This window comes from Oncorhynchus nerka, unplaced genomic scaffold (assembly GCF_034236695.1).
Source record: "Oncorhynchus nerka isolate Pitt River unplaced genomic scaffold, Oner_Uvic_2.0 unplaced_scaffold_1435, whole genome shotgun sequence".
NCBI lineage: Eukaryota > Metazoa > Chordata > Actinopteri > Salmoniformes > Salmonidae > Oncorhynchus > Oncorhynchus nerka.
This window is the reverse complement of record NW_027039881.1, coordinates 1-117,910: the sequence shown is the minus strand read 5'-3', so window position 1 is coordinate 117,910 and position 117,910 is coordinate 1. Positions and strand designations below refer to the sequence as shown.

The following is a 117,910-nucleotide window of genomic DNA, read 5'->3' as shown; positions in this document are numbered from 1 at the left end:
TCAGTCAGATAGAACTGGGACAGAAGCTGTTCTAGAACCTGAGATGCAGAAACTGATTTAGCAACCACTGGTCCTCACTAGACTGGTGCCCTGCATGCCTATTATTTCATAAAGGTCCTGTGTCAAGGTCCTCACAATTATAGGAAGACAAGTGTGTGTCCAGTGTTTGTGTGTGTATATGTGTGTGTCTAGTGTGTATGTGTGTGTTTATGTGTAAAGTGTGGACGTAAGTGCCCAGTGTGTATGTCTCCAGTGTGTGTTTGTGTGTGTGTGTGTGTGTGTGTGTGTGTGTGTGTGTGTGTGTGTGTGTGTGTTTGTCCTGTGTGTGTGTGTGTGTGTGTGTGTTTGTCCTGTGTGTGTGTGTGTGTTTCGTGTCTTTACTATCATTAAATTGAAGACTTAGTTTTATCAAAGATTCTCTGTAATTAGTATTACGCTATTAAACTGAATAATCATGTAACTGTAATTAACGAGGAAGTCGGGGCACCAAGGAAAGTATTCAGATTACAAAGTTAAAATTCCCAATATAAACTTTCAGATATTTTCATATCTGATCAATAGTCTTCGAATTAATGAATTATTTACTTTACCTCACGTTAGTCTCATTCCAAACGCCGTAAATTGTTGGTTATCTGCACAAACTCACTATGAGTCATCCATACATCAATTGACTATGAATCATCAATTGTCTTAAATCATTTGTTTATTAATAACTAAGTAATTCACAGAAATGCATAAACAAACAATAAATATGGTTCCATGAAATGAGAATGTGCCCTAGTGGGCTAAACCGGCATGGCGGCTTGGTGGACAAAAGGGAAGTGATAGGAGAATGTGCCCTAGTGGGCTGAACCGGCATGGCGGCTTGGTGGACAAAAAGGGAAGTGGGGGTCAGCTGAGAAGTCACTACAGAGTGATAATTATCACAATTAAAATGCTAATCCTTTACACATGTTAGGAATACCCCCTGAAATGGACAAAATGAATGGGAAGTCATTGGCACTGGACAAACCATATACACGGTGTCCAATACCACTCTATTCGGCGCCGTTTCATGTAAAGTTGATTGCAAATGCCATATGGCAAATGCCAGTTGTAACACTTTAAAAATCCAACAGGTGGCGAGCGGACTCCACCATGGTTTTCATATTGCAAATGCAACACAAGTCAACATCCAAAGCAAAAAAATTTCAAAAACTTATCACCCCCAAAAGTGCTTTCTGGACCGTTTTTGAAATTCTTTCGATTTTTTGGTCAATTACACATGTGTAAGAACTGTATGAATATACTTTTGTCTAATTTTATCATCATAATTTTATTTATTTATTTATTTTTTGACTTGTGCATAAGGCATATGTTTTCTAAATTTGGAATATGATTTCATAGGAAGTCAAGAGGATTAAGGTTAAAAAGTGCTTTCTGGACCGTTTTTGGAAATTCTTTCAATTTTGTGTCGATTACACACGTATAAGAACTGTATCAACATACTTTAGTCGTATTTTATTATCATATGTTTTTTTTATTGTTTTTTTTACTTGTGCATAAGGCATATGTTTTGTCCATTTGCAATATGATTTCATAGGAAGTCGAAAATGTGAACTTTAAAAAAAAAACTTATCACGCTCGTAAAAAAGTGCTTTCTGGACCGTTTTTCAAAATTGTTTCGATTTTATGTCAATTAATCATGTGTTGTTATCATAATTTTTTAAAACTTGTGCATTAAGGAATATGATTTGTCCATTTGCAATATGATTTCATAGGAAGTGAAAAGTCAAAGTCAAAAGTCACTTTTCTGGGGGCCAAATGCCATAAGAAATTTGACATGCTCAAAAATCCTGCAGTCATGCAAAATTGACTGGCCTGATGAACTCGGGATGGCCGGGCAGTGATAGTTGTTCCTTTCCATCACTCGTTGTGTTGATTTCATCATGTCCATTTGGTGATGTTGTTTTCACTATAGAATCATATTGCAAATGCACGTGCATTTGCAATATGTTTCAATGGGCATTTACCATCACGAATTTGGCATGCTCAAAAATCCTGCAAAAATGCTAAATTGACTGGCTTGATGAACACAGGATGGCCGGCCATTGATAGTGGGTCTTCTCCATCGCTCATTGTGTTGATTTCATTATGTCCATTTGTTTATGTTTTCTCACTTTTGCAAAGTCACTGTGCATTTGCAATAGGGTTCAATGGGCATTTACCATCATGAATTTGTCATGCTATAAAATCCTGCAGGAATGTGAAATTGACTGGCCCGATGAACTCGGGATGGCTGGGCAGTGATTCTGGTTCATCTCAATCGCTCGTTAGGGTTGATTTCAGAATGTCACTTTGGTGATGGTACCTCACTGTTTAAACATATTGCAAATGGACAAGAGTCACCAGCAAGTCACTGTCCATCAGTCAATTAGATATCATTCTGACACCAAACTGATACAAACTGACACCAAACCCACTTTTTCCAACTCGTTTAGTAGCCAACTATCACATACTTCAGAGCTGGCCCAAAATTCACAACGCCTTCGGTTCAAACCATAAAAAAAACGTAAAACACATAGTTACGTTCTAGCTGCGGGTCCATTTCTGATGTTATGTGTAGGCCTAGCTGAGGCGTCCCGAATCCCAAGTTTCGGCTTGATAGGTCATTTGGTGCCCGAGCAAGACCCTAATTGGTGCTGAAAATCCACTTTTTTCCATAACTTGCTATGGGGTCCTTGAATGAGCTATCGGACAAACGTTGGGGTCTGTCTATATGGGCCGAGACGGTCGCAATGCACCTAGTCTTGCGACTCTGGGACATTTCTAAATGTCGTCATTTTCGTGATGCAAAAATGAATTGAAGTCATTGCAAATGTACGAGGCTGTTTCTCGGTCCGAGAACCTTCTAGAGCCATGTAACTCACCACGCACTATCGACCTGAGGTCTAGAACAGGATTCTAAAGTTTCGGAACTCTAGGTCTGACGGTTCTTTAAAAGTTCCAACAAGGTTAACCTCTTGCTCCTACTTGAGACGCTTGCGTCCCATCTAGAGCTCTGGAAATGCAAATGCGCTACGCTAAATGCTAATAGTATTAGTTAAAACTCAAACGTTCATTAAAATACACATGCAGGGTATTGAATTAAAGCTACACTCGTTGTGAATCCAGGCAACCAGTCAGATTTTTAAAATGCTTTTCGGCAAAAGCATGAGAAGCTATTATCTGATAGCATATGTAACACCACAAAAGACCCGCAGGGGACGTAAACAAAATAATTAGCATATTCGCCGCTACACAAACCGCACAATAAAATAGAAACATTCATTACCTTTGACCATCTTCTTTGTTGGCACTCCTAGATGTCCCATAATCACTATTGGGTCTTTTTTCGATTAAATCGGTCCATATATAGCCTAGATATCGTTATATGTAGACTGTGTGATCAAGGAAAAAAACAGCGTTTCATAACGTAACGTCATTTTTTAAAATTCAAAAGTAGGCGATAAACTTTCACAAAACACTTCAAATACTTTTGTAATGCAACTTTAGGTATTAGTAAACGTTAATAAGCGATCAAATTAATCACAAGACGAAGTATATTCTATAGCTGTCCGTCTGGAAAAATGTCCGGCTAGAAACTCAACAAAATATCCGGTCCTAGACCTGAAGAACTGCGCTACCTTGCATGTGTTTGACCAAGAAACAAATCGTAGGCAAATGACAAGACTCTAGACACCGTGTGGAAGCTGTAGGTACTGCAACCTCAGCCTCATTAATTGTGGTTCACCTTTATCAATGGGTTCAAGTCGCGCAGCAATATATTTTTCCATTTTCAGTGATCAGTTTTTCCTGCGCTTTCCGATGAAAACGCACGTTATGTTATAGCCACAGCAGTGATTTAACCAGTTTTTTTGAGTTTTTCCTAGCCACCGTGCTTTTACACCTGCATTGTTTGCTGTTTGGGGTTTTAGGCTGGGTTTCTGTACAGCACTTTGAGATATCAGCTGATGTACGAAGGGCTATATAAATGAATTTGATTTGATTTGATAGACCTGTTTTTACCCACCAATCAACACACAGAGAAATAAACAAAACCTTATAATTTAATAGAGATATTGGTGATTTTATAAACTAAATCTGATCAAAATTATATTTTGTCAATGAAATGAATGAATGTATTGTGTACTAATCAAATATATTAAACATGTCGTTAAATTTGTAGTGTAGACCTTTTCACTGTGCAAATATTATATGTTCATTATGTTCTGACCCACCGACTTTAACTCAGAAAACAATTGTCCCGAAGCCAAACCTAGTTGACGAACCCTGTTTTATAGTATTCCATGGCCTTTACTGGCCAACTGCTGTTATGGTTATGATATACTATGGTGTTGTGTCACTAGACTTTGACCAGATATTATTACATCCAAAGATCAACTGAACCTAGAACATAGATACAGAGACACTTGTCATCAGGAAGGTGCTCCCTCAGCGCAACGGAAAATATCTCAATGACTTGACATGTTCTGGTTGTGAATTCAGGCTACAAGGTAAGAATCTTCCCAGGGATTATTGTAAAGTGTGTAGAGAAATTCAATGTCTGGTGTTATTTTAGTATAGTGAATGACAGTAAAACACTCAGATGTAACAGTCCATTTCACCTGGGACAGCTACGTGACAGTTCAATCATACAAAATGGCGCTAACTGGGTGTAGTCAAGTCACATTCAATAACATGTTGTTCATATAGCTAACTGGGTGTAGTCAAGTCACATTCAATAACATGTTGTTCATATAGCTAACTGGGTGTAGTCAAGTCACATTCAATAACATGTTGTTCATATAGCTAACTGGGTGTAGTCAAGTCACATTCAATAACATGTTGTTCATATAGCTAACTGGGTGTAGTCAAGTCACATTCAATAACATGTTGTTCATACATCGTATATTGAGGTTATTTTACAATTTGTATATTTTTCATGTATAAATTGTAAGTCGTCTTTCAGAATATCAGAACATTTGTTGTTTTCTAAATTACAATGAGCTCCTGCTTCCTGTGTAATTTGGTATGAAACCACTGAACAGACTTTTCTTAACATTAATATTATGAACTGAATTCAGTAACAGCATAATAATATCATACCTGTTGAACAAAGCAACACACTAGAATGAGAGAAATTATTAAAAGAGAAAGTGAGACATTATTATTATTAATAATATTACTATGTTTATATTGGTAATATTATTATATATTATATTGTTATTATTATTATTATTATTATTATTATTATTATTATTATTATTATGGATAGTTGTCACTGTGTTAACCACAACCAACATGTTGGATCTCTGGTTAGTTGTCACTGTGTTAACCACAACCAACATGTTGGATCTCTGTTTAGTTGTCACTGTGTTAACCACAACCAACATGTTGGATCTCTGTTTAGGGGACAGTTCTCTAAAATGAGTCTCTCTGGGGAGAGAGAGAAGGGGGGCCCTGCCTCTAAAATGAGACTCTCTGGGGAACATGACACCAAAGCTAAGAGGTGAGATTACAATGTTGTTTGTTTCTAAAAACGTGTTTCCACAATTTTTTCACATGTGTTATTTATCAGACAGTATTGCTCAGGGGAACCTTGTCTGTAAAATATTGTTGTTAAAAGATTTTAATTCATAGTTTTTTGTGTATGAATTTTTGTTTTTCAAAAAGCTATTTAGCTGGAATGGAATGTTTGTATCTTGTATTTTAGACTGTGATATGTGGTTGTCTCACCAGCACACACACACACACACACACACACACACACACGCACACCTCTCTAAAATTTTTGCATGACACAATCATTTAGCCTCTTAATTATGATCTAATATGTTGGCAGCATAACTTTATAGTGTTTATTCTGATCGTTTGTTACAAGCTGAATTCTGACAATATATCCGTTATATCAACACACTCTTCACTCCTGTTGAAACCAAAAAGGGTTTAATCTTCCTACAATATACAGAACCACTAAAGTTCTATATAGAACCCTTTATAGGAGGTTAGGAAGTGTCTGAGTATACAGTATATATAGAATATATATAGAACCCTTTATAGGAGGTTAGGAAGTGTCTGAGTATACAGTATATATAGAATATATATAGAACCCTTTATAGGAGGTTAGGAAGTGTCTGAGTATACAGTATATATAGAATATATATAGAACCCTTTATAGGAGGTTAGGAAGTGTGTAACGGTTCTCTTGTGGAGAAGGAGAGTCGGACCAAAATGCAGCGTGATGATGATTCATGATATTTTAATGAAGGAAAAAACTATACATGAAGAAAATAGAAAATAATGAAATGTGAAAACCGAAACAGCCCTATCTGATGCAAACACAAAGACAGGAACAATCACCCACAAAACACTCAAAGAATATGGCTGCCTAAATATGGTTCCCAATCAGAGACAACGATAATCACCTGCCTCTGATTAAGAACCTCCTCAGGCAACCATAGACTTTCCTAGACAACCCTACTCAGCCACAATCCCGATACATACACACCATACACAAACCCATGCCACACCCTGGCCTGACCAAATAAATAAAGAAAACACAAAATACTAAGACCAAGGCGTGACAAAGTGTCTGACTATACAGTATATATAGAATATATATAGAACCCTTTATAGGAGGTAAGGAAGTGTCTGACTATACAGTATATATAGAATATATATAGAACCCTTTATAGGAGGTAAGGAAGTGTCTGAGTATACAGTATATATAGAATATATATAGAACCCTTTATAGGAGGTTAGGAAGTGTCTGAGTATACAGTATATATAGAATATATATAGAACCCTTTATAGGAGGTAAGGAAGTGTCTGAGTATACAGTATATATAGAATATATATAGAACCCTTTATAGGAGGTTAGGAAGTGTCTGAGTATACAGTATATATAGAATATATATAGAACCCTTTATAGGAGGTTAGGAAGTGTCTTAGTATACAGTATATATAGAATATATATAGAACCCTTTATAGGAGGTTATCCTGTCTGAGTATACAGTATATATAGAACCCTTTATAGGAGGTTAGCCTGTCTGAGTATACAGTATATATTTAACCCTTTATAGGAGGTTAGCCTGTCTGAGTATACAGTATATATTTAACCCTTTATAGGAGGTTAGCCTGTCTGAGTATACAGTATATATAGAACCCTTTATAGGAGGTTAGCCTGTCTGAGTATACAGTATATATTTAACCCTTTATAGGAGGTTAGCCTGTCTGAGTATACAGTATATATTTAACCCTTTATAGGGCTCTTTGGTCAGAACTCTAGAGGTTCTTCTTCACTGAATTGATCTTCATCATATCCAAACACACTGGTGGTCAGGGAGGCATCTCTTTGTTTGAACGATGGTCCACGTCAACTCTGGCATTACAATACCTACATTACAATACAACGTTGACCATTAGTTACAGCAAACAACAAACATGTCTCTTCTGCTCCGTTCTTAACCCCTCCTCTCTTCACTAGATGGACGGTAACTTTAGTGTTTAACCCCTCCTCTCTTCACTAGATGGACGGTAACTTTAGTGTTTAACCCCTCCTCTCTTCACTAGATGGACGGTAACTTTAGTGTTTAACCCCTCCTCTCTTCACTAGATGGACGGTAACTTTAGTGTTTAACCCCTCCTCTCTTCACTAGATGGACGGTAACTTTAGTGTTAACCCCTCCTCTCTTCACTAGATGGACGGTAACTTTAGTGTTTAACCCCTCCTCTCTTCACTAGATGGACGGTAACTTTAGTGTTTAACCCCTCCTCTCTACACTAGATGGACAGTAACTTTAGTGTTTAACCCCTCCTCTCTTCACTAGATGGACAGTAACTTTAGTGTTTAACCCCTCCTCTCTTCACTAGATGGACGGTAACTTTAGTGTTTAACCCCTCCTCTCTTCACTAGATGGACTTTAGTGTTTAACCCCTCCTCTCTTCACTAGATGGACTTTAGTGTTTAACCCCTCCTCTCTTCACTAGATGGACGGTAACTTTAGTGTTTAACCCCTCCTCTCTTCACTAGATGGACGGTAACTTTAGTGTTTAACCCTCCTCTCTTCACTAGATGGACTTTAGTGTTTAACCCCTCCTCTCTTCACTAGATGGACGGTAACTTTAGTGTTTAACCCCTCCTCTCTTCACTAGATGGACGGTAACTTTAGTGTTTAACCCCTCCTCTCTTCACTAGATGGACGGTAACTTTAGTGTTTAACCCCTCCTCTCTTCACTAGATGGACTTTAGTGTTTAACCCCTCCTCTCTTCACTAGATGGACGGTAACTTTAGTGTTTAACCCCTCCTCTCTTCACTAGATGGACGGTAACTTTAGTGTTTAACCCCTCCTCTCTTCACTAGATGGACGGTAACTTTAGTGTTTAACCCCTCCTCTCTTCACTAGATGGACGGTAACTTTAGTGTTTAACCCCTCCTCTCTTCACTAGATGGACGGTAACTTTAGTGTTTAACCACTCCTCTCTTCACTAGATGGACTTTAGTGTTTAACCCCTCCTCTCTTCACTAGATGGACAGTAACTTTAGTGTTTAACCCCTCCTCTCTTCACTAGATGGACGGTAACTTTAGTGTTTAACCCCTCCTCTCTTCACTAGATGGACGGTAACTTTAGTGTTTAACCCCTCCTCTCTTCACTAGATGGATGGTAACTTTAGTGTTTAACCCCTCCTCTCTACACTAGATGGACGGTAACTTTAGTGTTTAACCCCTCCTCTCTTCACTAGATGGACTTTAGTGTTTAACCCCTCCTCTCTACACTAGATGGACTTTAGTGTTTAACCCCTCCTCTCTTCACTAGATGGACGGTAACTTTAGTGTTTAACCCCTCCTCTCTTCACTAGATGGACTTTAGTGTTTAACCCCTCCTCTCTACACTAGATGGATGGTAACTTTAGTGTTTAAACCCTCCTCTCTTCACTAGATGGACGGTAACTTTAGTGTTTAACCCCTCCTCTCTTCACTAGATGGATGGTAACTTTAGTGTTTAACCCCTCCTCTCTTCACTAGATGGACAGTAACTTTAGTGTTTAACCCCTCCTCTCTACACTAGATGGACAGTAACTTTAGTGTTTAACCCCTCCTCTCTTCACTAGATGGACGGTAACTTTAGTGTTTAACCCCTCCTCTCTTCACTAGATGGACAGTAACTTTAGTGTTTAACCCCTCCTCTCTTCACTAGATGGACTGTAACTTTAGTGTTTAACCCCTCCTCTCTACACTAGATGGACAGTAACTTTAGTGTTTAACCCCTCCTCTCTTCACTAGATGGACGGTAACTTTAGTGTTTAACCCCTCTGTGTCCAAGGACCAAACTTTTGAATATTATTTTCGGTGCACCTCAAGTAGGCTGGAAACATGACATTTACAACACCGTTTTTTTCTGATAACTAGTTCATTGCATCCGCCATGGAGCCCAGTTTCATAACATTACGTTATGTTATATAGTAATCGCTAAAAAGCAGGCCTTATTTTAGGTCATTCTTCTTCCTGCCAGCTCCTATTAGTTCTATTGAGCTCCGTGGAATCAACTCACCTTCTGAACGTTCTATTCCCAGCTCATTGTTCTGCGTCACAATGGCAGCTTCACTATTGTATCAATGACACCTGCCGGCATTAAGCTTCAACTCTGACGTCAGGTTACTTATTATTAACAGGGTTACAGCTACTTGGTGAACGTGATCACTGTTCGCCTGGATACACGTTGTGGTGACCCACAGTGCTAAACCTTTTCTGGTCATGGTTAACCATATTTGTTTTCAGATAAAGTATAGCACCTAACTAAAACGAATGTCCCTGTCCTCTTTTTCAAGACGTGGCCGATTTAAACAGCCAGAATACATTTTTTAAATGTAGAAATAACACTTTTTTTGACTACTTGTTGTTTCTAAATGGCTGCTGGGTAATTTGATATGCATCGAAATGTTCGTTCGTAGACATCGGATTGAGTGAAAGCTGCACAGTTTCACTGAGTTAGAAAACAAATGGACAGGTGTAGCTCACTGATTTGTAGATCTGACGCAGATGCTACCTCAGATTATGAGCCTAGCAGGTGTCGTGAATGAGTTATGTAGTACCCACAGAAGGCCACAGGGAGGAGCAAGAGACCTATAAACCCATACTGTTTTTTACCTTAAAAACCCTGAACCTAACAATCAAATCAAATGTATTTATAAAGCCCTTTTTACATCAGCATTTAACCCTACGTATGACCTATTTTAGCATTAACATTAACCCTAATTATTTTAGAAACTGTTTTAGTAATAATATTATGTTAGTAAATACCATTATAGTACTAAATAACATTGTGATTGTTTTGTTAATCAAAACCTGTCTCAGCATTTTGCTGTTTTTATTTTGTTATTAGTTATTTTATTATATTTATTATTGCAAGGCAGAACACTTGATCAACAAGTCACATGTGTTTTATTTTTCAAATGTAGTTTGAACTGTGTGACCTGGAAACCTCTATGTGAAAGTCTAGCAACTGGAATGGGATAGGTAGGGCAGGTTAGAGACTGATCTAAGGAATTCGAAAAATACACTTTATTTCTCAGCTGCCTCACCAATATCTGTATGTGAATTAATAACTTTGAATTGCTAAATATTTATTGAAAATATAGAGCCAAATGGTGGTGTATCCAGGGAGAAAACTATCGTGGTGATTTGTGTTCTTATGCTGCCATCTACTGGAATTAGACAACTAATGTCATTTGTGGAATTATGCTGAACTTTTTAGAAACTGCAATACTACTGAAAAATGTGTAATTCCTTACTAAAGTAGTAGAATTAGTAGAAGAATTAGAATAATTAGTAGAATTGTAAAATACAAAATGTTCTGGTTCATTTGACCACTTACAACCATTAAATAACCATTTATAGTGTAACAAACATTGAAACTGACATAAACCATAAACACCATACAGTTAAATAGAGTTAAAGAGTTAAATGTATTAAAAATTATTTATTTAGATGGGTGACATTATCTGCCAAAGTAGCAGCCCTGTAGACAGAGAAGAGCTCTCCAGTAGGTACCAAAACATTCAAAGGACATTTTCTCAAAGTTTATCATCTTTCAAAACATAATTACTTTCCCATTGTTCCTCAACTGTAGTGTATGATATTTAGTTTTCTAACACTGAGTCTGTACTTTTATCCAATTAAAAACACAATTTCAAGTTTTGCCACATAAGACAACATTCAGCCGGTTGGTCACATTTGAGAGTGAGGCAGATGAATAGCATTTTGTGGGAAAAAACATTATTATTTGTCCCTCTGAAATGAAACCATCAAGTGATTTTAAACAAATGCATGTTTGTCATTGAACAATCCCATGCCTTGATTAGAGAATGAAAAAAACCCACCAAGCTCTTTAACTTCTTATGGGAGGTGGGAGGCTAGTGCCAAATTGCAGAGCGCCAAATTGAAAATACAGAAATACTCAGGTTACAAGTTAATCAACGTTCAAAGCAGAATTTTTCATTTTTAGTTTAGACTTATAAACTTTAGAGAGGGAGACTTTTCTACCGAACAAAGGTAAGAAGAACTCATGGGTCCTGGTCAGTGAGTTAAACAACACTGTCTCTAGTCATTTCTCCTCCCATTTTCCCATTTATTGTTGTTGTTTTCATAATCCATAGGCTCATCCTTTTGTCCATTTGCATAGTCCTAAAACAATATTAAACAAACACAACATTCAACCCCTGTGTGTGTGTGTGTGTTTGTGTGTGTACTCCCTGGATGAGGAGATGTAATCTCTATCCTGATTGCCTACTCACTTTTACCCCGACCTACATGTACATATTACCTCAACTACCTCAACTACCTGGTACCCTGCTCATTGACTCAGTACTGGTACTCCTTATAGTCTCATTATTACCTCAACTACCTGGTACCCTGCACATTGACTCAGTACTGGTACTCCTTATAGCCTCATTATTACCTCAACTACCTGGTACCCTGCACATTGACTCAGTACTGGTACTCCTTATAGCCTCATTATTACCTCAACTACCTGGTACCCTGCACATTGACTCAGTACTGGTACTCCTTATAGTCTCATTATTACCTCAACTACCTGGTACCCTGCACATTGACTCAGTACTGGTACTCCTTATATTACCTCAACTACCTGGTTTAAAAATCATTGATTCACCTCAACTACCTGGTACCCTGCACATTGACTCAGTACTGGTACTCCTTATAGTCTCATTATTACCTCAACTACCTGGTACCCTGCACATTGACTCAGTACTGGTACTCACTTGACTAGTACTGGTACTCATTATTATGTTCCTGGTACCCCTACATTGACTCCTGGATAAAAACATATTATTATTTCAAAACCTAAATGTTTAAAGTACAGATCTTATATTATTATTTAATAATGGTTTAAAAAAATGTTGTATATTGATGTCAAATGTATCATTTGTACAGTTATGTTCCTGGCAGAACTACTATTTCTCTGAGAGTGAGGCAGATATATATTATTACTGTGTAAAACCTAGCAGTACTACTGATTTCAAAGGCAGATAAATTATTACTGTGTAAAACCTAGCAGTACTACTGATTTCTCTGAGAGTGAGGCAGATATATATATTACTGGTAAAACCTTAGAACTACTGAAAGTGAGGTATATATATTGACTGTCAAAGTACTACTGATTTCTCTGAGAGTGAGGCAGATATATTTATTACTGTGTAAAACCTAGCAGTACTACTGATTTCTCTGAGAGTGAGGCAGATATATATTATTACTGTGTAAAACCTAGCAGTACTACTGATTTCTCTGAGAGTGAGGCAGATATATATTATTACTGTGTAAAACCTAGCAGTACTACTGATTTCTCTGAGAGTGAGGCAGATATATATTATTACTGTGTAAAACCTAGCAGTACTACTGATTTCTCTGAGAGTAAGGCAGATATATATTATTACTGTGTAAAACCTAGCAGTACTACTGATTTCTCTGAGAGTGAGGCAGATATATATTATTACTGTGTAAAACCTAGCAGTACTACTGATTTCTCTGAGAGTGAGGCAGATATATATTATTACTGTGTAAAACCTAGCAGTACTACTGATTTCTCTGAGAGTGAGGCAGATATATATTATTACTGTGTAAAACCTAGCAGTACTACTGATTTCTCTGAGATTGAGGCAGATATATATATATTATTACTGTGTAAAACCTAGCAGTACTACTGATTTCTCTGAGAGTGAGGCAGATATATAGTATTACTGTGTAAAACCTAGCAGTACTACTGATTTCTCTGAGAGTGATGCAGATATATATTATTACTGTATAAAACCTAGCAGTACTACTGATTTCTCTGAGAGTGAGGCAGATATATATTATTACTGTATAAAACCTAGCAGTACTACTGATTTCACTGAGAGTGATGCAGATATATATTATTACTGTGTAAAACCTAGCAGTACTACTGATTTATCTGAGAGTGAGGCAGATATATATTATTACTGTGTAAAACCTAGCAGTACTACTGATTTATCTGAGAGTGAGGCAGATATATATTATTACTGTATAAAACCTAGCAGAACTACTGATTTCTCTGAGAGTGAGGCAGATATATAGCTTTTAGCAAAATAAACATGATTATTTTTCTCTCTGAAATGAAACATCAAGTGAAAGACATTGAACAAATACATGCTGTCATTGAACGACCACATCTCATGATTAGATAGTGAAAAAAACATCTCATTCATAATTTCTATAAACAATAAAAGCTCATTTACGAACATTTCTGAAAAGTGACATATAGCGTTTTGGAATCTGAACTCAGAGTAGATGAGAGATGTAATGTTTGTCTCTGTTGTGTTGAAGCCCAATCAAGCAGGAGAGACCAGCCTCCCCTGTTCCCAGCTGTGTGTCCATGAAGAGTTACCGGTCTATGGAACATCCGATAGAGTTTAGAGAGGGAGACTTTTCTACTGAACAAAGGTAAGAAGAACTCATGGGTCCTGGTCAGTGAGTTAAACAACACTGTCTCTAGTCATTTCTCCTCCCATTTTCCCATTTATTGTTGTTGTTTTCATAATCCATATGCTAATCCTTTTGTCCATTTTCATAGTCCTAAAACAATAGTAAACAAACACAACATTCCCTCCCTGTGTGTGTGTGTGTGTGTGTGTGTGTGAGTGTGAGCTCCCTGGATGTGGAGATGTAAACTCTATCCAGATTGCGTAGTCACTTTTACACCTACCTACATGTGGATATTACCTCAATTATAGTCTCATTATTACCTCAACTACCTGGTACCCTGCACATTGACTCAGTACTGGTACTCCTTATAGTCTCATTATTACCTCAACTACCTGGTACCCTGCACATTGACTCAGTACTGGTTCTCCTTATAGTCTCATTATTACCTCAACTACCTGGTACCCTGCACATTGACTCAGTACTGGTACTCCTTATAGCCTCATTATTACCTCAACTACCTGGTACCCTGCGCATTGACTCAGTACTGGTACTCCTTATAGCCTCATTATTACCTCAACTACCTGGTACCCTGCACATTGACTCAGTACTGGTACTCCTTATAGCCTCATTATTACCTCAACTACCTGGTACCCTGCACATTGACTCAGTACTGGTACTCCTTATAGTCTCATTATTACCTCAACTACCTGGTACCCTGCACATTGACTCAGTACTGGTTCTCCTTATAGTCTCATTATTACCTCAACTACCTGGTACCCTGCACATTGACTCAGTACTGGTACTCCTTATAGTCTCATTATTACCTCAACTACCTGGTACCCTGCACATTGACTCAGTACTGGTACTCCTTATAGTCTCATTATTACCTCAACTACCTGGTACCCTGCACATTGACTCAGTACTGGTACTCCTTATAGTCTCATTATTACCTCAACTACCTGGTACCCTGCACATTGACTCAGTACTGGTACTCCTTATATTCTCATTATGTTCCTGGTACCCCTACCCCAGGCCCTGGATAAAAACATATGCTGATTTCAAAACTAAATGTTTAAATACAGATCTTATATTACTGTATTTAATAATGGTTTAAAAAAAATGTTGTATATTGATGTCAAATGTATCATTTGTACAGTTCTTTATGAAACTCTGTAAAACCTGGCAGAACTACTGATTTCTCTGAGAGTGAGGCAGATATATATTATTACTGTGTAAAACCTAGCAGAACTACTGATTTCTCTGAGAGTGAGGCAGATATATATATATATTATTACTGTGTAAAACCTAGCAGAACTACTGATTTCTCTGAGAGTGTAGGAATATATTATTACTGTGTAAAACTGCAGATATATATTATTACTGTGTAAAACCTAGCAGATACTACTGATTTCTCTGAGAGTGAGGCAGATATATATTATTACTGTGTAAAACCTAGCAGAACTACTGATTTCTCTGAGAGTGAGGCAGATATATATATATATTATTACTGTGTAAAACCTAGCAGAACTACTGATTTCTCTGAGAGTGAGGCAGATATATATTATTACTGTATAAAACCTAGCAGTACTACTGATTTCTCTGAGAGTGAGGCAGATATATATTATTACTGTATAAAACCTAGCAGTACTACTGATTTCTCTGAGAGTGAGGCAGATATATATTATTACTGTGTAAAACCTAGCAGTACTACTGATTTCTCTGAGAGTGAGGCAGATATATATTATTACTGTGTAAAACCTAGCAGTACTACTGATTTCTCTGAGAGTGAGGCAGATATATATTATTACTGTGTAAAACCTACTGCAGTACTACTGATTTCTCTCTGAGATTGAGGCAGATATATATTTATTACTGTGTAAAACCTAGCAGTACTACTGATTTCTCTGAGAGTGAGGCAGATATATAGTATTACTGTGTAAAACCTAGCAGTACTACTGATTTCTCTGAGAGTGATGCAGATATATATTATTACTGTATAAAACCTAGCAGTACTACTGATTTCTCTGAGAGTGAGGCAGATATATATTATTACTGTATAAAACCTAGCAGTACTACTGATTTCACTGAGAGTGATGCAGATATATATTATTACTGTGTAAAACCTAGCAGTACTACTGATTTATCTGAGAGTGAGGCAGATATATATTATTACTGTGTAAAACCTAGCAGTACTACTGATTTATCTGAGAGTGAGGCAGATATATATTATTACTGTATAAAACCTAGCAGAACTACTGATTTCTCTGAGAGTGAGGCAGATATATAGCTTTTAGCAAAATAAACATGATTATTTTTCTCTCTGAAATGAAACATCAAGTGAAAGACATTGAACAAATACATGCTGTCATTGAACGACCACATCTCATGATTAGATAGTGAAAAAAACATCTCATTCATAATTTCTATAAACAATAAAAGCTCATTTACGAACATTTCTGAAAAGTGACATATAGCGTTTTGGAATCTGAACTCAGAGTAGATGAGAGATGTAATGTTTGTCTCTGTTGTGTTGAAGCCCAATCAAGCAGGAGAGACCAGCCTCCCCTGTTCCCAGCTGTGTGTCCATGAAGAGTTACCGGTCTATGGAACATCCGATAGAGTTTAGAGAGGGAGACTTTTCTACTGAACAAAGGTAAGAAGAACTCATGGGTCCTGGTCAGTGAGTTAAACAACACTGTCTCTAGTCATTTCTCCTCCCATTTTCCCATTTATTGTTGTTGTTTTCATAATCCATATGCTAATCCTTTTGTCCATTTTCATAGTCCTAAAACAATAGTAAACAAACACAACATTCCCTCCCTGTGTGTGTGTGTGTGTGTGTGTGTGTGTGTGTGTGTGTGAGTGTGAGCTCCCTGGATGTGGAGATGTAAACTCTATCCAGATTGCGTAGTCACTTTTACACCTACCTACATGTGGATATTACCTCAATTATAGTCTCATTATTACCTCAACTACCTGGTACCCTGCACATTGACTCAGTACTGGTACTCCTTATAGTCTCATTATTACCTCAACTACCTGGTACCCTGCACATTGACTCAGTACTGGTTCTCCTTATAGTCTCATTATTACCTCAACTACCTGGTACCCTGCACATTGACTCAGTACTGGTACTCCTTATAGCCTCATTATTACCTCAACTACCTGGTACCCTGCACATTGACTCAGTACTGGTACTCCTTATAGCCTCATTATTACCTCAACTACCTGGTACCCTGCACATTGACTCAGTACTGGTACTCCTTATAGCCTCATTATTACCTCAACTACCTGGTACCCTGCACATTGACTCAGTACTGGTACTCCTTATAGTCTCATTATTACCTCAACTACCTGGTACCCTGCACATTGACTCAGTACTGGTTCTCCTTATAGTCTCATTATTACCTCAACTACCTGGTACCCTGCACATTGACTCAGTACTGGTACTCCTTATAGTCTCATTATTACCTCAACTACCTGGTACCCTGCACATTGACTCAGTACTGGTACTCCTTATAGTCTCATTATTACCTCAACTACCTGGTACCCTGCACATTGACTCAGTACTGGTACTCCTTATAGTCTCATTATTACCTCAACTACCTGGTACCCTGCACATTGACTCAGTACTTATAGTCTCATTATTGTTTTTTAGCACATTTTTCGTAATTTTAACTGCATTGTTGGGAAAGAGCTTATCAGTCAGCATTTCACTGTAAAGTGAAGGGAAGGGAAGGGAAGGTGGACACCTGTTGTATTCGGCGCATGTGAGAAATACAATTTGATCTGATTTGAAGCTCATTGGCAGAAACACGACGTTGGGTGTAACGGTCGTCTCATGCTGAAGAGATCATGTTAGGATGTTGAAGCACGGTGGCTAGAAAAACTCCCTAGAAAGTTACGAACCTAGGAAGAAACCTAGAGAGGAACCAGGCTCTGAGGGGTGACCAGTCCTCTTCTGTCTGTACTGGGGAGAGAGGAACCAGGCTCTGAGGGGTGACAAGTCCTCTTCTGTCTGTACTGGGGAGAGAGGAACCAGGCTCTGAGGGGTGACCAGTCCTCTTCTGTCTGTACTGGGGAGAAATTATAAGAGAACATGGCCATTAAGTTCAAATCATTCTTCAAGATGTTCAAATGTTCATACACTACTAGCAGGGTCAAACAATACTCACAGTGGTTATAGAGGGTGCAATTGGTCAGTACCTCAGGAGTAAACCTGCCTCACCCAATGTGATACGGAATCGCTATTATTTTTAATTTTAGAACACATTCAAGAAGCACCAGAAGCTAACCAGCTAATTAGCTACAAGCTATTTAGTCATTGGTAGCCACTGCTAGCGGCATTTACCTTCTGCACAGATACCAGCCCTGTTTTTAGCCTGGATAATACTCGCCAGTCTACCAGTATCGGACTGTCTCTCCACTACAACACCGGATTTGTAATCCCAGGACCACTTCTTCTGATCTTCACAGCTAGCTTGTGCCCACCTTGGAACCCAGTATCGAAGCTATCCCTGAGGCCCACCTCCCGGCCTACTCAGCTGTTCAACCAAACCTCAGAATTCTAGCTTAGGAAGGACAAAAAAAATTCAGAGATTTCCATACCCAACTATAGCATTTTCCGTCAAGATAGAACTGCCAAAGGGGGAGGAGTTGCATTCTACTGCAGAGATAGCCTGCAAAGTAATGTCATACTTTCCAGGTCCATATCCAAACAGTTCGAACTTCTAATTTTAAAAATTAATCTCTCCAGAAATAAGTCTCTCACTGTTGCCGCCCGTTACCGACCCCCCTCAGCTCCCAGCTGTGCCCTGGACACCATTTGTGAATTGATCGCCCCCCATCTAGTTTCTGTTAGGTGACCTAAACTGGGATATGCTTAACACACCGGCAGTCCTACAATCTAAGCTAGATGCCCTCAATCTCAGACAAATCATCAAGGAACCCACGAGCTACAACCCTAAATCTGTAAACATGGGCACCCTCATAGACATTATTCTGACCAACTGGCTCTCCAAATACACCTCCGCTGTCTTCAATCAGGATCTCAATGATCACTTCCTCATTGCCTGTATCCGCTACGGGTCCGCGGTCAAACAACCACCCCTCATCACTGTCAAACGCTCCCTAAAACACTTCTGCGAGCAGGCCTTTCTTATCGACCTGGCCCGGGTATCCTGGAAGGATATTGACCTCATCCTGTCAGTTGAGGATGCCGGGTCATTCTTTAAAAGTAACTTCCTCACCATCTTAGATAAGCATGCTCCGTTCAAAAAATGCAGAACTAAGAACAGATACAGCCCTTGGTTCACTCCAGACCTGACTGCCCTCGACCAGCACAAAAACATCCTGTGGCGGACTACAATAGCATCGAATAGTCCCCGCGATATGCAACTGTTCAGGGAAGTCAGGAACCAATACACGCAGTCAGTCAGGAAAGCAAAGGCCAGCTTTTTCAAGCAGAAATTTGCATCCTGTAGCTCTAACTTCAAAAAGTTCTGGGACACTGTGAAGTCCATGGAGAACAAGAGCACCTCCTCCCAGCTGCCCACTGCACTGAGGCTAGGTAACACGGTCACCACCGATAAATCCATGATAATCGAAAACTTCAATAAGCATTTCTCAACGGCTGGCCATGCCTTCCTCCTGGCTACTCCAACCCCGGCCAACAGCTCCGCCACCCTCGCAGCTACTCGCCCAAGCCTCCCCAGCTTCTCCTTTACCCAAATCCAGATAGCAGATGTTCTGAAAGAGCTGCCAAACCTGGACCCGTACAAATCAGCTGGGCTTGACAATCTGGACCCTCTATTTCTGAAACTATCCACCGCCATTGTCGCAACCCCTATTACCAGCCTTTTCAACCTCTCTTTCGTATCGTCTGAGATCCCGAAGGATTGGAAAGCTGCCGTGGTCATCCCCCTCTTCAAAGGGGGAGACACCCTGGACCCAAACTGTTACAGACCTATATCCATCCTGCCCTGCCTATCTAAGGTCTTGAAAGCCAAGTTAACAAACAGGTCACTGACCATCTCGAATCCCACCATACCTTCTCCGTGTGCAATCCGGTTTCCGAGCCGGTCACGGGTGCACCTCAACCACGCTCAAGGTACTAAACGATATCATAACCGCCATCGATTAAAGACAGTACTGTGCAGCCGTCTTGGCCAAGGCTTTCGACTCTATCAATCACCATATTCTTATCGGCAGACTCAGTAGCCTCGGTTTTTCTAATGACTGCCTTGCCTGGTTCACCAATTACTTTGCAGAGTTCAATGTGTCAAATCGGAGGGCATGCTGTCCGGTCCTCTGGCAGTCTCTATGGGGGTGCCACAGGGTTAAATTCTCGGGCCAACTCTTTTCTCTGTATATATCAATGATGTTGCTCTTGCTGCGGGCGATTCCCTGATCCACCTCTACGCAGACGACACCATTCTGTATACTTCTAGCCCTTCCTTGGAAACTGTGCTATCTAACCTCCAAACGAGCTTCAATGCCATACAACACTCCTTCCGTAGCCTCCAACTGCTCTCAAACGCTAGTAAAACCAAATGCAATTACATGCAAATGCCAATTACATGCAACAAGGGAGACATTTCTTCATCACAGAGTAAATACTCCTGGTATATACCAGGTATCGAGGCACAGAGTAAATACCCCTGGTATAAACCGGGTATCTAAACACAGAGTAAATGCTCCTGGTATATACCAGGTATCTAATCACAGAGTAAATACTCCTGGTATATACCAGGTATCGAGGCACAGAGTAAATACCCCTGGTATATACCAGGTATCTAACCACAGAGTAAATACTCCTGGTATATACCAGGTATCTAATCACAGAGTAAATACTCCTGGTATATACCAGGTATCTAATCACAGATTAAATACTCCTGGTATATACCAGGTATCTAGTCACAGAGTATATACTCCTGGTCTATACCAGGTATCTATAGTATATACCAGGTATCTAATCACAGAGTAAATACTCCTGGTATATACCATGTATCTAATCACAGAGTAAATACTCCTGGTATATACCAGGTATCTAAACATAGAGTAAATACTCCTGGTATATACTAGGTTTCTAATCACAGAGTAAATACTCCTGGTATATACCAGGTATCTAAACACAGAGTAAATACTCCTGGTATATACCAGGTATCTAATCACAGAGTAAATACTCCTGGTATATACCAGGTATCGAGGCACAGAGTAAATACTCCTGGTATATACCAGGTATCTAGTCACAGAGTATATACTCCTGGTCTATACCAGGTATCTATAGTATATACCAGGTATCTAAACACAGAGTAAATACTCCTGGTATATACCAGGTTTCTAATCACAGAGTAAATACTCCTGGTATATACCAGGTATCTAAACACAGAGTAAATACTCCTGGTATATACCAGGTATCTAATCACAGAGTAAATACTCCTGGTATATACCAGGTATCGAGGCACAGAGTAAATACCCCTGGTATATACCAGGTATCTAACCACAGAGTAAATACTCCTGGTATATACCAGGTATCTAATCACAGATTAAATACTCCTGGTATATACCAGGTATCGAGTCACAGAGTAAATACTCCTGGTATATACCAGGTATCAATCACAGAGTATATACTCCTGGTCTATACCAGGTATCTATAGTATATACCAGGTATCTAATCACAGAGTAAATACTCCTGGTATATACCATGTATCTAATCACAGAGTAAATACTCCTGGTATATACCAGGTTTCTAATCACAGAGTAAATACTCCTGATATTGATACAAATAGCGTGTTTGTGTTCAAAATGTTAAACACAGGTTCTACAAATCCCAGAGCACAAAACAGACAAGGTTGTAAAAATCATACTTTTAAAAGGTTGTATTCTGTTAACTCAAACCCAAGTAAAACTGAATGCTCTTCAACTGATCGCTGCCTGCACCCGCCCACCTGACTAGCATCACTACTCTGGACGGTTCTGACTTAGAATACGTGGACAACTACAGATACCCACCCGACTAGCATCACTACTCTGGACGGTTCTGACTTAGAATACGTGGACAACTACAGATACCCCCCGACTAGCATCACTACTCTGGACGGTTCTGACTTAGAATACGTGGACAACTACAGATACCCCCCCCCGACTAGCATCACTACTCTGGACGGTTCTGACTTAGAATACGTGGACAATTACAGATACCCACCCGACTAGCATCACTACTCTGGACGGTTCTGACTTAGAATACGTGGACAACTACAAATACCTGGGTGTCTGGTTAGACTGTAAACTCTCCTTCCAGACTCACATTAAGCATCTCCAATCCAAAATTAAATCTAGAATCAGCTTCCTATTTCGCAACAAAGCCTCCTTCACTCATGCTGCCAAACATACCCTCGTAAAACTGACTAGCCTACCGACTGTCATTTACAAAATAGCCTCCAACCCTCTACTCAGCAAACTGGATGCAGTCGATCACAGTGCCATCCGTTTTGTCACCAAAGCCCCATACACTACTCACCACTGCGACCTGTATGCTGTTGTTGGCTGGCCCTCGCTACATATTCGCCGCCAAACCCACTGGCTCCCGGTCATCTGTAAATCTATGCTAGGTAAAGCCACGCCTTATTTTAGCTCACTGGTCACCATAGCAACACCCACCTGTAGCATGCGCTCCAGCAGGTATATTTCACTGGTCATCCCCAAAGCCAACACCACTATGGCCTATCTATTGCCATAATTCCCTAATCGTAGCCAACACCACTATGGCACTATGGCCTCTCTATTGCCTTAATTCCCTAATCGTAGCCAACACCACTATGGCACTATGGCCTATCTATTGCCTTAATTCCCTAATCGTAGCCAACACCACTATGGCACTATGGCCTCTCTATTGCCTTAATTCCCTAATCGTAGCCAACACCACTATGGCCTATCTATTGCCTTAATTCCCTAATCGTAGCCAACACCACTATGGCACTATGGCCTATCTATTGCCTTAATTCCCTAATCGTAGCCAACACCACTATGGCACTATGACCTCTCTATTGCCTTAATTCCCTAATCGTACTACATCTGCACACACTGAACATAGATTGTTCTATTGTGTTACTGTCCGTTTGCTAATCCCTTTCTATTGTGTTACCGACTGTCCGTTTGCTAATCCCTTTCTATTGTGTTACCGACTGTCCGTTTGCTAATCCCTTTCTATTGTGTTACCGACTGTCCGTTTGCTAATCCCTTTCTATTGTGTTACCGACTGTCCGTTTGCTAATCCCTTTCTATTGTGTTACCGACTGTCCGTTTGCTAATCCCTTTCTATTGTTACCGACTGTCCGTATGCTAATCCCTTTCTATTGTGTTAAAGACTGTCCGTTTGCTAATCCCTTTCTATTGTGTTACCGACTGTCCGTTTGCTAATCCCTTTCAATTGTTACCGACTGTCCGTTTGCTAATCCCTTTCTATTATGTTACTGACTGTCCGTTTGCTAATCCCTTTCTATTGTTACCGACTGTCCGTTTGCTAATCCCTTGCTATTATGTTACTGACTGTCCGTTTGCTAATCCCTTTCAATTGTTACCGACTGTCCGTTTGCTAATCCCTTTCTATTATGTTACTGACTGTCCGTTTGCTAATCCCTTTCTATTGTTACCGACTGTCCGTTTGCTAATCCCTTTCTATTGTTACCGACTGTCCGTTTGCTAATCCCTTTCTATTGTTACCGACTGTCCGTTTGCTAATCCCTTTCTATTGTGTTACCGACTGTCCGTTTGCTAATCCCTTTCTATTGTGTTACCGACTGTCCGTTTTCTAATCCCTTTCTATTGTGTTACCGACTGTCCGTTTGCTAATCCCTTTCTATTGTGTTACTGACTGTCCGTTTGCTAATCCCTTTCTATTGTGTTACCGACTGTCCGTTTGCTAATCCCTTTCTATTGTGTTACTGACTGTCCGTTTGCTAATCCCTTTCTATTGTGTTACTGACTGTCCGTTTGCTAATCCCTTTCTATTGTGTTACCGACTGTCCGTTTGCTAATCCCTTTCTATTGTGTTACAGTCCGTTTGCTAATCCCTTTCTATTGTGTTACCGACTGTCCGTTTGCTAATCCCTTTCTATTGTGTTACCGACTGTCCGTTTGCTAATCCCTTTCTATTGTGTTACCGACTGTCCGTTTTCTAATCCCTTTCTATTGTGTTACCGACTGTCCGTTTGCTAATCCCTTTCTATTGTGTTACCGACTGTCCGTTTGCTAATCCCTTTCTATTGTGTTACCGACTGTCCGTTTGCTAATCCCTTTCTATTGTGTTACCGACTGTCCGTTTGCTAATCCCTTTCTATTGTGTTACTGACTGTCCGTTTGCTAATCCCTTTCTATTGTGTTACTGACTGTCCGTTTGCTAATCCCTTTCTATTGTGTTACCGACTGTCCGTTTGCTAATCCCTTTCTATTGTGTTACAGTCCGTTTGCTAATCCCTTTCTATTGTGTTACCGACTGTCCGTTTGCTAATCCCTTTCTATTGTGTTACTGACTGTCCGTTTGCTAATCCCTTTCTATTGTGTTACTGACTGTCCGTTTGCTAATCCCTTTCTATTGTGTTACCGACTGTCCGTTTGCTAATCCCTTTCTATTGTTACTGACTGTCCGTTTGCTAATCCATTTCTATTGTGTTACTGACTGTCCGTTTGCTAATCCCTTTCTATTGTTTTACCGACTGTCCGTTTGCTAATCCCTTTCTATTGTGTTACCGACTGTCCGTTTGCTAATCCCTTTCTATTGTTACCGACTGTCCGTTTGCTAATCCATTTCTATTGTTACTGACTGTCCGTTTGCTAATCCCTTTCTATTGTGTTACCGACTGTCCGTTTGCTAATCCCTTTCTATTGTGTTACCGACTGTCCGTTTGCTAATCCCTTTCTATTGTGTTACCGACTGTCCGTTTGCTAATCCCTTTCTATTGTGTTACCGACTGTCCGTTTGCTAATCCCTTTCTATTGTTACCGACTGTCCGTTTGCTAATCCCTTTCTATTGTGTTACCGACTGTCCGTTTGCTAATCCCTTTCTATTGTGTTACCGACTGTCCGTTTGCTAATCCCATGTGTAACTCTAAATTGTTGTTTTTGTCGCACAGCTTTGCTTTATCTTGGCCAGGTCGCAGTTGTAAATTTAAACTTGTCCTTAATAGGCCAACCTGGTTAAATAAAGGTGAAATAAAATGATAAATTAATAACTTAATTACCAATTATTAGAAGGAAAACTATTTCACTCATATTTTAATACATTTTAGGTCAGATTTCATATAAACCTGTAAACACTGGACAGATACTTTAAGGGTTTTTAGCTCAATCATCTGAGCTGGAGTTTACAAACACAACACATAAAGCCAACACATAAACAAATGTAGTCCCAGATATAAATCAAATTGGTGACATACACATGATTAGCAGATGTTATTGGTCACATACACATGGTTAGCAGATGTTATTGGTCACATACACAGGATTAGCAGATGTTATTGGTTACATACACATGATTAGCAGATGTTATTGGTCACATACACAGGATTAGCAGATGTTATTGGTCACATACACAGGATTAGCAGATGTTATTGGTCACATACACAGGATTAGCAGATGTTATTGGTTACATACACATGATTAGCAGATGTTATTGGTCACATACACAGGATTAGCAGATGTTATTGGTCACATACACAGGATTAGCAGATGTTATTGGTTACATACACATGATTAGCAGATGTTATTGGTCACATACACATGGTTAGCAGATGTTATTGGTCACATACACAGGATTAGCAGATGTTATTGGTTACATACACATGATTAGCAGATGTTATTGGTCACATACACATGATTAGCAGATGTTATTGGTTACATACACATGGTTAGCAGATGTTATTGGTCACATACACAGGATTAGCAGATGATATTGGTCACATACACATGGTTAGCAGATGTTATTGGTCACATACACAGGGTTAGCAGATGTTATTGGTCACATACACATGGTTAGCAGATGTTATTGGTCACATACACATGATTAGCAGATGTTATTGGTCACATACACAGGGTTAGCAGATGTTATTGGTCACATACACATGGTTAGCAGATGATATTGGTGACATACACATGATTAGCAGATGTTATTGGTCACATACACAGGGTTAGCAGATGTTATTGGTTACATACACAGGGTTAGCAGATGTTATTGGTCACATACACAGGGTTAGCAGATGTTATTGGTCACATACACAGGGTTAGCAGATGTTATTGGTCACATACACAGGGTTAGCAGATGTTATTGGTCACTTACACAGGGTTAGCAGATGTTATTGGTCACTTACACATGATTAGCAGATGTTATTGGTTACATACACAGGGTTAGCAGATGTTATTGGTCACATACACATGGTTAACAGATGTTATATGTCACATACACGTGGTTAGCAGATGTTATTGGTCACATACACATGGTTAGCAGATGTTATTGGTTACATACACAGGGTTAGCAGATGTTTTTGGTTACATACACATGGTTAGCAGATGTTATTGGTCACATACACATGGTTAGCAGATGTTATTGGTCACATACACAGGGTTAGCAGATGTTATTGGTCACATACACAGGGTTAGCAGATGTTATTGGTCACATACACATGGTTAGCAGATGTTATTGGTCACATACACAGGGTTAGCAGATGTTATTGGTCACATACACAGGGTTAGCAGATGTTATTGGTCACATACACATGGTTAGCAGATGTTATTTACAATGTCTGCCTAGGAACAGTGGTTAACTGCCTTGTTCAGGGGCAGATTTTTACCTTGTCAGCTCAGGGATTCAATCTAGCAACCTTTCGGTTACTGGCCCAACACTCTAACCACGAGGCTACCTGCCACCTCTACACTCTAACCACTAGGCTACCTGCCACCTCTACACTCTAACCACAAGGCTACCTGCCATCTCTACACTCTAACCACAAGGCGACCTGCCACCTCTACACTCTAACCACAAGGCTACCTGCCACCTCTACACTCTAACCATGAGGCTACCTGCCACCTCTACACTCTAACCACAAGGCTACCTGCCGCCACAGACATACATGGTATCACTTGTTATACATAATTATTATACATAAATCATTGCCAAAAGCACAAGACATACTGTTGCATGTTGGTCTATATTATTAATGGATTGATCATATAGAAATATAAAACATTCTTTTAACTACTACAATGCAATTACATGTGGCTCAGGAACCACTGACTCACTGCATTATTCTATAGTATTATCAAGACACCTGCTGTTAACTCTTAACTACTTAGGACAGCTCACCAGGTGTCTTAAATATCGCGTACAGAACTGTCCGCGTCCCCGTACAGAACTGTCCGCGTCCACGTTCGGTGTGGCGCCAAGCCGGTTACGCGCAGAGTGGACTGAGGTGATCTTGTGGAATAACGACGGAGTTTGTTACAGTGTTGAGACACCGAAGTTTATTGTTCAATTTGCTTTTTTCTTTACGGTCAGGGACAGTATGAGTGTAGACAGATCCTTTTCACTCTCTATCCTTGTTTCAATTTGTGTTTCACCGGATTCATCATCGAGAGGAGGGACAGACGAACGACCTGCTAACTAACCAAGCCAGTCGGTACAGCTCGGTAATCTAGCTAGCTACTCTACCAGCAGCATCCTAGTTATCCTAGCTAGTCGGTACAGCTCGGTAAGCTAGCTAGCTACTCTACCAGCAGCATCCTAGTTATCCTAGCTAGTCGGTACAGCTCGGTAAGGTAGCTAGCTACTCTACCAGCAGCATCCTAGTTACCATAGCTACCACTACATCATCACCGGCTGTCTGCATTTCTTGTAGACCGATGGAGCTCCCCGGTTGTTTCTTCCACCTGTTAAATCCCGGTGAGGCTTCTCCCTCTCTCGTTGACGGATGCTGGCTACCTCTGTCCGGTTCTCCTCTCTTCACTAGATGGACGGTAACTTTAGTGTTTAACCCGTCTGTGTCCAAGGACCGAACTTTTGAATATTATTTTCAGGGCGCCTCAATAGCAGGTATTGAACCCCGGGTAAATAATCACTAGTCAGAACCTCAACCTCAGTATACCTTCATTATAAAAATCATCTTAATATCTGATATTGTGAGTAAACAACCTCGAGAGTGCGTCTTCCAGCCCTCTAATAAATTACATAATTCAACCCTCCCGGTTAGTAAATTTACCTCAACATCCCCCGGAGAAGGCAGAGTAACGACACCAGCCTTTTAGCGGGGCTGACAGACTGACTACAGGGCTGACAGACTGACTACAACGGTCGCGTCGCTAAATTAATCTCCTCATTAAAAATGACACACTGCTCGCGCCGTTAACTAACGTCTGGAAGTCAGTTCTATTTGTGAAACTCTTCTTATGTTTCCCCATCTGAGCTCAGAGTAGATGAGAGATGTAATGTTTGTCTCTGTTGTGTTGAAGCCCAATCAAGCAGGAGAGACCAGCCTCCCCTGTTCCCAGCTGTGTGTCCATGAAGAGTGACCAGTCTATGGATCCTCCTCTAACCTTTAGAGAGGGAGACTTTTCTACTGAACAAAGGTAAGAAGAACTCATGGGTCCTGGTCAGTGAGTTAAACAACACTGTCTCTAGTCATTTCTTTCTCCCATTTTCCCATTTATTGTTGTTGTTTTCATAATCCATAGGCTAATCTTTTTGTCCATTTTCATAGTCGTAAAACAATATTAAACAAACACAACATTCCCTCTGTGTGTGCGTGCGCGTGCACGTGCGCGTGTGTGTGTGTACTCCCTGGATGAGGAGATGTAACCTCATGTTTTGTCCACAGAAACCAACAGGAGAGATCAGAGTCAGAGATTCTCAGTGGTCAGTCTTCCCAGAGTCATCAAACAGACCTGGCCTCCATATTGAGTGTATGTGGTCCTGTTATGTACAATTGTTTTTGTTTACCTCAAGTAAAGTTGATCTGTCAAACATTCATTAATGTGTTGATGAGAAAGCATTTAGTCTCTTGCTTAACTTATTTACTTGATTTATTTCAGATGCTTGAAGATAAAATTATGACATTTGTGAAGAACGAGCTGAAGATGTTCAAGAGGATTCTTAGTCCAGAACTCCCACAAGGCTTTGAGAGTCCGAAGCAGGATAAGGAAGTGGTGGATGCTGAAGATGAGAAGCAGGAGAGCAGTGCCAGAGAGGGGGCTCTGAAGATCACACTGCACATCCTGAGGAAAATGAACCAGAAGGAGCTTGCTGACACACTGGAGAAATGTAAGATCTGTCTGCCTCATGTTGAATGCTGTTTTATAACATTTAAAAGCTGTAGCTAAAGTACAGCTAAAGTAGCTGTGTAACTCAATGATATTGTAGCAGCCTTAACACAACACCTAGTGACCTCATCAAGTAGCAGCAGGGATGTGTTGTACTGATTGATTTAGAGAGAGAACATTAATAATACCATCAATAATACCAATAATAATATAATCAGTCACACCAGTCTGTAATGCATTATGAAAACATTTATACAGTAAAGAGAATTAATTATTATATTTTTACTTTATAACAGTCCAACAATACTGTAGTCATTAAAACTTACGTAATATTAATATCCTCTGTGTTATTTCTTCATTCAGATGAACTTGCTGTGATTTGCCAACGTGAACTCAAATCTAATCTAAAGAAGAAGTTTCAATGTGTATTTGAGGGGATCGATCAACAAGGAAACCCAACACTTCTCAATAAGATCTACACAGAGCTCTACATCACAGAGGGTGGAACAGGAGAGGTCAATAAGGAACATGAGCTGAGACAGATTGAGACAACAACCAGGAAACAAGCAAGACCAGAGACTGCAATCAAATGTAACGACATCTTCACACCCTTAACTGGACAAGACAAACTTATCAGAACTGTGCTGACAAAGGGAGTCGCTGGCATTGGAAAAACAGTCTCTGTGCAGAAGTTCATTCTGGACTGGGCTGAAGGAAAAGCAAATCAGGATGTCCAATTTGTATTTTCATTCCCTTTCCGGGAGCTGAATTTGATGAAAGGGGACAAACACACTTTGATTGAACTTCTTAATCACTTCTCAATGGAAACCAAACAATCAGGAATCTCCATCTACAACAAGTACAAAGTTCTGTTCATATTTGACGGTCTGGATGAGTGCCGACTGCCCCTAGACTTCCAGAAGAACAAGATCTGTTGGGACGTCACAGAGTCAACCTCAGTGGATGTTCTGCTGACAAATCTCATCAAGGGAAATCTGCTTCCCTCTGCTCTCCTCTGGATAACTACCCGACCAGCAGCAGCCAATACGATCCCTTCAGGGTGTGTTGACCAGGTGACAGAGGTACGAGGGTTCAATGACCCACAGAAGGAGGAGTACTTCAGGAAGAGATTCAGTGATGAGGACCTGGCCAGCAGAATCATCTCACACATAAAGACATCAAGGAGCCTCCACATCATGTGCCACATTCCAGTCTTCTGTTGGATTTCTGCAACAGTCCTTGAACACATGCTGAAACATCAGAGAGAAGAGATCCCCAAGACTCTGACTGAGATGTACACACACCTTGTGGTGTTTCATATCAAACAGAAGAATGAAAAGTATCCTGGGAAAGAAGAGACAGGTCCACACTGGAATAAAGAGAGCATTCTGTTACTGGGAAAACTTGCTTTTCAACAGCTTGTGAAGGGCAATCTGATTTTCTATGAAGAAGACCTGAAAGAGTCTGGCATTGATGTTAATGAAGCCTCAGTGTACTCAGGATTGTGCACACAGCTCTTTAAAGAGGAATGTGGGCTGTACCAGGACAAGGTGTACTGCTTTGTTCATCTGAGCATTCAGGAGTTTCTGGCTGCTGTATATGTGTTCCTCTCACTCATCAACAACAAAGAGAATGTAATGGATGAACTGCAAACAAGTGACAAGTCTGAAGTTACTGTCTACAAGAGTGCTGTGGATAAAGCCTTACAAAGTGAGACAGGAAACCTGGACCTTTTCCTCCGCTTCCTTCTGGGCCTCTCCATGGAGTCCAATCAGAAGCACTTACGAGGTCTACTGACAAAGCCAAGAAGCAGCTCACAGAGCCATGAAGAAACAGTCGAGTACATCAAGGAGAAGATCAGGAAGAATCTCTCTCCAGAGAGGAGCATCAATCTGTTCCACTGTCTGAATGAACTGAATGACCATTCTCTATTGGAGGAGATCCAAAGCTACCTGAGATCAGGAAGTCTCTCAAAACCCAACCTGTCACCTGCACAGTGGTCAGCTCTGGTCTTTCTGTTGCTGACTTCAGAAAAGGAGCTGGATGTGTTTGACCTGAAGAAATACTCCAGATCAGAGGAAGGTCTTCTGAGGCTGCTGCCAGTGGTCAAAGCCTCCAGAGCTGCTCTGTGAGTAAATAAAATGACATTTAAGAACTAATCATCAGGAAGAAATATTCAGTTTAGAGAAAAATATGTATTATAATATGTATATAATATTACATTGAAAAACATATTGAATCAATGCTTTTATGTTCACATTAGTATAACAATATGACCATACAATTCTAGGAGACGGAAGATGAATCTATATGTTGTTTGAGAGAATAAACCAAATGCATCTACCATCGTCCTTCTACACTACTGGTGTTAAATTAACAGTGTGTTTGTGAAGTCATGATGATCTCTTTGTCAGGCTGTCAGGCTGTGGAGTCACAGAGAAAGGCTGTGCTTCTCTGGTCTCAGCTCTGGAGTCAAACCCCTCACACCTGAGAGAGCTGGATCTGAGTAACAATGACCTGAAGGATTCAGGAGTGAAGCTGCTCTCTGCTGGACTGGGGAATCCCCACTGTAAACTGGAGACTCTGAGGTCAGTATTCCTGTAGTTGGTCAACAAGTGATAACTGTTCACCAGATCCACATGTGTTTACCAGACACACATAGTCCACACCATATGTGTTTGGACAGTGAAGCTTACAGTTTTAAATGTGGTGTTTTGCTCCAGCATTTTGGATTTGAGCTAGAATGTTTCATATTAGGAGACAGTACAGAATGTCACCTTTTATTTGAGGGAATTCATACTCATATTTTACCGTTTAGAATGAATAGTGAATAATGATGAATAACAATGTTCTAGAGGCACAAATATTAGTATAAATGCTAATATAAATTCTAATCTCCTCTGTTATTGGTAATGGTGAGAGGTTAGCATGTTTTGTTGGAGCCTCTGTTATTGGTAATGGTGAGAGGTCAGCATGTGTCGTTGTAGTCTCTGTTATTGGTAATGGTGAGAGGTCAGCATGTTTTGTTGTAGCCTCTGTTATTGGTAATGGTGAGAGGTTAGCATGTTTTGTTGTAGCCTCTGTTATTGGTAATGGTGAGAGGTTAGCATGTTTTGTTGTAGCCTCTGTTATTGGTAATGGTGAGAGGTTAGCATGTTTTGTTGTAGCCTCTGTTATTGGTAATGGTGAGAGGTTAGCATGTTTTGTTGTAGTCTGTTATTGGTAATGGTGAGAGGTTAGTATGTTTTGTTGTAGCCTCTGTTATTGGTAATGGTGAGAGGTTAGCATGTTTTGTTGTAGCCTCTGTTATTGGTAATGGTGAGAGGTTAGCATGTTTTGTTGTAGCCTCTGTTATTGGTAATGGTGAGAGGTTAGTATGTTTGTTGCAGCCTCCAAGAATATGCTACCAAATACTCAACTTTTGACTCATTTGACTACTTTAATACACTATAATTGAATTGGTCAGAATACTTAGTGGACTAGACTCTAATATAAGAGCTAAACTGTTGACTACTTTAAAACACTGAGTGAATTGGTCAGAATATGAATTACTTCTTCAAATTGGGAGACTAAACTAATACTACATAAAGTGCTTTTCTAAATGAAATGAATCCTCAAATAAAAGGTGACATTATATACTGTAAATTTTGATCTCAATTCCAAAATGTTGGAGAATAGAGACACATTTAAAATGTTACCTTCACTGTCTAAATAGATATGGTGTGGACTGTATACTCAATACAATCTAAATCTGATACCTCACTGTCTAAATAGATATGGTGTGGACTGTATACTCAATACAATCTGATACCTCACTGTCTAAATAGATATGGTGTGGACTGTATACTCAATACAATCTGATACCTCACTGTCTAAATAGATATGGTGTGGACTGTATACTCAATACAATCTAAATCTGATACCTCACTGTCTAAATAGATATGGTGTGGACTGTATACTCAATACAATCTAAATCTGATACCTCACTGTCTAAATAGATATGGTGTGGACTGTATACTCAATACAATCTAAATCTGATACCTCACTGTCTAAATAGATATGGTGTGACTGTATAGATAAACTGGTGTGGGACTGTATACTCAATACATATTCACTGTCTGTTTCTGACTGATACTGATTTTTAAACTGGTCTGGTCAGTCTACTCACATAAATATGCATCTTTCTATCTACAAGCAATACTTGGAAAATGTGTCATTTCTAGGCCTCACTGGTCTGAAAACCCAACATTATTTGTGCACAGGTTACAGTGTAAGCAGAGAAAGCTAAGCAAATATTTTAATACATCCTGTCTGTCATTGTATTTATTCTGTGTTTCAGACTCACTGTCTGTAAACTCACAGACACATCCTGTAAAGTGTTGGCCTCAGTTCTCATTTCAAACCCCTCACACCTGAGAGAGCTGGACCTGAGTAACAATGACCTGAAGGATTCAGGAGTGAAGCTGCTCTCTGCTGGACTGGGGAATCACCACTGTAAACTGGAGACTCTGAGGTCAGTATTCCTCAGTGGTCAAAAGTGATAACTGTTGATCCACATGTGTTTACCAGACACACATCGTCCACACCATATGTGTTTGGACAGTGAAGCTTACAGTTTTAAATGTGGTGCTTTGCTAAATCTGATTCCTCACTGTCTGTCTTTTGACTGATATTGCTTTTTAAACTGGTCTGGTCAGTCTACTATAATATTTGTACTATACATGTTTCTATCTGCAGGCAATACTTTGATCATTTGTTATTTTTTATGATGATACACTATTTTATGAATAGATATGGAAGGTTTCAGGACACTGATGTATCTGAATATGTTGAAAAAATATACTGAAACAATACTTTGATTATTTAGCTAGTTTAAAAATATACTGCCACTATTTTCACCACCAAAGAATATCAGTGTGATTTTAATATGATTTGACTCTTTGCAGGCTGTCAGGCTGTCTGGTCACAGAGGAAGGCTGTGCTTCTCTGGTCTCAGCTCTGAGGTCAAACCCCTCACACCTGAGAGAGCTGGACCTGAGCTACAATCACCCAGGAGACTCAGGAGTCAGACTGCTCTCTGCTGGACTGGAGGATCCACACTGCAGACTGGAGAAACTCAAGTATGTAGAGGGTTTATGTCAATGTTCATATCAGACATGTTGGACTTATCAGGCTGGTTAAGACAAACATTCTGACCACCACTTGGACAAAACTTGTTATATGCATTTGACTGTTTTAGTGTGTTTTTCCTGTGTGTGTGTGTTGTGTGTATGTGTGATTTTAATATGATTTGACTTTTGCAGTGCTGTGTGTCTAATCACAGATGACAGGCTGTGCTGGTCTCAGCTCTGAGGTCAAACACACACACCTGACACTCAGACACTGGACCTGAGACTCACAATCACCCAAACACTCACACACAAACACACTCTGGACACACACTGGACAAACCCACACTGGACAGACTGGACACACACTGGACACAGTACACACACTGGACACTCACACACTGTTCACATCAGACTCATGTTGGACTTATCAAACACTCAAGACAAACATTCTGACACACCACATTGGACAACATACACAGATTGATATATGCTGACTGTGTGTGTGTGTGTGTGTGTGTGTGTGTGTGTGTGTGTTCACCCTCAATGACTGTCTGTTCTTCTGCTTACCGCTACAGTGTGGAACATGGTGGAGAGAACAGAATGAAACCTGGGCTTAGAAAATGTGAGTGTTGACTGCTGTGAAGAATATGACTAAGAATAAGTCTTAAATCAAGTTAAGTCAAAGTCAAAGACCACCATCATTACTGACTTGGTCATATTAAATATCAGCTGTAGTTCTACAGAAGCAGAAATCAGGGACACCAAAGATTACAGAGTTGTTTTGAAAATGTGTGTGTGTGTGTGTGTGTTTGTGTTCATACAGGTGTGTGTGTGTGTAATTAATAGGAAAAGGTGTGTTTTATATTACCATACAGTATAACATATGATCATTCAACAAGTCTCAAGTTACCTTAACTTCTCCTTTTGATACCTAGAAACATCTACATTAAATGAATTAGTGAAAAGTGAGTTAACATTCTAATGTGAATGATGATGATTTCTAATATTGTGTCTGGTTTCATCCATCAGATGTCTGTGATCTCACACTGGACCTAAACACAGTAAACAGACTCCTCTCTCTGTCTGAGGTGAACAGAAAGGTGACATGTAGGACAGAAGAGCAGCCGTATCCTGATCACCCAGAGAGATTTGAGGTCTGGGGACAGGTGCTGTGTAGAGAGGGTCTGACTGGGCGCTGTTACTGGGAGGTTGAGTGGAGTGGAGGGGCTGTTATAGGAGTGACATATAAAGGAATCAACAGGAGAGGAAGGGGTAGGGACTGTTGGCTTGGATACAATGACAAGTCCTGGAGTCTGTTCTGCTCTGACAACAGTTACTCTGCCTGTCACAATAATATTACCACTACCATAGACGTCCCCTCCTCCAGCTCCCACAGAGTAGGAGTGTATCTGGACTGGCCAGCCGGCACTCTGTCCTTCTATAGAGCCTCCTCTGACACACTGACCCACCTGAACACATTCACCTCCACATTCACTGAGCCCCTCTATCCAGGGTTTAGGGTTTGGGGTGATGGTGACTCAGCGTCCCTGTAAATAATAACCTGACACAAACACACACACACACACGCACACACTGGACACACACAGTGGTCACACACACACACACACACACACACACACACACACACACACACACACACACACACACACACACACACACACACACACATACACTGACCACAACACACACACTGGACTCACACACACAAACAAACTGACACACACACACTGGAAACACAGACTGGACACACACTCTGGACAAACTCTCACACACTGGACACAAACACACACACACAGTGGACACAAAAACACACACACCCTGGACACACCTCACACACTGGACACACCTCACACACACATATATCCATTCACTCACACATATATATCCATTCACTCACACACTGGACACACACACACACACACACATCCACATCTTCCTATAATTGTTGACCTTCATGTTTATAAGACGATAACAATATCCAAGGTCTATCTGCCTGTTAAATCAGTTTCTGGATCACAGGTTCTAGAACAGCTTCTATCCCAGTTCTATCTGCCTGTTAAATCAGTTTCTGGATCACATGTTCTAGAACAGCTTCTATCCCAGTTCTATCTGCCTGTTAAAACAGTTTCTGGACCACAGGTTCTAGAACAGCTTCTATCCCAGTTCTATCTGCCTGTTAAATCAGTTTCTGGACCACAGGTTCTATCCCAGTTCTATCTGCCTGTTAAATCAGTTTCTGGTTAAACAGGTTTCTAGAACAGCTTCTATCCCAGTTCTATCTGCCTGTTAAATCAGTTTCTGGACCACAGGTTCTAGAACAGTTCTATCTGCCAGTTCTATCTGCCTGTTATCAGTTTCTGGACCACAGGTTCTGCCTGAAATCAGTTTCTGGACCACAGGTTCTTCTATCCCAGTTCTATCTGCCTGTTAAATCAGTTTCTGGACCACAGGTTCTAGAACATCTTCTATCCCAGTTCTATCTGCCTGTTAAAAAGTTTCTGGACCACAGGTTCTAGAACAGCTTCTATCCCAGTTCTATCTGCCTGTTAAATCAGTTTCTGGACCACAGGTTCTATCCCAGTTCTATCTGCCTGTTAAATCAGTTTCTGGACCACAGGTTCTAGAACAGCTTCTATCCCAGTTCTATCTGCCTGTTAAATCAGTTTCTGGACCACAGGTTCAGCTTCTATCCCAGTTCTATCTGCCTGTTAAATCAGTTTCTGGACCACAGGTTCTAGAACAGCTTCTATCCCAGTTCTATCTGCCTGTTAAATCAGTTTCTGGACCACAGGTTCTATCCCAGTTCTATCTGCCCGTTAAATCAGTTTCTGGACCACAGGTTCTAGAACAGCTTCTATCCCAGTTCTATCTGCCTGTTAAATCAGTTTCTGGACCACAGGTTCTAGAACAGCTTCTATCCCAGTTCTATCTGCCTGTTAAATCAGTTTCTGGACCACAGGTTCTAGAACAGCTTCTATCCCAGTTCTATCTGCCTGTTAAATCATCAACCTGTTTCCATCAGACTATTAGAACATGACTGAACCTTTTGGTTCCTTTTCTGATCTTTTACCACTTTGCATTTTTTATGATATATAATAATGTTTGTGTTTGTACCACAGGAGGTTGGTGGGACCTTAATTGGGGAGGACAGGCTTGTAATGGCTGGAGGGGAATAAGTAGAATGGTATCAAACACGTGGTTTCCATGTGTTCCATTTCATTCACTCTGTTCCAGACATTATTATGAGCCGTCCTCCCCTCACCAGCCTCCAGTGGTATGTACTGTCCTATATGTGAGAGAGCTCCAACAAGGAATTACAATGCATGTATTACTTTTAATTACTGCAAATGGCAAATAAACTACTAGAACTCCTTATGAATGTCTGCAGCCGACTAGGCTGTTGGCGTCTGACAAGAGGTGAAAATATTACAGGAATATTCTGCAAATGTTGATGAAGACGTCACTCAATCCCCCCAAAACAACATGAAGTCTTTCCACAAGACTCCCATGAAGTTATAGTGTGACGTTATGAGTTGACGTTAAAGTAACATTCTCAGAACATACTGCACTTGTTTTATACTGTTTTAGATGGATCCTCTGTTTCAACATTTAAACTCTTAAATTTAAACAATTAAACAATTAAACTCTTAAATGTAAACAATTTAAACAATAACACCGTTAAAATACCAATGTGATCATTTGTTGTACGTCTTTTATGTTGAATAACAAATAGTACAATTATATATGGACATACGCTCCAAATACACTGCTGATGTCGCAGAAAGGCCACAAAGATCATCAAGGACAACATCCACCCGAGCCACTGCCTGTTCACCCCGCTACCATCCAGAAGGCGAGGTCAGTACAGGTGCATCAAAGCTGGGACCGAGAGACTGAAAAACAGCTTCTATCTCAAGGCCATCAGACTGTTAAACAGCCACCACTAACATTGAGTGGCTGCTGCCAACACACTGACTCAACTCCAGCCACTTTAATAATGGAAATTGATGGAAATTGATGGAAAAATATGCATCACTAGCCACTTTACAATGCCACTTAATATAATGTTTACATACCCTACATTACTCATCTCATATGTATATACTGTACTCGATACCATCTACTGCATCTTGCCTATGCCGTTCTGTACCATCACTCATTCATGTATGTTTATGTACATATTCTTTATCCCTTTACACTTGTGTATATAAGGTAATTGTTGTGAAATCGTTAGGTTAGATTACTTGTTGGTTATTACTGCATTGTCGGAACTAGAAGCACAAGCATTTCGCTAACCTCGCATTAACATCTGCTAACCATGTGTATGTGACAAATAAAATGTGATTTTAGTTTATTTAGTTGTACAAGTATACAAGAAGATATTGTATTTTTCATAATAAAACATAATTGAAACAAGAAAAAGCATGTTAATTGTGAAAACAATTTCATTTTTGATTTTACATTGCCTCTGTCAGTTGCAGGTTGATGTTTGTCATGAATCTTGACCTGGAGGCAGAACTGCGTGATTTCCTGCAGATATTTAAAACCTGTTGATGCTAGGGGGCAGCATTTTCACTTGTGGATGAAAGGCGTGCCCAGAGTGAACTGCCTCCAACTCAGTCCCAGATGGGAATATATGCATAATATTATTGCTGGTGGATAGAAAATACTCTGAAGTTTCTAAAACCGTTTGAAATATGTCTGTGAGTATAACAGAACTCATATGGCAGACAAAAACCTGAGAAGAAATCCAATTTAAACTCAATTTAGAAAACAGTGCCAATCGATGTCCATCTTAGATACGGATGAGCATGCACTTCCTAGGGCTTCCACAAGATGTCACCGTCTTTAGATTCTGGTTGTATGATTCTACTATAAAGGTAGGGCTCATAATAGCTCTTTGAGTGGGTGGTCTGGCAGGAAGCCTTGGTCTCATTGCGCGCGGTCACGAGAGAGTGTCCTCCCGTTCCTATGCTTTTCTTCAGACAATGAAATTCTCCGGTAGGAACCTTATTGCTGATTAATGTTTAAAACATCCTAAATATGGATTGCATACATCATTTGACTTGTTTCTACGACCTGTAATGGAACGTTTTGAGTTTTTGTCTGGAGGAATTACTCGTGCTTTTTGAGGATTGAATGCTGGGCTGAACAAGCTGACAACAAGTGGCTAAATTATGGGCTTTTTGGAACTTTATGGAACAAATCAGTAATTTATTGTTGAACTGGGATTCCTGGAACTGCCTTCTGATGAAGATATTCAAAGGTAAAGTGAATATTTATAGTGTTTTTTGTAGCTTCTGTTGACGCCAAAATGGTGGCTATTTCTTTGGTTTCTGAGCGCCGTTCTCAGATTATTATTTTTCCGTACAGTTTGATTTAAATCTGACACAGCGGTTGCATAGAGGATACATTTATCTTTAAAACTGATGATTAATGATTTGAGTCAAAGGGGAATTATCATTAGGTTTAGGTAGGTAGTTCACTTTTGAGTTTCTGAATCGAAGTAGCATAGTGAATGCTAGTTAGGCGTTTTGAGTTCTTCTGGGAAAATTGATGTTTAGGTGTCTCACTTTTAGATATCTCCTGGGATTATAATCTTGGGGAGAGTGGGTGAGATTGAGGCCATAAACGACCAAATTGAAAAAGACCTGGAAGTTTTGTTTATTCATTAAGGTTTGCAAGTATATACACATAAAACATATGTTAGGACTAAAACACACATGCAAGGTACTGAATTAAAGCTACACTCGTTGTGAATCTAGCCACCAAGTCAGATTTGTAAAATGCTTTTCGGCGAAAGCATGAGAAGCTATTATCTGATAGCATGCACCCCCCTAAATACCGCAACGTCGGTAGCCGGCGCTACCCAAAACGCAGAAATAAAATATAAAACATTCATTACCTTTGACTACCTTCTTTGTTTAGCACTCTTATATGTCCCATAAACATCACAATTGGGTCTTTTTCCCGATTAAATCTGTCATTGTATAGCCTAAATGTCATTTGCTGGAAGCCGGTCTGATCCAGGAAAATGCCCTTTTCCAAGACGCAACGTCACTTTTTAAAATGACAAAAGTTGCCTATAAACTTTCACAAATCACTTCAAACTACTTTTCTAAACCAACTTTAGGTATTAATAAATGTTAATAATCTATACATTTGATCACGGGGCGATCTGTATTCGATAGCAGCAAGTCTTGAAATCACCGTCCATGTTTTCCATTTTCACAACATCCTGTGGAGAGACTAAAACACGAAGAGCCAAAACGTCATCAAACCAAGGATAAAGAAAACTTTTAATGCCAGTACTGGCGACATCGTGTGGAAGCTGTAGGCGTTTACAAGGGATCCTCATTTATTTTCCTTCGCCTTAGACAATACATTGAATGGCGGATGAATATTCTTTTGGTGTTTTTGGTGATCAGTTTTACCAGGGATTTTTACTCCTAAACACGTTATGTAATAGCCACAGACACGATTTAACCAGTTTTAGAGACTTCAGAGTGTTTTCTATACACACATACTTATCATATGCATATACTATATTCCTGGCATGAGTAGCAGGACTTTGAAATGTTGCGCGATTTTTAACAAAAAGTTGCGAAAATTCGCATCATCCTTAACAGGTTTTAAACTAGATAAGACACTTGACAGAGAATTGATACAGGATTGATATGAATGGATGCCCAAGGGAGAATTGGACATACATGATAATGTCAGAATAGAAGGATAATTTACTAATCCTACCTAAATCATTATTTAGGGTATATAAGGTTGTTACCTGGGCACAGCCAGGTATCAAAAGGGTGATGGGTAAGTTAGTGGCCAATTGGATAATAAACTAATAATAAAAAATAAAATAAAATGTTTAGCTAACAAATAGGCATATAAATTAAAGATATAATCAGATAAAACATATGGAAACTGTTTGTTAACCAAGTCTGTATGTACAGGATTTTATGCATTACAGGTGAACTACAGGTGAAGTCACTCAATCCAGTCCCTGAGGCTTGTTGGGAGACCATACCAAGGACTCCTGGTGACAGCTACCTGAAAGAGCTACCCGGAATCATATCGCACGGCGGGAGGTTAAGAAACACTGGATCTGTCGAACAAAATAAACAGTGTTCGAGAGGAGAACTGGAATTAACAGAATTCCTGGGGCCATCTCTCGAATGAAGTAATCCTCCCTGTCCTATCACCCCTGTTTTTGTTCATAGAAGTGAAGATGTGTGTGGCTTTTGCTAGTGATGTGTTCTCGGGGAGAGGTGGGGCTTCACATGGAAGCTGTTCGTCTGAGCTGTCTTATCATGGGTGACATATTCCTGATACAGCATGTCCTACTTGAGTATGCGGAGAGGGGTAATTTGACCCATGGTTTAGACGATGACGATTTTGTTCCAAAACAAGCATAAGAGATCCCTAGATCTGGGTAGACAGGAAGTTAGAGTAGAGGTTGGGAAGGATCTCTCAATGCAGTTTTATGTAGACCAAATGGGGTCTCTAACTACATGGCAGTCTAGGACTCTGAGCCATTATGGTATATATCGGTGCAGGTCCCCATATTGATCGTGGAGACCGGTCATAGCTCATACGGAGAGAGAGGACTATATGAATCTTGTTAGAGCCGATTTGGACATATTTGTATAAAAGACCGAACATATGGAGCTCCATGTATATTTGTGTAAATATATTAAATATTAATGTAAATTATGAAATATTAGGTACGTACCTTTATGATTTATATTTACCTGATTGAGATATATTAATTTGTTGTTAGTGTAACTCAGTCATTTGGCCCCCTCTTGCCTGTTCATTGTATTGTGGTAAGTGTGTTAGGATAAAGGCAGGAAGTTGGGCCTTCGGGAGAGGGAGAGTCCTTCTAGATGCGGGAGCGGTATAGTATTTTGACCATACAGACATACAGACATACAGACATACAGACATACAGACAGGTCATTTTCCATATCAAGTATTCTATGCTTTAAGTTGATTGGAGACTCATTTATTTGTTAGATATAAGAAGAATAAAAAATTTTGTTGCACCATATCCCTGGATGTCATTGAATGTTTGGCCGTTTGGAAACCTTGACTGTGGACTGTATGCGTACCAAACAACCCCGCTTCAGGCTTGGGCAGTGGCTATGGTAAAGACAAAAGGAAGCCACTACAAATCTTCTCACCCAGTATGGAAGGAGGTGGAGTATAGTGAAGGTGAGAGGTTTTGACTGTAATCCGGAGAGAGGGATCTATTGCATAAAGATACGCCTTACCCTTTAAAAGGTCATGAAAGAGAATCTAGGGTTGTGGTATGATGGATATTGTCCAGTTTTTGGTCGACACCCTAGTACGGTTCCGGGTAGAGGAGGTTAGGCCAGTATGGTAAAGCTGTTGACGAAAGCAGGAATGCCAGATAATGACAGTTGCAGTTACTATTTATATCCACAGGTTCCCCTTTTAAATCAAGACTTCCTCCCTTTACAGTGACCGGAGGAGATTATTACCGTTTGGCCCGGTACAGTACTCTTAGGAAATATGTAGGGTAAGATAGTACCTGCAATAGGACAGAGAATATTACCACGGACGAGACCATGTCTAATTTGATAGGCGGTTTGAACTCTGGGGATGTCAATAAGGTAAAGTGGGCCAGGGCTGACATCTGGAGGTTGTGTGGGGGAATGATGTCAATAAGGTAAAGTGGTCCAGGGCTGACATCTGGAGGTTGTGTGGGGGAATGATGTCAATAAGGTAAAGTGGGCCAGGGCTGACATCTGGAGGTTGTGTGGGGGAATGATGTCAATAAGGTAAAGTGGTCCAGGGCTGACATCTGGAGGTTGTGTGGGGGAATGATGTCAATAAGGTAAAGTGGTCCAGGGCTGACATCTGGAGGTTGTGTGGGGGAATGATGTCAATAAGGTAAGGTGGGCCAGGGCTGACATCTGGAGGTTGTGTGGGGGAATGATGTCAATAAGGTAATGTGGTCCAGGGCTGACATCTGGAGGTTGTGTGGGGGAATGATGTCAATAAGGTAAAGTGGGCCAGGGCTGACATCTGGAGGTTGTGTGGGGGAATGATGTCAATAAGGTAAAGTGGTCCAGGGCTGACATCTGGAGGTTGTGTGGGGGAATGATGTCAATAAGGTAAAGTGGTCCAGGGCGACATCTGGAGGTTGTGTGGGGGAATGATGTCAATAAGGTAAAGTGGGCCAGGGCTGACATCTGGAGGTTGTGTGGGGGAATGATGTCAATAAGGTCCAGGGCTGACATCTGGTGGTTGTGTGGGGGAATGATGTCAATAAGGTAAAGTGGGCCAGGGCTGACATCTGGAGGTTGTGTGGGGAATGATGTCAATAAGGTAAAGTGGGCCAGGGCTGAAATCTGGAGGTTGTGTGGGGGAATGATGTCAATAAGGTAAAGTGGTCCAGGGCTGACATCTGGAGGTTGTGTGGGGGAATGATGTCAATAAGGTAAAGTGGTCCAGGGCTGACATCTGGTGGTTGTGTGGGGGAATGATGTCAATAAGGTAAAGTGGTCCAGGGCTGACATCTGGAGGTTGTGTGGGGGAATGATGTCAGGGCGAGGTTTTACCGGCAGATTGGACAGGATTATGCTGCTCCTTGTACATTTGGGAATGCCTTTCACACTCATTCAACACCAAGACATGAAGTTTAGCCAAACGGGAGAAAAGAGGTACTCCATCTGGGTCTTTTGATGACAAAATATACATTGATAACATTGGGGTTCCACGGGGGGTGCCAGATGAGTTCAAAGCAAGAAATCAGATCCTAGCAGGATTAGAGTTAAGCATTTCCTGGTGGTCTACTCTCAATAAGAACGTGGACTGGATTAATTATATTTATGATAATCAACAGAGCTTTAACAAGTATACCAGAGATGCTATTAACCTCTTCAGTCGACCCTCTACTTTTTTGAACATTCTGTTAAAAATCGCGCAACATTTCAGCGCCCTGCTACTCATGCCAGGAATATAGTATATGCATTTGCTTAGTCTGTGGGGATAGAAAACACTCAGACGTTTAAAAAACTGGTTAAATCACTGCTGTGGCTTTACCAGAACGGCATTTACATCGAAAAGCACAGGAAAAACTGATCACTGAAAATGGGAAAATATATCCATGCGCAACTTGATCCCATTGATAAAGGTGAACCACAATTAATTGACTGAGGTTGCAGTACCTACAGCTTCCACACGGTGTCTAGAGTCTTGTCATTTCCCTTCGAGTTTTTTCTTGGTCAAACACATACAGGACACCGTATCTAATCCGGTCTAGGACCGGATATTTTCGTTGAGTTTCTAGCCGGACATTTTTCCAGACGGACAGCTAATGATCTTTACATCGCCTCCTGATGAATTTTATCGCTTATTAACGTTTACTAATACCTAAAGTTGCATTACAAACGTATTTCGAAGTGTTTTGTGAAAGTTTATCGTCGACTTTTTGAATTTTAAAAAATGACGTTACGTTTTGAAACGATGTTTTTTTCGTTTATCACACAGTCTACATATAACGATATCTAGGCTTTATATGGACCGATTTAATCGAAATAAAGACCCAAATAGTGTTTATGGGACATCTAGGAGTGCCAACAAAGAAGATGGTGAAAGGTAATGAATGTTTTCTATTTTATTGTGCGGTTTGTGTAACGCCGAAATGCTAATTATTTTGTTTACGTCCCCTGTGGGTCTTTTGGGGTGTTGCATGCTATCAGATAATAGCTTCTCATGCTTTCGCCGAAAAGCATTTTAAAAATCTGACTTGTTGCCTGGATTCACAACGAGTGTAGCTTTAATTCGATACCCTGCATGTGTATTTTAATGAACTTTTGAGTTTTAACTAATACTATTAGCATTTAGCGTAGCGCATTTGCATTTCCAGAGCTCTAGTTGGGACGCAAGCGTCCCGAGTAGAAGCAACAGGTTAAAGGTTTTGCAGAACAGACTGAAGCAACCAGCCTGATGGCTTGGCAGAATATAATTGCATTAGATATGTTATTGGCTGAAAAGGGAGAAGTATGCGTGATTATCGGGACCATGTTTGTGCTTACATCCCAAATAACAGAGCTCCGGACGAATCAGTGACCGAAGCCTCAGCTGGTTTGACCACCCTGGCTCACGGTTTGGCAGAAAACTCTGGGGTGGATACTTCTCTGACTAATTGGGTTTGATAGTATGTTCGGAAAGTGGAAAAAAAATATTATGATCACTGTATTATGGGCTACATTCACCTGTGTGACTGTTTAGTTTTATGGGGCTGTTGTCTAATTCCCTGTGTATGAGGCCTTATTTCCAGGACTCTGGAGAAATCAATGACAATAAATGGTGAGGTACCAGGGGATTCCAGGTTCTGACCCGCGGAGTGCTGATTGTCTACAGGACAAGTGGATGAATCTGGATCCTTCAGTTGCGGGGAATTTATGTTTGAAGAGACCATTTTTGATGTTTAGGGAGGCTAGGTTGTATCCCGTTTCAATAATAGACTGTTTTTTTATGAAGATTGTAACGAAAATCCTGATAAGAAGAGTTATGATTCTGATGCAGGCCTGAGAAACATTTATGGCGAATGCAAGTGTTGGGTTATGTTTAGGTGATGTTTTGATGACAAGAAATATCTCTAATAAAAATAGAAATGGGCTTTTTAATATTACAATATAACTACAATGTGTGATTGGATGTATAATATTTAATCAAAGGGTGGATATGTTAAGGGTTTTTTATCAATGATGACTAATTATGTATACATTTCAATCAGGACTGACTAATCCGAATACTATTATGTTACTGTACATGTATGAATTTTCTCTCTTGCTCCCAGTATTATATAATGTAGTCAAGAGTTTAATACAAATGAAATGAATCTCCAGACTGTCTAGAATGATTATCTACACTGACTGACCTTGGCTCTAGGCGAGGAGGGAAGGCTTGAGATCTATAGAGCCTTTCTACCAGTGTCAAGAAGAGACGGAACATTTAGAAAACGCTGACGTCATTTTCAGTTTATAACCTGTGGTAAAATGTGTATGTACTCAGTACTCTCTTGAATAAAGGCTGTTACTTGACTTTAAGACCGGGACTCTGTCCATTCCTATAAAATAAGGGTCTTACAAATCCTTATGAATTGACAGAGTGTTTAATTTTGATTGGGAATTAAAACAGAGGAATTAAATTCCTTCAACAGAAACGCAAGTACACTCTCTCGTGACCGCGCGCAACGAGACCGAGGCTTTCTACCAGACCACCCACCAAAAGAGCTATTATGAGCCTCCCCCTTCATAGTAGAATCATACAACCAGAATCTAAAGACGGTGACATCTTGTGGATGTGGCACTGTTTTCTATATTGAGGTCTCACTTCCTGTTTGGATTTCTTCTCAGGTTTTTGTCTGCCATATGAGTTCCGTTATACTCACAGACATAATTCAAACAGATTTAGAAACTTCAGAGTGTTTTCTACCCACCAGTAATAATAATATGCATATATTCCCATCTGGGAAAGAGTAGGAGGCCGTTTACTCTGGGCACTCTTTTCATCCAAAAGTCAAAATACTGTCCCCTAGCCTCAACTAGCTAGCCAAACCAACCGTAGAACCACTGAACGCTCCTGTTAGGGTTAGGGTTAGTGCTGGGTTAGAGTTAGGGTCAGGGTTGGGTTAGGATTAAGGATAGAGTTGGGTTAGGGTTAAGGTTAGTGTTGGATTAGGGTTGGTGTTAGGGTTAGGGTTGGTTTAGTGTTAGGGTGAGGCTTAGAGTTGTGGTTGGGTTGGGTTGGGTTTGGGGTTGGGGTTGGGTTGGGTTAGGGTTAGGGTTGGGTTGGTGTTCAGGTTAGGTTTTGGTTAGGGTTAGAGTTGGGTTGGTTAGGGTTGGGGTTGGGTTAGGGTTAGGTTGGTGTTAGGGTGTGGTTAGGGTTAAGGATATGGTTAGGGTTGGGTTGAAGCTAGGGTTAGGGTTAGGGTTAAGGATAGAGTTGGGTTAGGGTTAGTGTTGGATTAGGGTTGGGTTGGTGTTAGGGTTAGGGTTAGGGTTAGGGTTGGGTTAGGGCTGGATTAGGGTTGGATTAGGGTTAGGGTTGAGTTAGGGTTGGATTAGTGTTGGATTAGGGTTAGTGTTGAGTTAGGGTTGGGTTAGGGTTGGGTTAGGGTTAGGTTTGGATTAGGGTTGGATTAGGGTTAGGGTTAGAGTTAGGGTTAGGATTAGTGTTGGATTAGGGTTAGTGTTGAGTTAGGGTTGGGTTAGGGTTGAGTTAGGGTTGGGTTAGGGTTAGGTTAGGGTTGGATTAGGGTTGGATTAGGGTTAGGGTTGAGTTAGGGTTGGGTTAGGGTTAAGGATTGAGTTGGTTTAGGATTAGGGTTGGGTTAGTGTTAAGGTTAGGGTTGGATTAGGGTTAGAGTTGAGGTTGGGTTATGGTTGGGTTAGGTTTAGTTTTGGGATAGGGTTAAGGATAGAGTTGGGTTTGGGTTAGGGTTGGGTTAGAGTAGGGTTGGGTTAGGATTGGGTTAGGGTTGGTTTAGGGTTAGTTTTGGATTGGGTTAGATTAGTTTTGGATTGGGTTAGGTTAGTGTTGGGTTGGGTTAGGATTGAGTTAGTGTTGGGTTGGGTTAGGTTAGTGTTGGGTTGGGTTGGGTTGGGATAGTTTTAGGGTTAGGGTTAAGGATATAGTTGGGTTAGGGTTAGGTTAGTGTTGGGTTGGGATTGGGTTAGTGTCTGGTTGGGTTAGGTTAGGGTTAAGGATATAGTTGGGTTAGGGTTAGGTTATTGTTGGGTTGGGTTAGGATAGTGTTGGGTTGGGTTAGAGTTGAGGTTGGGTTATGGTTAGGTTTAGTGTTGGGATAGGGTTAAAGATAGAGTTGGGTTTGGGTTAGGGTTGGGTTAGAGTAGGGTTGGGTTAGGATTGGGTTAGGGTTGGTTTAGGGTTAGGTTAGTGTTGGATTGGGTTAGGTTAGTGTTGGGTTGGGTTAGGTTTATGGTTAGGGTTAAGGACATAGTTGGGTTAGGGTTAGGTTACTGTTGGGTTGGGTTATGTTAGGTTAGTGTTGGGTTGGGTTGGGTTAGGATTGGGTTGGGATAGGTTAGTGTTGGGTTGGGATAGGTTTAGGGTTAGGGTTAAGGATATAGTTGGGTTAGGGTTAGGTTAGTGTTGGGTTGGGTTAGGATTGGATTGGGATCGGTTTGGGTTGGGTTGGGTTAGGATTGGGTTATGGTTGGTTTAGGGTTGGGTTAGGTTAGTGTTGGGTTAGGTTAGTTTTGGGTTGGGTTAGGATTGGGTTAGGGTTGGTTTAGGGTTAGGGTCAGGTTAGTGTTGGGTTGGGTTAGGATTGGGTTAGGGTTAGGTTAGTGTTGGGTTGGGTTAGGATTGGGTTAGGGTTAGGTTAGTGTTGGGTTGGGTTAGGATTGGGTTAGGGTTGGATTAGGGTTGGGTTAGGGTTGAGTTACTGTTTACATTTACATTTAAGTCATTTAGCAGACGCTCTTATCCAGAACGACTTACAAATTGGTGCGTTCACCTTATGACATCCAGTGGAACAGCCACTTTGCAATAGTGCATCTAAATCTTTTAAGGGGGGGTGAGAAGGATTACTTTATCCTATCCTAGGTATTCCTTAAAGAGGTGGGGTTTCAGGTGTCTCCGGAAGGTGGTGATTGACTCCGCTGTCCTGTCGTCGTGAGGGAGTTTGTTCCACCATTGGGGGGCCAGAGCAGCGAACAGTTTTGACTGGGCTGAGCGGGAACTGTACTTCCTCAGTGGTAGGGAGGCGAGCAGGCCAGAGGTGGATGAACGCAGTGCCCTTGTTTGGGTGTAGGGCCTGATCAGAACCTGGAGGTACTGAGGTGCCGTTCCCCTCACAGCTCCGTAGGCAAGCACCATGGTCTTGTAGCGGATGCGAGCTTCAACTGGAAGCCAGTGGAGGGAGCGGAGGAGCGGGGTGACGTGAGAGAACTTGGGAAGGTTGAACACCAGACGGGCTGCGGTGTTCTGGATGAGTTGTAGGGGTTTAATGGCACAGGCAGGGAGCCCAGCCAACAGCGAGTTGCAGTAATCCAGACGGGAGATGACAAGTGCCTGGATTAGGACCTGCGCCGCTTCCTGTGTGAGGCAGGGTCGTACTCTGCGGATGTTGTAGAGCATGAACCTACAGGAACGGGCCACCGCCTTGATGTTAGTTGAGAACGACAGGGTGTTGTCCAGGATCACGCCAAGGTTCTTAGCGCTCTGGGAGGAGGACACAATGGAGTTGTCAACCGTGATGGCGAGATCATGGAACGGGCAGTCCTTCCCGGGAGGAAGAGCAGCTCCGTCTTGTCGAGGTTCAGCTTGAGGTGGTGATCCGTCATCCACACTGATATGTCTGCCAGACATGCAGAGATGCGATTCGCCACCTGGTCATCAGAAGGGGGAAAGGAGAAGATTAATTGTGTGTCGTCTGCATAGCAATGATAGGAGAGACCATGTGAGGTTATGACAGAGCCAAGTGACTTGGTGTATAGCGAGAATAGGAGAGGGCCTAGAACAGAGCCCTGGGGGACGCCAGTGGTGAGAGCGCGTGGTGAGGAGACAGATTCTCGCCACGCCACCTGGTAGGAGCGACCTGTCAGGTAGGACGCAATCAAGCGTGGGCCGCGCCGGAGATGCCCAACTCGGAGAGGGTGGAGAGGAGGATCTGATGGTTCACAGTATCGAAGGCAGCCGATAGGTCTAGAAGGATGAGAGCAGAGGAGAGAGAGTTAGCTTTAGCAGTGCGGAGCGCCTCCGTGATACAGAGAAGAGCAGTCTCAGTTGAATGACTAGTCTTGAAACCTGACTGATTTGGATCAAGAAGGTCATTCTGAGAGAGATAGCGGGAGAGCTGGCCAAGGACGGCACGTTCAAGAGTTTTGGAGAGAAAAGAAAGAAGGGATACTGGTCTGTAGTTGTTGACATCGGAGGGATCGAGTGTAGGTTTTTTCAGAAGGGGTGCAACTCTCGCTCTCTTGAAGACGGAAGGGACGTAGCCAGCGGTCAGGGATGAGTTGATGAGCGAGGTGAGGTAAGGGAGAAGGTCTCCGGAAATGGTCTGGAGAAGAGAGGAGGGGATAGGGTCAAGCGGGCAGGTTGTTGGGCGGCCGGCCGTCACAAGACGCAAGATTTCATCTGGAGAGAGAGGGGAGAAAGAGGTCAGAGCACAGGGTAGGGCAGTGTGAGCAGAACCAGCGGTGTCGTTTGACTTAGCAAACGAGGATCGGATGTTGTCGACCTTCTTTTCAAAATGGTTGACGAAGTCATCTGCAGAGAGGGAGGAGGGGGGAGGAGGATTCAGGAGGGAGGAGAAGGTGGCAAAGAGCTTCCTAGGGTTAGAGGCAGATGCTTGGAATTTAGAGTGGTAGAAAGTGGCTTTAGCAGCAGAGACAGAAGAGGAAAATGTAGAGAGGAGGGAGTGAAAGGATGCCAGGTCCGCAGGGAGGCGAGTTTTCCTCCATTTCCGCTCGGCTGCCCGGAGCCCTGTTCTGTGAGCTCGCAATGAGTCGTCGAGCCACGGAGCGGGAGGGGAGGACCGAGCCGGCCTGGAGGATAGGGGACATAGAGAGTCAAAGGATGCAGAAAGGGAGGAGAGGAGGGTTGAGGAGGCAGAATCAGGAGATAGGTTGGAGAAGGTTTGAGCAGAGGGAAGAGATGATAGGATGGAAGAGGAGAGAGTAGCGGGGGAGAGAGAGCGAAGGTTGGGACGGTGCGATACCATCCGAGTAGGGGCAGTGTGGGAAGTGTTGGATGAGAGCGAGAGGGAAAAGGATACAAGGTAGTGGTCGGAGACTTGGAGGGGAGTTGCAATGAGGTTAGTGGAAGAACAGCATCTAGTAAAGATGAGGTCGAGAGTATTGCCTGCCTTGTGAGTAGGGGGGAAGGTGAGAGGGTGAGGTCAAAAGAGGAGAGGAGTGGAAAGAAGGAGGCAGAGAGGAATGAGTCAAAGGTAGACGTGGGGAGGTTAAAGTCGCCCAGAACTGTGAGAGGTGAGCCGTCCTCAGGAAAGGAGCTTATCAAGGCATCAAGCTCATTGATGAACTCTCCGAGGGAACCTGGAGGGCGATAAATGATAAGGATGTTAAGCTTGAAAGGGCTGGTAACTGTGACAGCATGGAATTCAAAGGAGGCGATAGACAGATGGGTAAGGGGAGAAAGAGAGAATGACCACTTGGGAGAGATGAGGATCCCGGAGGATCCCTGTTGGGTTAGGTTAGGGTTGGGTTAGGGTTGGATTAGGGTTAGGGTTAGGTTAGTGTTGGGTTAGGTTAGTTTTGGGTTGGGTTAGGATTGGGTTAGGGTTAGGTTAGTGTTGGGTTGGGTTAGGATTGGGTTAGGGTTGGTTTAGGGTTGGGTTAGGGTTGAGTTACTGTTAGGTTAGGGTTGGGTTAGGGTTGGATTAGGGTTAGGGTTGAGTTAGGGTTGGGTTAGGTTAGTGTTGGGTTAGGTTAGTTTTGGGTTGGGTTAGGATTGGGTTAGGGTTGGTTTAGGGTTAGGTTAGTGTTGGGTTCGGTTAGGATTGGGTTAGGGTTGGTTTAGGGTTAGTGTTAGGGTTAGGTTATTGTTGGGTTGGGTTAGGGTTAAGGATATAGTTGGGTTAGGGTTAGGTTAGTGTTGGGTTGGGTTAGGATTGGGTTAGGTTTGGGTTGGGTTAGGTTAGTGTTGGGTTAGGTTTATGGTTAGGGTTACGGATATAGTTGGGTTAGGGTTTGGTTAGGGTTGGATTAGGGTTGGTGTTAGGGTTAGGGTTGGTTTAGTGTTAGGGTGAGGCTTAGAGTTGGGGTTGGGTTGGGGTTGGGGTTGGAGTTGGGTTAGGGTTAGGGTTAGGGTTGGGTTGGTGTTCAGGTTAGGTTTTGGTTAGGGTTAGAGCTGGGCTGGTTAGGGTTGGTTTAGGGTTAGGGTCAGGTTAGTGTTGGGTTGGGTTAGGGTTAGGTTAGTGTTGGGTTGGGTTGGGTTAGGATTGGGTTAGTGTCTGGTTGGGTTAGGTTAGGGTTAAGGATATAGTTGGGTTAGGGTTAGGTTAGTGTTGGGTTGTATTAGGATAGTGTTGGGTTGGGTTAGGTTAGTGTTGGGTTGGGTTAGTGTTGGGTTGGGTTGGGTTAGGTTAGTGTTGGGTTGGATTAGGATTGGGTTAGGGCTGGTTTAGGGTTAGGGTTAGGTTAGTGTTGGTTTGGGTTAGGGTTAGGGTTAAGGATATAGTTGGGTTAGGGTTAGGTTAGTGTTGGGTTGGGTTAGGATTGGATTGGGATAGGTTTGGGTTGGGTTGGGTTAGGATTGGGTTAGGGTTGGTTTAGGGTTAGTGTTAGGGTTAGGTTATTGTTCGGTTGGGTTAGGGTTAGGGTTAAGGATATAGTTGGGTTAGGGTTAGGTTAGTGTTTGGTTGGGTTAGGATTAGGTTTGGGTTGGGTTAGGTTAGTTTTGGGTTGGGTTGGGTTAGGATTAGGTTAGGGTTAGGTTAGGGTTGGGTTGGGTTTATGGTTAGGGTTAAGGATATCGTTGGATTAGGGTTTGGTTAGGGTTGGGTTGAGTTAGGTTAGTGTTGGGTTCGGTTAGGATTGGGTTAGGGTTGGTTTAGGTTTAGTGTTAGGGTTAGGTTATTGTTGGGTTGGGTTAGGGTTAGGGTTAGGGTTAGGGTTGGGTTGGGTTAGGATTGGGTTAGGGTTGGTTTAGGGTTAGTGTTAGGGTTAGGTTATTGTTCGGTTGGGTTAGGGTTAGGGTTAAGGATATAGTTGGGTTAGGGTTAGGTTAGTGTTGGGTTGGGTTAGGATTGGGTTAGGTTTGGGTTGGATTAGGTTAGTGTTGGGTTGGGTTCGGATTGGGTTAGGGTTGGTTTAGGGTTAGGTTAGTGTTGGGTTGGGTTAGGATTTGGTTAGGGTTGGTTTAGGGTTAGGTTAGTGTTGGGTTCGGTTAGGATTTGGTTAGGGTTGGTTTAGGGTTAGTGTTAGGGTTAGGTTAGTGTTGGGTTGGGTTAGGGTTTGGGTTAAGGATATAGTTGGGTTAGGTTAGTGTTGGGTTGGGTTAGGATTGGGTTAGGTTTGGGTTGGTGTTGGGTTGGGTTAGGATTGGGTTAGGTTTGGGTTGGGTTAGGTTAGTGTTGGGTTAGGATTAGGTTAGGTTAGGGTTAGGGTTGGTTTAGGGTTAGTGTTAGGGTTAGGTTATTGTTGGGTTGGGTTAGGGTTAGGGTTAAGGATATAGATGGGTTAGGGTTAGGTTAGTGTTGGGTTGGGTTAGGATTGGGTTAGGTTTGGGTTGGATTAGGTTAGTGTTGGGTTGGGTTGGGTTAGGGTTAGGTTAGGGTTGAGTTGGTTTAGGTTTATGGTTAGGGTTAAGGATATAGTTGGGTTAGGGTTGGGTTGGGTTAGGTTAGTGTTGGGTTGGGTTAGGATTGGGTTAGGGTTAGGTTAGTGTTGGGTTGGGTTAGTTTAGGGCTAGGTTAGTGTTGGGCTGGGTTGGGTTAGGATTGGGTTAGGGTTGGTTAGGGTTAGGATTGGGTTAGGGTTAGGTTAGTGTTGGGTTGGGTTGAAGCCAGCATGTGGATGGACTATAGAATAAGGTTGAGGATATATAGTTAATTCTCTGACTGTATTGACTATAGAATAAGGTTGAGGATATATAGTTAATTCTCTGACTGTATTGACTATAGAATAAGGTTGAGGATATATAGTTAATTCTCTGACTGTATTGACTATAGAATAAGGTTTAGGATATATAGTTAATTCTCTGACTGTATTGACTATAGAATAAGGTTTAGGATATATAGTTAATTCTCTGACTGTATTGACTATAGAATAAGGTTGAGGATATATAGTTAATTCTCTGACTGTATTGACTTGAGAATAAGGTTTAGGATATATAGTTAATTCTCTGACTGTATTGACTATAGAATAAGGTTGAGGATATATAGTTAATTCTCTGACTGTATTGACTATAGAATAAGGTTTAGGATATATAGTTAATTCTCTGACTGTATTGACTATAGAATAAGGTTGAGGATATATAGTTAATTCTCTGACTGTATTGACTTGAGAATAAGGTTTAGGATATATAGTTAATTCTCTGACTGTATTGACTATAGAATAAGGTTGAGGATATATAGTTAATTCTCTGACTGTATTGACTATAGAATAAGGTTTAGGATATATAGTTAATTCTCTGACTATTGACTATAGAATAAGGTTGAGGATATATAGTTAATTCTCTGACTGTATTGACTATAGAATAAGGTTTAGGATATATAGTTAATTCTCTGACTGTATTGACTATAGAATAAGGTTGAGGATATATAGTTAATTCTCTGACTGTATTGACTATAGAATAAGGTTTAGGATATATAGTTAATTCTCTGACTGTATTGACTATAGAATAAGGTTGAGGATATATAGTTAATTCTCTGACTGTATTGACTATAGAATAAGGTTGAGGATATATAGTTAATTCTCTGACTGTATTGACTATAGAATAAGGTTGAGGATATATAGTTAATTCTCTGACTGTATTGACTATAGAATAAGGTTGAGGATATATAGTTAATTCTCTGACTGTATTGACTATAGAATAAGGTTGAGGATATATAGTTAATTCTCTGACTGTATTGACTATAGAATAAGGTTGAGGATATATAGTTAATTCTCTGACTGTATTGACTATAGAATAAGGTTGAGGATATATAGTTAATTCTCTGACTGTATTGACTATAGAATAAGGTTGAGGATATATAGTTAATTCTCTGACTGTATTGACTATAGAATAAGGTTGAGGATATATAGTTAATTCTCTGACTGTATTGACTATAGAATAAGGGTTAGGATATATAGTTAATTCTCTGACTGTATTGACTATAGAATAAGGGTTAGGATATATAGTTAATTCTCTGACTGTATTGACTATAGAATAAGGTTGAGGATATATAGTTAATTCTCTGACTGTATTGACCCAGTTGAATCCCATTTCTAGTCCTGTAAACAGAAACAGAACAACATACATGGAAATGAGTTCAACACGTTTTAATGTATTTTTAGTTTTAATCATGTTCATTTGTATCTCTCTCTGTATGACAGATTCTCAGTAGGTTTCCATGGTCCATTAACCTAACAGCCTGGCAGGTCTACACAGTGAGAGAGGGGGGGGGGAGAGAGAGAGGGAGAGATCCTTTAACCAGTTTGGAATGTGGAGACGGAGAGAGGAGAAATGACTTAAATGTAAATGTAAATGCAAAGAGAGACAGGGAGATACTTCAGACATTATCACAACCTACCACTAGAGGAAGACAAATAAACAGTTTTGTTAGTTTGTCATTCTTACATTAATGGTCACAAAACAATCAGAGAGAGAGAGAGAGAGAGAGAGAGAGAGAGAGAGAGAAGACTGGATAACACTCAGTCATCCTTTTTATGTCTCTAATTGGTTAGGTCAGGGTGTGATGTGGGGTGGGCATTCTATGTTTTGTTTTCTATGTTCCTTTATTTCTATGTTTTGGCCGGGTATGGTTCAGGGACAGCTGTCTATCGTTGTCTCTGATTGGTTTGGTCAGGGTGTGATGTAGGGTGGGCATTCTATGTTTTGTTTTCTATGTTCCTTTATTTCTATGTTTTGGCCGGGTATGGTTCTCAATCAGGGACAGCTGTCTATCGTTGTCTCTGATTGGGAACCATACTTAGGTAGCCCTTTTCCCTCCTTTCAGTGTGGGAAGTTAACTTTGTTTGTGGCTCTTTGCCCTGTAAGCTTCACGGTTGTTTTTCATTTGTTGTTTTGTTGGTGACATTTGTACGACAAATGTACGCTCACCACGCTGCACCTTAGTCTTCTACCAGCATCGGCCGTGACAGTATGTAGGGAATAGGGTGTTATAGAGCTCTGGTCAAAGTAGTGCACTATGTAGGGAATAGGGTGTTATAGAGCTCTGGTCTAAAGTAGTGCACTATGTAGGGAATAGGGTGTCATAGAGCTCTGGTCTAAAGTAGTGCACTATGTAGGGAATAGGGTGTCATAGAGCTCTGGTCAAAGTAGTGCACTACAGTATGAGGGAATAGGGTGTTATAGAGCTCTGGTCAAAGTAGTGCACTATATAGGGAATAGGGTGTTATAGAGCTCTGGTCTAAAGTAGTGCACTATGTAGGGAATAGGGTGTCATAGAGCTCTGGTCTAAAGTAGTGCACTATGTAGGGAATAGGGTGTCATAGAGCTCTGGTCTAAAGTAGTGCACTGTGTAGGGAATAGGGTGTCATAGAGCTCTGGTCAAAGTAGTGCACTGTGTAGGGAATAGGGTGTTATAGAGCTCTGGTCAAAGGAGTGCACTATGTAGGGAATAGGGTGGTATAGAGCTCTGGTCAAAGTAGTGCACTATGTAGGGAATAGGGTGTCACTTTGGGACAGCAACTCAGTCTTGAATCACTGGTCCTGGAGACTGCTAGTTGTTCATACAGTGTTGGTATTAATGATTAACCTTGAAATGCAGTGGTCTGAATCAGGGTCACACAGTGTTGTTTTTAATGATTAACCTTGAAATGCAGTGGTCTGAATCAGGGTCACACAGTGTTTGTTGGAAGTTTTATACAAATCTACTCTATACAAATCACCACAAACACATGGTTCTGGTCTTAAAGAAAGAAGACACCTGTACCATGTCAGATATGGAGTTGAAATATATTACATTTTGAGTTGCATCCAAATATTACACTTTATATACATCACAGATGACTGAAATATAACAAAACCATTTGGCAGAGAAACACCGGATTTTCGGCCTTAAAAAACAATTAATGTTTATTAATTATGAAATCATAAAACAAATATGAATAACATTCCACCATGAGGTCACTAGGTAATAATGATACAATATGAATAACATTCCACCATGAAGTCACTAGGTAATAATGATACAATATGAATAACATTCCACCATGAGGTCACTAGGTAATAATGATACAATATGAATAACATTCCACCATGAGGTCACTAGGTAATAATGATACAATATGAATAACATTCCACCATGAGGTCACTAGGTAATAATGATACAATATGAATAACATTCCACCATGAGGTCACTAGGTAATAATGATACAATATGAATAACATTCCACCATGATGTCACTAGGTAATAATGATACAATATGAATAACATTCCACCATGAGGTCACTAGGTAATAATGATACAATATGAATAACATTCCATCTTCGAGGTCTCTAGGTAATAATGATACAGTATGAATAACATTCCACCATGAGGTCACTAGGTAATAATGATACAATATGAATAACATTCCATATTCGAGGTCACTAGGTAATAATGATACAATATGAATAACATTCCACCATGAGGTCACTAGGTAATAATGATACAATATGAATAACATTCCATCTTCGAGGTCACTAGGTAATAATGATACAATATGAATAACATTCCATCTTCGAGGTCACTAGGTTATCTGACTGCAGGAAAGCAGTAGCTACACAGCGATTGTATAAACCCATGTCATGAAAACAAAGTTAATCAGTAACTAAAATGACACACAGGTTCTTGACATTGGGGAGGTGAATAAACTGTTCCCAAGGTTTCTTTCTCAGCACAACGGAAAATATCTCAATGACTTGACATGTTCTGGTTGTGAATTCAGGCTACAAGGTAAGAATCTTCCCAGGGATTATTGTAAAGTGTGTAGAGACATTAAATGTCTGGTGTTATTTTAGTATAGTGAATGACAGTAAAACACTCAGATGTAACAGTCCATTTCACCTGGGACAGCTACGTGACAGTTCAATCATACAAAATGGCGCTAACTGGGTGTAGTCAAGTCACATTCAATAACATGTTGTTCATATAGCTAACTGGGTGTAGTCAAGTCACATTCAATAACATGTTGTTCATATAGCTAACTGGGTGTAGTCAAGTCACATTCAATAACATGTTGTTCATATAGCTAACTGGGTGTAGTCAAGTCACATTCAATAACATGTTGTTCATATAGCTAACTGGGTGTAGTCAAGTCACATTCAATAACATGTTGTTCATATAGCTAACTGGGTGTAGTCAAGTCACATTCAATAACATGTTGTTCATATAGCTAACTGGGTGTAGTCAAGTCACATTCAATAACATGTTGTTCATATAGCTAACTGGGTGTAGTCAAGTCACATTCAATAACATGTTGTTCATATAGCTAACTGGGTGGAGTCAAGTCACATTCAAAAACATGTTGTTCATATAGCTAACTGGGTGGAGTCAAGTCACATTCAAAAACATGTTGTTCATATAGCTAACTGGGTGTAGTCAAGTCACATTCAATAACATGTTGTTCATATAGCTAACTGGGTGTAGTCAAGTCACATTCAATAACATGTTGTTCATATAGCTAACTGGGTGTAGTCAAGTCACATTCAATAACATGTTGTTCATATAGCTAACTGGGTGTAGTCAAGTCACATTCAATAACATGTTGTTCATATAGCTAACTGGGTGTAGTCAAGTCACATTCAATAACATGTTGTTCATATAGCTAACTGGGTGTAGTCAAGTCACATTCAATAACATGTTGTTCATATAGCTAACTGGGTGTAGTCAAGTCACATTCAATAACATGTTGTTCATATAGCTAACTGGGTGTAGTCAAGTCACATTCAATAACATGTTGTTCATATAACATATTATACGATTCGTATATTGTGGTTATTTAGTATCATAGTTCTAAATCATCTTTCAGAATATCAGAACATTTGTTGTTTTCTAAATTCCAATGAGCTCCTGCTTCCTGTGTAATTTGGTATGAAACCACTGAACAGACTTTTCTTAACATTAATATTATGAACTGAATTCAGTAACAGCATCATAATATCATACCTGTTGAACAAAACAACACACTAGAATGAGAGAAATTAATATAAGAGAAAGTGAGACATTATTATTATTAATATTATATATTATATTGTTATTATTTTTATTATTATATTATTATTATGGACAAAAGGTGAAAAATATAAATCACGACTACATATTCATGTGATGCATTAAATCACCTGACTGTTTGGATGTGTCTGTTAGTAAATATTTGTTTTCTAAGAGATAATGAATAAAAGAGAACATATGACCTTCAAGAATCACTGTGTTAACCACAACCAACATGTTGTATCTCTGTTTAGTTGTCACTGTGTTAACCACAACCAACATGTTGGATCTCTGTTTAGTTGTCACTGTGTTAACCACAACCAACATGTTGTATCTCTGTTTAGTTGTCACTGTGTTAACCACAACCAACATGTTGGATCTCTGTTTAGTTGTCACTGTGTTAACCACAACCAACATGTTGTATCTCTGTTTAGTTGTCACTGTGTTAACCACAACCAACATGTTGGATCTCTGTTTAGTTGTCACTGTGTTAACCACAACCAACATGTTGGATCTCTGTTTAGTTGTCACTGTGTTAACCACAACCAACATGTTGTATCTCTGTTTAGTTGTCACTGTGTTAACCACAACCAACATGTTGGATCTCTGTTTAGTTGTCACTGTGTTAACCACAACCAACATGTTGGATCTCTGTTTAGTTGTCACTGTGTTAACCACAACCAACATGCTGGATCTCTGTTTAGTTGTCACTGTGTTAACCACAACCAACATGTTGGATCTCTGGTTAGTTGTCACTGTGTTAACCACAACCAACATGTTGGATCTCTGTTTAGTTGTCACTGTGTTAACCACAACCAACATGTTGGATCTCTGTTTAGTTGTCACTGTGTTAACCACAACCAACATGTTCTCTGTTTAGGGGTCACTGTGTTAACCACAACCAACATGCTGGATCTCTGTTTAGTTGTCACTGTGTTAACCACAACCAACATGCTGGATCTCTGTTTAGTTGTCACTGTGTTAACCACAACCAACATGTTGGATCTCTGTTTAGTTGTCACTGTGTTAACCACAACCAACATGTTGGATCTCTGTTTAGTTGTCACTGTGTTAACCACAACCAACATGTTGGATCTCTGTTTAGTTGTCACTGTGTTAACCACAACCAACATGTTGGATCTCTGTTTAGTTGTCACTGTGTTAACCACAACCAACATGTTGGATCTCTGTTTAGTTGTCACTGTGTTAACCACAACCAACATGTTGGATCTCTGTTTAGTTGTCACTGTGTTAACCACAACCAACATGTTGGATCTCTGTTTAGTTGTCACTGTGTTAACCACAACCAACATGTTGGATCTCTGTTTAGGGGACAGTTCTCTAAAATGAGTCTCTCTGGAGCGAGAAAGAAGGGGGGCCCTGCCTCTAAAATGAGTCTCTCTGGGGAGAGAGGGGAGGGGGACCCTGCCTCTAAAATGAGACTCTCTGGGGAACATGACACCAAAGCTAAGAGGTGAGATTACAATGTTGTTTGTTTCTAAAACGTGTTTCCACCATTTTTTCACATGTGTTATTTATCAGACAGTATTGCTCAGGGGAACCTTGTCTGTAAAATATTGTTGTTAAAAGATTTTAATTCATAGTTTTTGTGTATGAATTTTTGTTTTTCAAAAAGCTATTTAGCTGGAATGGAATGTTTGTATCTTGTATTTTAGACTGTGATATGTGGTTGTCTCACCAGCACACACACACACACACACACACACACACACACACACACACCACACACACACTACACACACACACACACACACCTCTATAAAATTTTTGCATGACACAATCATTTAGCCTCTTAATTATGATCTAATATGTTGGCAGCAAAACTTTATAGTTTTATTCTGATCGTTGTTACAAGCTGAATTCTGACAATATATCCGTTATATCAACACACTCTTCACTCCTGTTGAAACCAGAAAGGGTTTAATCTTCCTACAATATACAGAACCACTAAAGTTCTATATAGAACCCTTTATAGGAGGTTAGGAAGTGTCTGAGTATACAGTATATATAGAACCCTTTATAGGAGGTTAGGAAGTGTCAGAGTATACAGTATATATAGAATATATATAGAACCCTTTATAGGAGGTTAGGAAGTGTCTGAGTATACAGTATATATAGAATATATATAGAACCCTTTATAGGAGGTTAGGAAGTGTCTGAGTATACAGTATATATAGAATATATATAGAACCCTTTATAGGAGGTTAGGAAGTGTGTAACGGTTCTCTTGTGGAGAAGGAGAGTCGGACCAAAATGCAGCGTGATGATGATTCATGATATTTTAATGAAGGAAAAACTATACATGAAGAAAATAGAAAATAATGAAATGTGAAAACCGAAACAGCCCTATCTGATGCAAACACAAAGACAGGAACAATCACCCACAAAACACTCAAAGAATATGGCTGCCTAAATATGGTTCCCAATCAGAGACAACGATAATCACCTGCCTCTGATTAAGAACCTCCTCAGGCAACCATAGACTTTCCTAGACAACCCTACTCAGCCACAATCCCGATACATACACACCATACACAAACCCATGCCACACCCTGGCCTGTAAATAAAGAAAACACAAAATACTAAGACCAAGGCGTGACAAAGTGTCTGACTATACAGTATATATAGAATATATATAGAACCCTTTATAGGAGGTTAGGAAGTGTCTGAGTATACAGTATATATAGAATATATATAGAACCCTTTATAGGAGGTTAGGAAGTGTCTGAGTATACAGTATATATAGAATATATATAGAACCCTTTATAGGAGGTTAGGAAGTGTCTGAGTATACAGTATATATAGAATATATATAGAACCCTTTATAGGAGGTTAGGAAGTGTCTTAGTATACAGTATATATAGAATATATATAGAACCCTTTATAGGAGGTTATCCTGTCTGAGTATACAGTATATATAGAACCCTTTATAGGAGGTTAGCCTGTCTGAGTATACAGTATATATTTAACCCTTTATAGGAGGTTAGCCTGTCTGAGTATACAGTATATATTTAACCCTTTATAGGAGGTTAGCCTGTCTGAGTATACAGTATATATAGAACCCTTTATAGGAGGTTAGCCTGTCTGAGTATACAGTATATATTTAACCCTTTATAGGAGGTTAGCCTGTCTGAGTATACAGTATATATTTAACCCTTTATAGGAGGTTAGCCTGTCTGAGTATACAGTATATATTTAACCCTTTATAGGGCTCTTTGGTCAGAACTCTAGAGGTTCTTCTTCACTGAATTGATCTTCATCATATCCAAACACACTGGTGGTCAGGGAGGCATCTCTTTGTTTGAACGATGGTCCACGTCAACTCTGGCATTACAATACATACATTACAATACAACGTTGACCATTAGTTACAGCAAACAACAAACATGTCTCTTCTGCTCCGTTCTTAACCCCTCCTCTCTTCACTAGATGGACGGTAACTTTAGTGTTTAACCCCTCCTCTCTTCACTAGATGGACAGTAACTTTAGTGTTTAACCCCTCCTCTCTTCACTAGATGGACAGTAACTTTAGTGTTTAACCCCTCCTCTCTTCACTAGATGGACAGTAACTTTAGTGTTTAACCCCTCCTCTCTTCACTAGATGGACAGTAACTTTAGTGTTTAACCCCTCCTCTCTTCACTAGATGGACGGTAACTTTAGTGTTTAACCCCTCCTCTCTTCACTAGATGGACGGTAACTTTAGTGTTTAACCCCTCCTCTCTTCACTAGATGGACGGTAACTTTAGTGTTTAACCCCTCCTCTCTTCACTAGATGGACGGTAACTTTAGTGTTTAACCCCTCCTCTCTTCACTAGATGGACTTTAGTGTTTAACCCCTCCTCTCTTCACTAGATGGACTTTAGTGTTTAACCCCTCCTCTCTTCACTAGATGGACTTTAGTGTTTAACCCCTCCTCTCTTCACTAGATGGACAGTAACTTTAGTGTTTAACCCCTCCTCTCTTCACTAGATGGACGTAACTTTAGTGTTTAACCCCTCCTCTCTTCACTAGATGGACGGTAACTTTAGTGTTTAACCCCTCCTCTCTTCACTAGATGGACTTTAGTGTTTAACCCCTCCTCTCTTCACTAGATGGACAGTAACTTTAGTGTTTAACCCCTCCTCTCTTCACTAGATGGACGGTAACTTTAGTGTTTAACCCCTCCTCTCTTCACTAGATGGACTTTAGTGTTTAACCCCTCCTCTCTTCACTAGATGGATGGTAACTTTAGTGTTTAACCCCTCCTCTCTACACTAGATGGACGGTAACTTTAGTGTTTAACCCCTCCTCTCTTCACTAGATGGACTTTAGTGTTTAACCCCTCCTCTCTACACTAGATGGACTTTAGTGTTTAACCCCTCCTCTCTTCACTAGATGGACGGTAACTTTAGTGTTTAACCCCTCCTCTCTTCACTAGATGGACTTTAGTGTTTAACCCCTCCTCTCTACACTAGATGGATGGTAACTTTAGTGTTTAACCCCTCCTCTCTTCACTAGATGGACGGTAACTTTAGTGTTTAACCCCTCCTCTCTTCACTAGATGGATGGTAACTTTAGTGTTTAACCCCTCCTCTCTTCACTAGATGGACAGTAACTTTAGTGTTTAACCCCTCCTCTCTACACTAGATGGACAGTAACTTTAGTGTTTAACCCCTCCTCTCTTCACTAGATGGACGGTAACTTTAGTGTTTAACCCCTCCTCTCTTCACTAGATGGACAGTAACTTTAGTGTTTAACCCCTCCTCTCTACACTAGATGGACAGTAACTTTAGTGTTTAACCCCTCCTCTCTTCACTAGATGGACGGTAACTTTAGTGTTTAACCCCTCTGTGTCCAAGGACCAAACTTTTGAATATTATTTTCGGTGCACCTCAAGTAGGCTGGAAACATGACATTTACAACACCGTTTTTTTCTGATAACTAGTTCATTGCATCCGCCATGGAGCCCAGTTTCATAACATTACGTTATGTTATATAGTAATCGCTAAAAAGCAGGCCTTATTTTAGGTCATTCTTCTTCCTGCCAGCTCCTATTAGTTCTATTGAGCTCCGTCGAATCAACTCACCTTCTGAAAGTTCTATTCCCAGCTCATTGTTCTGCGTCACAATGGCAGCTTCACTATTGTATCAATGACACCTGCCGGCATTAAGCTTCAACTCTGACGTCAGGTTACTTATTATTAACAGGGTTACAGCTACTTGGTGAACGTGTTCACTGTTCGCCTGGATACACGTTGTGGTGACCCACAGTGCTAAACCTTTTCTGGTCATGGTTAACCATATTTGTTTTCAGATAAAGTATAGCACCTAACTAAAACGAATGTCCCTGTCCTCTTTTTCAAGACGTGGCCGATTTAAACAGCCAGAATACATTTTTTAAATGAAGAAATAACACTTTTTTTGACTACTTGTTGTTTCTAAATGGCTGCTGGGTAATTTGATATGCATCGAAATGTTCGTTCGTAGACATCGGATTGAGTGAAAGCTGCACAGTTTCACTGAGTTAGAAAACAAATGGACAGGTGTAGCTCACTGATTTGTAGATCTGACGCAGATGCTACCTCAGATTATGAGCCTATCAGGTGTCGTGAATGAGTTATGTAGTACCCACAGAAGGCCACAGGGAGGAGCAAGAGACCTATAAACCCATACTGTTTTTACCTTAAAAACCCTGAACCTAACAATCAAATCAAATGTATTTATAAAACCCTTTTTACATCAGCATTTAACCCTACGTATTACCTATTTTAGCATTAACCTTAACCCTAATTATTTTAGAAACTGTTTTAGTAATAATATTATGTTAGTAAATACCATTATTGTACTAAATAGCACTGATTATTTTGTTAATCAAAACCTGTCTCAGCATTTTGCTGTTTTTATTTTGTTATTAGTTATTTTATTATATTTATTATTGCAAGGCAGAACACTTGATCAACAAGTCACATGTGTTTTATTTTTCAAATGTAGTTTGAACTGTGTGACCTGGTAACCTCTATGTGAAAGTCTAGCAACTGGAATGGGATAGGTAGGGCAGGTTAGAGACTGATCTAAGGAATTCGAAAAATACACTTTATTTCTCAGCTGCCTCACCAATATCTGTATGTGAATTAATAACTTTGAATTGCTAAATATTTATTGAAAATATAGAGCCAAATGGTGGTGTATCCAGGGAGAAAACTATCGTGGTGATTTGTGTTCTTATGCTGCCATCTACTGGAATTAGACAACTAATGTCATTTGTGGAATTATGCTGAACTTTTTAGAAACTGCAATACTACTGAAAAATGTGTAATTCCTTACTAATGTAGTAGAATTAGTAGAAGAATTAGAATAATTAGTAGAATTGTAAAATACAAAATGTTCTGGTTCATTTGACCACTTACAACCATTAAATAACCATTTATAGTGTAACAAACATTGAAACTGACATAAACCATAAACACCATACAGTTAAATAGAGTTAAAGAGTTAAATGTATTAAAAATTATTTATTTAGATGGGTGACATTATCTGCCAAAGTAGCAGCCCTGTAGACAGAGAAGAGCTCTCAGTAGGTACCAAAACATTCAAAGGACATTTTCTCAAAGTTTATCATCTTTCAAAACATAATTACTTTCCCATTGTTCCTCAACTGTAGTGTATGATATTTAGTTTTCTAACACTGAGTCTGTACTTTTATCCAATTAAAAAACACAATTTCAAGTTTTGCCACATAAGACAACATTCAGCCGGTTGGTCACATTTGAGAGTGAGGCAGATGAATAGCATTTTGTGGGAAAAAACATTATTATTTGTCCCTCTGAAATGAAACCATCAAGTGATTTTAAACAAATGCATGTTTGTCATTGAACAATCCCATGCCTTGATTAGAGAATGAAAAAACCCACCAAGCTCTTTAACTTCTTATGGGAGGTGGGAGGCTAGTGCCAAATTGCAGAGCGCCAAATTGAAAATACAGAAATACTCTGGTTACAAGTTAATCAACGTTCAAAGCAGAATTTTTCATTTAGTTTAGACTTATAAACTTTAGAGAGGGAGACTTTTCTACTGAACAAAGGTAAGAAGAACTCATGGGTCCTGGTCAGTGAGTTAAACAACACTGTCTCTAGTCATTTCTCCTCCCATTTTCCCATTTATTGTTGTTGTTTTCATAATCCATAGGCTAATCATTTTGTCCATTTGCATAGTCCTAAAACAATATTAAACAAACACAACATTCAACCCCTGTGTGTGTGTGTGTGTTTGTGTGTGTGTACTCCCTGGATGAGGAGATGTAATCTCTATCCTGATTGCCTACTCACTTTTACCCCGACCTACATGTACATATTACCTCAACTACCTCAACTACCTGGTACCCTGCTCATTGACTCAGTACTGGTACTCCTTATAGTCTCATTATTACCTCAACTACCTGGTACCCTGCACATTGACTCAGTACTGGTACTTATAGTCTCATTATAGTCTCATTATTACCTCAACTACCTGGTACCCTGCACATTGACTCAGTACTGGTACTCCTTATAGTCTCATTATTACCTCAACTACCTGGTACCCTGCACATTGACTCAGTACTGGTACTCCTTATAGTCTCATTATTACCTCAACTACCTGGTACCCTGCACATTGACTCAGTACTGGTACTCCTTATAGTCTCATTATTACCTCAACTACCTGGTACCCTGCACATTGACTCAGTACTGGTACTCCTTATAGTCTCATTATTACTGGTACTCCTTATAGTCTCATTATTACCTCAACTACCTGGTACCCTGCACATTGACTCAGTACTGGTTCTCTCATTATAGTCTCATTATTACCTCAACTACCTGGTACCCTGCACATTGACTCAGTACTGGTTCTCCTTATAGCCTCATTATTACCTCAACTACCTGGTACCCTGCACATTGACTCAGTACTGGTACTCCTTATATTCTCATTATGTTCCTGGTACCCCTACCCCAGGCCCTGGATAAAAACATATGCTGATTTCAAAACTAAATGTTTAAATACAGATCTTATATTACTGTATTTAATAATGGTTTAAAAAAAATGTTGTATATTGATGTCTAATGTATCATTTGTACAGTTCTTTATGAAACTCTGTCAAACCTAGCAGAACTACTGATTTCTCTGAGAGTGAGGCAGATATATATTATTACTGTGTAAAACCTAGCAGTACTACTGATTTCTCTGAGAGTGAGGCAGATATATATTATTACTGTGTAAAACCTAGCAGTACTACTGATTTCTCTGAGAGTGAGGCAGATATATATTATTACTGTGTAAAACCTAGCAGTACTACTGATTTCTCTGAGAGTGAGGCAGATATATATTATTACTGTGTAAAACCTAGCAGTACTACTGATTTCTCTGAGAGTGAGGCAGATATATATTATTACTGTGTAAAACCTAGCAGTACTACTGATTTCTCTGACAGATATATATTATTACTGTGTAAAACCTAGCAGTACTACTGATTTCTCTGAGAGTGAGGCAGATATATATTATTACTGTGTAAAACCTAGCAGTACTACTGATTTCTCTGAGAGTGAGGCAGATATATATTATTACTGTGTAAAACCTAGCAGTACTACTGATTTCTCTGAGAGTGAGGCAGATATATATTATTACTGTGTAAAACCTAGCAGTACTACTGATTTCTCTGAGAGTGAGGCAGATATATATTATTACTGTGTAAAACCTAGCAGTACTACTGATTTCTCTGAGAGTGAGGCAGATATATATTATTACTGTGTAAAACCTAGCAGAACTACTGATTTCTCTGAGAGTGAGGCAGATATATATTATTACTGTATAAAACCTAGCAGAACTACTGATTTCTCTGAGAGTGAGGCAGATATATAGCTTTTAGCAAAATAAACATGATTATTTTTCTCTCTGAAATGAAACATCAAGTGAAAGACATTGAACAAATACATGCTGTCATTGAACGACCACATCTCATGATTAGATAGTGAAAAAAACATCTCATTCATAATTTCTATAAACAATAAAAGCTCATTTACGAACATTTCTGAAAAGTGACATATAGCGTTTTGGAATCTGAGCTCAGAGTAGATGAGAGATGTAATGTTTGTCTCTGTTGTGTTGAAGCCCAATCAAGCAGGAGAGACCAGCCTCCCCTGTTCCCAGCTGTGTGTCCATGAAGAGTTACCAGTCTATGGAACATCCGATAGAGTTTAGAGAGGGAGACTTTTCTACTGAACAAAGGTAAGAAGAACTCATGGGTCCTGGTCAGTGAGTTAAACAACACTGTCTCTAGTCATTTCTCCTCCCATTTTCCCATTTATTGTTGTTGTTTTCATAATCCATATGCTAATCCTTTTGTCCATTTTCATAGTCCTAAAACAATAGTAAACAAACACAACATTCCCTCCCTGTGTGTGTGTGTGTGTGTGTGTGTGTGTGTGTGTGTGTGTGTGTGTGTGTGTGTGTGTGTGTGTGAGTGTGAGCTCCCTGGATGTGGAGATGTAAACTCTATCCAGATTGCGTAGTCACTTTTACACCTACCTACATGTGGATATTACCTCAATTATAGTCTCATTATTACCTCAACTACCTGGTACCCTGCACATTGACTCAGTACTGGTACTCCTTATAGTCTCATTATTACCTCAACTACCTGGTACCCTGCACATTGACTCAGTACTGGTACTCCTTATAGTCTCATTATTACCTCAACTACCTGGTACCCTGCACATTGACTCAGTACTGGTACTCCTTATAGTCTCATTATTACCTCAACTACCTGGTACCCTGCACATTGACTCAGTACTGGTACTCTTATAGCCTCATTATTACCTCAACTACCTGGTACCCTGCACATTGACTCAGTACTGGTTCTCCTTATAGTCTCATTATTACCTCAACTACCTGGTACCCTGCACATTGACTCAGTACTGGTACTCCTTATAGTCTCATTATTACCTCAACTACCTGGTACCCTGCACATTGACTCAGTACTGGTACTCCTTATAGTCTCATTATTACCTCAACTACCTGGTACCCTGCACATTGACTCAGTACTGGTTCTCCTTATAGCCTCATTATTACCTCAACTACCTGGTACCCTGCACATTGACTCAGTACTGGTTCTCCTTATAGTCTCATTATTACCTCAACTACCTGGTACCCTGCACATTGACTCAGTACTGGTTCTCCTTATAGCCTCATTATTACCTCAACTACCTGGTACCCTGCACATTGACTCAGTACTGGTTCTCCTTATAGTCTCATTATTACCTCAACTACCTGGTACCCTGCACATTGACTCAGTACTGGTTCTCCTTATAGTCTCATTATTACCTCAACTACCTGGTACCCTGCACATTGACTCAGGACTGGTTCTCCTTATAGTCTCATTATTACCTCAACTACCTGGTACCCTGCACATTGACTCAGTACTGGTACTCCTTATAGTCTCATTATTACCTCAACTACCTGGTACCCTGCACATTGACTCAGTACTGGTACTCCTTATATTCTCATTATGTTCCTGGTACCCCTACCCCAGGCCCTGGATAAAAACATATGCTGATTTCAAAACTAAATGTTTAAATACAGATCTTATATTACTGTATTTAATAATGGTTTAAAAAAAATGTTGTATATTGATGTCAAATGTATCATTTGTACAGTTCTTTATGAAACTCTGTAAAACCTGGCAGAACTACTGATTTCTCTGAGAGTGAGGCAGATATATATTATTACTGTGTAAAACCTAGCAGTACTACTGATTTCTCTGAGAGTGAGGCAGATATATATTATTACTGTGTAAAACCTAGCAGTACTACTGATTTCTCTGAGAGTGAGGCAGATATATATTATTACTGTAAAACCTAGCAGTAAAACCTAAAACCTAGCAGTACTACTGATTTCTCTGAGAGTGTGTCAGATATATATTATTACTGTGTAAAACCTAGCAGTACTACTGATTTCACTGAGAGTGAGGCAGATATATATTATTACTGTGTAAAACCTAGCAGTACTACTGATTTCTCTGAGAGTGAGGCAGATATATATTATTACTGTGTAAAACCAGCAGTACTACTGATTACTCTGAGAGTGAGGCAGATATATATTATTACTGTGTAAAACCTGGCAGAACTACTGATTACTCTGAGAGTGAGGCAGATATATATTATTACTGTATTAAACCTAGCAGTACTACTGATTTCTCTGAGAGTGAGGCAGATATATATTATTACTGTGTAAAACCTAGCAGTACTACTGATTTCTCTGAGAGTGAGACAGATATATATTATTACTGTGTAAAACCTAGCAGTACTACTGATTTCTCTGAGAATGAGGCAGATATAGCATTCAGGAAATAAAACATGATTATTTGTCTCTTTGAAAGGAAACCATCAAGTGATAGATTTTAAACAAATGCATGTCTGTCATTGAACAACCCCATGATTACATAGTGAACAACCCCATGCCGTGATTAGATAGTGGAAAAAAAACACCAATTTTATTCATCATTTCTTTAAACAATAAAAGCTCATTTACCAACTTTTCTGAAAATGGATATATAGTGTTGGCTGGAAACCACTGATCTGAAACCTTTAGGATGTTCAACAATGCACTGTGGGGTCATTGTGGGGGCGCTGTGGGGTCATTGTGGGGACAATGTGGGGTCACTGTGGGGGCACTGTGGGGACAATGTGGGGACAATGTGGGGACGCTGTGGGGTCACTGTGGGGGTGCTGTGGGGTCACTGTGGGGACACTTGGGGGCGCTGTGGGGTCATTGTGGGGGCAATGTGAGGGCACTGTGGGGGCAATGTGGGGACACTGTGTGGACACTTGGGGACACTGTGGGGACACTGTGGGGACACTGTGTGGACACTTGGGGACACTGTGGGGACACTGTGGGGTCATTGTGGGGACACTGTGGGGAAACTTGGGGGACACTTGGGGACACTGTGGGGACAATGTGGGGACAATGTGGGGACACTGGGGACACTGTGGGGACACTGTGGGGACACTGTGGGGACAATGTGGGGACACTGGGGACACTGTGGGGACAGACATAAATCTCTTGGCATGTTTTATTAACTATATATGTTGTCTCTGACCTGGTATCAGTGACATGACATCATCATCTTTAGTCTACATTAGACTAGAGACTGAAGGTCTGTTTCTGTTGTGTTGAAGATATCATCATCTTTAGTCTACATTAGACTAGAGACTGAAGGTCTGTTTCTGTTGTGTTGAAGCCCAATCCATCAGGAGAGACCAGACTCACCCAGCTCTCTGTCCATGAAGAGTGACGGGTCTATGGACCATTTCTATGATTGCGAAGATGGAGTCTTTTCTGCATTTACAGGGTAAGTAGTACTCATGGTACATACCAGGTATCTATAGTATATACCAGGTATGTATTCACAGAGAGACAGCAGTCTGTCCATGAAGACTCCACTCTATGATACTGCCAACATCACAGAGTAAATACTCTTGGTATATACCAGGTATCTAATCACAGAGTAAATACTCCTGGTATATACCAGGTATCTAAACACAGAGTAAATACTCCTGGTATATACCAGGTATCTAACCACAGAGTAAATACTCCTGGTATATACCAGGTATCTAAACACAGAGTAAATACTCCTGGTATATACCAGGTATCTATAGTATATACCAGGTATCTAACCACAGAGTAAATACTCCTGGTATATACCAGGTATCTAATCACAGAGTAAATACTCATGGTATGGATAGCGTGTTTGTGTTCAAAATGTTAAACACAGGTTCTACAAATCCCAGAGCACAAAACAGACAAGGTTTTAAAAATCTAACTTTTAAAAGGTTGTATTCTGTTAACTCAAACCCAAGTAAAACTGAAAGCTCTTCAACTGATTGCTTCCTGCACCCGCCCACCCGACTAGCATCACTACTCTGGACGGTTCTGACTTAGAATACGTGGACTACTACAAATACCTGGGTGTCTGGTTAGACTGTAAACTCTCCTTCCAGACTCACATTAAGCATCTCCAATCCAAAATTAAATCTAGAATCAGCTTCCTATTTCGCAACAAAGCCTCCTTCACTCATGCTGCCAAACATACCCTCGTAAATCTGACTAGCCTACCGACTGTCATTTACAAAATAGCCTCCAACACTCTACTCAGCAAATCGGATGCAGTCTATCACAGTGCCATCCGTTTTGTCACCAAAGCCCCATACACTACCCACCACTGTGACCTGTATGCTGTTGTTGGCTGGCCCTCGCTACATATTCACTGCCAAACCCACTGGCTCCAGGTCATGTGTAAGTCTATGCTAGGTAAAGCCATGCCTTATCTTAGCTCACTGGTCACAAACACAGAACATAAAGCCAACACATAAACCAACTTAGTCCCAGATATAAATCAAATTGGTCACATACACAGGGTTAGCAGATGTTATTGGTCACATACACATGGTTAGCAGATGTTATTGGTTACATACACAGGGTTAGCAGATGTTATTGGTTACATACACAGGGTTAGCAGATGTTATTGGTTACATACACATGGTTAGCAGATGTTATTGGTCACATACACATGGTTAGCAGATGTTATTGGTCACATACACAGGGTTAGCAGATGTTATTGGTCACATACACATGGTTAGCAGATGTTATTGGTTACATACACAGGGTTAGCAGATGTTATTGGTTACATACACAGGGTTAGCAGATGTTATTGGTTACATACACAGGGTTAGCAGATGTTATTGGTCACATACACATGGTTAGCAGATGTTATTGGTCACATACACATGGATAGCAGATGTTATTGGTCACATACACATGGATAGCAGATGTTATTGGTCACATACACAGGGTTAGCAGATGTTATTGGTCACATACACAGGGTTAGCAGATGTTATTGGTCACATACACAGGGTTAGCAGATGTTATTGGTCACATACACATGGTTAGCAGATGTTATTGGTCACATACACAGGGTTAGCAGATGTTATTGGTCACATACACAGGGTTAGCAGATGTTATTGGTTACATACACAGGGTTAGCAGATGTTATTGGTCCCATACACATGGTTAGCAGATGTTATTGGTTACATACACATGGTTAGCAGATGTTATTGGTCACATACACATGGTTAGCAGATGTTATTGGTCACATACACATGATTAGCAGATGTTATTGGTCACATACACAGGGTTAGCAGATGTTATTGGTCACATACACAGGGTTAGCAGATGTTATTGGTCACATACACATGGTTAGCAGATGTTATTGGTCACATACACATGGTTAGCAGATGTTATTGGTCACATACACAGGGTTAGCAGATGTTTTTGGTCACATACACATGGTTAGCAGAGTTATTGGTCACATACACATGATTAGCAGATGTTATTGGTCACATACACATGGTTAGCAGATGTTATTGGTCACATACACAGGGTTAGCAGATGTTATTGGTCACATACACAGGGTTAGCAGATGTTATTGGTCACATACACAGGGTTAGCAGATGTTATTGGTCACATACACATGGTTAGCAGATGTTATTTACAATGTCTGCCTAGGAACAGTGGTTAACTGCCTTGTTCAGGGGCAGATTTTTACCTTGTCAGCTCAGGGATTCAATCTAGCAACCTTTCGGTTACTGGCCCAACACTCTAACCACGAGGCTACCTGCCACCTCTACACTCTAACCACTAGGCTACCTGCCACCTCTACACTCTAACCACAAGGCTACCTGCCATCTCTACACTCTAACCACAAGGCGACCTGCCACCTCTACACTCTAACCACAAGGCGACCTGCCATCTCTACACTCTAACCATGAGGCTACCTGCCACCTCTACACTCTAACCACAAGGCTACCTGCCATCTCTACACTCTAACCACAAGGCGACCTGCCACCTCTACACTCTAACCACAAGGCTACCTGCCGCCACAGACATACATGGTATCACTTGTTATACATAATTATTATACATAAATCATTGCCAAAAGCACAAGACATACTGTTGCATGTTGGTCTATATTATTAATGGATTGATCATATAGAAATATAAAACATTATTTTAACTACTACAATGCAATTACATGTGGAGCAGGAACCACTGACTCACTGCATTATTCTATAGTATTATCAAGACACCTGCTGTTAACTCTTAACTACTTAGGACACCTGCTGTTAACTCTTAACTACTTAGGACACCTGCTGTTAACTCTTAACTACTTAGGACAGCTCACCAGGTGTCCTAAATATTGCGTACAGAACTGTCCGCGTCCACGTTCGGTGTGGCGCCAAGCCGGTTACGCGCAGAGTGGACTGAGGTGATCTCGGGGAATAACGATGGAGTTTGTTACAGTGTTGAGACACCGAAGTTTATTGTTCAATTGGCTTTTTTCTTTACGGTCGGGGACAGTATGTGTGTAGACAGATCCTTTTCACTCTCTATCCTTGTTTCAATTTGTGTTTCACCGGATTCATCATCGAGAGGAGGGACAGACGAACGACCTGCTAACTAACCAAGCTATTCGGTACAGCTCGGTAAGCTAGCTAGCTACTCTACCAGCAGCATCCTAGTTATCCTAGCTAGTCGGTACAGCTCGGTAAGCTAGCTAGCTACTCTACCAGCAGCATCCTAGTTACCATAGCTACCACTACATCATCACCGGCTCCCCGGTTGTTTCTTCCACCTGTTAAATCCCGGTGAGGCTTCTCCCTCTCGTTGACGGATGCTGTCTACCTCTGTCCGGTTCTCCTCTCTTCACTAGATGGACGGTAACTTTAGTGTTTAAACCCTCTGTGTCCAAGGACCGAACTTTTGAATATTATTTTCAGGGCGCCTCAATAGCAGGTATTGAACCCCGGGTAAATAATCACTAGTCAGAACCTCAACCTCAGTATACATTCATTATAAAAATCATCTTAATATCTGATATTGTGAGTAAACAACCTCGAGAGTGCGTCTTCCAGCCCTCCAATAAATTACATCATTCAACCCTCCCGGTTAGTAAATTTACCTCAACATGCCCCCGGAGAAGGCAGAGTAACGACACCAGCCTTTTAGCGGGGCTGACAGACTGACTACAACGCTCGCGTCGATAAATTAATCTCGTTTTTAAAAATGACACACTGCTCGCGCGCTGCAACGAGCGTCTGGAAGTCGGTTCTATTTGTGAAACTCTTCTTATGTTTCCCCATCTGAGCTCAGAGTAGATGAGAGATGTAATGTTTGTCTCTGTTGTGTTGAAGCCCAATCAGGCAGGAGAGACCAGCCTCCCCTGTTCCCAGCTGTGTGTCCATGAAGAGTGACTGGTCTATGGATCGTCCTCTATACTTTAGAGAGGGAGACTTTTCTACTGAACAAAGGTAAGAAGAACTCATGGGTCCTGGTCAGTGAGTTAAACAACACTGTCTCTAGTCATTTCTCCTCTCCCATTTTCCAAATCCTTTTGTCCATTTTCATAGTCCTAAAACAATATTAAACAAACACAACATTCCCTCACTGTGTGTGTGTGTGTGTGGTACCTGGTACCCTGCACATTGACTCAGTACTGGTTATCCTTATAGTCTCATTATTACCTCAACTACCTGGTACCCTGCACATTGACTCAGTACTGGTTCTCCTTATAGTCTCATTATTACCTCAACTACCTGGTACCCTGCACATTGACTCAGTACTGGTACTCCTTATAGTCTCATTATTACCTCAACTACCTGGTACCCTGCACATTGACTCAGGACTGGTTCTCCTTATAGTCTCATTATTACCTCAACTACCTGGTACCCTGCACATTGACTCAGTACTGGTTCTCCTTATAGTCTCATTATTACCTCAACTACCTGGTACCCTGCACATTGACTCAGTACTGGTTCTCCTTATAGTCTCATTATTACATAACATAACATAACTTCTTTAAACAATAAAAGCTAATTTACTAACATTTCTGAAAATTGATATATAGTGTTTTGGAATGAAACTCTTATGTTTCCCCATCTGAGCTCAGAGTAGATGAGAGATGTAATGTTTGTCTCTGTTGTGTTGAAGACCAATCAAGCAGGAGAGACCAGCCTCCCCTGTTCCCAGCTGTGTGTCCATGAAGAGTGACCAGTCTATGGAACCTCCTCTATACTTTAGAGAGGGAGACTTTTCTACTGAACAAAGGTAAGAAGAACTCAGGGGTCCTGGTCAGTGAGTTAAACAACACTGTCTCTAGTCATTTCTCCTCCCATTTTCCCATTTATTGTTGTTGTTTTCATAATCCATAGGCTAATCCTTTTGTCCATTTTCATAGTCCTAAAACAATATTAAACAAACACAACATTCCCTCCCTGTGTGTGTGTGTGTGTGTGTGTGTGTGTGTGCACGCTCCCTGGGTGAGGAGATGTAACCTCCATCCTGATTGCCTAGTCACATTTTCCCCTAACTACATGTACATATTACCTCAACTACCTGGTACCCTGCACATTGACTCAGTGCTGGTACTCCTTATAGTCTCATTATTACCTCAACTACCTGGTACCCTGGACATTGACTCAGTACTGGTACTCCTTATAGTCTCATTATTACCTCAACTACCTGGTACCCTGCACATTGACTCAGTACTGGTACTCCTTATAGTCTAATTATTACCTCAACTACCTGGTACCCTGCACATTGACTCAGTACTGGTACTCCTTATAGTCTCATTATTACCTCAACTACCTGGTACCCTGCACATTGACTCAGTACTGGTTCTCCTTATAGCCTCATTATTACCTCAACTACCTGGTACCCTGCACATTGACTCAGTACTGGTTGTCCTTATAGTCTCATTATTTTCCTGGTACCCAGTTCTTTATGAAACTCTGTCAAACCTAGCAGTACTACTGATTTCTCTGAGAGTGAGGCAGATATATATTATTACTGTGTAAAACCTAGCAGTACTACTGATTTCTCTGAGAGTGAGGCAGATATATAGCTTTTAGCAAAATAAACATGATTATTTTTCTCTCTGAAATGAAACATCAAGTGAAAGACATTGAACAAATACATGTCTGTCATTGAACGACCACATGTAATGATTAGATAGTGAAAAAAACATCTTATTCATAATTTCTATAAACAATAAAAGCTAATTTACGAACATTTCTGAAAAGTGACATATAGCGTTTTGGAATCTGAGCTCAGAGTAGATGAGAGATGTAATGTTTGTCTCTGTTGTGTTGAAGCCCAATCCAGCAGGAGAGACCAGCCTCCCCTGTTCCCAGCTGTGTGTCCATGAAGAGTGACTGGTCTATGATGGAACCTATATACTTTAGAGAGGGAGACTTTTCTACTGAACAAAGGTAAGAAGAACTCATGGGTCCTGGTCAGTGAGTTAAACAACACTGTCTCTAGTCATTTCTCCTCCCATTTTCCCATTTATTGTTGTTGTTTTCATAATCCACAGGCTAATCATTTTGTCCATTTTCATAGTCGTAAAACAATATTAAACAAACACAACATTCCCTCCGTGTGTGTGTGTGTGTGTGTGTGAGTATGTGAGTGTGTGTGTGTGTGTGTGTGTGTGTGTGTGTGTGTGTGTGTGTGTGTGTGTGTGTGTGTCTGAACTCCCTGGATGAGGAGATGTAATCTCTATCCTGATTGCCTAGTCACTTATACCCCTACCTACATGTGGATATTACCTCAATTACCTCAACTACCTGGTACCCTGCACATTGACTCAGTACTGGTACTCCTTATAGTCTCATTATTACCTCAACTACCTGGTACCCTGCACATTGACTCAGTACTGGTACTCCTTATAGCCTCATTATTACCTCAACTACCTGGTACCCTGCACATTGACTCAGTACTGGTACTCCTTATAGTCTCATTATTACCTCAACTACCTGGTACCCTGCACATTGACTCAGTACTGGTTCTCCTTATAGTCTCATTATTACCTCGACTACCTGGTACCCTGCACATTGACTCAGTACTGGTTCTCCTTATAGTCTCATTATTACCTCAACTACCTGGTACCCTGCACATTGACTCAGTACTGGTACTCCTTATAGCCTCATTATTCCGGTCGGTAACATTTGAGAGTGAGGCAAATATATAGCATTTTGCGGAAAAAAAACATGATTATTTTGTCTCTCTGAAATGAAGACATCAAGTGATTTTAAACTTGATGTTTATATTTTAAACTACGGAGCTGCTCTTCCTCCCGGGGAAGGACTGCCCGTTCCATGATCTCGCCATCACGGTTGACAACTCCATTGTGTCCTCCTCCCAGAGCGCTAAGAACCTTGGCGTGATCCTGGACAACACCCTGTCGTTCTCAACTAACATCAAGGCGGTGGCCCGTTCCTGTAGGTTCATGCTCTACAACATCCGCAGAGTACGACCCTGCCACACACAGGAAGCGGCGCAGGTCCTAATCCAGGCACTCGTCATCTCCCGTCTGGATTACTGCAACTCGCTGTTGGCTGGGCTCCCTGCCTGTGCCATTAAACCCCTACAACTCATCCAGAACGCCGCAGCCCGTCTGGTGTTCAACCTTCCCAAGTTCTCTCACGTCACCCCGCTCCTCCGCTCTCTCCACTGGCTTCCAGTTGAAGCTTGCATCCGCTACAAGACCATGGTGCTTGCCTACGGAGCTGTGAGGGGAACGGCACCTCAGTACCTCCAGGCTCTGATCAGGCCCTACACCCAAACAAGGGCACTGCGTTCATCCACCTCTGGCCTGCTCGCCTCCCTACCACTGAGGAAGTACAGTTCCCGCTCAGCCCAGTCAAAACTGTTCGCTGCTCTGGCCCCCCAATGGTGGAACAAACTCCCTCACGACGCCAGGACAGCGGAGTCAATCACCACCTTCCGGAGACACCTGAAACCCCACCTCTTTAAGGAATACCTAGGATAGGATAAAGTAATCCCTCTCACCCCCCCTTAAAAGATTTAGATGCACTACAGTTCCACTGGATGTCATAAGGTGAATGCACCAATTTGTAAGTCGCTCTGGATAAGAGCGTCTGCTAAATGACTTAAATGTAAATGTAAATGCAAATACATATCTGTCATTGAACAAGCCCATGATTAGATAGTGAACAATCCCATGCCATGATTAGATAGAGAAAAAACACACCAATCTCTTTCAGAAATGCTTTGAACAATAAAAGCTCATTTACTAACATTTCTGAAAAGGGATATATAGTGTTTTGGAATGAAACTCTTATATTTCCCCATCTGAGCTCAGAGAAGATGAGAGATGTAATGTTTGTCTCTGTTGTGTTGAAGACCAATCAAGCAGGGGAGACCAGCCTCCCCTGTTCCCAGCTGTGTGTCCATGAAGAGTGACCAGTCTATGGGTCGCCCTATAATGTTTAGAGAGGGAGACTTTTCTACTGAACAAAGGTAAGAAGAACTCATGGGTCCTGGTCAGTGAGTTAAACAACACTGTCTCTAGTCATTTCTCCTCTCACATTTTCCCATTTATTGTTGTTGTTTTCATAATCCATTTGCTAATCATTTTGTCCATTTCCATAGTCCTAAAACAATATTAAACAAACACAACATTCCCTGTGTGTGTGTGTGTGTGTGTGTGTGTGTGTGTGTGTACACGCTCCCTGGGTGAGGAGATGTAACCTCCATCCTGATTGCCTAGTCACTTTTTCTCCTAACTACATGTACATATTACCTCAACTACCTGGTACCCTGCACATTGACTCAGTACTGGTTCTCCTTATAGTCTCATTATTACCTCAACTACCTGGTACCCTGCACATTGACTCAGTACTGGTACTCCTTATAGTCTCATTATTACCTCAACTACCTGGTACCCTGCACATTGACTCAGTACTGGTTCTCCTTATAGTCTCATTATTACCTCAACTACCTGGTACCCTGCATATTGACTCAGTACTGGTACTCCTTATAGTCTCATTATTACCTCAACTACCTGGTACCCTGCACATTGACTCAGTACTGGTACTCCTTATAGTCTCATTATTGCCTCAACTACCTGGTACCCTGCACATTGACTCAGTACTGCTACTCCTTATAGTCTCAGTATTACCTCAACTACCTGGTACCCTGCACATTGACTCAGTACTGGTACTCCTTATAGTCTATTTATTACCTCAACTACCTGGTAACCTCATTATTACCTCAACTACCTGGTACCCTGCACATTTACTCAGTACTGGTACTCCTTATAGTCTCATTATTACCTCAACTACCTGGTACCCTGCACATTGACTCAGTACTGGTTCTCCTTATAGTCTCATTATTACCTCAACTACATGGTACCCTGCACATTGACTCAGTACTGGTACTCCTTATAGCCTCATTATTCCGGTCGGTAACATTTGAGAGTGAGGCAAATATATAGCATTTTGCGGAAAAAAAACATGATTATTTGTCTCTCTGAAATGAAGACATCAAGTTATTTTAAACAAATACATATCTGTCATTGAACAACCCCGTGATTAGATAGTGAACAACCCCATGATTAGATAGTGAACAACCCCATGATTAGATAGTGAACAACCCCATGATTAGATAGTGAACAACCCCATGATTAGATAGTGAACAACCCCATGATTAGATAGAGAACAACCCCATGATTAGATAGTGAACAACCCCATGATTAGATAGTGAACAACCCCATGATTAGCTAGTGAACAACCCCATGATTAGATAGTGAACAACCCCATGATTAGATAGTGAACAACCCCATGATTAGATAGTGAACAACCCCATGATTAGATAGTGAACAACCCCATGATTAGATAGAGAACAACCCCATGATTAGATAGTGAACAACCCCATGATTAGATAGAGAACAACCCCATGATTAGATAGTGAACAACCCCATGATTAGATAGTGAACAACCCCATGATTAGCTAGTGAACAACCCCATGATTAGATAGTGAACAACCCCATGATTAGCTAGTGAACAATCCCATGATTAGATAGAGAAAAAACACACCAATCTCTTTCAGAAATGCTTTGAAGAATAAAAGCTCATTTACTAACATTTCTGAAAAGGGATATATAGTGTTTTGGAATGAAACTCTTATATTTCCCCATCTGAGCTCAGAGAAGATGAGAGATGTAATGTTTGTCTCTGTTGTGTTGAAGACCAATCAAGCAGGAGAGACCAGCCTCCCCTGTTCCCAGCTGTGTGTCCATGAAGAGTGACTGGTCTATGGGTCGTCCTATAATGTTTAGAGAGGGAGACTTTTCTACTGAACAAAGGTAAGAAGAACTCATGGGTCCTGGTCAGTGAGTTAAACAACACTGTCTCTAGTCATTTCTCCTCCCATATTCCCATTTATTGTTGTTGTTTTCATAATCCATTTGCTAATCATATTGTCCATTTCCATAGTCCTAAAACAATATTAAACAAACACAACATTCCCTGTGTGTGTGTGTGTGTGTGTGTGTGTGTGTACACGCTCCCTGGGTGAAGAGATGTAACCTCCATCCTGATTGCCTAGTCACTTTCTCCTAACTACATGTACATATTACCTCAACTACCTGGTACCCTGCACATTGACTCAGTACTGATACTCCTTATAGTCTCATTATTACCTCAACTACCTGGTACCCTGCACATTGACTCAGTACTGGTACTCCTTATAGTCTCATTATTACCTCAACTACCTGGTACCCTGCACATTGACACTGGTACATAGTATTACTACCTCAACTACCTGGTACCCTGCACATTCACTCAGTACTGGTACTCCTTATAGTCTCATTTTTTAATGTATTTTATTTTATTTCACCTTTATTTAACCAGGTAGGCTAGTTGAGAACAGGTTCTCATTTGCAACTGCGACCTGGCCAAGGTAAAGCATAGCAGTGTGAACAGACAACACAGAGTTACACATGGAGTAAACAATTAACAAGTCAATAACACAGTAGAGAAAAAAGGGGAGTCTATATACAATGTGTGCAAAAGGCATGAGGAGGTAGGCGAATAATTACAATATTGCAGATTAACACTGGAGTGATAAATGATCAGATGGTCATGTACAGGTAGAGATATTGGTGTGCAAAAGAGCAGAAAAGTAAATAAATAAAAACTGTGGGGATGAGGTAGGTGAAAATGGGTGGGCTATTTACCAATAGATTATGTACAGCTGCAGCGATCGGTTAGCTGCTCAGATAGCTGATGTTTGAAGTTGGTGAGGGAGATAATAGTCTCCAACTTCAGCGATTTTTGCAATTCGTTCCAGTCACAGGCAGCAGAGTACTGGAACGAAAGGCGGCCGAATGAGGTGTTGGCTTTAGGGATGATCAATGAGATACACCTGCTGGAGCGCGTGCTACGGATGGGTGTTGCCATCGTGACCAGTGAGCTGAGATAAGGCGGAGCTTTGCCTAGCATGGCCTTGTAGATGACCTGGAGCCAGTGGGTCTGGCGACGAATATGTAGCGAGGGCCAGCCGACTAGAGCATACAAGTCGCAGTGGTGGGTAGTATAAGGTGCTTTAGTGACAAAACGGATGGCACTGTGATAAACTGCATCCAGTTTACTGAGAAGAGTGTTGGAAGCAATTTTGTAGATGACATCGCCGAAGTCGAGGATCGGTAGGATAGTCAGTTTTACTAGGGTAAGCTTGGCAGCGTGAGTGAAGGAGGCTTTGTTGCGGAATAGAAAGCCGACTCTTGATTTGATTTTCGATTGGAGATGTTTGATATGGGTCTGGAAGGAGAGTTTGCAGTCTAGCCAGACACCTAGGTACTTATAGGTGTCCACATATTCAAGGTCGGAACCATCCAGTGTGGTGATGCTAGTCGGGAAAGCGGGTGCAGGCAGCGATCGGTTGAAAAGCATGCATTTGGTTTTACTAGCGTTTAAGAGCAGTTGGAGGCCACGGAAGGAGTGTTGTATGGCATTGAAGCTCGATTGGAGGTTAGATAGCACAGTGTCCAATGACGGGCCGAAAGTGTATAGAATGGTGTCGTCTGCGTAGAGGTGGATCAGGGAATCGCCCGCAGCAAGAGCAACATCATTGATATACACAGAGAAAAGAGTCGGCCCGAGAATTGAACCCTGTGGCACCCCATAGAGACTGCCAGAGGACCGGACAACATGCCCTCCGATTTGACACACTGAACTCTGTCTGCAAAGTAATTGGTGAACCAGGCAAGGCAGTCATCCGAAAACCGAGGCTACTGAGTCTGCCGATAAGAATATGGTGATTGACAGAGTCGAAAGCCTTGGCAAGGTCGATGAAGACGGCTGCACAGTACTGTCTTTTATCGATGGCGGTTATGATGTCGTTTAGTACCTTGAGTGTGGCTGAGGTGCACCCGTGACCGGCTCGGAAACCAGATTGCATAGCGGAGAAGGTACGGTGGGATTCGAGATGGTCAGTGACCTGTTTGTTGACTTGGCTTTCAAGACCTTAGATAGGCAGGGCAGAATGGATATATGTCTGTAACAGTTTGGGTCCAGGGTGTCTCCCCTTTGAAGAGGGGGATGACTGCGGCAGCTTTCAATCCTTGGGGATTTCAGACGATATGAAAGAGAGGTTGAACAGGCTGGTAATAGGGGTTGCGACAATGGCGGCGGATAGTTTCAGAAATAGAGGGTCCAGATTGTCAAGCCCAGCTGATTTATACGGGTCCAGGTTTTGTAGCTCTTTCAGAACATCTACTATCTGGATTTGGGTAAAGGAGAACCTGGAGAGGCTTGGGCGAGGAGCTGCGGGGGGGCCGGAGCTGTTGGCCGAGGTAGGAGTAGCCAGGCGGAAGGCATGGCCAGCCGTTGAGAAATACTTGTTGAAGTTTTCGATAATCATGGATTTGTCGGTGGTGACCGTGTTCCCTAGCCTCAGTGCAGTGGGCAGCTGGGAGGAGGTGCTCTTGTTCTCCATGGACTTCACAGTGTCCCATAACTTTTTGGAGTTGGAGCTACAGGATGCAAACTTCTGCCTGAAGAAGCTGGCCTTAGCTTTCCTGACTGACTGCGTGTATTGGTTCCTGACTTCCCTGAACAGTTGCATATCGCGGGGACAGTTCGATGCTATTGCAGTCCGCCACAGGATGTTTTTGTGCTGGTCGAGGGCAGTCAGGTCTGGAGTGAACCAAGGGCTGTATCTGTTCTTAGTTCTGCATTTTTTGAACGGAGCATGCTTATCTAAAATGGTGAGGAAGTTGCTTTTAAAGAATGACCAGGCATCCTCAACTGACGGGATGAGGTCAATGTCCTTCCAGGATACCCGGGCCAGGTCGATTAGAAAGGCCTGCTCACAGAAGTGTTTTAGGGAGCGTTTGACAGTGATGAGGGGTGGTCGTTTGACTGCGGCACCGTAGCGGATACAGGCAATGAGGCAGTGGTCGCTGAGATCCTGGTTGAAGACAGCGGAGGTGTATTTGGAGGGCCAGTTGGTCAGGATGACGTCTATGAGGGTGCCCTTGCTTACAGAGTTAGGGTTGTACCTGGTGGGTTCCTTGATGATTTGTGTGAGATTGAGGGCATCTAGCTTAGATTGTAGGACTGCCGGGGTGTTAAGCATATCCCAGTTTAGGTCACCTAACAGAACAAACTCAGAAGCTAGATGGGGGGCAATCAATTCACAAATGGTGTCCAGGGCACAGCTGGGAGCTGAGGGGGGTCGGTAGCAGGCGGCAACAGTGAGAGACTTATTTCTGGAGAGAGTAATTTTCAGAATTAGTAGTTCGAACTGTTTGGGTATGGACCTGGAAAGTATGACATTACTTTGCAGGCTATCTCTGCAGTAGACTGCGACTCCTCCCCCCTTTGGCAGTTCTATCTTGACGGAAGATGTTATTGTTGGGTATGGAAATCTCTGAATTTTTGGTGGCCTTCCTGAGCCAGGATTCAGACACGGCAAGGACATCAGGGTTAGCAGAGTGTGCTAAAGCAGTGAGTAAAACAAACTTAGGGAGGAGGCTTCTAATGTTAACATGCATGAAACCAAGGCTTTTTCGATCACAGAAGTCAACAAATGAGGGTGCCTGGGGACATGCAGGGCCCGGGTTTACCTCCACATCACCCGCGGAACAGAGAAGGAGTAGTATGAGGGTGCGGCTAAGGGCTATCAAAACTGGTCGCCTAGAGCGTTGGGGACAGAGAATAAGAGGAGCAGGTTTCTGGGCATGGTAGAATATATTCAGGGCATAATGCACAGACAGGGGTATGGTGGGGTGCGGGTACGGCGGAGGTAAGCCCAGGCACTGGGTGATGATGAGAGAGGTTTTATCTCTGGACATGCTGGTTGTAATGGGTGAGGTCACCGCATATGTGGGAGGTGGGAGAAAGGAGGTATCAGGGGTGTGAGGAATAGGACTAGGGGCTCCATTGTGAACTAAAACAATGATAACTAACCTGAGCAACAGTATACAAGGCATATTGACATTTGAGAGAGACATACAGCGAGGCATACAGTAAACACAGGTGTTGAATTGGGAAAGCTAGCTAAAACAGTGGGTGAGACAACAGCTAATCAGCTAGCATAACAACAGCAGGTGAGATGGCATTGACTAGGCAACTCGGCCGACAGATAAAACAAACAAGCAGAATGGAGTACCGTGATTAATGGACAGTCCAGCGTGCATCAGCTATGTAGCCAAGTGATCAGAGTCCAGGGGGCAGCGGTGGATGGGGCAGGGGGGCGGGGCTGGCGAGTGTTATCCAGGTTAAGAAAACTAACAATGACTAAATAGCTTGTAGCTAGCTAGCTGGTTAGCTTCTGGAGGTTCTTGAGTGTGTTCTAAAAATAAAGATAATAGTGATTCCGTATCACATAGGGTGAGGCAGGTTTCCGGAAGGTATAAACAAATTTTTTTTAAATCGGGAAGAGAGAGTACATATGGGCCACTGCGTTTTTGGGACGCAGCGATGCAGACGGTTAGCAGGCCTGTGCTAACAAGCTAACAGATTAGCAGACCGGGTAAACAAGGTAGTAGTTAGCGGACCTGGGCTAAACAAGCTAGCAGTTAGCATGCCGAACTAGCAAGCAAGGAGATAGCGAGGGCTAGAGAGTTAGCCTTTAGAGGACGTCGCGATGGGGTGAGTCTGTTTATTCCTCTTCATGCAGTGATATCGATAGACCGGTCGTAGTCAAGGTATTGTAGCCCAGGAGTATGCTAGGAGCTCTGGCCGGGCTAGCTTCAAGCTACGTGGGTGGAAACGCTAGCCAGGAGTAATCAACCAGGGATGCTGTTTAGCTCGATAGCTAGTTGCGAGGATCCAGCTGAAGAATGTTCCGTTTGTGGTGGGAATCCGGGGGTAAAAAAATATATATATATAAAAATAAAAAAAAATAGGTCCGTTATGCTCTGGTTAGCGTCGCGTTGTTCGAACTGGCGAGAGCTTTCCGAGCTGAAGGTTGATGACCGGTTAGCTGAAGACCGCTAGCATAGCTGGTAGTTAGCTGGCTAGCTTCAGTTGAGGGGGTCCGGTTCCGAAGTAAATATAACTACTTTAGGAAAGTAGCTACATTGGCGGGTTGCAGTAGAGTATTTGGAAGCTTAGGTTTAGCAAAATGTTTTTAAAGATATGCGGAGAAAAAAATATAAAAAAAATATCTAAAACGAAAAAGAGACGATATTTACAGAGAGACGATACGACAGGACAACTTACTGCTACGCCATCTTGGAGATATCTCATTATTACCTCAACTACCTGGTACCCTTCACATTAACTCAGTACTGGTACTCCTTATAGTCTCATTATTACCTCAACTACCTGGTACCCTGCACATTGACTCAGTACTGGTACTCCTTATAGCCTCATTATTACCTCAACTACCTGGTACCCTGCACATTCACTCAGTACTGGTACTCCTTATAGCCTCATTATTACCTCAACTACCTGGTACCCTGCACATTGACTCAGTACTGGTACTCCTTATAGTCTCATTATTACCTCAACTACCTGGTACCCTGCACATTGACTCAGTACTGGTTCTCCTTATAGTCTCATTATTACCTCAACTACCTGGTACCCTGCACATTGACTCAGTATTGGTACTCCTTATAGCCTCATTATTCCGGTCGGTAACATTTGAGAGTGAGGCAAATATATAGCATTTTGCGGAAAAAAAACATGATTATTTGTCTCTCTGAAATGAAGACATCAAGTGATTTTAAACAAATACATATCTGTCATTGAACAACCCCATGATTAGATAGTGAACAATCCCATGATTAGATAGTGAACAACCCCATGATTAGATAGAGAACAACCCCATGATTAGATAGAGAACAACCCCATGATTAGATAGTGAACAACCCCATGATTAGATAGTGAACAACCCCATGATTAGATAGTGAACAACCCCATGATTAGATAGTGAACAACCCCATGATTAGATAGTGAACAACCCCATGATTAGATAGTGAACAATCCCATGATTAGATAGTGAACAACCCCATGATTAGATAGTGAACAATCCCATGATTAGATAGTGAACAACCCCATGATTAGATAGTGAACAATCCCATGATTAGATAGTGAACAACCCCATGATTAGATAGAGAACAACCCCATGATTAGATAGTGAACAACCCCATGATTAGATAGTGAACAACCCCATGATTAGATAGTGAACAACCCCATGATTAGCTAGTGAACAACCCCATGCTTAGCTAGTGAACAACCCCATGATTAGATAGAGAACAATCCCATGATTAGATAGAGAACAATCCCATGATTAGATAGTGAACAACCCCATGATTAGATAGTGAACAACCCCATGATTAGATAGAGAACAACCCCATGATTAGATAGAGAACAATCCCATGATTAGATAGTGAACAATCCCATGATTAGATAGTGAACAACCCCATGATTAGATAGTGAACAACCCCATGATTAGATAGTGAACAACCCCATGATTAGATAGTGAACAACCCCATGATTAGCTAGTGAACAACCCCATGATTAGATAGTGAACAACCCCATGATTAGATAGTGAACAACCCCATGATTAGATAGTGAACAACCCCATGATTAGATAGTGAACAATCCCATGATTAGATAGTGAACAACCCCATGATTAGATAGTGAACAACCCCATGATTAGATAGTGAACAACCCCATGATTAGATAGTGAACAACCCCATGCCATGATTAGATAGTGAACAACCCCATGCCATGATTAGATAGTGAACAACCCCATGCCATGATTAGATAGTGAACAACCCCATGCCATGATTAGATAGTGAACAACCCCATGCCATGATTAGATAGTGAACAACCCCATGGTTAGATAGTGAACAATCCCATGATTAGCTAGTGAACAATCCCATGATTAGATAGTGAACAACCCCATGATTAGATAGTGAACAACCCCATGATTAGATAGTGAACAACCCCATGCCATGATTAGATAGTGAACAATCCCATGATTAGATAGTGAACAACCCCATGATTAGATAGTGAACAATCCCATGATTAGCTAGTGAACAACCCCATGATTAGATAGTGAACAACCCCATGATTAGATAGTGAACAACCCCATGATTAGATAGTGAACAACCCCATGATTAGATAGTGAAAAAACACACCAATCTCTTTCAGAAATGCTTTGAACAATAAAAGATAATTTACTAACATTTCTGAAAAGTGATATATAGTGTTTTGGAATGAAACTCTTATGTTTCCCCATCTGAGCTCAGAGTAGATGAGAGATGCAATGTTTGTCTCTGTTGTGTTGAAGACCAATCACGCAGGAGAGACCAGCCTCCCCTGTTCCCAGCTGTGTGTCCATGAAGAGTGACTGGTCTATGGAACAACCTATAATGTTTAGAGAGGGAGACTTTTCTACTGAACAAAGGTAAGAAGAACTCATGGGTCCTGGTCAGTGAGTTAAACAACACTGTCTCTAGTCATTTCTCCTCTCCCATTTTCCCATTTATTGTTGTTGTTTTCATAATCCATATGCTAATCCTTTTGTCCATTTTCATAGTCCTAAAATAATATTAAACTAACACAACGTTCCCTCCCTGTGTGTGTGTGTGTGTGTGTGTGTGTGTACTCCCTGGATGAGGAGATGTAACCTCATGTTTTGTCCACAGAAACCAACAGGAGAGATCAGAGTCAGAGATTCTCAGTGGTCAGTCTTCCCAGAGTCATCAAACAGACCTGGCCTCCATATTCAGTGTATGTGGTCCTGTTATGTACATTTGTTTTAGTTTACCTCAAGAAAAGTTGATCTGTCAATCATTCATTAATGTGTTAATGAGAAAGCATTTATTCTCTTGCTTAACTTATTTACTTTATTTATTTCAGATGCTTGAAGAGAAAATGATGACATTTGTGAAGAACGAGCTGAAGATGTTCAAGAGGATTCTTAGTCCAGAACTCCCAGAAGGCTTTGAGAGTCAGAAGCAGGATAAGGAAGTGGTGGATGCTGAAGATGAGCAGCAGGAGAGCAGTGCCAGAGAGGGGGCTCTGAAGATCACACTGCACATCCTGAGGAAAATGAACCAGAAGGAGCTTGCTGACACACTGGAGAAATGTAAGAGCTGTCTGCCTCATGTTGAATGATGTTTTATAACATTTAAAAGCTGTAGCTAAAGTACAGCTAAAGTAGCTGTGTAACTCAATGATATTGTAGCAGCCTTAACACAACACCTAGTGACCTCATCAAGTAGCAGCAGGGATGTGTTGTGGTGATTCATTTAGAGAGAGAGAACATTAATAATACCATCAATAATACCAATAATAATATAATCAGTCACACCAGTCTGTAATGCATTATGAAAACATTTACACATTTATACAGTCAGTTAAAAGATAATAAATTATTATAATGTAAAACTTTATAACAGTCCTACAATACTGTAGACATTAAAACATACATAATATTAATATCCTCTGTGTTATTTCTAGATTCAGATGAGCTCGCTGTGATTTGCCAACGTGAACTCAAATCTAATCTAAAGAAGAAGTTTCAATGTGTATTTGAGGGGATCGCTAAACAAGGAAACCCAACACTTCTCAATAAGATCTACACAGAGCTCTACATCACAGAGGGTGGAACAGGAGAGGTCAATAATGAACATGAGCTGAGACAGATTGAGACAACAACCAGGAAACAAGCAAGACCAGAGACTGCAATCAAATGTAACGACATCTTCACACCCTTAACTGGACAAGACAAACTTATCAGAACTGTGCTGACAAAGGGAGTCGCTGGCATTGGAAAAACAGTCTCTGTGCAGAAGTTCATTCTGGACTGGGCTGAAGGAAAAGCAAATCAGGATGTCCAATTTGTATTTTCATTCCCTTTTCGGGAGCTGAATTTGATGAAAGGGGACAAACACACTTTCATTGAACTTCTTAATCACTTCTCAATGGAAACCAAAGAATCAAGAATCTCCAACTACGACAAGTACAACGTTCTGTTCATCTTTGATGGTCTGGATGAGTGCCGACTGCCCCTAGACTTCCAGAAGAACAAGATCTGTTGGGACGTCACAGAGTCAACCTCAGTGGATGTTCTGCTGACAAATCTCATCAAGGGAAATCTGCTTCCCTCTGCTCTCCTCTGGATAACTACCCGACCTGCAGCAGCCAATAAGATCCCTTCAACGTGTGTTGACCAGGTGACAGAGGTACGAGGGTTCAATGACTCACAGAAGGAGGAGTACTTCAGGAAGAGATTCAGGGATGAGGACGTGGCCAGCAGAATCATCTCACACATAAAGACATCAAGGAGCCTCCACATCATGTGCCACATTCCAGTCTTCTGTTGGATTTCTGCAACAGTCCTTGAACACATGCTGAAACATAAGAGAGAAGAGATGCCCAAGACTCTGACTGAGATGTACACACACCTTGTGGAGTTTCATACCAAACAGAAGAATGAAAAGTATCTTGGGAAAGAAGAGACAGGTCCACACTGGAATAAAGAGAGCATTCTGTCACTGGGAAAACTGGCTTTTCAACAGCTTGTGAAGGGCAATCTGATTTTCTATGAAGAAGACCTGCAAGAGTCTGGCATTGATGTTAATGAAGCCTCAGTGTACTCAGGATTGTGCACACAGCTCTTTAAAGAGGAATGTGGGCTGTACCAGGACAAGGTGTACTGCTTTGTTCATCTGAGCATTCAGGAGTTTCTGGCTGCTGTATATGTGTTCCTCTCATTCATCAACAACAATGAGAATCTAATGGATGAACTGCAAACAAAGTCCAGGAACTTTTCTGTGAGGATCAAACAAAGGCGTAAAGTTACTTTCTACAAGAGTGCTGTGGATAAAGCCTTACAAAGTGAGACGGGAAACCTGGACCTTTTCCTCCGCTTCCTTCTGGGCCTCTCACTGGAGTCCAATCAGAAGCACTTACGAGGTCTACTGACAAAGACAAGAAGCAGCTCACAGACCCATGAAGAAACAGTCAAGTACATCAAGGAGAAGATCAGGGAGAATCCCTCTCCAGAGAGGAGCATCAATCTGTTCCACTGTCTGAATGAACTGAATGACCATTCTCTAGTGGAGGATATCCAAAGCTACCTGAGTTCAGGAAGTCTCTCAAAACCCAACCTGTCACCTGCACAGTGGTCAGCTCTGGTCTTTGTGTTGCTGACTTCAGAAAAGGAGCTGGATGTGTTTGACCTGAAGAAATTCTCCAGATCAGAGGAAGGTCTTCTGAGGCTGCTGCCAGTGGTCAAAGCCTCCAGAGCTGCTCTGTGAGTAAATAAAATGACATATAAGAACTAATCATCAGGAAGAAATATTCAGTTCAGAGAAAAATATGTATTATAATATGTATATAATATTATATTGAAAAACATATTGAATAAATTCATTGATTTTCACATTAGTATAACAATATGACCATACAATTCTAGGAAACGGAAGATGAATCTATATGTTGTTTGAGAGAATAAACCAAATGCATCTGCCATTGTCCTTCTACACTACTGGTGTTAAATAAACAGTTTGTTTGTGAAGTCATGATGATCTCTTTGTCAGGCTGTCAGGATGTGGAGTCACAGAGGAAGGCTGTGCTTCTCTGGTCTCAGCTCTGGAGTCAAACCCCTCACACCTGAGAGAGCTGGATCTGAGTAACAATGACCTGAAGGATTCAGGAGTGAAGCTGCTCTCTGCTGGACTGGGGAATCCCCACTGTAAACTGGAGATTCTGAGGTCAGTATTATCAGATATGAAAGCACTTTATGTATGTAGTTCTCCCAAATATACTGTCACTATTTTCACCACCAAAGAATATCAGTGTGGTTTTAATATGATTTGACTCTTTGCAGGCTGTCAGGCTGTGGGGTCACAGAGGAAGGCTGTGCTTCTCTGCTCTCAGCTCTGGAGTCAAACCCCTCACACCTGAGAGAGCTGGACCTGAGTAACAATGACCTGAAGGATTCAGGAGTGAAGCTGCTCTCTGCTGGACTGGGGAATCCCCACTGTAAACTGGAGACTCTGAGGTCAGTATTCCTGTAGTTGGTCAACAAGTGATAACTGTTCACCAGATCCACATGTGTTTACCAGACACACATAGTCCACACCATATGTGTTTGGACAGTGAAGCTTACAGTTTTAAATGTGGTGCTTTGCTCCAGCAAATGTGCTTTTTGGATTTGAGATACGATGTTTCATATTAGAAGAATGTCACCTTTTATTTGAGGTTGATGGTGAGAGGTTAGTATGTTTTGTTGTAGTCTGTTATTGGTAATGGTGAGAGGTTAGTATGTTTTGTTGTAGCCTCTGTTATTGGTAATGGTGAGAGGTTAGTATGTTTTGTTGTATCCTCTGATATTGGTAATGGTGAGAGGTTAGCATGTTTTGTTGTAGCCTCTGTTATTGGTAATGGTGAGAGGTTAGTATGTTTTGTTGTAGTCTGTTATTGGTAATGGTGAGAGGTTAGTATGTTTTGTTGTAGTCTGTTATTGGTAATGGTGAGAGTTTAGCATGTTTTGTTGTAGCCTCTGTTATTGGTAATGGTGAGAGGTTAGCATGTTTTGTTGTAGTCTCTGTTATTGGTTATGGTGAGAGGTTAGCATGTTTTGTTGTAGTCTCTGTTATTGGTAATGGTGAGAGGTTAGCATGTTTTGTTGTAGTCTCTGTTATTGGTAATGGTGAGAGGTTAGCATGTTTTGTTGTAGTCTCTGTTATTGGTAATGGTGAGAGGTTAGCATGTTTTGTTGTAGTCTCTGTTATTGGTTATGGTGAGAGGTTAGCATGTTTTGTTGTAGTCTCTGTTATTGGTAATGGTGAGAGGTTAGCATGTTTTGTTGTAGCCTCTGTTATTGGTAATGGTGAGAGGTTAGCATGTTTTGTTGTAGTCTGTTATTGGTAATGGTGAGAGGTTAGCATGTTTTGTTGTAGCCTCTGTAACTTTCTCACTCTCTCATTATTATTCATGATTCATTCATGATCTTTCTCAGTCAAGGCGTCACAGGCTTGATGTAGTCATTGTGTTCGAGGAATATGGGACCAGATACTAAACTTTTGACTAATTTAATACACTTTAAGTGTCAGAATAGTTATGACTTCTTCAAATGGGGGGACTAGATACATTAAATGCTTTAATTTTTCTAAACGTTGAAACAGATATGTATTAAATTACCCTTAAATTAAAGGTGACATTATAAACTGTCACCTCATATGAAACATTTGATCTCAAATCCAAAATGCTGGAGTATAGAGACACATTTAAAATGTTAGCTTCACTGTCTAAATAGATATGGTGTGGACTGTATACTCAATACAATCTAAATCTGATTCCTCACTGTCTAAATAGATATGGTGTGGACTGTATACTCAATACAATCTAAATCTGATACCTCACTGTCTAAATAGATATGGTGTGGACTGTATACTCAATACAATCTAAATCTGATACCTCACTGTCTAAATATATATGGTGTGGACTGTATACTCAATACAATCTAAATCTGATACCTCACTGTCTAAATATATATGGTGTGGACTGTTTACTCAATACAATCTATCGACCTCACTGTCTGTCTTCTGACTGATACTGCTTTTTAAACTGGTCTGGTCAGTCTACTATAATATTTGTACTATACATGTTTCTATCTGCAGGCAATACTTTGATCATTTGTTATTTCTGATAATGAAACATTCATTTATAAATAGATATGGCAGGTTTCAGGACACTGATATATCTGAACATTTTTTATATCTGACTATTTAAAAAAACATTTACTGCCACGATTTTCACCACCTAAGAATGTTTCTATCACAAATGATATGTCAGAACAGGCAACTAAACATAGAATAACAACTCACAAGTAATCCAAGAAATATGGTTCCCAATCAGAGATAAACAGCTGCCTCTGATTGAGAACCAATCCAGGCAACCATAGACATATAAACACCTAGACTAGACAAACCCCGTAGATGTACAAAAACTAAACAAGCCCTCGTCACACCCTGATGTATAAAAACTAAACAAGCCCTTGTCACACCCTGATGTATAAAAACTAAACAAGCCCTCGTCACACCCTGATGTATAAAAACTAAACAAGCCCTCGTCACACCCTGATGTATAAAAACTAAACAAGCCCTCGTCACACCCTGATGTATAAAAACTAAACAAGCCCTCGTCACACCCTGATGTATAAAAACGAAACAAGCCCTCGTCACACCCTGATGTCTATAAACTAAACAAGCCCTCGTCACACCCTGATGTATAAAAACTAAACAAGCCCTCGTCACACCCTGATGTCTATAAACTAAACAAGCCCTCGTCACACCCTGACCTGACTAAAATAATAAAGAAAACAAAGTTAACTAAGGTCAGGGCATCTGCAGGTAATACTTTGATCATTTGTCATTTATAATAATGATACATTCATAAATGAATAGATATGGAAGGTTTCAGGACACTGATATATCTGAATATGTTGAAAAAATATACTCTGCCACTATTTTCACCACCAAAGAATATCAGTGTGATTTTAATATTATTTGACTCTTTGCAGGCTGTCAGACTGTGGAGTCACAGAGGAAGGCTGTGCTTCTCTGGTCTCAGCTCTGAGGTCAAACCCCTCACACCTGAGAGAGCTGGATCTGAGTAACAATGACCTGAAGGATTCAGGAGTGAAGCTGCTCTCTGCTGGACTGGGGAATCCCCACTGTAAACTGGAGACTCTGGGGTCAGTATTCCTGTAGAAGATGGCACGGGAGGCAGATGGTTAGAGTCTTTGATATTTATGAATATACTAAAAGGGGGAGGCAAGAGAATGGTTGTGGACAGGCCAAAGGTCATAACCAGATCAGAGACCAGGAGGCACAGAGTGGCAGACAGACTAGAGGTCAGGACAGACAGACTGGTCAGGCAGGCTAGAGGTCAGGACAGGCAGACTGGACAGGCAGGCTAGAGGTCAGGACAGGCAGAATGGTCAGGACAGGCAGAGGTCAGGACAGGCAGAATGGTCAGGCAGGCTAGAGGTCAGGATAGGCAGAAGAGGTCAGGACAGGCAGGCTAGAGGTCAGGACAGGCAGAATGGTCAGGACAGGCAGAAGAGGTCAGGACAGGCAGGCTAGAGGTCAGGACAGGCAGAATGGTCAGGCAGGCTAGAGGTCAGGACAGGCAGACTGGTCAGGCAGGCTAGAGGTCAGGACAGGCAGAATGGTCAGGCAGGCTAGAGGTCAGGACAGGCAGAAGAGGTCAGGCAGACTAGAGGTCAGGACATTCAGAATAGTCAGGCAGACTAGAGGTCAGGCAGGCGGGTACAGAGTCCAGAAAACAAGGGACAAAAACCGGGAGGAACGAATAGATGCAGGAGTAGAGAAAAGCGCTGGTTGACTTGATAAACATACAAGACAAACTGGTACAGAGAAACAGGAAACACAGGGATATATACACCAGGGATATATACACCAGGGATACACAGGGATATATACACCAGGGATATATACACCAGGGAAACACAGGGATATATACACCAGGGATACACAGGGATATATACACCAGGGAAACACAGGGATATATACACCAGGGATACACAGGGATATATACACCAGGGAAACACAGAGATATATACACCAGGGAAACACAGGGATATATACACCAGGGATATATACACCAGGGAATCACAGGGATATATACACCAGGGAAACACAGGGATATATACACCAGGGATATATACACCAGGGAATCACAGGGATATATACACCAGGGAAACACAGGGATATATACACCAGGGATATATACACCAGGGAAACACAGGGATATATACACCAGGGATACACAGGGATATATACACATGGGATAAATACACCAGGGAAACACAGGGATATATACACCAGGGATACACAGGGATATATACACCAGGGATATATACACCAGGGATAAATACACCAGGGAAACACAGGGATATATACACCAGGGATACACAGGGATATATACACCAGGGATATATACACCAGGGATATATACACCAGGGAAACACAGGGATATATACACCAGGGATACACCGGGATATATACACCAGGGATATATACACCAGGGATATATACACCGGGGAAACACAGGGATATATACACCGGGGAAACACAGGGATATATACACCAGGGATATATACACCAGGGATAAATACACCAGGGATATATACACCAGGGATAAATACACCAGGGATAAATACACCAGGGATATATACACCAGGGATATATACACCGGGGAAACACAGGGATATATACACCAGGGATATATACACCAGGGATAAATACACCAGGGATATATACACCAGGGATATATACACCGGGGAAACACAGGGATATATACACCAGGGAAACACAGGGATATATACACCAGGGATATATACACCAGGGATAAATACACCAGGGATATATACACCGGGGAAACACAGGGATATATACACCAGGGATATATACACCAGGGATATATACACCAGGGATACACAGGGATATATACACCAGGGATATATACACCAGGGACATATACACAGGGATATATTCAACAGGGATATATACACCAGGGAACACAGGGATATATACACCAGGGATATATACACCAGGGAAACACAGGGATATATACACCAGGGATATATACACCAGGGATATATACACAGGGATATATACACCAGGGATATATACACCAGGGAACACAGGGATATATACACCAGGGATATATACACCAGGGAACACATGGATATATACACCAGGGATATATACACCAGGGATATATACACCAGGGATATACACACCAGGGATATATACACCAGGGAAACACAGGACTATATACACCAGGGATATATACACCAGGGATATATACACCAGGGATATATACACCAGGGAAACACAGGACTATATACACCAGGGATATATACACCAGGGATATATACACCAGGGAAACACAGGACTATATACACCAGGGATATATACACCAGGGATATATACACCAGGGAAACACAGGACTATATACACCAGGGATATATACACCAGGGATATATACACCAGGGATATATACACCAGGGAAACACAGGAATATATACACCAGGGATATATACAACAGGGATATATACACCAGGTATATATACACCAGGGATATGTACACCAGGGATATGTACACCAGGGATATGTACACCAGGGATATATACACCAGGGATATATACACCAGGGATGAATACACCAGGGAAACACAGGGATATATACACCAGGGATATATATACACCAGGGAAACACAGGGATATATACACCAGGGATATATACACCAGCGATATATACACCAGCGATATATACACCAGGGATATATACACCAGGGATATATACACCAGGGAACACAGGGATATATACACCAGGGATATATACACCAGGGAAACACAGGGATATATACACCAGGGAAACACAGGGATATGTACACCAGGGATATATACACCAGGGAACACAGGGATATATACACCAGGGATATATACACCAGGGAAACACAGGGATATATACACCAGGGATATATACACCAGGGATATATACACCAGGGATATATACACCAGGGAACACAGGGATATATACACCAGGGATATATACACCAGGGAAACACAGGGATATATACACCAGGGATATATACACCAGGGATATATACACAGGGAACACAGGGATATATACACCAGGGATATATACACCAGGGAAACACAGGGATATATACACCAGGGATATATACTCCAGGGAACACAGGGATATATACACCAGGGATATATACACCAGGGAAACACAGGGATATATACACCAGGGATATATACACCAGGGATATATACACCAGGGATATATATACACCAGGGATATATACACCAGGGATATATACACCAGGGAAACACAGGACTATATACACCAGGGATATATACACCAGGGATATATACACCAGGGATATATACACCAGGCATGAATACACCAGGGAAACACAGGGATATATACACCAGGGAACACAGGCATATATACACCAGGGATATATACACCAGGGAAACACAGGGATATATACACCAGGGATATATACACCAGGGATATATACACCAGGGATATATACACAGGGATATATACACCAGGGATATATACACCAGGGAACACAGGGATATATACACCAGGGATATATACACCAGGGAACACATGGATATATACACCAGGGATATATACACCAGGGATATATACACCAGGGATATACACACCAGGGATATATACACCAGGGAAACACAGGACTATATACACCAGGGATATATACACCAGGGAAACACAGGACTATATACACCAGGGATATATACACCAGGGATATATACACCAGGGAAACACAGGACTATATACACCAGGGATATATACACCAGGGATATATACACCAGGGATATATACACCAGGGATATATACACCAGGGAAACACAGGACTATATACACCAGGGATATATACACCAGGGATATATACACCAGGGATATATACACCAGGGAAACACAGGAATATATACACCAGGGATATATACACCAGGGATATATACACCAGGTATATATACACCAGGGATATGTACACCAGGGATATGTACACCAGGGATATATACACCAGGGATATATACACCAGGGATGAATACACCAGGGAAACACAGGGATATATACACCAGGGATATATACACCAGGGAAACACAGGGATATATACACCAGGGATATATACACCAGGGATATATACACCAGCGATATATACACCAGCGATATATACACCAGGGATATATACACCAGGGATATATACACCAGGGAACACAGGGATATATACACCAGGGATATATACACCAGGGAAACACAGGGATATATACACCAGGGAAACACAGGGATATGTACTCCAGGGATATATACACCAGGGAACACAGGGATATATACACCAGGGATGTATACACCAGGGAACACAGGGATATATACACCAGGGATATATACACCAGGGAAACACAGGGATATATACACCAGGGATATATACACCAGGGATATATACACAGGGATATATACACCAGGGATATATACACCAGGGAAACACAGGGATATATACACCAGGGATATATACTCCAGGGAACACAGGGATATATACACCAGGGATATATACACCAGGGAAACACAGGGATATATACACCAGGGATATATACACCAGGGATATATACACCAGGGATATATATACACCAGGGATATATACACCAGGGATATATACACCAGGGAAACACAGGACTATATACACCAGGGATATATACACCAGGGATATATACACCAGGGATATATACACCAGGGATATGTACACCAGGGATATGTACACCAGGGATATATACACCAGGGAGATATACACCAGGGATGAATACACCAGGGAAACACAGGGATATATACACCAGGGATATATACACCAGGGATATATACACCAGTGATATATACACCAGCGATATATACACCAGGGATATATACACCAGGGAACACAGGGATATATACACCAGGGATATATACACCAGGGAAACACAGGGATATATACACCAGGGAAACACAGGGATATGTACTCCAGGGATATATACACCAGGGAACACAGGGATATATACACCAGGGATGTATACACCAGGGAACACAGGGATATATACACCAGGGATATATACACCAGGGAAACACAGGGATATATACACCAGGGATATATACACCAGGGATATATACACAGGGATATATACACCAGGGATATATACACCAGGGAAACACAGGGATATATACACCAGGGATATATACTCCAGGGAACACAGGGATATATACACCAGGGATATATACACCAGGGAAACACAGGGATATATACACCAGGGATATATACACCAGGGATATATACACCAGGGATATATATACACCAGGGATATATACACCAGGGATATATACACCAGGGAAACACAGGACTATATACACCAGGGATATATACGCCAGGGATATATACACCAGGGATATATACACCAGGGGATATGTACACCAGGGATATGTACACCAGGGATATATACACCAGGAGATATACACCAGGGATGAATACACCAGGAAACACAGGGATATATACACCAGGGATATATACACCAGGGATATATACACCAGTGATATATACACCAGCGATATATACACCAGGGATATATACACCAGGGAACACAGGGATATATACACCAGGGATATATACACCAGGAAACACAGGGATATATACACCAGGGAAACACAGGGATATGTACTCCAGGGATATATACACCAGGGAACACAGGGATATATACACCAGGGATGTATACACCAGGGAACACAGGGATATATACACCAGGGATATATACACCAGGGAAACACAGGGATATATACACCAGGGATATATACACCAGGGATATATACACAGGGATATATACACCAGGGATATATACACCAGGGAAACACAGGGATATATACACCAGGGATATATACTCCAGGGAACACAGGGATATATACACCAGGGATATATACACCAGGGAAACACAGGGATATATACACCAGGGATATATACACCAGGGATATATACACCAGGGATATATATACACCAGGGATATATACACCAGGGATATATACACCAGGGAAACACAGGACTATATACACCAGGGATATATACGCCAGGGATATATACACCAGGGATATATACACCAGGGATATGTACACCAGGGATATGTACACCAGGGATATATACACCAGGGAGATATACACCAGGGATGAATACACCAGGGAAACACAGGGATATATACACCAGGGATATATACACCAGGGATATATACACCAGTGATATATACACCAGCGATATATACACCAGGGATATATACACCAGGGAACACAGGGATATATACACCAGGGATATATACACCAGGGAAACACAGGGATATATACACCAGGGATATATACACCAGGGAACACAGGGATATATACACCAGGGATATATACACCAGGGAAACACAGGGATATATACACCAGGGAAACACAGGGATATATACACCAGGGATATATACACCAGGGAACACAGGGATATATACACCAGGGATATATACACCAGGGAACACAGGGATATATTAACCAGGGAAACACAGGGATATATACACCAGGGAACACAGGGATATATACACCAGGGAAACACAGGACTATATACACCAGGGATATATACACCAGGGATAAATACACCAGGGATACATACACCGGGGAAACACAGGGATATATACACCAGGGATATATACACCAGGGATATATACACCAGGGATACACAGGGATATATACACCAGGGATATATACACCAGGGACATATACACAGGGATATATTCAACAGGGATATATACACCAGGGAACACAGGGATATATACACCAGGGATATATACACAGGGATATATACACCAGGGATATATACACCAGGGAACACAGGGATATATACACCAGGGATATATACACCAGGGAACACATGGATATATACACCAGGGATATATACACCAGGGATATATACACCAGGGATATACACACCAGGGAAACACAGGACTATATACACCAGGGATAAATACACCAGGGATATATACACCAGGGATATATACACCAGGGAAACACAGGACTATATACACCAGGGATATATACACCAGGGATATATACACCAGGGAAACACAGGAATATATACACCAGGGATATATACACCAGGGATATATACACCAGGTATATATACACCAGGGATATGTACACCAGGGATATGTACACCAGGGATATATACACCAGGGAACACAGGGATATATACACCAGGGATATATACACCAGGGAAACACAGGGATATATACACCAGGGAAACACAGGGATATGTACTCCAGGGATATATACACCAGGGAACACAGGGATATATACACCAGGGATGTATACACCAGGGAACACAGGGATATATACACCAGGGATATATACACCAGGGAAACACAGGGATATATACACCAGGGATATATACACCAGGGATATATACACAGGGATATATACACCAGGGATATATACACCAGGGAAACACAGGGATATATACACCAGGGATATATACTCCAGGGAACACAGGGATATATACACCAGGGATATATACACCAGGGAAACACAGGGATATATACACCAGGGATGTATACACCAGGGATATATACACCAGGGATATATATACACCAGGGATATATACACCAGGGATATATACACCAGGGAAACACAGGACTATATACACCAGGGATATATACACCAGGGATATATACACCAGGGATATATACACCAGGGATATGTACACCAGGGATATGTACACCAGGGATATATACACAGGGAGATATACACCAGGGATGAATACACCAGGAAACACAGGGATATATACACCAGGGATATATACACCAGTGATATATACACCAGCGATATATACACCAGGGATATATACACCAGGGAACACAGGGATATATACACCAGGGATATATACACCAGGGAAACACAGGGATATATACACCAGGGATATATACACCAGGGAACACAGGGATATATACACCAGGGATATATACACCAGGGAAACACAGGGATATATACACCAGGGAAACACAGGGATATATACACCAGGGATATATACACCAGGGAACACAGGGATATATACACCAGGGATATATACACCAGGGAACACAGGGATATATTAACCAGGGAAACACAGGGATATATACACCAGGGAACACAGGGATATATACACCAGGGAAACACAGGACTATATACACCAGGGATATATACACCAGGGATAAATACACCAGGGATATATACACCGGGGAAACACAGGGATATATACACCAGGGATATATACACCAGGGATATATACACCAGGGATACACAGGGATATATACACCAGGGATATATACACCAGGGACATATACACAGGGATATATTCAACAGGGATATATACACCAGGGAACACAGGGATATATACACCAGGGATATATACACCAGGGAAACACAGGGATATATACACCAGGGATATATACACCAGGGATATATACACAGGGATATATACACCAGGGATATATACACCAGGGAACACAGGGATATATACACCAGGGATATATACACCAGGGAACACATGGATATATACACCAGGGATATATACACCAGGGATATACACACCAGGGATATATACACCAGGGAAACACAGGACTATATACACCAGGGATAAATACACCAGGGATATATACACCAGGGATATATACACCAGGGAAACACAGGACTATATACACCAGGGATATATACACCAGGGAAACACAGGAATATATACACCAGGGATATATACACCAGGGATATATACACCAGGTATATATACACCAGGGATATGTACACCAGGGATATGTACACCAGGGATATATACACCAGGGATATATACACCAGGGATGAATACACCAGGGAAACACAGGGATATATACACCAGGGATATATACACCAGGGAAACACAGGGATATATACACCAGGGATATATACACCAGGGATATATACACCAGCGATATATACACCAGGGATATATACACCAGGGATATATACACCAGGGAAACACAGGGATATATACACCAGGGAAACACAGGGATATGTACACCAGGGATATATACACCAGGGAACACAGGGATATATACACCAGGGATATATACACCAGGGAACACAGGGATATATACACCAGGGATATATACACCAGGGAAACACAGGGATATATACACCAGGGATATATACACCAGGGATATATACACAGGAAACACAGGGATATATACACCAGGGATATATACACCAGGGAAACACAGGGATATATACACCAGGGATATATACTCCAGGGAACACAGGGATATATACACCAGGGATATATACCAGGAAACACAGGGATATATACAACAGGGATATATACACCAGGGATATATACACCAGGAAACACAGGACTATATACACCAGGGATATATACACCAGGGATATATACACCAGGATATGTACACCAGGGATATGTACACCAGGGATATATACACCAGGGATATATACACCAGGGATGAATACACCAGGGAAACACAGGGATATATACACCAGGGATATATACACCAGTGATATATACACCAGCGATATATACACCAGGGATATATACACCAGGGAACACAGGGATATATACACCAGGGATATATACACCAGGGAAACACAGGGATATATACACCAGGGATATATACACCAGGGATATATACACAGGGATATATACACCAGGGAACACAGGGATATATACACCAGGGATATATACACCAGGGAACACATGGATATATACACCAGGGATATATACACCAGGGATATATACACCAGGGATATACACACCAGGGATATATACACCAGGGAAACACAGGACTATATACACCAGGGATAAATACACCAGGGATATATACACCAGGGATATATACACCAGGGAAACACAGGACTATATACACCAGGGATATATACACCAGGGATATATACACCAGGGAAACACAGGACTATATACACCAGGGATATATACACCAGGGATATATACACCAGGGATATATACACCAGGGATATGTACACCAGGGATATGTACACCAGGGATATATACACCAGGGAGATATACACCAGGGATGAATACACCAGGGAAACACAGGGATATATACACCAGGGATATATACACCAGGGATATATACACCAGTGATATATACACCAGCGATATATACACCAGGGATATATACACCAGGGAACACAGGGATATATACACCAGGGATATATACACCAGGGAAACACAGGGATATATACACCAGGGATATATACACCAGGGAACACAGGGATATATACACCAGGGATATATACACCAGGGAAACACAGGGATATATACACCAGGGAAACACAGGGATATATACACCAGGGATATATACACCAGGGAACACAGGGATATATACACCAGGGATATATACACCAGGGAACACAGGGATATATTAACCAGGGAAACACAGGGATATATACACCAGGGAACACAGGGATATATACACCAGGGAAACACAGGACTATATACACCAGGGATATATACACCAGGGATAAATACACCAGGGATATATACACCGGGGAAACACAGGGATATATACACCAGGGATATATACACCAGGGATATATACACCAGGGATACACAGGATATATACACCAGGGATATATACACCAGGGACATATACACAGGGATATATTCAACAGGGATATATACACCAGGGAACACAGGGATATATACACCAGGGATATATACACCAGGGAAACACAGGATATATACACCAGGGATATATACACCAGGGATATATACACAGGGATATATACACCAGGGATATATACACCAGGAACACAGGGATATATACACCAGGGATATATACACCAGGGAACACATGGATATATACACCAGGGATATATACACCAGGGATATACACACCAGGGATATATACACCAGGGAAACACAGGACTATATACACCAGGGATAAATACACCAGGGATATATACACCAGGGATATATACACCAGGGAAACACAGGACTATATACACCAGGGGATATATACACAAACACAGGAATATATACACCAGGGATATATACACCAGGGATATATACACCAGGTATATATACACCAGGGATATGTACACCAGGGATATGTACACCAGGGATATATACACCAGGGATATATACACCAGGGATGAATACACCAGGGAAACACAGGGATATATACACCAGGGATATATACACCAGGGAAACACAGGGATATATACACCAGGGATATATACACCAGGGATATATACACCAGCGATATATACACCAGGGATATATACACCAGGGATATATACACCAGGGAAACACAGGGATATATACACCAGGGAAACACAGGGATATGTACACCAGGGATATATACACCAGGGAACACAGGGATATATACACCAGGGATATATACACCAGGGAACACAGGGATATATACACCAGGGATATATACACCAGGGAAACACAGGGATATATACACCAGGGATATATACACCAGGGATATATACACAGGGAACACAGGGATATATACACCAGGGATATATACACCAGGGAAACACAGGGATATATACACCAGGGATATATACTCCAGGGAACACAGGGATATATACACCAGGGATATATACACCAGGGAAACACAGGGATATATACAACAGGGATATATACACCAGGGATATATACACCAGGGAAACACAGGACTATATACACCAGGGATATATACACCAGGATATATACACCAGGGATATGTACACCAGGGATATGTACACCAGGGATATATACACCAGGGATATATACACCAGGGATGAATACACCAGGAAACACAGGGATATATACACCAGGGATATATACACCAGTGATATATACACCAGCGATATATACACCAGGGATATATACACCAGGAACACAGGGATATATACACCAGGGATATATACACCAGGGAAACACAGGGATATATACACCAGGGATATATACACCAGGGATATATACACAGGGATATATACACCAGGGAACACAGGGATATATACACCAGGGATATATACACCAGGGAACACATGGATATATACACCAGGGATATATACACCAGGGATATATACACCAGGGATATACACACCAGGGATATATACACCAGGGAAACACAGGACTATATACACCAGGGATAAATACACCAGGGATATATACACCAGGGATATATACACCAGGGAAACACAGGACTATATACACCAGGGATATATACACCAGGGATATATACACCAGGGAAACACAGGAATATATACACCAGGGATATATACACCAGGGATATATACACCAGGTATATATACACCAGGGATATGTACACCAGGGATATGTACACCAGGGATATATACACCAGGGATATATACACCAGGGATGAATACACCAGGGAAACACAGGGATATATACACCAGGGATATATACACCAGGGAAACACAGGGATATATACACCAGGGATATATACACCAGGGATATATACACCAGGGATATATACACCAGCGATATATACACCAGCGATATATACACCAGGGATATATACACCAGGGATATATACACCAGGGAAACACAGGGATATATACACCAGGGAAACACAGGGATATGTACACCAGGGATATATACACCAGGGAACACAGGGATATATACACCAGGGATATATACACCAGGGAACACAGGGATATATACACCAGGGATATATACACCAGGGAAACACAGGGATATATACACCAGGGATATATACACCAGGGATATATACACAGGGAACACAGGGATATATACACCAGGGATATATACACCAGGGAAACACAGGGATATATACACCAGGGATATATACTCCAGGGAACACAGGGATATATACACCAGGGATATATACACCAGGAAACACAGGATATATACACCAGGGATATATACACCAGGGATATATACACCAGGGAAACACAGGACTATATACACCAGGGATATATACACCAGGGATATATACACCAGGGATATGTACACCAGGGATATGTACACCAGGGATATATACACCAGGGATATATACACCAGGAATGAATACACCAGGAAACACAGGGATATATACACCAGGGATATATACACCAGTGATATATACACCAGCGATATATACACCAGGGATATATACACCAGGGAACACAGGGATATATACACCAGGGATATATACACCAGGGAAACACAGGATATATACACCAGGGATATATACACCAGGGATATATACACCAGGGATATATACACAGGGATATATACACCAGGGATATATACACCAGGGAACACAGGGATATATACACCAGGGATATATACACCAGGGAACACATGGATATATACACCAGGGATATATACACCAGGGATATATACACCAGGGATATACACACCAGGGATATATACACCAGGGAAACACAGGACTATATACACCAGGGATAAATACACCAGGGATATATACACCAGGGATATATACACCAGGAAACACAGGACTATATACACCAGGGATATATACACCAGGGATATATACACCAGGGATATATACACCAGGGAAACACAGGAATATATACACCAGGGATATATACACCAGGGATATATACACCAGGTATATATACACCAGGGATATGTACACCAGGGATATGTACACCAGGGATATATACACCAGGGATATATACACCAGGGATGAATACACCAGGGAAACACAGGGATATATACACCAGGGATATATACACCAGGGAAACACAGGGATATATACACCAGGGATATATACACCAGGGATATATACACCAGCGATATATACACCAGCGATATATACACCAGGGATATATACACCAGGGATATATACACCAGGGAAACACAGGGATATATACACCAGGGAAACACAGGGATATGTACACCAGGGATATATACACCAGGAACACAGGGATATATACACCAGGGATATATACACCAGGGAACACAGGGATATATACACCAGGGATATATACACCAGGAAACACAGGGATATATACACCAGGGATATATACACCAGGGATATATACACAGGGAACACAGGGATATATACACCAGGGATATATACACCAGGGAAACACAGGGATATATACACCAGGGATATATACTCCAGGGAACACAGGGATATATACACCAGGGATATATACACCAGGGAAACACAGGGATATATACACCAGGGATATATACACCAGGGATATATACACCAGGGAAACACAGGACTATATACACCAGGGATATATACACCAGGGATATATACACCAGGGATATGTACACCAGGGATATGTACACCAGGGATATATACACCAGGGATATATACACCAGGGATGAATACACCAGGGAAACACAGGGATATATACACCAGGGATATATACACCAGTGATATATACACCAGCGATATATACACCAGGGATATATACACCAGGGAACACAGGGATATATACACCAGGGATATATACACCAGGGAAACACAGGGATATATACACCAGGGATATATACACCAGGGATATATACACCAGGGATATATACACCAGGGAACACAGGGATATATACACCAGGGATATATACACCAGGGAAACACAGGGATATATACACCAGGGATATATACACCAGGGAACACAGGGATATATACACCAGGGATATATACACCAGGGAACACAGGGATATATTAACCAGGGAAACACAGGGATATATACACCAGGGAACACAGGGATATATACACCAGGGATATATACACCAGGGAAACACAGGACTATATACACCAGGGATATATACACCAGGGATATATACACCAGGGATACATACACCAGGGATAAATACACCAGGGATATATACACCAGGGATATATACACCGGGGAAACACAGGGATATATACACCAGGGAAACACAGGGATATATACACCAGGGATATATACACCAGGGATATATACACCAGCGATATATACACCAGCGATATATACACCAGGGATATATACACCAGGGATATATACACCAGGGAAACACAGGGATATATACACCAGGGAAACACAGGGATATGTACACCAGGGATATATACACCAGGGAACACAGGGATATATACACCAGGGATATATACACCAGGGAACACAGGGATATATACACCAGGGATATATACACCAGGGAAACACAGGGATATATACACCAGGGATATATACACCAGGGATATATACACAGGGAACACAGGGATATATACACCAGGGATATATACACCAGGGAAACACAGGGATATATACACCAGGGATATATACTCCAGGGAACACAGGGATATATACACCAGGGATATATACACCAGGGAAACACAGGGATATATACAACAGGGATATATACACCAGGGATATATACACCAGGGAAACACAGGACTATATACACCAGGGATATATACACCAGGGATATATACACCAGGGATATGTACACCAGGGATATGTACACCAGGGATATATACACCAGGGATATATACACCAGGGATGAATACACCAGGGAAACACAGGGATATATACACCAGGGATATATACACCAGTGATATATACACCAGCGATATATACACCAGGGATATATACACCAGGGAACACAGGGATATATACACCAGGGATATATACACCAGGAAACACAGGGATATATACACCAGGGATATATACACCAGGGATATATACACCAGGGATATATACACAGGGATATATACACCAGGGATATATACACCAGGGAACACAGGGATATATACACCAGGGATATATACACCAGGGAACACATGGATATATACACCAGGGATATATACACCAGGGATATATACACCAGGGATATACACACCAGGGATATATACACCAGGGAAACACAGGACTATATACACCAGGGATAAATACACCAGGGATATATACACCAGGGATATATACACCAGGGAAACACAGGACTATATACACCAGGGATATATACACCAGGGATATATACACCAGGGATATATACACCAGGGAAACACAGGAATATATACACCAGGGATATATACACCAGGGATATATACACCAGGTATATATACACCAGGGATATGTACACCAGGGATATGTACACCAGGGATATATACACCAGGGATATATACACCAGGGATGAATACACCAGGGAAACACAGGGATATATACACCAGGGATATATACACCAGGGAAACACAGGGATATATACACCAGGGATATATACACCAGGGATATATACACCAGGGATATATACACCAGCGATATATACACCAGCGATATATACACCAGGGATATATACACCAGGGATATATACACCAGGGAAACACAGGGATATATACACCAGGGAAACACAGGGATATGTACACCAGGGATATATACACCAGGGAACACAGGGATATATACACCAGGGATATATACACCAGGGAACACAGGGATATATACACCAGGGATATATACACCAGGAAACACAGGGATATATACACCAGGGATATATACACCAGGGATATATACACAGGAACACAGGGATATATACACCAGGGATATATACACCAGGGAAACACAGGGATATATACACCAGGGATATATACTCCAGGAACACAGGGATATATACACCAGGGATATATACACCAGGAAACACAGGGATATATACACCAGGGATATATACACCAGGGATATATACACCAGGGAAACACAGGACTATATACACCAGGGATATATACACCAGGGATATATACACCAGGGATATGTACACCAGGGATATGTACACCAGGGATATATACACCAGGGATATATACACCAGGAATGAATACACCAGGGAAACACAGGGATATATACACCAGGGATATATACACCAGTGATATATACACCAGCGATATATACACCAGGGATATATACACCAGGGAACACAGGGATATATACACCAGGGATATATACACCAGGGAAACACAGGGATATATACACCAGGGATATATACACCAGGGATATATACACCAGGGATATATACACAGGGATATATACACCAGGGATATATACACCAGGGAACACAGGGATATATACACCAGGGATATATACACCAGGGAACACATGGATATATACACCAGGGATATATACACCAGGGATATATACACCAGGGATATACACACCAGGGATATATACACCAGGGAAACACAGGACTATATACACCAGGGATAAATACACCAGGGATATATACACCAGGGATATATACACCAGGGAAACACAGGACTATATACACCAGGGATATATACACCAGGGATATATACACCAGGGATATATACACCAGGGAAACACAGGAATATATACACCAGGGATATATACACCAGGGATATATACACCAGGTATATATACACCAGGGATATGTACACCAGGGATATGTACACCAGGGATATATACACCAGGGATATATACACCAGGGATGAATACACCAGGGAAACACAGGGATATATACACCAGGGAAACACAGGGATATATACACCAGGGATATATACACCAGGGATATATACACCAGCGATATATACACCAGCGATATATACACCAGGGATATATACACCAGGGATATATACACCAGGGAAACACAGGGATATATACACCAGGGAAACACAGGGATATGTACACCAGGGATATATACACCAGGGAACACAGGGATATATACACCAGGGAACACAGGGATATATACACCAGGGATATATACACCAGGGAAACACAGGGATATATACACCAGGGATATATACACCAGGGATATATACACAGGGAACACAGGGATATATACACCAGGGATATATACACCAGGGAAACACAGGGATATATACACCAGGGATATATACTCCAGGGAACACAGGGATATATACACCAGGGATATATACACCAGGGAAACACAGGGATATATACACCAGGGATATATACACCAGGGATATATACACCAGGGAAACACAGGACTATATACACCAGGGATATATACACCAGGGATATATACACCAGGGATATGTACACCAGGGATATATACACCAGGGATATATACACCAGGGATGAATACACCAGGGAAACACAGGGATATATACACCAGGGATATATACACCAGTGATATATACACCAGCGATATATACACCAGGGATATATACACCAGGGAACACAGGGATATATACACCAGGGATATATACACCAGGGAAACACAGGGATATATACACCAGGGATATATACACCAGGGATATATACACCAGGGATATATACACCAGGGAACACAGGGATATATACACCAGGGATATATACACCAGGGAAACACAGGGATATATACACCAGGGATATATACACCAGGGAACACAGGGATATATACACCAGGGATATATACACCAGGGAACACAGGGATATATTAACCAGGGAAACACAGGGATATATACACCAGGGAACACAGGGATATATACACCAGGGATATATACACCAGGGAAACACAGGACTATATACACCAGGGATATATACACCAGGGATATATACACCAGGGATACATACACCAGGGATAAATACACCAGGGATATATACACCAGGGATATATACACCGGGGAAACACAGGGATATATACACCAGGGAAACACAGGGATATATACACCAGGGGTATATACACCAGGGATAAATACACCAGGGATATATACACCGGGGAAACACAGGGATATATACACCAGGGATATATACACCAGGGATATACACACCAGGGATACACAGGGATATATACACCAGGGATATATACACCAGGGACATATACACAGGGATATATTCAACAGGGATATATACACCAGGGAACACAGGGATATATACACCAGGGATATATACACCAGGGAAACACAGGGATATATACACCAGGGATATATACACCAGGGATATATACACAGGGATATATACACCAGGGATATATACACCAGGGAACACAGGGATATATAGACCAGGGATATATACACCAGGGAACACATGTATATATACACCAGGGATATATACACCAGGGATATATACACCAGGGATATACACACCAGGGATATATACACCAGGGAAACACAGGACTATATACACCAGGGATATATACACCAGGGATATATACACCAGGGATATATACACCAGGGAAACACAGGACTATATACACCAGGGATATATACACCAGGGATATATACACCAGGGATATATACACCAGGGAAACACAGGACTATATACACCAGGGATATATACACCAGGGATATATACACCAGGGATATATACACCAGGGAAACACAGGACTATATACACCAGGGATATATACACCAGGGATATATACACCAGGGAAACACAGGAATATATACACCAGGGATATGTACACCAGGGATATGTACACCAGGGATATATACACCAGGGATATATACACCAGGGATGAATACACCAGGGAAACACAGGGATATATACACCAGGGATATATACACCAGGGAAACACAGGGATATATACACCAGGGATATATACACCAGGGATATATACACCAGGGATATATACACCAGCGATATATACACCAGGGATATATACACCAGGGATATATACACCAGGGAAACACAGGGATATATACACCAGGGAAACACAGTGATATGTACACCAGGGATATATACACCAGGGAACACAGGAATATATACACCAGGGATATATACACCAGGGAACACAGGGATATATACACCAGGGATATATACACCAGGGAAACACAGGGATATATACACCAGGGATATATACACCAGGGATATATACACAGGGAACACAGGGATATATACACCAGGGATATATACACCAGGGAAACACAGGGATATATACACCAGGGATATATACTCCAGGGAACACAGGGATATATACACCAGGGATATATACACCAGGGAAACACAGGGATATATACACCAGGGATATATACACCAGGGATATATACACCAGGGATATATACACCAGGGATATATACACCAGGGAAACACAGGACTATATACACCAGGGATATATACACCAGGGATATATACACCAGGGATATATACACCAGGGATATGTACACCAGGGATATGTACACCAGGGATATATACACCAGGGATATATACACCAGGGATGAATACACCAGGGAAACACAGGGATATATACACCAGGGATATATACACCAGGGAAACACAGGACTATATACACCAGGGATATATACACCAGGGATATATACACCAGGGATACATACACCAGGGATATATACACCAGGGATATGTACACCAGGGATATGTACACCAGGGATATATACACCAGGGAAACACAGGAATATATACACCAGGGATATATATACCAGGGAAACACAGGGATATATACACCAGGGATATATACACCAGGGAAACACAGGGATATATACACCAGGGATAAATACACCAGGGATATATACACCAGGGATATATACACCAGGGATATATACACCAGGGATAAATACACCAGGGATATATACACCAGGGATATATACACCAGGGATAAATACACCAGGGATATATACACCAGGGATATATACACCAGGGATAAATACACCAGGGATATATACACCAGGGATAAATACACCAGGGATATATACACCAGGGATATATACACCAGCGATATATACACCAGGGATATATACACCAGGGATATATACAGCAGGGAAACACAGGGATATATACACCAGGGATATATACACCAGGGATATATACACCAGGGATAAATACACCAGGGATATATACACCAGGGATATATACACCAGCGATATATACACCAGGGATATATACACCAGGGATATATACACCAGGGAAATACAAGGATATATACACCAGGGATATATACAGCAGGGAAACACAGGGATATATACACCAGGGATATATACACCAGGGATATATACAGCAGGGATATATACACCAGGGATATATACAGCAGGGAAACACATGGATATATACACCAGGGATATATACACCAGGGATATATACAGCAGGGATATATACACCAGGGATATATACAGCAGGGATATAATAATAATAATTATGGTGTATATATCCTCGACTACTGGTTACTGGTCTCCTCTATCAGACTCACTGTACTGGTTACCGGTCTGTCTCTATCAGACCCACTGTTACCGGTCTGTCTCATCAGACTCCACCGAACGCCAGCACGGGTCCGTCCACAGACCCACTGTACCCGCTACTGGTCTGTCTTCCATCAGTACCCACTGAACGGTCACCGGTCTGTTCCTATCAGACCCACTGTACGTTGCTGGTCTGCTCATCAGACCCACTGCACGGGTTACTGGTCTCCTCTATCAGACTCACTGTACTCGGTTACTGGGTCTGTCTCATCAGACCCACTGTACTGGTTACTGGTCCCCTCTATCAGATCCACTGTACTGGTGCACTGGTCTCCCTCTATCAGACCAGTCGTACTGGTCACTGGTCTCGTTCTATCAGACTCCACTGACTGGTTACTGGTCTCCTCTATCAGACCCACTGTACTGGCTACTGGTCTCTCCTCTTATCAGACTCCACTGTACTGGTTACTGGTCTCAGCTCCTCATCAGACCCACTGTACTGGCCACTGGTCTCCTCTATCAGACACCACTGCACTGGTTACCGGTCTGTCTCATCGCACCCACTGTACTACGTTACTGGTCTCCCCATCAGACTCCACTGTACTGGTTACTGGTCTGTCTCCACTCGGACCTACTGTACTGGTTACCGTCTCCCTCTATCAGACCCACTGTACTGGTTACTGGTCTGTCTCTATCAGACCCACTGTACTGGTTCACTACGCCTGTCTCCTATCAGACCCACTGTACTGGTTACTGGTCTGCCTCATCAGACCTACTGTACTGGCTACTGGTCTGTCTCATCAGACCCACTGTACTGGTTACTGGTCTCCTCATCAGACTCACTGTACCTGGCTACTGGTCTCCCTCACCAGACCCACTGGTACTGGCTTACTGGTCTGCCTCTATCAGACCCACTGTACTTGGTTACTGGTCAATGTCAACCCATCAGACCCACTGGCCGGCTGGTTGCTGGTCTCCCCTCTATCAGACCCACTGTACTGCGTTGCCATTGGTCTCCTCTATCAGACTCCACTGTATTGGTTACTGGTCTTTCTCATCAGACCCACTGCGTGGTTACTGGTCTGTCTCATCACCAGACCCACTATACTGGTTACTGGTCTCCCTCTATCAGACCTACTGTACTGGTTACCGGCCCACCTCATCAGACCCACTGTACTGGTTACTGGCCCCCCTATCAGACCCACTGTACTGGTTACTGGCCTGTCTCATCAGACCCACTGTACTGGTTACTGGTCTGTCTCATCAGACCTACTGTACCGGTTACTGGTCTCCTATCAGACCCACTGTACCGGTTACCGGTCTCCCTCTATCAGACCCACTGTATCAAGACAGTCTGGGTCACATCAGACCCACTGTATTGGTTACTGGCCCATCTCAATGCACCCACTGTACTGTTACTTACCCCCATCAGACTCACTGTACTGGTTACTGGTCTGTCTCTATCAGACCCACTGTACTGGTTACGGGTCTGTCACTATCAGACCCACTGTACTGCCACGGTCTGTCTCTATCAGACTCACTGTACT

At 41.3% G+C, this 117,910-nt stretch overlaps 2 protein-coding genes and 1 long non-coding RNA gene across 3 annotated transcripts; all 3 read left to right on the top strand.

The window, feature by feature from the left end:
* Nucleotides 1-4,225: 4,225 nt before the first annotated feature.
* On the top strand, nt 4,226-95,426 carry LOC135568685 (NACHT, LRR and PYD domains-containing protein 12-like; the record flags this gene model as incomplete). The annotated part of the gene is made up of 12 exons (XM_065015439.1): nt 4,226-4,535; nt 5,432-5,530; nt 13,882-13,998; nt 16,517-16,633; nt 28,481-28,597; nt 28,846-29,288; nt 29,651-31,415; nt 31,702-31,875; nt 33,627-33,800; nt 34,234-34,407; nt 92,556-92,729; nt 95,253-95,426. Coding segments are annotated over exons 2-12 (3,512 nt in total), but the record flags the coding sequence as incomplete, so codon positions are not given.
* On the top strand, nt 37,105-38,844 carry LOC135568684 (uncharacterized). The gene is made up of 2 exons (XR_010462710.1): nt 37,105-37,210; nt 37,259-38,844. It is a non-coding gene; the product is annotated as an uncharacterized LOC135568684 (long non-coding RNA).
* LOC135568686 (NLR family CARD domain-containing protein 3-like) lies at nt 57,954-92,535 on the top strand. The gene is made up of 8 exons (XM_065015440.1): nt 57,954-58,054; nt 60,642-60,785; nt 77,546-77,662; nt 89,365-89,449; nt 89,579-89,807; nt 90,182-91,979; nt 92,266-92,439; nt 92,517-92,535. The coding sequence occupies exons 2-8, from the start codon at nt 60,658-60,660 to the stop codon at nt 92,533-92,535; spliced, it is 2,550 nt and encodes an 849-aa protein (XP_064871512.1). The 5' UTR covers nt 57,954-58,054; nt 60,642-60,657.
* Nucleotides 95,427-117,910: the final 22,484 nt, after the last annotated feature.

Coding starts and splice junctions, on each gene's coding strand:
- LOC135568686 (XM_065015440.1), top strand. CDS start 60,658: ATGAGTCTCTCTGGAGCGAGAAAGAAGGGGGGCCCTGCCTCTAAAATG. Junction 77,663..89,364: donor GACTTTTCTACTGAACAAAG/GTAAGAAGAACT, acceptor TTTTGTCCACAG/AAACCAACAGGAGAGATCAG. Junction 89,808..90,181: donor TGCTGACACACTGGAGAAAT/GTAAGAGCTGTC, acceptor TGTTATTTCTAG/ATTCAGATGAGCTCGCTGTG.